The sequence below is a fragment of the Lissotriton helveticus genome, chromosome 7, assembly GCF_964261635.1.
Source record: "Lissotriton helveticus chromosome 7, aLisHel1.1, whole genome shotgun sequence".
Classification (NCBI taxonomy): Eukaryota; Metazoa; Chordata; class Amphibia; order Caudata; family Salamandridae; genus Lissotriton; species Lissotriton helveticus.
In genome coordinates, this window is record NC_136068.1 from 1488562254 (window position 1) to 1488706432 (window position 144179).

General features: G+C 43.9%; 1 protein-coding gene across 1 annotated transcript; it reads right to left on the minus strand.

The window, feature by feature from the left end:
- Positions 1–26585: 26585 nt before the first annotated feature.
- Positions 26586–119564, minus strand: SHISA7 (shisa family member 7). Its single transcript, XM_078650904.1, has 5 exons — positions 119014–119564; positions 112716–112870; positions 32172–32234; positions 30813–30968; positions 26586–27172 (listed from the first exon to the last, which is right to left on the minus strand). Exons 1-5 carry the CDS (start codon positions 119562–119564, stop codon positions 26586–26588), a joined length of 1512 nt encoding a protein of 503 aa, XP_078507030.1.
- Positions 119565–144179: the final 24615 nt, after the last annotated feature.

The following is a 144179-nucleotide window of genomic DNA, read 5'->3' on the forward strand; positions in this document are numbered from 1 at the left end:
GGTATGGAATGCATATAAAGCCTACATTCATGGAAGATGAATCATTCTCGCAGCATACAAAAGAAAAAGAGGGCAGGACCAATCTTCCAAAACTTAAATAGAGAATTAAGGGAATTCAGGATGAATTAGTAGAGTGTGTACAGGCCACTATAACTGCAGAACTTCAAAGTAATCTAAGAGAGGCAAAGGAAACTCTATTATCTGGAGTGAAACGTGCAGAGAAGGTGGAAGGCTAGCAAGTTGGCACATTATGAATATGGAGAAGGATGCGGGAAGTTGTTAGCCTGGAATGCGAGGCAAGGTAATATTAGAAACAAATTAAGGAGGTAGTAAATAGTGTGACCAAAGAACGATGTACAGAGGACCAAGATGTATACACAGATTATATAACAGCCACACATGCGGAGATCAGGGAGTGGTTAGAGCAGGATAAACTCCTTAGTCTGGGTATAGATGAACATGCATCCTTAAATCAGGAAATTACTAGAGTGGATATAGGTAAGATGATAAAAAACGTACAAAATGGGAAAGCACAATGCTCGGATGGTCTGCCAAATTAGGTGTGTATGGTGTTAAGAAGGGAACTCACACCATTCCTGAAAAATTTAATGAAGGGGATTTATACAGACCAACTCCCCCTCCTTCCTTCCTGGAATGAGGTGATCATAACACTAATACTTAAACCTGACCAAGATCCCCAAAAATGTGAGGCATATAGACCAATATCACTGTTTAATTCAGACTATAAAATATTCACCCAAATTCCTACTAAAAGCTTGGACAAGGTCTTGGGTGATATCACACATGAAAATCAAAAAGGCTTCATTAATGGAAGACCGCTCTCAGTACTAACTCAGCAGTTGGTGTGTGCAACTGATGTGCCAGTGGTTTCAGGGACTCCCTTAACTATAATGATGGCTGACACCACTGAGGCCTTTGTCAGTGTTAGACCTGTCAGCCCTAGGGTGGTCTTCCCCTACATTTCTTTGCTCTCTTTGCCTCCCACTGGACCCCACTTTTTTGTTGGACTTAGGACTCTGGGCCCCTTACCACTGCTAAACAGTTCTGAGGTGCAGGTGCTCTCCCTTAAAAGCATGGTGACACTAGTGTATCAGCCATAGGCCCTGCTACTGCAGTGAGGCCTACCATTAATTTGCATGCTGGTAGTTTGCACGGTCTGTGACTTTTTGCAACTGTAGCATCTTGTCCCTATTGACAGACAGGTAGGAAAGGGAACACCCTAGAGCCTCCTGTATTTTCCAGAGACTTCCAATCCCCTAGATTCTTCCAGAAAGTGCTGCCCCTCCCGGTCACCTGACATTAGGGTATAATTAGGAGGGTTCTGGCCAGACATCTCTGTTACACTACTGGACTGGGAAGAATCTCTGCTGGAGTGAGGACTGCTGCGCCAGGAGGATTGCAACTTGTAAGAAGGCTGACTGCTCTCAGGAACTGCTGCCCCAACTTGCTGAGCTGCCCTACTGCCTGCTGATCCTGCCCTGCTGGAGAGAACTGGAAATAACACCCCCAGAGTGTCTCCACAATATTCACAAGAACTGCCTTTGGGACAACAACGTTTTCAAGGACTTGCCCCTGCAACATTATCCCTGCGTGCAGCCTCGCTGGCCCTGCGACTTCTCCAGAAACTGCCTCTGCAACGCTGGGTGTGGAAAACCATCTATTTAATGTCCCCAAAGTCACCGCTGCCAGCTCGGACTGAGCGCAATATCTGAATCACCCCCATAGTGCTGAGCGAGGTGTCTGCACTTTACTGGAAACCGGACTTAAACGCTGGCCCCGAGATCACCGCCATCGGCCCATAAGCCTCTGGGACACTGTGCTTGTTACCGCCACGGGCCCGAGTAGAGCAAGATCATCCAAAGTGCTCCTCAAGTCACTGCCGCAGCACGGGTAAAAAGTGCACCAGGACCGCTTTGAAAACCTCCCCCCGAAAACACCGCCCCGGGCCGGAACCCTCAGGAACCCAGCACATGTCACCGCTGACGTCAGAGGTAGAGCCGCGCTGGGATTAGCGCCGGTGCTCGGTTGCCCAGCAACGAGGGGCTCGTCACGAACCGGAAGCAGTGCCAAGTAAAGGAAATGCGAGGCGTCACCAGGGAACCAAACCGCGTTTCAAGGATCAGCTGCTGCGCCTGGCGTAACGCTGGACTTGCTGCGGGATAGAGGCTGTGTGGACTACTGCCTTCTCGGTGATTGGAGGAACCTCGTGCCCGTGCCAGGTAATGCTTGGAGCGGGGGTTGGAATTCCCACGGGCGGGGCAGCTGAGGGACTACTGAACACTCCCCCTGTGATCGAGCCTGCCTGAGACTCCCATGAACCCGCTATTGGAACTGGCAAGGTTTTAGGGCATTCCAGAGGGCGGGCCTGCGGGGGCCTAACTACTCTGCATCTTTTTCTGCCTAAAGTAACTCACAGCCCACTCCTACCGATATGATCAGGGGAAAAAGGAAAGTAACACACAGGCTCAGAGATACTGCAAAATCGCCATCGCTTAAGGAACTGCTTTTTTCTGAATGTAAAGAACTATTCTGCCAAGGTGGTACAGGCTCATAAAGACTGCGGACAGTGTCTAATCTACTGCAGGTGGAAACTGTTTTTGTTTGCCCCAGTACTTCCCACATAATAGACATTACATATTGGAAACCTTTCTCTATAGGTGGAACTTTCTTGTCGTATTTTTGGATCTTGCATAATTTTTGGATAAAGATAACTTCATTTCTATATAAAAACCGGTGTGGTGTCCTTTTGTGAGTGCTTTTACTGTGCCACTGTCGGTGTGTGTTACACAAAAACTTTACACATTGCCTACTGTGTTTTGCCTACCTGCTTTGCGCGAGGCTACCCTGTCAGAAGCTGTGGTCCCTACTTGGACTAGGGTGCATACCCCGGCCAACTAGAGACCCCGGTTCTAACAGTCAGAGTTAGCTGGCCTTACTTATGTGAAGTAATCGGGCGAAAAAATTTCTTAGGGCAGTTAAAAGCATTTATTATGCCCCTACAGCAAGGATATTGGTTAATGGCTCATTAACTTCTCTCTTTCACATAAGTAGAGGAACAAGGCAGGGCTGCCCTCTATCCCCACTGTTATTTAATTTATAGATAGAACCACTAGCTAGAACAACAAAATAAAGAATCTTACTCTTTCATTATTTAGGATGGACAAAAAAAGAAGCCTTATACACAGATAGTTTGATAATCTATACATGCGACCTCAATACACCACTGGCGGTAATAATGGAAGTAGCAGAGAACTTTGGGAAAATCTCTGGATACTTGGTTAATGAGGATAAGACCGAGATTATGTCTTAGAATGGGCCACTGGATATTCCTTTAGGGAAAGTGGAAATTACATATTTGGGGATCTGGGTGGTCAAGGATCTGGATGAAATGGCACACAATAACTTTGATAGACTTATGACAGAAACCCAAAACGTTTGCACCAGTGGGCCCCCTCCCAATCTCCATTTTAGGAAGAACCAACATAGTAGAAAGAATGATTCTTTCAAAGTTTACATTCATTTTCAACACCCTTCTGCTTCGTTTCAAGCCAGAATGGTTTAAAAAAATTACAGGAGGTATTGCCCGAGTGATGGCAGAGGTGGTGGGAGCGATTGTCTCACTAGAACCGACAAGATGGCATATCCTAGGAGTTGCAGGATAGACAACATGCCTGCAATGGGCTAGGACCTGGCTGGCCTTAGCAGGGGGGGGGTGGCCAAGAGAAACATCGCCCACTGAGCCTGGAAAAATAATATGGATTTGTGTCAGGGTGTGGAACAATATTTTAGAGTCGGGGCTGCCCACGTAAAGGTGAAAAGATATAGGGCGCTTGGGCGCAATACAGAGGCCAGTGGACAGTGCCATAGGGGGTGCTTTAACAATTGCCAAGAGAAGGGATGTTCATATGACCATAGATTGTACGGATAAGACCACCCAGTAATTGTCAGAGATCTTAGTCATGTTTTGGGATGCCTGTAATAATGTTTATCCTGTATTGCTAGCATGTAACTGATGATGATCTGAAGCTTGTTTTTCATGTTTAATAAAAATAATTTTACAAAAATGACAGGAGGAATAGGAGTGTAAAAATCGCATGTAAAAACTCTGGGAAAAAAGGTGGATGGTGGAATTGCGCTCCCGCACTTCCAACTTTATTACTGGGCTTTCTCTTTGAAAAACATAAGGAGATTGCTAATGAACACCCAGGATATCCCGCCACTTTTAAAGTTTCGCAAATATGTTAATCATGTCTCTGAATTTATAATGGGTTCATTGATATTCTGAAAAGAATGTGATATGTGGTCTTTTCATTAGTCCATATACAAGAGCGAAAAGTGTTGTATACTACTGATAATTGATTGCTAATATCTAAGTAGTATGTTTGTTGCCTTATTCAAGTTTTAAAATTGTGAATAAATAACATCACAAATGGTATTTTCCTGCATTTTGCTGATTGAAGATCACCGTTTGGTGACTGAATTGTATCGATTGGAGTATCGTAAAACAAATCCTGTGAGGGCTTTATGTTTTGTAATTGATAATATCCAGTCCTTACGGGAATATTGGGTGGCTCTGTCCTATTTATAACATTTAAAGTTTGTAGCAAAAAATATTTCTAGGAAAGGCAATCTTTTCTTATATAAATTTGGCCACCCCAAATATTTTAAGAACATCAAATTTTAAATTCTTATTACAGTATGTAAAGTATTGATACACATCAAAAGAATTCTGGGAATTCCATACTATAGTACCAAGACTCCAATCTGGAAATCTCTGGGGACCCCTCTGTGATTCCTAGATAGTTTAGCAGCCCCCTTGCTAGCTACGGGTATAGAATGGTGGGGCCAGCTAGATGAAGGAGGATCTATCTATTGTAGGACACGTTACAGAGAAGCACGGAATATGAACTGTCTAGATTCAAATATTATCAGTTAGCAGGCTGGTCTCAAGCTCAATCGAATCTGGGGCTTGAATTTGAAATTGAAGATGAATTACAAAGTAATCAGAAATATAAGAAGGAAATATCGTGGGGTGCAGAATTTAATAAAACATCTACTTGTCCATGGAGCAGGTTGCTACATAAATCTACTTGTCCTGCAATAAAATCCACTTGTCTCTTTGGTGCCATGTAGTGTGGAAACAAATTATGGCACTAATTTAATTATATAAGAGCTCTGATATAGCCTCTCTGATTATGCCAGGGCTCATACCATAGTAGTGTTTGAATATTAGCAATCCCCTTATGTTGCCAAGCTTCCGCAGATCTACATACTGGGGCTGAAGGTAGTGGTAAGTAATAGTTCCAGGATTGGAATGCCCTTTTGAGCGTGCAAACCTGCAAACTTGCATGTTTTAAGGGTTTTAACAAATCTTCTCTAATATTTTCCCATACTGAGAAATATTGAAAATGTACTTCTCACAATGGCAGACATAAACGTTCTTCCAGACTTGGGAAAAAAGTGGTTGGAGGGAAAGTAAACTTGCAAACACTCAGAGTTTCACATGAGCAACTCTGCAAATGCATATTTGCTCATGCTAAAATGCAGTTCAGAAATATTTTCTAGGAGTACTATTTCTTGCGCTACTTCTGTAAATTCATATGAATTCACGAAAGCTGTATAGCTGCACTTCTTGCAAGGACATATACTATGGGTGAACTTTGGAGACTTTCTTTAATAATTTAACCCCTAATTTGGTCTGGTGTTAACCGTGACCTTTTGAGTTTATTAAATTCTATCTCTCACTCTGTATCGGTTGGCTTCACTGTGAGTGACAGCATTCTGCTCTTTCACAAGGAACATATTGGCACACAAAGTAGTTTTGTTCTGTGCCAGTTACTACTATGGCAGTGTGTGCTTTTTCAGACCAAAACTATTTTTGCTTTTGCCAATGTTTGTTATAATGGTGAGGGCCCAACAGCTCCCACACCAGTAAGGTTTTACAAAAACCGTGCCCAAACTAAAATCTGACCAACAATTTAAGACCTACTGGCTTTGCCAATACTTGTTTATTTTGTTTCCCATAATCTTATTTAAACTGTTTACACTGATCTTCCATTCTGAATATTTGTGGGAAATACTAGCATGCATCCACATATTTCACTAAATGATGCTGCAAAGAAATGGTACCTGAAATTATACAATAGTTTATCTAAATGTTTTTTTCCTATTTTCATTTTTTTATGAACATTTTATTTTGAAAGCAAAGAATCATTAATCTTGCTTTCAAGCTTCTGCAAATATTTGCATTTAATCAGAGAGCATTCTGGGAGCATTATACATAGCCTCATATTTCTAAACGTTGAAAACGTGTGCACACATTTTTGTACTGGTACCACTGTCAGTAGTGCAGTCAGAGCTTACATTTACTTAGATCGCTCAGGCTAATAATAAAGTCTTTCAATTAATGAACCATTAATACAAGTTTGAATAGCATTAACATATGGACACACATATTACCTTAGTTGCAGACAGCTCCCTTCCCTGATCCATAATGTGTTACTGCAAACTGGCAGTCAAAGGGTTTGTACTGCAGGGGGTTAGGCCTACTTGTCCCAAGGACAAAATACACTTGAAAAGTTGTTGCCCTTGACCCCAAACAATATGTCCTGGCCGTCAACTAGATAGCATTTATTCACATTATATAGGGCGTACTGGTCACCAAAGAAGCTAGCAAAGATGGGTATCAGTAAGAGGAGGTACTGTCTGAAGTGCACTCTGGAGAATGTGGATGATGTTCACCTTTTCTGGTAGTGTCCAGCTATCCAGTCTTTCTGGCAGGAAGTGGGGGAAATATTAACCAGAATAGTGGGGATAAGCATAAAGGTAAGCCTTCCTTTAATTATTTTTGGGACACTGGATGGAGAGGGGGTTCGTTTGGGGAAGCTCAGAGCTCAATTTATTTTTACCTTAGTCTATGCGTCCATGTCTATGTCTATGTGGGGTATTTGTAGAGCGCGACTGCTAATCCAAGGAGTGTCCTGTTGCTGGACGCCAAAAGGTAGCAGTGGGACAAAAGAGGGGGATAATGGCCCGGAAAAAGCCACGTTTTCTGCTTTTTCTGGAACAAGGGCGCAGACTTGATACTTCTGAGGGTCAGGGGCAGTTTATTCCAAAGGGATGGGCCTAGGAAGGAAAGGGCCTTACCCCCTGACCTGGAGTGTTGGCCAGGAAGAGATTAAAAGAGCAGTGATTTCTCAGTGGGACGTAGAACAAGATTCTACGTTTAAGGTAGACAGGACCCATCCCGTATAAGGCTTTCTGAGTCTCAAGTAGATGTGATTATTTTCCTTACTGGAAGCCAGTGGAGATTCTTCAGAAGGTTTAATACGTGAGCCTTACGGGGAGCTCAAAAGTAGCTCGAGCTGCTGCTTTCTGAACCAGCTGAAGCCTGTCCAACAGATACCTGGGCATGCCCAGATAGAGGCCGTTCCTGTAATCAAGACAAGATACAATCATGGCTTGGATCACCTGTTGTCTGGCATCCAGAGACAAAAAGAACAGAAATTTCCGCAATAGACTCAGAAAGGTAAAACAGGTGCCCACTACTGAATTTACCTGGGTATGGAATAGCAGTTGGTTATCCAATTTAAAGCCCAAGTTTTTCACCACCTGATTTTTTATAACGGGGGTGGGAGCGTCTGGCATCCAGAAATACTGAAGCAGCATTTCTGTATGCATGCCAAAGAAAAGTAGCTCTGTCTTTCCCGCAATACATTTCAGCTGATTTGCGGCCAGCCACCCAAATACAACAGAGAGGCAGGTACTAATTAACTTGCCAGAGCAGGGCTCGTTGTTCTTCCATGAGAACAGCAACTGGGTGTCATCAGCGTTGGACACAATTTTTGCACCTAAGGATTCTACCATTGTAGCCATAGGTGCAAGGTAGCTTAGCTTAGTAGCTGTTGCTCGGAGAAAAAGTCTGTCTAAAATGGATTTCAGAATTGCAACCCATCTGTGAGGGATGGAAATCCTCTGCTAGTCATATAGCTAGACTTGATTTTCAAACTGGCTTGGCAGAGAGGGAAAGAATGAGGGCACCTTTTTTCTTAAATTTTATCTGAAGCAGAGTATAGTAGAGGGGAGTGGGTGTAGTCTAGGGAAGCATCCATTAGAAAGTCCAAGGATTAAAACAAATTTACACCAGCAACGGCATAGCTAGAGCTTCTGGCACCCAGGGCTATCCCTCAGATTGCCGCCCATCCCATCGCAGGTAGCGGGTGGGGGGGTGCTGTGGAACAAGGATGGCAAGCACTTGAAAGAGGTCCAAAAGACACGTAGTATTGCTGCAATTAGTTACCTCGATCATGCAAGTTACATGTACATACAGGACACGGTCCAAGGCTACAGAGTAGGCAGGAAGGCACATCTTTTTTACCTATCACCAGCTCCCTCTGTGTTTTTCACTTTTCAAAGAAAGCAGGGGATGCAGTTGGCACTCAGAGCCACTACTGCTGTTGCCCTACATCAGGCAATACATCAAGGGTGCCCGCTGCCATTCTGTTGCGGCAATCGACCGCACTGGCTGTGGCCGCCGGTGGTTCTCTACTCCACTTCTGGAAAAGAGCACACACACAAGGGCTACTTGGGTACAGGCCTTTTTATTAAATGAGCCTCCTCTGACCCAGCATAGAGAGACGTGTTTCAGCTGGCGGAGCAGCCTCCTCAGTCTAGTGTGGGCCATTTTGGTAAAAGCCTTTAAATATTTTAAAATCATAGACATAGACAAAGTTCATGGCATCGTAAATGTAAATATTACATTTAAATTATCTTAAAAACAGTGAATGCATACTGAATTATTTTAATATTATGTACATAATGGCTGTCAATATCGTCATCAGTATGATACCTAGTGCATCAAATAATATTTAAAAATAAACAGCTAGATTCATCAACGTAAAATCGTCTCGCAAAGGGCCGGATTCTGAGAATCTGGCCCTTTGCGAGCGCAATTTTTGCATTTGGGATTCATCATCCCAAATTCAAAAATCGCTATTATAGAATTCGCATTTTTCCGAGGAGTTGCATTTAAGGAATCTCTATTTGAGATTCCTTAAATGCAATTCATTAACCATTTTTAATTTGCGAATTCGCATTTTTGGCCGCTATTTCCCGCGAAGTGTAACTTCGTGGTAAATAGCGAAAACTTAGAAAAATGCACTTTAGTGCATTTTTCTAAGTTGCATGTTACACACACACATGTCCTTTGGACATGTGTGTGCGCAACACATGTGTACATTTGCATTTCAGGGCTGCTACAGGTTGTCCTTTGGACACCCCTGCACCCTTGAAATCGCATCCTTATTTGCGAGTAGCAAATTGCTAATCGAAATTAGGAATAACTCCCCATTCATTCCTATGGGCCTTTAGGAAGCTGTTGGAATCGCAATTTTATTTGCGATTTCTACATGAATCCCGTTTTGCAAGTCCTTAATAGCGATTTCTTAATAATCGCTATTAAGGACTCGCAAAACGGAACAATGATGAATCTAGGGGAAAGTGCATAGTGCAAAAACAGAACCATTGTAGTACATACAATAATTTAAACTTAAACACTGACACTGAAAAGTAAATGCCTTCTTGTTATTTTGAACCTAGTATTCCCCAATAATCACCCTAGGCCATTGTATAAGAAACCATTGCGCTGGTCACATGGTTAAAAGATGTATAGCAATCGCGCTGCTCAAAACTACAATTTGAGGGAGACACAATACATTACGTTGAAATTGCACTGCACTTGAAAGCACCTTCGGGTTGTGCTCGTAAAATATTGTCAGGCTCAATATGGAAAACGGTAAACAGCTGTGCTAGTGTGCAATGTCATGGTTGGAAACATTTCCAAATGGTAATGTTAACTAGAAACATGCCACATATTACCTCAAACATATAGGTGCTGAAGTGCACACATTATTGCCACACTCACACAGGCCAGGACTACTCATCCCATAATGCCTTAGAATGTTACTCCAATGGTTGGAGGCATCGCCTGTGACGACATTGAAGATTGTGTATTTGTCCTTATAAACATGGGCATGAAGGCACAAACTCGTTGCTGCAGCGTCTTTCTGAAGGATAATATCCGTTGCTTCCTCCATTTTACTAGTTCACCGCCTTTGAACTAACACAGCGATTTCATGTCCGGACTCCCCAAGGGCTCAGAATAGCTTTAGTCACCTGCATCCGAGGCCAACTGTAATGAGCATGCCGCCGCCTCCAAACTAGTGCCGCATGGGGCGGACCGCCCCCACCGCCCCCCCGTAGCTACGCCACTGTACACCAGTTGCTGAGGATAGTGGCTGACACCACAATTCACTCTCCAACTACTGGTTGAAGAAGGTTGACCAAAAGAGTCCATCACTAGGTGGACATTTCCATCTGTTTCATTCCAGACCATCCTTAGATCATGGGTCCTACCCTTGTGTCTCATATGAGGACTAAAAGAAAAAAAGAGGGACTTTGGCTCCGCCCACATGTTGGAAGCCAGGGGTGAGTACATATCCTGACTGGTCAGCAGGTATGTGCTTCCACAAAAAAGTGTTTGCCCTTCATACAGCTGTGATCATTTTATTTACTTATCCACCTGCCTGAGCTTGAACATTTAGGAGCACACACATACCATTGTAATGCTATTCATGTTTCTTGGCTAAGTAGATTGATAATGTATTGCGCTTCTTACAGGCAGCACCACCGATGGGAGGAGGGCAGTCTATGCAGATGCATTTTTAGGTCAGTGCATTCATGAGCCAGACCTATTGGCATTGCCAGTGCGTGTTTCAGTTTAATGTAAAAAGCTCAGTATTTTGATAGACAATCCTTTTATCATTAGAAAACCTTGAACTTTTTTCTTCTATCTGGGGTGTATTTTCTTGCTCTGTGTAATAGTGCTGTCCTTTATCAAGAGTAAATATTCACGCCACAAATTCTCTCAATCAACCTCAATGGAAGGGGGAAGCACACGTCTCTGGTGGTTCTAGTATTTGTGAGAAGATCCTTAATACTTTTAAAAGGCTATGGATTCAGTGAAACTACATAAGGTAGATGCTCAATGGATAGTTTACTACGCTTCTTAAGCCTGGCTGTTCTACCTCCAAACCCCAATCTTCATTCCTCGTGCTGGGATTTGAGGTGGTTAGTCTCGGTTTACCTATCCCAAGCCATCGGTCAGCGATGTGTCCGCACTGAGCAAGGTTTGGCTGGGCACCAGTTCTGTTTTTCACCAGGACAAAATCCTAGAAATGAAGGACACAACCACCAGCACAGAATTTCATAAGAACATGTTGTCTTTATTTCAGAAAACACAATAGCGGCTCATTAGTATTGCGCTCTGGCACATGAGCATGAAACCAGTGGATTTTAGCAAAACAATCCATTTTTAAAAATATAATACACTCGTGTTATTTGCAATTCTGTTAAAATTGTCTACTGTTAGAAATACTCATAAGCCATGCTGGATGGCCACAGAGCTGCAAGTAGGAGCTAGCATAGGGGTGAGGAGGGCAGAATATGATGAAGGAGTGGTGGAAAGGAGATGGGATGCACATGGTATATTTCTTATCATATTAAAAACGAACCCTAGTAATGGCCTTAAAAACCTGCGTAAATGGGCATATGGCAGAAAGCCAGTATCTGCTAATTTGCTACAGTCCAGATCTTGTAAGCTCTTACTGAGGAAATTCGTAGAAAAGCAGGAGTAAGAAATATAGAAATATATTTTCTTTCCTCTTGCATGTGTATTCATTATTTTCTTTTCCAAATTTTCAAGAAATTGATCTGGTTTTGTGGATAAGGCACTCGGTCTGGCGCCAGGTATTCCGATGTTTAAATTCTTGCTCCTCACTGATCCTCAGTGGAACATCAAGCATGCACCTTATACCATCCTCTGTTTTATACGGGAACTAACTCTCCCCCAAATCTGACTCTGTTAAATAGGACTATTAAACTGATCTGTGATACGAGCGTCATTGTTAAAGTGGATTTTTCCTGTGCATTTGCTCCACTTTGGTATTTCTTCTCAAACTAGGAAGTAGAAAGAGTATGTGCTAGACGCCGTCTTGAGATGCTCCCTGGTGCAATATACATAATCTGTGATGCAATCGTAGATCCTCATTAGGCTGCTGACGAGGTTCACACTGTGACACAAACGTCTGCAGGCTCAATAGCACTATCCATGTTGACAGATTACCAACAATGCACTGGGAGCTTCTCAAAATTAGTTTTATGCTTCCTACTTTGAGTAACGCAAAAGTGACCTTCATTCCAGTGAAGTCCATCTGTTTCGAACCTAACCCCCCAAACGAAGCAAATTAGTGGGCAAATAAATTCCATTTTTAAGTCCAGTATAAATGATTAGGGCCATGGAAAATATGTCTCCGGGGACAAACATTCATAAATCACACGAGGGCATTGCGAGCCTTCAATAAATAAAATTAGGAAGATCTGACTTGTCTTACATTTTTTAACAGACTGCAATATATTGTCATGAAGATCCAACAACCTCCTTTTGAATTACATTTAATTTTCATTCGTTTTCTGCAATGTATTCCTTGAGGCTATTTGAAAAAGAGAAATTCATCAAACAGGCATGTCGCCAAGGAAGGACCGGCTCCTAACGCCGCCAGTGATAGCTAAGTTTGACAAAAAAAGCTTTCTTCCCATGAAATCAGAGGTAATGTGCATTGCCTTAAAAATCGTTTTTTTGCGTTTTAGTTCTGATATCTACAATTCAAAATGCCACAGTGGCAGAAGTTCTATTACTGAGGGACTGTCAAAAATTCTGTCAACACTGAAGCCTAACTCAACACAACAATAGGTGCAGAAAAATGCATGCTGTTTAGAGCAGAAAAGGAGGACGTATTTTGTCCAATAAAAGATGCACACGTTTAAGTGCATAAACCCTTCACCTATGATATTTCTGTGCAATGTCTGCTCTTGGAAACATTTCAAGAGCCAAAACGGAGTTGCTCTCACCATAGCACAGAGAGAGGATAATACCAAAGGGTCATAAAAACACTCAACAAGAGACAAAGTACTCATACCCAAAAAAGGCACTATATAGCGGGATCTGAACTTTCTTTGGAGCAGTGTGGGCCCTAGGGGAGCCTAAGCTCTTCAAGAAGAGCTGTGATCCGACAAGAGTCAACTGCTTTAAGGAAGTAATTTCCAACAACTGGCAAACAGTGGTGTGGGAAATTTGCAAACAAAGTCAAGTGGGACTGAATATGAGTAGTCAAAGGCAGACTACACTTCAAAATGGGGCTCAATTAGGTTATTGTGTGATGTCTCTCCCACTCTCTCCAGTTGTAGGCAAGCAGACCATTGGGGAACTGGCAGATTTTCTGGCAGGCCAGTGCCTCTGAAATTCCAATAGGAGTGGGCCAGGAGTGTGTGTGATGTTTAGTTGATCCTGCGCCATCCATGCTCTGGCCCCTGAGAGACATTGGCCCAACCAGGAAATCTCGCCTTTTTGGTTAGGTTTCTTCACCTTTACCAATAGCTAATTTTCAACCTTTTAAGTACATTTTGGTTGGTAAAGCAGCACTAGATGGCCTTGTTCTAGAGATCTGTAATGCAAATGTACATTGGAATAATGTTTTTGTGGGCTGATAGAAATTAGAGTGGTCTTTACTACTAGCACTCTCTGGCCACCTCTTGCTCATAAAACAGTCTCTAACAACTACCCCACCATCTCTTAGCTAGAGCTATGTGGTTGTAGGTACCAAAATGTAACGCTGGCTTTATAGGAGGGAGTAAGGGATGGTGAGACGGGATGGGTATCAAGGTTTTCTACATGCACAATCTAGAACAAACATATAAACCAGTCACACCAACGCCTCAGCTTGTTCACCATAGTATAAAAAATATAAAATTACTCATAGCTTTTCATTTCAGAAGCAATGTCTGAGGGCGGTTGGCAGGGACAGGGAGGTTGAAACTCCACTCTCATCCTCACTGTCAAGGCCTGTGGGTCAATACCCTGCCCCGGATGTTGTTGTGAAAGTGGCATGGCTGAGAAGGATTTTGTCAGCACCCTCCCAATATGGCTTATATTCTGAAATAACAATCCTGTATGTGGTTGAAGCCTGCTGGCTCTGCCTCCTCTGTGTGTCTGCCACCAAGCGGGCAGCTTGCACTTACAAAGTGCACGGCTAATACACGACAATGGCCCAGTACCCCCATGCATGTAAGGGACAGTCTCTGAACTGTGGGTCAAATTTATGAAAAGGTTCCATCGTTTTTCCACCAGGCAACGGGGTGCATATGCCACACAACCCTAAAATGCGATTTATCAAGCCACGCAAGGCCAGCTTGTGTGGCCCTGAGTGGCTTGATAAATCCAGAGTAAAACGCAACGCAGCGCAGCGCAGCGCAGCGCAGCGCAAATCACTGCATTGTGTTGCTCTGCCCCAGGGAGGCATTCCATGGGTGGTGCATGGGAATTCCCATGCAAAAAAACATGGATTTTGATGCATTCCCAGATCTTCCATAAGTGGTGAACCTGGGAATGCACCAAAACTGCTACGCCTCCCCCAGGTGAGGCGGAACACAGAGAAATATGTTTATTTCTTCACGTTTTTCCTTGTTCTATGAGTGCTGCATTCTCCACCACACATAGAAAGAGGAAAATGCCTCAGGGGATTATTTTTGTGCAAACAATACTGCTTACAACCATGGTGCAAGAGTGCCAGCATTGGTTCTAGGCATCACATTATGCACCAGCAGTGGGAAAAGGCAGGAATGTGCTGTATTATATTAAGTATGGTGCATTCCTGCCCTGTCACGCAACGCAGCAAGGTATCTTGCTGCACTGCATGACATATTGGTAAATATGCCCCTGTGTGTGGAAATGTAAAATACACCCAGTGAATTTACGGGGGGAAAAATGCTTTGGCCAGTGTTAGAAACACTTCGAGGAGAAAAATTGCGTAACATGTGAGCAAGAATTGATTTAAGTTCCCAAAACATTGTAGGTATAACTGTGGTCACTGGAATTATGCGGCAGTAGACAACCAAATTATGCAACAGGATTGACTAAATTATCCATTAAAAGCCAAATTATGTGGCATGGTGTGGCACATGTTGTAGCTGTTTTGCCATTTTAACACAATAATTCTCTCTGGTTATAAAATGTACCTCATTAGGACAAGTTTAACGCCTGAAATAGGCAACTGAAACATTTGTTGACGGTGGATTATGTGGTAATGCAGTTCATCCATATTCATGTGGAAACACAGAAGCAGCAGTAGTATCGCATAATTCCAGTTAGCCTGGGTAGAATCACGGACACGGTTATTACAACCCTTAAATGCCTGGTAAAGCAGTCAGCATTTGTAGCGAATTGACAGTGTTATATAGATACAACATATGCAAAGTGCACAACGTTCGCAACAGTGGCCTGGCTTCCATACATTTGGGATGGATGCAAAAACTCCTCTGTTCGGTGACAACCAAGGGCACCTGTTCCCTCTTAGCATGGAACCACCTACTTCTGATGTGGGAGTATGGCCTGTAGGTGTACACGAGGTCTCCCAACAGCACTGCATCTTGCACCTGACTTCTAGGGCACGCGGAGATTTGCAAGTTGCTAAGCGACAGCTAGAAAGTCATCTTCACCATAGAGACGATGTAAAGAAATTTTATAAATGCAGGACGGAAACTAAGGAGGAGGCAGCCTCAGACAGAAGAATGAATATTGGTGCATTGCTTCAGTGGGTGGGAGGGTAGGGGGTGCGGAGGGGCGAAGTGTGTGTGTGTTTTTATGCGGTTGTTTATAATTGTACACTAGTGGCATTCACACACAACTGAGTGTGTGATCAAATATCTTTTGTCATGTCACCAGATTGCCTTAAAGTCTTTAACAGACCACTTCCCTAGTTATATCTCAAACACTGGAAAGTTTGGTACAGATAGGTCAAAATTATAAGTTGTCCAAAAACTGCCCTTTCCTATGGTAATCAGATTGTGACCTTAAGTCTTTGTGAAGGGGGGCTCCGGACCTCTGTCTAGAGAGAAGTGGTTTTGCAGAAGTGCGGCAGCAGCATTCGCACGGGCCATGTATACAGAGCCCGTAGATCAGCCAGTGGGCTGAGAGTGGGGGTTGTGTCTTGAGGGGTGAGGGATGTAAGACAGAGAACGATGGATATGTGCGTGCCAATAGGAATAGGTGGCCCTTTGTGTGTGTGGCTTTGGGGTGGTGTGTAGACATATGTTACTGCTAACATAAGGCAGGTATTTACTGGCAGTGTCAGTGTTTGCTATTGTAAAAACTTTGAGGATACCATGCAGTGCCACAACGAGGAGAAGGCTAGATGGATGCACAGAGAATGGCCGAGGTGAGAGCAGAGCTGTGGGTGGCAGGGACTGAGCTTCTGCTGCAGACAGTGCTGGGGTAAGCAAATGTTAGGAATATGCATTTTGTAAAGACAAAGGAGTTGTATGCTTTGGCAGTGCCAATGTATTGCAATGGCAGATTAGACTGGTGCCTGGGTGAGGTTGTAACCGGCAGATGGTCCTCAAGGAGGTATGTGCCACAGTAAAGTTGGCAAAAATCTCGCCATGCCGCTGGCCCATTCTCTCCGTGGAAGGAAGACGAGGAAGCAGCCTGCCACCACAACCATTTCCTCTGCTCTCCCTATCCAAAGGCTGGCCAGAGTACGAATACAAATAGTTTGAAGGTGACCCACAGCCATGGCCATGCCATCAACCATGACTCCTCACCCTCCTCCAAAGGATTGGAACCAATACTTCAAAGAATCACACACAAGCAAGGAAAACAATAAACCAGGATTTGCACCCTCTTCGTTCTCCAGTTGGATTCCTCGCAGACTTGGCATGTCATCAAGGACTGGAAAGTGCGCAGCTTGAGTTCTGTGGTCCAAGTTTGATAGAGCAAATCCATGTCTGCCCTGCAGGGGCCCAAGGCTTGGGAGGGTTAGGTCACTGTGCATTTCTCTAATATTGTTCGGCAGTGAGTCCTCTCTGTCCATGGGAGGCAGAACCCTGAAGAGCAAACCATGTCCAGGAACCACCAATCAGATGGAAGCAAGTTGGGTGGGGGGCATGGAAGGGATAGGTGTCACAGGGGAGGAAAGGAGCAAGGTCAAAAAAGACATCCAAAACAGATGGGCTTCAAAACCATCAGCAGGTATTATACTTTTTTCTCCATTCCATTCCCCAAAAGTCTGTTTCAACTCCAAACCACAGTGATAGTATTAGAAAAAAAATAGTATATATATTTATATTTGTTGTATAACTATATAGAAACCACGCATCCAAAGTCATTATCTTCAATGTATCATTCCCCTCCCGCCTCTAAACCGCCCTTCCAATAAATCACATCACAAAGAAATGTTTTAAATCGTCATACAAAAAAGCAATTTTTCATCTATTAGCCCTTGTTACAGTTCAAAAGGGGTCCACCTGTACCAGGTAGGCTCCAGGGTGTACATTAAAAAGGTTTATCGTAATGTAGTAATTTTTTTTCATTGTTTTTCTGTGTTTATCTAGAAAAGAATGGAAATAACTTTTACAAAATGGAGGGAACGGAAATGTTTAGAATATTCAGTAAAGGGTTCTTTAAATCATTCCGCTTCTGCAACTGGGAAAAAGTCCATTGGGATCGAGAGGTTACACTCATGCAATCTGCGTAGATTAATAAATTGTGGATGAAATTTCCTTTGTAAGAAATTGGTGAAATCTCATGTTTGCAAGGGAGCAAGGGTTCACACCCTTATTTCGCTCAAGTTGATATCTGGAAAGGGGTTTACTGAGCAACTCATTTTCACATTTTGGTTCACATTTCAGGATTTGTGGAGCAAAAATTCACAGCCATTGCTGCCTTCCAATGTTATACAATACTGTGATAATCTGATTTTGGTTCTAATTTTCAGTTCACATTTTACAATGTTGAGTAAACTCTGATGTTTTTCTATTAATTCACTATATTCACAAAGTATTTATGCATATTGAGTGCTACTTCATTTTGCGAGTATGTTCAAGTTGAACAGCAAATTTGAACTTTGTTGAAAATGTTAACGGAACTCACAATTTAGCTCTTGTTTAGGGGCATCTCCCAGATGTTGCCATTTTTAAGCCACTTAAGGCATGATAACCCGATAGATTAAGGAATATCAATTTGCGCTTCAAAAAAGTAATAATTTAAATCCCATAGTTGGACTTCAATTTCAACCAGAAAAAAATGTTTATCTGTGGAACCAGCTTGAAGTCTGTCCCCCAAGCCAGTCTTACTCTCCTCCTCATTTAGAAGCCAGCAAGAGAAGCATTTAGACCCTAGCCTTTGCAGTGCACATAGTAGTAACATGCTGGATTTCAGACTGTAACTCCCAATGCAATTACAAACGTATTGTTTGAAAACATTTACTTCTGCAGGAAATCCCAGCCTGCCCCCAGCTGTTATTGGTACATTAATAAAAGGGGGGAGAATGGATGCATCCTGCTTTCTCCAAGGAAGCCATCAAACCAACCAAGAGTGATTATTCTTTTAATTTGTAGGCTGACATGCGAGTATGCTTCTCCTTACTTAGAGAAGAAAACACATAAGGTGGGAGGTTTTGTTTAATATGAAGTCTAAAAATGTGAAGGACAAGTCAACAAAAATCCAATTTTGGCTTTCAGGCTTTTGCAGTGGAGTTCTTAATGTACCTCTTGTAGAAGTGTCCTGTACCAAGTTCTAGGACTGAAAGGGCAAAATGAGTTGTATAATTCATCGGTTTGAGAGCTAGAAACGCAATCTGCAAACTCGTCCTCTCTTTTTCATTGCAGTCAGTGTTTTACTCAGTGGGATAGTCTGAAATTGTGTAAATAGGCGGGAAACATTTCCGCTAGACCGTTGACTAAAAGCTACTGCCCAAGTCACTTCTTCCATATTAAATATATAATATGTTGCAAGTAGACAGGCAGCAATATTCCATATGGACAAATCCAGTTCCACATGATCTGCTGAATATCTCCAGAATATAAAGCATGGGATTTTGACAGATGCTGTTGGGTGCTCTTAAACTCGTCAGGAAAAACTTCTTGGATTGCACGCCCCAGCAATGTGGTTTTCAAATGCTATTCTCATTTTGTACCATTTAAGGAAAAACTGTTCCTTTGTGGCCTTCCATCCCAAATCCTGTAACCCGAAGGTACTGTCTCAATTGCTGGCCCTACTGTCAGAAGCAATGAATTGGAGCCAATGCAGGAACTCCCATCCTAATACAATTTCTGTACAATTTTGTATAATTTCACAAGAATATATGACGGATCTGTCAGAAATAGGCGTTTTCTGTATTTGGCACACATCGTTCATATTTAAAGGATTTCATGAGGAAATGTCAGACTGGCTTTGTCCTTCTGCAATCATGGGCAAGTTGTTGTCTGTTCTTTTTTAAATTTTTGTGCTTTCTGGTGCGTGATGACTGACACATCTGTGCGAGTGGTGGTTTATCAAGCACATTGTTGCTTTTTTAGATGCCCGAATTCGAGGACATGCTCAAATAAAATGCAGTGGAATAAACAAAGGGAAAGTTTAAAGGAACATTTCCACCGAATCATTCAGCCTACACCTTTATTGTGATTCATTTGGAGGTTAAGCCCCAAAATGGTGGCATAGAAAGAAAGATATGGGCTTGCAGATTTTCAGTGTGGTTTGCCCACTTCCTCCCATAGGTCCAACTGGGCTCTGAACAATTGCATATTCTAAGGCATAGTTCTTTTTGTAGTTCGTTTTTCAGGAAAAGACAGACATCTGTCTTTGAATGACAACACTACATTTAAAGAGGTGTGGCCACTGATTGACATACTTGCACTTTTCTTTGGAACTACTGATTTTCACAAATGATATGTTAAGCTGTGAAAAAGTGCATATTCACAAGTTTAGCTTGTGCATTGTTTAGGCGCGAAGGGCACACTATGGATAATGTTTGCAAAAGACAATGTTCGACGCAAAATGGAACACCAGAACTCTATCATGTTACACTAACATTGTGGCAAAATGCAGAGACTAAGGAAGCTTCTTAAAGTGAAGCCATAAATTGTAATGCTTCGGAAACAGAGTTTCCAATCATTTGATGATGTAATCAACCAAGATGCAAATGTGCTGTGTTCCTTTTTTTTAAATATACCTCTTTCAAGGGGATCCATGAACTTTAGGTATGTTCTTGCAAAGGGGTATGGAGACCTCAAAATGAACATATTGTAATTTTTATAATACAAAGGTAGTCCGTGACCAATTAGTCATGAATTTAATTCAATTATGCACAGTCTGTGTTGTGTAGATTACTACAACACTGATAATCAATATCTCAACGACCTTTCTCATGCATGCAATCAAGAACCTATTTATGTATACATGTAATGTGAATCCACATAGACAATAGTGCCAAACACACCAAAATTATTCACAAATCATTTTATTAGCTGACTAGGCAAATAGTTCAATCAATAAATTGCAATAGGTTGCGCGCAGGAAAGGAGGAAAAGGAGGAGAGTGGTGGTGGTGGATAGTGAGAGTGCAAATCACAGGAATAAAGATAAACACAGTTAGATGCTTGTAGAATTACTGGTAATTCAAACCAGTCACAGAAGACCTGTCTGATGTATAACATTCATTTACATGTAATCTATAAATTTACAACGTGTGTCGACATTTCGACTCGGCTGATGCAAGGAGGGCGGTTTTAGCCTCAGCTGCGAGTCTTCATCAGGCACGGCCCGCCAACGAGACGAGCAACATGGACTGAACGGTGCTCTCCCTTATTAAGGACAGTGATTTACATCACATACATCATTAATGGATATACACGGTGGATGGTGTTGAAGTTACTGAACACCCCTGTTTCCCGTACCTCTGGCGATTTTGGGCCATTGGTCTTCGTTATTGGACATCATACCTAAGTAGCCAGGCTTGGCACCAGGAGTAGGTTGCCCTATCCCGTCCTGATGAAGACTCGCAGCTGAGGCTCAAACCTCCCTCCTTGCATCAGCCGAGTCGAAACGTCGACGCCCTCTACCTTACAAGACCTGTACCTGCTTCCTATCCAATATACCCTTGAAGATGCATTGAATGCACGTTGTAAATTTACAGATTACATGTAAGTGAATGTTATACATCGGACAGGTCTTCTGTGACTGGTTTGAGTTACCAGTATTTCTAAAAGCATCTAACTGCGTTTATCTTTATTCCTGTGATTTGCACTCTCACTATCCACCACCACCACTCCCCTACTTTTCCTCCTTTCCTGCCAGCGACCTATTGCAATGTATTGATTGAACTATTTGCCTAGTCAGCTAATAAAAGGATTTGTGAATAATTTTGGTGTGTTTGGCGCTATGATCTATGTGGATTCTCATTACATGTATTTATAAATAGGTTCTTGATTGCATGCATGAGAAAGGTCGTTGAGATATTGATTATCAGTGTTGTAGTAATCTACACAACACAGACTGTGCGTAATTGAATTAAATTCATTACTAATTGGTCACGGACTACGTTTGTATTACCGTATTGTACCCAGGTCCGTCTTGACTTATTGGGTTACCCCATTGTATATAATGGTAATTTTTATAATAACAAATTGTAATAAGATGTCCAAATTACAATATGGCTTTCCGAACATAAACACAGAATTATTAATTGAAAATCAGACTCAGAATTTTAGCTAGAAGTTTCATATTACAACATGATACTTGAAAATGTAACAAGGGAGTTCGATTTAAAATTCTGAATCATATTTAAAAATTGCAATACAAGTTTGGTGTGCTTTCAACTGCATGGTATACTATGTCTTCATATTCTAGGAAGCACCTACTTTTCATGTGAGGTTTATGCCATGTGGGGACATTTATGCCTCAAAGAACAAAGTAGAAAACTGTAATTTTCTTCTTTTGTTTTTATACTTTGTTGCTACCTAGACTAACATTCAGACTGTTTGTTATAGTAACGGTATAAAATGGTAAGAAGACGTCCACTATGCAGCACTAAATTTTATGTAAAACACAATTTGGATTTGGATTTTATTTACCTTGATGCATTCTTAATTCTTGGTGTTTTAATTGGAGTTTATGGCTGTATTTTGAAATGGAAATGTTTACCATTGTGTTAGGTTCGATCTTATAACACATGCTTTTCCAGGGAGCCCCATAATCATCAACATCAGGGAAGCTCTTGCAAAAGTATGCACACAGAAAAACGTTGATTTTTAAATATCTACACTTATCGGGACACCCATTACTGACAATCTTTTCATCTCAAAAATAGTTGTTAAGATACTTAAAACAAATAATTGCATTTGAATTAAAAAGAGATAATGAACCCATTGTTTGCTAGGATGGCACAGGGATATTTTAAATAGATTTAAAGCCAGCTCTTCTACTTAGTCTTTAGAATGTGGAGCATAAGGTGTAGTAGAAATTGCAATGCAGTACCTACAGCTCTAGAATATATTCTGATGGTAAACTCTGGTTTGGTCTTTAGGCTTCTTTCACAGATTTGAGAGTTGATTCTCTAAAAATGTAATTAAATTAATTCTACATTCATAATCCATATTATTTTACTTCATATCTTTCATGATCTGTAGATAAGAAAACTACATTTTCCTTACAACCCATTTCTTAGAGTGCACAGATTGTTGCTTTTAGAATTCTGATTTGTAAATAAATGTTCTAAATTATAATATGAATTTCTGAAGTGAAACATAGAAACATAGAATTCCCCGTGATGCGAGTCTGCCTCATATGTTTACAGGTCTAGCCTCAAAAGTGGATGAAAAAGTTAGAAGTCCAACAAGGTACAAACTAGTGCTTTGCAGTTAGTTGCAACTGTTCAATGCCTTTTCATTTACAGAAAGCGTTTGCTTACACTTAACATTCATTGACTCTCCCCAATCTGCCTGTATCCTGTGGGATTTGGCAGCTAAGCCATGATAAAGCCAAGTAAAAATTAAAATACTTAAGGTGCAGAAATCCAGAAGAGCAGTACAAGATGAGAAGTGAGATCTGAAAGATCTCCAACAAGATAGAGTTGTTTGGACTATCGTCCCAGGTGATGTCAGAGTTCACTAAACAAGAATAAAATCTTCATCCTTCCATTTTGGGTAACCTCCGAAGTCCTCAAACTTGAGAGGGATATTGGCAGTTTCATACTGGGTAATCTCCATGGTAATCAGACAGGGTGTACCAATAACGTCAAAGTGATTAAGACCTGTGACAAGACTATAGGGTCATCAAGAGGTATTTTGGGATGCACCGGAAGACATAGTGAAACATCATCAACAAATAGTTTCACCGTTATGCACATCACAAATGTGAAGGTGTGTCTGCAGAATTGATTGTGCCTAGCTCTATAAGTCACAGATACTTTTCCTAAAAAGAATAAACATGGGAGCAGAGACAAATATTGTTTCAAGGAAAGAGGTCTTTTTGATTTAGAAATTGGGCTACTCTAAATGGGCAAGGGATGGTTTGAAATAATATTAAACATGGTTTTGCCTCAAAATTGGATCTAATAAAAGGACTGGGACACACCATTGTGCTGGAAATAGGGGACCACGTTTTGAGAAACCTAAAAACTTCCATATTTAACTGGTAAGCAGAGGGGCTAAATGATACACATGCCCAGAATAATGGACACCATTAGATAAGCATGGTGCCTGGTGAAGTCTTTCAGGTGTATGTTTTTGGTCTGTTCTGAGAGTAGCCAATGGAATATGTAAGAGTCCAATCTAAGCGGCGGGAATGGATGCAGAGAACAAAGGTACTCCAAAGGGAAACAAGATTAGGTGTCAATCATTTAAGAATACCTCTGAGGTGACAAAGCTGGAATTAATTATACAATACAAAGCAATCTGTGGAAATGTTTGGCTTACTGGATCGCATATTTGGAGATTTTCTGAATTTACAAATGTCCACAAAGGGCATAAGTCAAGCACCGAGTGACAGTGTGTCTAGCGGCCAACTGTGTGTGAACAGAGGGGAAAGAATGAAGAGACTGATGGGCGTAAGAATCCTGCTCTGCCCTCACATTCCATCATTCTAAGTTTGTATGTGTACAAAGAGAAAGCAAAGTGTAGTTTATTATATTCCCTTTAATTGATGGTGTTATTACTTATCAAAAATAGTATTGTGGTCCAAATTAATCTATCTTTTGGGGTTTGCCACTAAAATTGTAGAGAGTTGAACGGGAACTTTTAAACTCATATCAGGTTACTATTATGTATGTACATTTGTGAAATCTTCTTTTCAGATTGCAAATAATCATGAAACCACATGTCTTCATTCCTAATTTCCCTTTTGGTCAGTTTGTCTCCGACCCTGATGGAAAGGTAGTAAGTCTAATTGGGCAGTGAACAATGGAGCGCTTTGTGTCTGGCTCATGAGCCAGCAATCTCCAGTAATATTGTATAGAATTTTTCATGAAAAGACAATTTTAGCACTGAAGTGAAGCCTGCAAATTGAAATCCATTATCCAAAAGAGCAAGATGGTATTCCTATTATGTGGTAACATTAGATAGCTCATTGTATGATGTGAAACTCAACCATACATATTGCGTTCCATTTTAAAGTTATTTTTTTATTACTTGCACAGTTAATTGGCTTAAACTGTTGTTTGTGACTAAGGAAAGGGACATGATTACATGCTGAATTTCTGACAATTATGGTTCCGATTTCTTCAAAGCATGTCGGACCCAAAACTGTCCCCTGTCACTATGACCTGAGTCATGTCTTCTCTTTGTATTCAGGAACTTGCATTCTATTAGAAAATATTTTATTAAAATGACTCTTCGCTAATGCTCCTACTATACGTAGTAAGTTGTTGAAGGGCCTCAACAACTGAAGTCCATACCTTCTCTCAGAACCCAGCAACAGTTTCATATTTTTCACTTAAGGAATTTAAGATTGCTGCTAATCTGAGGGAATACGTGATTTCAAAGAGAAAAGCCTATAGCTGTATGGCGTAATATAAAAGTAGAAAACCAAAGCAGAATGTCATTTTCTCGAATGAGCGCACCACATATGACAACAACAGGGGCATATTCTGTTTTGGAATGGTGACCTGTGCCGATCGAGGTGTAGCAGTCTTTGAACTTCACACACCAGATGGCATTTGAACACATTTTGGAGTATATGACTTTTCAGGGAGTAGATTTACATTTCTAAGGAATGTACACATTTGTACAGAGCTGGGTTATCCGAATTGTGAAAGGGAAGACTATCATAAAAAGTCAAATATATGCTAACAGTGCACCTGTTTGATGGCATCAGAGAATGGATCTGTGAAAAATGTATATATTGCATTTGAGTACATAACAAGTCAACAATAATCCTTGCATTAAAAAATTGCCCTTAACGGGACCACTGTGAATGCCTCTGCCACCATCAGGTCAAAAAACTTTAAGGAGAAAACTCCAAGGGAGATCTCGGCTATTGACCTCTGCCACTAGAAAACTGCCTCTTAAGCAATTCGTTCACCTAGTTGCAGCAATGCTGGAGGGGAGGTTGGGAAGAAAGACAGCAATGGCTGCCACCACGCTGGTCCTAGATTCCCGAAAAATGGGTCACCAGCTACGGCACACCCTTTAAGACGGGTGAATTTGCTAACTACAATTATTTCTCTTGTTGGCTTTCTAAACTACACTTTAGAACATCATTTTTTAAAATCATTTTAGTAAGGCATTGTGCTGAATTCTATGGGACTGCACACAACCTTGTATATTATTATTGTTAGACTGAGAAGAACAGAGAAAGTCTGTTGGAAATCAGTGCTATTGATTTCTCCGAGTTTGCTTGTGAAGATTCCTTTTAAACCCTAAAATGCAAAATATAGGACCCTTACCCCCCTCCAAACAAGAGAAACTGAAAATAGCTATAAACCCATAAACATGAAATTTTCAGTGTCCCTCCAATTTATCGAGCAAATCTTCTTTCAATGCCAAACTCTTACTAATTAATAAAGTGACAAGAAGGGGTTAGGAAGAAGGGTTGGCTTCTCTGTGCACCCCAATGATTTTTCTAAATAAACATATGTATTTTTATGTATTGAGTGCTGGAATTCATCATTATTATTTTTAAATGTGTATATTTTTTATCACGTCCCAAATACCTGCCCCTCAATGTGCTGCAGGCTGGACTTTACTTTCTTTTAACAATAACTCTGCTCACGCCTTCACAATTTCTAACTTCCTGTCCAGGGGCGAGGAGTTTTGAAAGTCCCCATCGCTCCCTTTTGCGATTTAACTATCCCTCGTTCCACTTTTGCCTGTCTCGGACGTCGGCTGCAACACCATTGCTGACGTCATATATAAGCGGCGTAAAGTGCCGCATGAGGCAGCTGGGCCGTTCTGAAGAAACAAAAGAAATTTACCTAAGCTCATGAAAAACTAGAGAAAAAAAATATACAGCATATTTCCCGCCATTCCCCTGCCACGGGCGAAGTCAATGGGGGAGAGACAAAGAAGGAGAAGGATTGGGTGTAGATAAGGGAGGCAAGGGGAAAAAAAAACAAAAAACAAAGAGAAAAAACGGCCTCTTTTCAGGTGAAAAAATAAATTCATCGACCATTCAGGCCGAGCTCAAACGGTGACTTCATTTTTGCTCCCGGTTCGCAAGTGCTGGCTAGGATGGTGCCCGGGGATAAACTGCAGCTGCTCAATGGTGTTTTGCCGCTTTGCAGCAAAAGCTTGTCGCCGGTTGGCCGTGTGGTTTCCCATGTCCCAGTTGCTCTTGGGTGAACTTGAGGTGGGATGAGAATTCATCTTGATCATGTGGTGGCGGTCGAGCACTGGGGTGCTGGCGCAGACATTGGTGTGGGAGAGTGCCTTCTGGTGGCCCAGCCGCAGGTCATGGAAAGGTGGAGGCCCACCTCGGTGGTGCATTCGCTCAGGGGACAATAGGTGCTCCTGCGAGTGGATAGCCTCACGGGATAGCAGATGCTCATGGGAGATGACGCGGTCACGGGGGATGGTGTAGTCGTAGTGAACAGGGTGATAGTTGTCTGAAAGGATGTGCTCTTGTGACATTACCCGCCTGGGGGTTTGGCTTTTTTCCGAATAGCCATCGCGATCATAGTTCATTTTCATGACGTGCAAGGGCAAAGTCCCACGTGTAAGCTCAGCCAAGTGTCTCCTCTTCACATAAAAGTCATCCATGTCTTTCTCTGCTTCAGAATAGGGATAGACAAAGAACAAAAAACAATGATGACCATTCACAACCATTTCAAAATATAACAATTAACAATGATTTTCCTTACATCCATACATTTATTTTCTAGCTTTGATGTATTTACCAGATTCAACAAGACTTGTATACAACATTAACGCATAACCCGGATACAGAGCTGAGTTCTAAGCTCAGAAACCCGGTCATGTCTACTGCATCTGGCCACCCCGCCTCCAAGCCTCTGCTTGGTTTTCTGAATGCTGCTACAATAATATTTTTATGTTTTATGAACTGCGTCTGGGTAGAACCGTGGGAACAGAAATTATAAATGGAAGCGTAATACAGTGAATAGCTAAAAACCTTTATTCAGAATGTAAGCATGCCAAATTAATTTTGCAGGGCTGGTGCGGACCACTCTTTGGCAATGTTCATGGCTATCTCCTGGCTTGACACCATGGAACTTAACTTCAATCATTTCCTGATCCGTCCTTATAGTAAAATATTTCTGACACTACTATCCAAATAAAGGCTGGAATAAAGACATGTGTTCATGTGCAGGTCAGTTTAAACCCCCATCTTTTCTATAATGGATTGGTCATGCCAAGGTTCCAGTGACTAGAGTATTTCCGAGAATAAGCATAATTTTGGTGGCTGTTCAGTTGAGAAAGGAATATATTGTTATCTTTTTATCTTTAGATTAAATGAAGAGTGCAAGCCCGATGATAATTCAGAGACCTACAGAATGTGCATAAAAGAAGTTTCCCGTATGTCTGATTTCCAGGGTTTCTTCTGTTTTTTTGTCACATCTTCCTAGCCTCGTTTTTGAGTCATTGACCTCCAAATCTACGCTATTTCTAATATTCAGGAGTATAGCAACTTCTAAGGCTAGTTGCGAAATCACATCTGTTCTAGCTTCAGCTCTTATTAATAACAATCCTCCTGGAATTTAACTGGTAGAGCGGCGTCGCTGTCTGTCTGCTGGAGTCCCTGCTTCTTAGACCTAGGTTGACTACTGTTCCAAAGCGAAGGGTACCATCAAATAAGGGAGTGGAGGAGAATTCTACAATAGAGTACCTAATAATTTATTGTTATTCCAACAATAGAGTTTGCTCCAACCCAAGTTTACACATATGAGATACTTTTTGAGGTCAAACCATTATGATGTTGTTGAAAGGACTTCTATACGATTGTGATCAATTAACCCCTTTACACCCTCACCCCCACTCCTTTCCTCCCTGGTTTGCTGTGTCTTAAAATATCTGGGAGTTCCTTTTGTCCCCTATCAGAAAGTTACTAATGAAAATACATCACATGTTTTGGACCTTGAGGGTGGTCTGGATAAAAAGTCTTTGAAACAGATATCTCTCTGGGTGGCTATGCCCTTCTAATACACACAGCGTTATATCAAAATGGAAGGGAGCCTGATTGAACAACTGTTTAGACAGGAAAAGCTAGTGCAGTTTGAACTCACATGGGAACTGGAGGGAGCAGGAATGATGAGGTTTAAAAGAGTATTACCCATTAGAAAGTATTGAAAAGACTTACGTCGGAAAATCCCATGGATAGCCAGTATATACTGGCTATCAGCCTGTATAGTCCTTTAGGCTGCTACATCTAAATCATACAATGGACCCATAAATAATGTGGACTTTTTGCTTCCACCTACATATTCGCCATAATATATCTGGGTTGTGTGGCAGGTGAGTTGCATTCTATAGGCCCAGCCAAATTCCCAAGAGATATGTGTTTATCATGTCACCTGACACCTTCCTTACAGTAAACAACCATGCGCTGCCCCTAAGCAAATCCTTTGCATATTCATCCTCACCTGCAGTCAATTAATTAATTATAGTACTTGCCTTTTCCTCTCCCATTGCCAACCTTATAACACTTTCTGACAGGAAATACTTCTCTTACTCATGCAAGCTTGTCTGGTTTGTAATTACTCCATTTGATTGCTTTCGCTAATGTAATGTTTTTATATATGTATGTCATTGAAGCGTGCTTATTAGCATAGTTTTAACAAATCACAAAAATAAATAAAAGTAGGAAATCAACCAACACCTCTCCTCTCCATTTCAAGTTCAAGCCTACCTAGACTGTTCCACACATTGAAAAGATGACTATAGTGTCTTCGGCAAGAATGACTTCACACTGCTTTAAGTTCAGTTAGCACTTTCTAGGAGATATTGAGAAGATTACCATAAAGTTGTGGAGCTGGGCATCAAAGGTCTTTGCGGACAGGCCTTTCACAGAGACTGATGACAACTGGCTAACTTGAGCCTATCATTCACAAGGGGCTACGATAGCAGCCAATGTCAGAGATTGAACCCACATTCATCGCGGACTGACCAGTTATCACTCAGGCATATTGGTTTTACCAGTGCTAAGCAGTAATTATAATAAATGTTATGTTATGTTATAACTATTTATAGAGCGCACAAATACCAACAAAGGTGTCTCGGCACTAGCTACTCCTGAAACAGAACAAGATGAAAGAATACAATATAAAAAGACCTAGTTAATAAAAAGCCAAGTTTAAAATATTTTCCTAAACATGAAAAGTGAAGGCAAATCGTTAATCTGACAGGGAAGAGAATTCCAAAGCTTAGCAGTAGCCCCCACAAAGCTTCTGTCACCCCAGTTGGATCTATAGGTTCTGGGGACAACTGATAGATTTGCGCCGGCTGAGTGCAGTGATCTATTCGGGGTGTAAAATAATAACAATTCTTTCAAGAATTCTGGTTCTATATTATGTGTGGCTTTATAGGCAATGCACAGTGCCTTACATTTTTTTCTGTTTCTGATAGGCAGCCAGTGCAGTTGTCTGATTACCTCAGATACAGAATTAAATTTCGGTGTGCCAGACAGTAGTCTAGCAGCAGCATTTTGAACTAGCTGCAGTTTGTTCAGGATTGATTGCTGAGCGTTAATCAGGATACCATTACAATAGTCTACCTTAGACAGAACCAAGGCCAATAGGATCGTTTTCCTAGCTTCCATAGGGATTAACGGAAACCGTTTCTTGTCCATTCTGAGAATGTAAAAAGATGAGCTGACTACTGAGTTAACATGGTAGTCATTAGAAAGCTTATCATTTAGAATGACCCCAAGATTTTATGCCTTGGTAACTGGGACAGAAGGCAGTCCGAGAGTGTCTAGCCACCAACGAGAGGACCATGCCAGAGATAGATTTCCAAACACAATCACCTCGGTCTTTGGGGAATTTAATTTAAGGCAGTGATTGGCCATCCAGGTACTCACTGCCACCAAACCATCATGAAAATTAGACAGGACCCTGTCTCCGTCTTTATTGACGGCAAAAACAATTTGAGTATTGTCTGCGTAAGATGTAAGACCTAAGCCAGCCGATTTGATCAGTAGTGCCTAGTCGGTCACGAAAATGTTAAAAAGGGTGGGACTGATGGAGGAGCCCTGTGGGACTCCACATGGTAGAGAATATGTATGCAATATTAATTTCTATTAAACGTTGCACACGGTTTTCCCTTCTAAAAAACGGTGCCTGATGCTTGCAAAAATTCAACCTAAAATATTCACGCGAGAGTAATTTTGTACAGAACATAAATTATATTGCCATTTATTAACTCACAAGGAAGTGAAACATACGAAAAATGACTTACCAAGTCTCTTGAGGGAGGAGTATCTGCTGAGATCAGACTTCATGGCAGTTTCATAAGAAGGCGGCAGATGAGAGAGGTTGTGGAAGGAGCGAGAGAAGGACATGGTGTTGTACTTGTTGGAGGAATTTGGAAGCTGGGCATTGTTCATTCGACAGTCTAGACAGGAAGAGGCAGAAGAGATAAGCCACAAAGAAGAGAGGCAGAGAGAGTAGTTGCACGGAATAATGCTAGGGGTGCAGTCACATGAAAATTGGTTTTAGCAATTGGGGAATGTTCATGCATAAAGGAGAAGAAAGAAATGTAATTGATAGATGGAAAAATCATAAAAAAGAGGAGAGCAAAACGTAAGTAGAGAGTATCTGAATAGAAGATGGAATTGTGAAGAGAGCATAGAAATGAAGACGGTAAGGATGGGAAGGCAGAAGATGTTACCAAAAAGAGACAAAAAACAGAGTGTGGGGAAGACATCCAAAGTATGAAGCAAAATTATTAAAAAATGAATGGTTACAGAAAAAGTAGAGGTCAGAAAATGTTGATAGTCGTTGATAGGAGGAAAAAGAGAAAGCGGGGAAATATTAGGATGGAGTAGTGTGGACCATGACGGTAACTGAAACCCAGATAAAGAGGAGAAATGGGTCTGGAAGAAGAATGGGGAATAAAGTAGAGAAATGGGATCTGAGAGAGTAGAGGTAGGGAAGGTCAAACAAGCAAAGATAGAACGTGAAGGTTATTAAAGATTAACTTTGAGAAATTTACAGGTATTACAAGGAGTGATAAATTGATAATGAAGAAAAAAAGACTAATTGAGTAACATATAGAGAAATAATAAACAGGGAAGTGATTAACAGACAGATCCAAGAGTCGGAGAAAGCAATATGGAAATCGGAAACCTGAGAGATTATTTTGAATTGAAAGACCATTAGGTTTCTCCAGGAAACTGATTAAAAGTCTGGACTCGCAGAGTACTCAGGTATGCATCAGCAGTCATGCACAGGTGCTCATGCATCTGTCACAGTCGCTACTGCGGAACAGGATTGGGGAGCATTGGCAGTACAAGCGGTTTCAAGGCGTCAGAGTTGACGTCATTCAAGGTGGCGAGCATTGACATTTGACAAGGATGAAAGATGTGCAACCCCAGCGCTGGCATCACAGAGGGAGCCCTCATCATCCAACGCTTACTGCAAGAGCTGGGGCCGATAAGACACCCATTGGTGGACGCGGAGAGGGAGGGTGAAGGAAAAGAGAGCTCCGCGTCAACGCTGAAGTAAATCAGCAGAGGTCAGGGAGGGTGGACGCAATGAGTCAGGTTTACCCTGGCGTGAAAATATCATTATGAATTTTATTGGAGCCATTACTTACCGAGTGTGGACGAGTGCTTGGGACTGTTGACTGTAAGATGAATAAAATTATGATGCATGTTATCTGAAAAAGAGAAAGGCATTGTGTCAGGGTGAGTGCCTCAGCGAGCTGCAGAGGGGCTGTTGGTCTTTTTCATTTATCCCAGCATGGATTTTCGATCTCAGCAAACACAGTCACATTATTTTCCAGTCCACTGGGGTAAAAGGCACAGCTCCCCCCTGATGTCTTCTGTAGAAAGAACCTTTATCGGTGGCGTTCACGCTTTGTTACAAAACAACAATTGATTGAGTTGTCAGACGTTGGTCAACCATGCTGAACCACAGCACTACTCAGGCAAGCTGACAGTAAAGGGAATGGCTGTGTCCTATATACCCTTATGTACTCATTCAAATGTCTAAATATATGAAGATTATTTTTTGCTGGCGACACTGCTGCACATATGTCTTACCTGTAGGCCATAGGTTCAACACCTGGCAAGCTGCATCCTCTCACACCCTTTGCAAGTAGCACAACTGAGGCCTTCATATGAGTGACTTGATAATTCCGAAGGAGCCGGTAAAAGGAGTTACCAGCTACATCCGAATTATAAATGTTGAGGAAACACCGTAGCTCCTTGGTTTTGCACCCAGACAGGCATGGCCCCATGATAATTATCAGCTGTTACATCAGGACACTTCACTTTGCGTATTTTACTAAGTGTTTATTTTCCACACTAGTCTGCGCATTGTGCAGTAGTGCATCCCATATAATTTGCTGTACAACGCAAGCCATTACATTCAATTAAATATTCGACTTCACGTGTTACAAAATCTACGTAAAAAAATGTTTTTGTTAGAGCACTTATAAAAACATACATCAACAAGTTCTACAACACCATTCGACATTTAAAAAAACGTATCCAAGCCCTAACTTCCAACCATCCTTCACCTTAAAAAAAATATCCACCTCTAAACACCCCCCACCCTAAAATCCTAAAAAAATCCCACCCCTAAACACCACCCATCCCAGGACCCTAAAAACCCATCTTCGGCCCAAAACACCACACATCCCTCAAAACTAAAAACCTCTCTCCAACCCTACCCTAAATACAACTCATCCCTGAACCCTAAAAAAACATCTCTACCCCTAAACATCACAATACCTGAACACTGAAAAAACCGTCTCCACCCCTACCGTAAATATCATCTATTGGTGAACTGTAAAACTCCTCTCCATCCTTAAATGCCACCATCCCTGAACCCTAAAAACCTCTCATAACCACTAGCCTAAACATCATTCACAACTGAACTCTAAAACTCCCCTCCACCCATAAATGCCACCATCCCTGAACCCTAAAAACCCTCATCACCCCTAACCCCCACCATCCATGAACCCTAAAAGCCTTTCTCCACCCCTAAACACCACCCACCACTGAACACTAAAGCCCCCTCTCCACCCAAGACACCACCCACTCCTTCTCTAAACACCAACCATTTTCGATTCCTGAAACCCCTCTCAACCCTTAACCACCACCCATTTGTGATCCATACAAACTCCTCTCCACCCCCAAATACTACCCATCTTGGAACCCTAATAAATCCCCTCTTCACCCCCTAAACTCCACCCATCTCACTACCAAAACCATTTTATAATTTACCTGTATGCAAAGTAACAACTTCCTTTGTAGACACATGCTATGTAATGACTCTTGATGTAACATTTACAACAATGTGAAAAGATGGAGGTAACTGCCCTATGAAGTAAACACACTGATATTAGCGTAACGTGAAATACTGGGTAACACATCTAAATCTAATCCTGCATGTTACTCCCCAAAAATTTGGGATTCATATTATTTACCCCTACTGAAATTGCCTGAATTAGCAACCTCTCTCTCAGACCCCCCTCCTCCGCAATAATAATAAATCAGTGAGAGGGAAACATGGATTATTATGGGACGGTGAAGATAATGGCATTGGTTGGTTAATATCAAATTCATTAAAGTTTCAAGGGGCAATTCATTTTGTGGTATGTGTTACATACATATTTAATTTAATAACAGTGTAATGTCCCGGAGAGGAATGGAAATGCGACCTAATGAGTAAAGAGGTCCAGTGTATTTCCCCGCCTGTACCCTGCTGTGCCAGCCTCCTTCTTAGTCCCGCAGTCTGGTCAGAATTACTGACCGATGGACAGGCAGAGCAGATCTAGGCAGAGTGGATGGATGCTTTAAGTGCTTTCAGTGGGTGGGAAAGATGGGAGGGTCTCCCAAGCGGAGTGGGGCCAAAGAAGCATGACTAGAAATCCTTTCCAAGTGGAGTGAACTGTTCTATTAAGGGTGTGGCTTAAAACGTGAACTAAAGTCCTGTGCTTCACACGGCATGCAATCTGACTAGCACCTCTCTGTAGGTTTGCTGTTATTGCATCTAGACATATCACACACCAATGAACAGATCTAAAATAGGCCAGAACTTTTGACTTTGCCAATGCCTGTTAACAATATTAGGTAAATGAGTAACAACAATGTTTTTGGTGGGAATAATTAGAACTGAAAATGTTTCAATTCTGAAAATATAAGGCTGTGAACTGAACATTACTAAAGTAGGTGGAATGACTGGTCTTCAGAGTCCACTTTCCTCTGCTGTCTCTCACTGTGTTAGTCACTTTCATCATTTAACTCCCCACATCTCTCTGACATTCTCCATCTACATATCTCTCAGGTCCTCTACTTCCTCTTCACCTCTGTCTTTTCATTCTGCATTTACTTTCTTACATCACTTCCCCCTCACCATGCCCCCTCACACACACACATGCAAAAACACACAACACAAACTCTTTCACACACACGCACTTTCCTCACCAGTAAACACAGCCATTTCTTCTTCTTTGGTGTGCCACCGTTTCAAGAGCAGTGTGTACGTCCTTCATACAATTTCATTTAAAGTGGTAATTACCATTGATACATATACACCCACCAATCCCTCTTCACACTGCGCTGCGAGGCCAAGGATTAGAAGCCTTTGTGATCCACTGGGAGAAACTCGCACTGCCTTCAGCGTCACTACTCTAGAGCTCGCTATCATGCCCCATCATAAACCCCCATCAGCAACCTCAACTCCCCCAGACACCTTGAGGCAACTCAGGTTACAGTCTACACTATATATGAGTCGCAAATTGTATGAAAAACACTCCAGAAACACAAAAACTGGAAAAACAATTATTCTAAGGGAATGTAAATTGAAGTAAACATGGAGAGTAACGCTGACAGGGCACTCTATGGGTAAAATTGTTAGGTCACTGGGGAAGGGTGTAGGAATAATGAAAGCCGAAGGCAAGAACGGACTATGATATGTGTAAACTTCATTCAGGGCACACAGTCACATCATTCATGCAAGGAGCACTGGACTAAAATGATAGTGCAATTCTTTGTGTAGGTTTCGTGCAGCACTAGGGCACAAAAAAGCACTTAAGATGCTTGTGTCTGATGAATACTCTTTTTTCACTGAACCTGGTCTCTTTTCTGCTAAAAAAAAACTCACCACCTTCAGTAGACCCTCGCTTGGAGGGCCTCAGCTAATCAAATGCCATTTCTTTCTTTTTCCATCTGAAAACCCTGATTCGGGGTTGGTAAAACCGACCTTGAGAGGGTTCATAGTGCGTACTATTCCAACAGGTCGATAGGAGGCCCGGGTGAAATTTGCATTATTGCTGAAATGCCCCAAAAATTATTCGACTTTGGCATTTTGCACTATTTTTAGCACGAAATTCTTCCTTCAGCATTTTGAGCATGAAATGCTACAATTTTTTGGCACGAGAAAGAAATGAGTACCACAAAATACTTTGCAAAAGTACACGTGATGGGAACATCAGTTACTCATGTTCAAATCGTTCACATTCTTCCAATGATTCTGTGGTAGGATTTCTGCACAAATTAATGATCAATTACATATTCTTGCAGAATATATGACGTTACAACGAATTCCGTTGCAACGCATGCCTTTACCACGCATGCGTTACAACGGAATTCGTTTACCACGCATTACATTTACCACAATTACTAGCGTGGTGACGTCATACGTCGTTAAGAGAAAGCGGAAGTTTATTTTCCGTTTTCTCTTAAACGACGCTGATACCCGACGTGACTTCAGGTGAGTTTTTTTTGGGGGGGGGGAGACCCCCCCAGGCCCCCGTTTTTTTACTTTTTACCTTTACCACATATACCTTTACTACAAACCTCGTAGTAAAGGTATGCGTGGTAAAGGCTTTCGTGTTAACCACGCATGCGTTGTACTGCATGCGTGGTTAACGATTTCGTTGTAAAGGCTTCGTTGTAATGGCCGTTTCCCATTCTTGCATAATTTAAGGCATTTTGTGTAAGAATCGTGATAGGAAATGCCAGAAATTACACCAGCGTAAATGAAGTTTTGCCTAGGTCTATAGAAGCTGTTTGTGCCTAATCAAACCCCTCTGGTGGACAAAATGTGAGTTACAATCAGTCAAACTTGGTATTTGCTTGCACAGGCACCAACCCTCCCTGAAATATGGTGTGTATCAGGGTATGTTGCGGATCATTTTACAAGGTTATATCAAATTATTTCTTATGGAGCCTTTTTGTGTCTGTATAACTGGGGCACATTATTCCATTTCTATCCAGCAGCCTTTCTCCAATTTTATTTGCCCTCAATCATATAAAAAATGCATTACCTTTGCACTGTTGCACGCCTACACAGCTCTTTATCACAAAAGCCCTATTAGGGCCCTATTACCTGAGTGATATGCTTTACTCCTATGGAGCCCAAAACTACATTAAAGACTCAAAGCAGGACTTTTGTGCCTTTGCTCCAGGACTTCAGAATCCCATTCTGGCTGTTCTATATAGCTTATTCCTATGCTGCTGGCATTCTGTGAAAATTTTCCTCAGTGTCTTTCCCAACTCACATCCATGATTGGTATCACTTATAAGATAGATAGGAAGCATGTTATAAGAATCTGCACTATGCTTGCACTGGACTGGAAACCAGTTCCAATAACTGCAAGGAACTCCTCAACATCTTCAGAGAATATTCCAACCCCTCAGCAGCCACCATCACCCAATCAGGACCTTGGCAACAACCTCACAGACTTTTTTTCATAACAAAATACTCAAGATATACAGTAACTTAGAACCCCAACACACTTCAGAAGACCCCCTTGGACTACTGCCCACTACCACCAAGAACAATCATCAACTAACAGACTCGGATCCTCTCCCTGCAGAAGTCACTGATGAAATTATGAAAACTATCAACTTTGGAGCTCCCACCGATACCTGCTCACACCGTATCTACAACTTAGGAGGAACTTTGTTCAGTGCTTACCTCACCACCCTTATCAACACCTCCGTCCATAGCGCAACTTTTCAGGCAACTGGAAACATGCTGAGGTAAAAGCACTCCTGAAAAAACCCTCAGCAGACGCACAAGAACTCAGTAACTACCAACCTATCTCGCTCCTACCCTTCCCTTCTCTTCCCTTCCAGACTCATGGAGAAAGTGATCAACAGGCAACTCTCCAACCATCTAGACCAGCACCACCTCCTCGGCATCCCTCAGTCAGGATTCCGCAGCACGGAAACTCCCTTATCACAGCAACCAACCACATCCAGACCATCATGGACACAGGGGAAACTGCTGCTGTCATCCTCCTCGACTCCTATGCATCTTTCAATACCATATCTCACAGGACCCTGCTCTCAAGACTCCATAAATCCAGAATACAAGAAGCCACCCTGAGATGGATCGCCTTCTTCCTCAACGATAGAACTCAGGGAGTCAGATTCCTACCGTATACCTCCGAACCCAAGAACCTTGCCTGTGGAGTCCCTCAAGGATCTTCCCTAAGCCCAACCCTTTTCAATATATATATGTCACCTATCACTTGTGTCATAAGAGCTCACTGAATCAACATCCTACATCCTAAATCCTACATTGGCAACACTCAGCTCATTCTCTCCCTCACAGACAATAAATAACAACACCATGAGGACCAACTTCACAACCTGCACGATAAATGTTACAAACTGGATGAAAGAGTACTGCCTAAAACTCAACACAGGTAAAATGGAAGTCCTGATCTTCAGGAACAAGAGCTGTCCATGGGACTCCTACTGTGGCTAGCCACACAACAGATCACGCCAGAAACCTTAGAATCATCCTTGAAGACAAACTGATGATTACCAAACAGGTGAACGCTGTAACATCTTCCTGCTTCTTCCTACTAAGAATGCTCCTAAAGATCTTCAAGTGGCTGCCAACCAACACGAGCTGCACGGTCACCCACGCACTCATTCAGACTGGACTATGGCAGCACATTCTATGCCGGCATCTCCAACCAGCTCACCCAAGACTCCAGACCACCTACAAAGCCGCCGCCAGACTAGTCCTAAAGATAATCTGAAGCACACATCACTCCCTACCTCAGACAACTACACTGGCTGCCAATTCCAAAACACAGACAGTTCAAGCTACTTATTCACGCTTACATAGGCTCTACAACACCGGACCTGCCTACAGCAACCACTGCCTTCACTTTTACCATCCAACCAGACAACTACGCTCAGCCTCTCTCTCCTTTGCATACATCCCTTATTCGCAGAGGCAAAACAGGAGGCCGATCCTTCTCCTGCATTGCCACCAAGGCCTAGAATAACATTCTCCATCACGTCAGGACCTCCCCCTCTTTACTCGACTTTTGCATGGAACTGAAGACCTGGCTGTTCAACTAGAAGTCCCGCTCGGCCTACACTCCTGCTCCAGCACCTGGATACCCTCATGGGTGGTAAGTTGCACTCTACACATCAGCATATCATAACAATTCTACTGCTTTTACTTCCCCACCTTTACTTCATTCCATGTTAACTTCTCTCATCTATCCATACTATCTATGACTAATTTACTTAATTTTTCCTTCACTTTATCCCCTGGCCGTGACCCTAAACCTGACCATGTTATAATGATTTCCTTAACCTTATTTTTCATCTGATTAGATTACATAAATACTGATTTTTACCTTTACAATACATTGAATTACATTGAAATTGTAACTATATAAAGAGTAACTTACATTATTCTAACACTACACATAACTCCGTCCTACATTGAATTCAATTAATATTAATTTGTTCATTATAATTAATTAATACATACTCAAATCACCCCCCTATTTTTATCTATTTAAATATAGTGACAAAAAACAACCCAAATAAAACACTAACACATCCTATAAATAATGAAATTGAAATACTATAAAAGGTAATTTTAATAATATTAATTTATATTGCATGACATAAACATTTCCCCAATGGCAACTTAAATCAATTATAAATATTACTCTAATCTCTAACCCTGATGGTGAGCTATTATTAAATAAAAGTATTTTAATTAAATATTTTTTTCAATTAGTTACAGTTGCTAAATATAACCAAAAATAAAACAAAGGTATATTAATTTTAATTATTTACTAAACATTTTGAGACGTTTTGCACCCTAATAAATTCTACAAATTGTGAAAGTTATTTTTACAACTGTTTTGAAGATGTGGCGGTATAATTCAGTAACTGAAGGGTAGTAAATGTGGAATACTGACAGTAGTAAATGTTTGGACAGCAGTCCACTACTTGCCTGCAGGGATAGGTGCAGAATGCAGCACAAATAGAAAGAGCAAAATGTGAAGAGAAATGTATAATTTCTCCTACGACCAGGTTTAAACTGACCTTAGTTTTTGGCGCTGCCCCATGCTTGTAAATATTGGGCAGCGTCAAAAAGCAATAGGTGTGGTGGCAAAACCCCCACTGTAACACCCATTGCATGACCCTTTCACGATAAGTGAAGCGTGAAAAGAGCCATATTTACAAGGTGGCCTTAAGCCACATAAAGCGTCTTCAACGCCACCTTGTAAATAAGGTGAAGGGGATTTCTCCACCAGAACGTCACAACAAGTGATGTTTTGGTGGCGATATCCCCTTTTAAATAAGCCTCATAATTTTACCATCTGTATTCCATTCACTCTCCCTCTATCCGCTGTTCACCTTTTAAACAGATGTCAGGCAGGCAAACTCACAGAGTATGACCGGTCTTTCGATCTGTCTGTGCCACTCCACCTGGCTAAACTTTGTTAAACACATTTCTTTTTACACTCTTGCCCCTTTTCCCCCTCACTTCCTTAACACTGCCACCAACACTGGCACAGAGTGGCATCCAGCTGGATCTGACAGATGTGCCTAAACCACACCTGGAATCTGTGGCACTTCCTGCGACACCCCATCTACCTGCCAGTGTAGTGCATCATAACAAAATAGCACCACCGGCCACAATAGAAGACACAGTGAAGAAAGGCCGATGGAGAATGCTAGCTCCCACATGCCTAAGAGGTTGTCGCTGTGCTAGGGGTGGGCAGAGGGCATCAGGGGTGCTCCGCATCTCCTATAACCTGGGCCCAAACATAATTGCAGAACTGCAAGTGAATGGGTTTGCACCATCACTCTCCAAACCTGTGAAATGGCTAGGGTTCCTGATTGCCGCATTACTAATGTTAGTACCACACACCAACAGACTGGCGCAATCTACAAATGTCTTTCTTCACCGGGTAAAAAAGATGAAGTATCTACTCTCCAAGCAGCAGCTGGAGACAGCAGCACGTGCTCATCATCTCTAGAGTTGATACCATTGGTGTCATGGACACTCCTTCTCAGAAACACCCGGAACACCTTGCCGACCCAACCAAGACCATTCCCAGACATCCTGTCATTCCGAAAAGGGCTATAGATGTTTTTAGGAAGAGAAGGCAAGAACATTTAAAGTACATTCAATTCAAAGAAATCACCTTGTTAAAGAATCTGAATTAAAGACAGTCCCCTTCCTAGTGCATATTCTTTTGTTCCCCACTACTCTCACCCTGGGTCTCCGTATGTTCTTAGGCAATTAAAACACAGTACCCTCATTTCAAACCCTCCATCTGCTTTCACATATCCTAGCATGTGTATTCGTTCTATGTAAAGGGCTCTAATTCCACATGGTGCAGAAGTACCATAGAAACCACATAAATAAATAAGACATGAAGCAACACCTGACTACATTCCAAATGTGTGAAGCAGCGTAGACGCTCTTTTCCCCGGCCAGCACGCAGATTCTAATGTCGTACTTAAGGAAATAATGAGTTTGTACTTTTTTCGGAATTGGGTCCTTTGATTAGTGATCAGTGGGACACTCAAACAGCGCATCACCGAACATAAACATACAGTCCACGTGGGACTTTAACACAAAAGTCAACAAAGCAATAAATTCTACAGAGCAATTTACTTTCTCATGCTCTATCTGTAGGCAGTGGCGACTGGCATCTACGGGGAGGGGAAGGGGGTAGGGGACTGCGTGTGTAAAATATTATTAAAAAACATACCTAATAGGACGTCCTCGCTCCGGACCTCTTCATTGCAGGAACTGGAACCGAATGCTGGAGCTCCCTTGCCCAATCCTGGCTCTTCTCAGTGCAGTGGCGTAACAAAACTTGAGGGGGCCCCCTGCAAACTACATGGAAGGGGCCCCCCTCCCATCCTCCGTGCCAGTCTAGAGCTCTCAGGCCAGCGACCTGCCATCCTGCAGGGGATGCGGGGCGATTGTTATGCCACTGTCACCAATGCAGCCATTATAAGTAACACTGGATGGTGGAGTTAAAGGTTGGGCTTCGTCTGCCAGCAGGCTATCATAGGTGGTGGTCCATTCATTACAGGGTCCCTGTCATCAGTATGCCGGGGAAGTTTGCCCAAGTTTAGGTGGGTTTCCTGATGCAGACTCCTGTCATGATATACAACATCGGGCCCACTCATCGTTCAGTTTTGACAAAAGTGCATCCACTGCTCTTTCTGGTTTCCGTTTTAAAACATTAGACAAAGCGACAATGCAGTATTTCAAAATCACTCTCTCTCCACTCTCTCTCCACTGTCTCCCTCCACTCTCCACTCTCCTTCCACTCCCTCTCGACTCTCTCTCTCCCTTCTCTCTCTCTACTCTCTCCAGTCTCTCTACTCTCTCTCTCTCCACTCTCTTTACTCTCTCTCTCTCTACTCTCTCTCCACTCTCTCTACTCTCTCTCTCCACTCTCTCTCTCTCTCCACTCTCGCTCCCTCTCCATTCACTCTCTCCTTTCTCTCTCCACTGTCTCTCTCTCCACTGTCTCTCCACTGTCTCTACTCTCTCCCCACTCTCTCTCCACTCTCTCTCCACTCTCTCTCCACTGTCTCTCTCTCTCCACTATCTCTACTCTCTCCCCACTCTCTCTCTCCACTCTCTCTCTCTCCACTCTCTCTCTCCACACTCTCGACTCTCTCTCTCCACTCTCTCTCCACTCTCTTCACTCTCTCTCCACTCTCTCTCCACTCTGTCCACTCTCTTTCCACTTTCTCTCTCTCCACGCTCTCTCTCTCCACTCTCTCTCTCTCAACTCTCTCTCTACACTCTCTCTCTCTCCACTCTCTCTCTCGACACTCTCTCTTCACTGTCTCTCTCTCCACTGTCTCTCTTCACTCTCTCTCTCCACTCTCTCTCTCTACTCTCTCTCTCTCTACTCTCTCTACACTCTCCCTCCACTCTCTCTTCACTCTCTCTCTCTCTTCACTGTCTGTCTCCACTCTCTCTCTCTCCACTCTCTCTCTCTCCACTCTCTCTCCCTCTCCACTCTCTCTCTCCACTCTCTCCCCACTCTCTCTCTCTACTCTCTCTCCACTCTCTCTCTCCACTGTCTCTCTCTCCACTGTCTCTACTCTCCCCCCACTCTCTCTCTCCACTCTCTCTCTCTCCACTCTCTCTCCACTGTCTCTCTCTCCACTGTCTCTACTCTCCCCCCACTCTCTCTCTCCACTCTCTCTCTCTCCACTCTCTCTCTCTCCACTCTCTCTCTCCACTCTCTCTCTCCACACTCTCCACTCTCTCTCTCTACTCTCTCCACTCTCTCCACTCTATCTCCACTCTCTTTCTACTCTCTCTCTCTCTCCACTCTCTCTCTCTCAACTCTCTCTCTCCACTCTCTCTTTCCACTCTCTCTCTACACTCTCTCTCCACTCTGTCTACTCTCTTTCCACTTTCTCTCTCTCCACGCTCTCTCTCTCCACTCTCTCTCTCTCAACTCTCTCTCTACACTCTCTCTCTCCACTCTCTCTCTCGACACTCTCTCTTCACTGTCTCTCTCTCCACTGTCTCTCTTCACTCTCTCTCTCCACTCTCTCTCTCTACTCTCTCTCTCTCTACTCTCTCTACACTCTCCCTCCACTCTCTCTCCACTCTCTCTCTCTCTTCACTGTCTCTCTCCACTGTCTGTCTCCACTCTCTCTCTCTCCACTCTCTCTCTCCACTCTCTCTCCCTCTCCACTCTCTCTCTCCACTCTCTCCCCACTCTCTCTCTCTACTCTCTCTCCACTCTCTCTCTCCACTGTCTCTCTCTCCACTGTCTCTACTCTCCCCCCACTCTCTCTCTCCACTCTCTCTCTCTCCACTCTCTCTCCACTGTCTCTCTCTCCACTGCCTCTACTCTCCCCCACTCTCTCTCTCCACTCTCTCTCTCTCCACTCTCTCTCTCTCTCCACTCTCTCTCTCTCCACTCTCTCTCTCCACACTCTCCACTCTCTCTCTCAACTCTCTCCACTCTCTCCACTCTATCTCCACTCTCTTTCTACTCTCTCTCTCTCTCCACTCTCTCTCTCTCAACTCTCTCTCTCCACTCTCTCTTTCCACTCTCTCTCTACACTCTCTCTCCACTCTCTCTCCACTCTCTCACTCCACTCTCTCTCTCCACTCTCTCTCTCTACTCTCTCTCTCTATTCTCTCTACTCTCTCTACACTCTCCCTCCCCTCTCTCTCCACTGTCTCCCCACTCTCTCTCTCTCTCTCTCTCTCTCTCTCTCTCTCTCTCTCTTCACTGTCTCTCTCCACTGTCTCTCTCTACTCTCTCTCTCTCCACTCTCTCTCGCTCTACTCTCTCTCGCTCCACTCTCTCTCCTCTCTCTCCACTCTCGCTCTCCACTCTCGCTCTCCCCTCTCGCTCTACCCTCTCGCTCTCCACTCTCTCTCCACTGTCTCTCTCTCTCCACATTCTCTCCCCACCCTCTCTCTCTACTCTTTTTACTCTCTCTCTCCACTGTCTCTCTCCACTCTCTCTCCACTCTCTCTCTCCACTCTCTTGCTCCACTCTCTCTCTTGCTCCACTCTCTCTCACTCCACTCTCTCTCTCACTCCACTCTCTCTCCCTCACAAAGTAGTGTGCGTTGCCATGGGCGTCCGCAGAAATGTTTCCGGGGGAGGGGGGGCACATTTTTACTTCATCACCATCCCCCTTGCACTCTTCTCCCCTCTGCCTTGCACCCTTCTTGCCCTCTACCTGGCACCCTTCTCCCCTCTGCCTTGCACCCTTCTCCTCTCTACCTTGCACCCTTCTCCCCTCCGCCTTGCACCCATCTCCCCTCCGCCTTGCACCCTTCTCCTCTCTACCTTGCACCCTTCTCTCTACCTTGCACCCTTCTCCCCTCTACATTGCACCCTTCTCCCTTCTACCTTGCACCCTTCTCCCCTCTGCCTTGCACCCTTCTCCTCTCTGCCTTGCACCCTTCTCCTCTCTGCCTTGCACCCTTCTCCCCTCTGCCTTGCACCTTTCTCCCCTCTGCCTTGCACCCTTCTCCTCTCTGCCTTGCACCCATCTCCTCTCCGCCTTGCACCCATCTCCTCTCCGCCTTGCACCCTTCTCCCCTCTGCCTTGTACCCTTTTCGCCCCCCACCCCCCGCCTCCCCCTGCGGACGCCCACATTGTGCTTCTAACAAGAGTGCTTACCTGAGGGCACCATTTTGCTGACTCATCCCTTCTCATATGAGCTTTGCCCTGGAGAATGCTCTCCCTTGGGGCTCCCACTTCCACCCTTGACAGGGTCTCGAGCAGTGCTCTGTGCTACCTCCTGCTCTCTCTCTGGGGCCCCCATGCCCCCCCTGTCCTTGTCAGGGTCCTGAGCAGTGCTCTGTGCTGCCTCCGCTCTCTCTGGGGCCCCCAGCCCCCGTCCTTGTCAGGGACCCAAGCAGTGCTCTGTGCTGCCTCCTCTCTCTCTGGGGCCCCCAGCCCCCATCCTTGTCTGGGTCCTGAGCAGTGCTCTGTGCTGCCTCCTGCTCTCTGGGGCCCCCAGGACCCCCTCTCCTTGTCAGGTTCCCTGCTCTGTGCTGCCTCCTGCTCTTTAAGCCCCCCAGCCCCCCCTCTCATTGCAGGGTCTCTGCTCTGTGCTGCCTCCTGCTCTCTGAGGCCCCCAGGCCCCCCTCTCCTTGTCAGGGTCCCTGCTCTGTGATGCCTCGTGCTCTCTGGGGCCCCCAGCCCCCCTCCTTGCCAGGGTCCCTATTCTGTGCTGCCTCCTGCTCTCTGGGGCCCCCAGCCCCCCCTCTCCTGGTCAGGGTCCCTGCTCTGTGCTGCCTCCTGCTCTCTGGGGCGCTCAGCCCCCCTCTCCTTGTCAGGGTCCCTGCTCTGTGCTGCCTCCTGCTCTCTGGGGCCCCCAGCCCCCTCTCCTTGTCAGGGTCCCTGCTCTGTGCTGCCTCCTGCGCAAGATGGTCAGTCAAAAAGAAATGTGCACTTTAAACTGCATCAGGCAGCCCACCCTCCTCCTGCTGCTGTCAGTCAGCAGCGGCCCTGCCCCTGACCTGACGCTTGGCTCAGGGGATGAAAAATGAAATGGCAATGAACTACTATTTTATTTTTCAGCTGTGGGGTTTTGGGGGGCGGGAGCCGTCCCTGTCTGTAGATAAGGTATGCAGGTCAGTGTATGATTACAGAGTTACCAACACTGGGGGTACTCGTAACTCCACAGGTGGGGAAAATTGGCCGCACTGCAAGTTGCACCCTGATGGTCCACTAACAAATGATGACTTACTGGGGGAATCTATAATTCTGGGATCGACTCTCCTGGAAATTCCTCATTTTCCACCAGACTTTCACACAGAGATTTCAGTTGTTTTCAGCAGATAAAACCTCTTGGTGAAAGTGAAGAGGATGTCTGTTCCTGCCGACCTCATAATTTTGATGGGGCCAGTAATTGTTGTTACCAGCCCCATCCGAATATGAGGACCCAAGAGTTAATTACTACTGCAGAACACGTGTTAAAATCTGCAAGAATTCAAATATGTGCCTTGCAGGTTACATGCAGCTATTTGCAGCAAGCCAATCACTGCCTCAGCTATTTTCAGTGATGGCCAGCACCGTTCAGGGGGTAGGAGTGGGAGGGGTGTTAAAAATAAAAACGTATCTGATTGCCACGTCTCTCCTCGTCATTCTTCCGTCGTCTCTCCCGGCAAGAACAGGAAGTACCAGGCTCCCCATAGCCAATCACAACGCTGTATTAGTGTTGTGATTTGTTTGAGCGCCATGTTTCGGAGCTCAGACAGGCAGTGGGAGCCTGGGCATGTTCTCCGTGCAGGCTGTAATGCAGCCTGAGTGGAGAACATGCAAAGTGTGCATGAATGTTTGGCATTAATGCATACTTGGAGTGGGCATACTTGGAGTGGGCAAACCACTCCTCCCCCTGCTCCTGTGTGAGCAGCCCAGCCCCGCCAGCAAAGCAGCTGCAGAAGGAAAATGTAAATAATAATAACGTTGAGTTATTATCATTTTAAGTTTCCTTTCTTTCACTGCTGCAAAGCAGTGGGACAACGCTACGCCTTAGTGGAGGAGCTGCCACTGGTTCTTATACTAGAATTGCATTTTGTGACATGCATTGTACGCAAGAATATCTACATCAAACACTTTAACCAACTGAGCTTACTTGCCTAGAATACTGACGTGCAACCTGCTCTACAGCAAGCGCATTCATCCGGTCATTCAAACGTATGATTAAACGATTACTTTTGTAGTGAGTGTCGTGACCTGATAGGGTGGGCGACCGACAGTAGGGCGTTAGGACCCTGTGGGTCCTGAGGGAGAGTGACCAGGTCGTCACCGGACACCAGATCCGGTGAGGGGACAGGAAGAGGACGGACAATGACCAGGACAGGGACGAGGACGGACGTGCTGACGAGCACGGACGTGCTGACGAGCAGCTGTACAACATGATAATAAAGGAAATACCCGACTAACCTGTGTCCTGTATTTGGTGTGCCGCCCAGCGAATAACCACAACACGACACTGGCGACGAAGGAAAGTGACGAACACGCGTGGATCATCGAGCAACAATTCGATGGCTGGAGATACACCAGGAGCCCACCCTGGAAGTGTAAGCGGCACAAGAAAGACTGCCCATTGAGCAGCGACGCGGGAGCCCACCGCGACTGACACCGATGAAGACCAGCGCGGATGCGGTAAGCGCTGGGAATAAGGGCATGAAATGAAACGGCTGGCGCGAGCCATCGCAAGAATATCGAGAGTCTCGGCGGCCATATTAGAATAAGGCGAGCTGAGCCAATGAGCACTAAGAACAGCAGTGGCGGCCATCTTATGAACAGGCAATGCGAATATGACCGCGAAATGGCGCGAGAACAGTGGCGGACATCTTAGATCAGGAAACCAGCATAGACAACAATGGAGCGGCCATTTTAAGGCCAAATAACGTCGAGAAAACAAGGAAAAGACAAAGAAAAGACACCCAGAAGCCAGAAATAGACAAATTAAAGGCAAAACTAAGGAGAATAAAGGGGCATGTTAAGGAAAGAAAGAACAAAGAGTACCAAAGTATTGTGAGAACGACGGCGGACATTTGAATGGGACATTCAAGAAATGATCATAGGAAAGAGCAGAGCAGCCATTTCAAAGCCAGGCAAAAGGCAAATAAGAAGAATAACATACGAAAAGTGGAGAATAAAGGACAAACAAAGCGCACAAAGGGCGCACAAGTGGAAAAAGAGCAATAAGACAAAGAAAGAAGACAGTGCAATAAGAAAAGAGAAAACAAAAGAATAATAAGTGAAACAAAGAGAAACAAAGAGAAACAAGAAAAGAAAATATATAAGAAAGGAGCAAAAGAGAGTGAAAGAAAGAGAGTGGAAGAAGCCAGAGAAGGCTAAATAAAAGACAGAAAAGAGAAACAACAAAGAAAAGAAAGGAAAATAAAGGAAACAAAGCAGAACAACAAGGAAACAAAAGGACAAAGATCGCACAAGGAAAAAGAAAGAGCAAAGGAGAAGTTACAAGAAAATAAAGAAAAGAAGAAAACAGAAAGAGAAGTAAAGTAACAAGGAAAGAAGGGACAAAGACCACTCAGAGAAACAGAAAGAGGAAAGGAGAACACGAAAGAAAAGAAAACAAAAGGAAAGACACAAACATAAGAAATAAGTCGCAGGAAAGACGCAAATATAAGAAAACAAGGAAATAAAGAAGAAAAGACTAGGAAAGCCCAGAAGAGGCCAAATAAGAATTTTGTAGAAATAAAGAAAAGAAAGAAGGACAAATAAGAAAGAAGTAAAAATAAAGGAAAGCCAGAGATAAGGCTAAATAAAGGACAGAAAAGAGAAGTAACAAAGAAAAGAGGGACAAAGACACACAAAGATAAAGAAAGAGGAAAAGGACAGAAAGGAAAACGGCCGTCGCGAGCACTACCTCGATAGTGCTGCACAGGTCCGTTGGCCGGCGCGCCCCGCCCACTCGAGGGGTTGGCCTAACGGCTAAGGCGCTCGACCTCGGACCTGGGGATCTGGGTTCGAGTCTCGGTAACGACGCTAAAAACCCCCTGTGATTCTGGGCAAATCACTTAATCTCCCCGTGCCTAAAAAAAAAAAATTTAAAAAAAATGAAAGTGTGTCCTCATGTAACGTAACTATGTAAAGCGCTCTGATAACTGATTCGGTTCGGTTCTAGTTCGCGCTATATAAAACTCTGCAAACAAAACAAAGAAAAGAGGGACAAAGAACACAACACGACAGTGAGTACATTAACCACATGAGCTATGTCACCAGCATTATTTCCCTACCTTTCTGGATACATTGTAAACATGCCCGCAAACTCGATTCTGGCGGGAGACTCCCGAAAATGCGTCCGCTTTAATAGAAATCAATGGGGAAAATACATTACCCGCATTTTTCAAAATCTCCGACTTTCCTGTTATGAAAGGTTGGATTGTATGACAGACGTCCACGACAGGCGCCTTTAGCCAGTGGCTTAAAATTCAAAAGGGGTTTAAGTCAGACAAGCATAGCAAACATATTTTTTCTATCAATTTCTATTGGGTCATTCTTTGTACAAAAAAATACATACCTACACTCGCTATTGACTTGTAAAGGCCGACTCTAATTGAATTATGAAGTTGCTTCTTGGGTCTACGTAGTCCTCCTCCGGTTTGGGATTAAATAGTTTCCATTTCCAGCAGTGGCTGCCACAAGCCAAAGCTAATGACGTCACTTCACAAAAACAATTTTTGTAGAGGAAGTGAGGTCAAACGCCCTTTTGGCTCAGATAACATCTAACGAGTTGAATTCACAAAAGACCCAAAAATAAGACTACACGATAATGCAGATTGTGCGTTATAAATAAGGCGCTAATGAAAATTATAATTGTCTCTTATTGCTGACATTGAATTCTTCCCATCCAAGACGGCTTTCGGTCTGTTGTTGCAGGCTGCAACCACAAGGTGTCGCTAGTGCTTCGCACGAGCGGAGAGAGAACAGACTCCCTCGTTCCTGTGCATCTAGTGGCTTGCTGTGCCGTTCGCCCGCTCAATGTGGGTTGATTTGGCTTGGCCTCAGTTCATTTCAGCAGGGCCAGCTTCCTTCCGGCCTCTCGATGGCTACTGTTGTTCGCTGCACTCCCTAAGCAGCCCGAGGTGGCAATCCACTGCGTGCAGACGGGTGTACGCGGCTGTCTCCTTTCTATCTGTTGTCGAGACCTGCCGACCTCTACCTCCTAGCCTCTCGGATCTCCGCCTCAGGTTTGCTGTCGCTTCAAAGTCTATTGACACCGTGTCTGTCTCCTTTTAAACTGTTCCTGCTCTCGGTCTTCAGTCTCCTGAAGTCGGACATGGCTCTGCGGCACGTCTCACAGAGTGTCAATTAATTCCACGGGCACTTGGTTGCTTAAGGAAAATGATACTAGTGAAGTAAAGCGATGTGCCGTGGATCATACAGTTTGGTCAAGTAGGGAAGCTGGGATTTGAACAGTAGCGGCTGGTGAGGTTTGTGAGTGGTGGGCAGGGCTTTGTTGGTGGGGGGAGTGTTCGTGATGTGAGTCACCATTTTCTGGGCAAATCTTATCAAACAGAAATGGGATAACAAGGCCAAATAATAAGAACACAGGACATGTTTGTATTCAGATAATAGGATGGGTAGGGGGTAATAATCACAATGACTCTGCCGCCAGAATAATAAATTGCAGAATAAAGAAGGCTCGCCCAAATGAAAAACGTAATCAGGGCATCAGTCGCATCATTTGTGCCTAAAATAGAGATCAGGTTGTTCTTTCTTAGCCATGGGATTTATCAAAGGACAGTCTTTTCTGAGAGAAAGAAACAAATGGGGTTTGATGAAAAAAAGATTGAATAATAAAGTTTCACATATTCAAGAAACCTCAATATACTTCAATATGTTTCTCAAATTAGAGTTTACATGGGGGAAAAATGTGTTTTGATACTATTTTTAAATGCCACCTGATATTTTCACACCATTTTTAAATGTTTAAAATGACACCGAATGTGTAATGTCGGATTTCCGATCTACTAATATGCTTGCTTTCATGATAATTGTCATAGAAGCTCTGTAGTCTGTAATCAATGTGTAGGGCAATTTAATTGGAAACACTTTAGAACTGATTCACAAAGCTATTTGTGCTTACACGTTTTCACTTGTGACTGCCAGCAATTCACAGAAGGTGACAACAACTTTTTTACTTCAAGGCAATATAGTACCTCATAAATGATATATTTCAAAGGCTTGTGAGGAGCAAGCAGTTACTCTGAAGCAAGAGTAGTTTGCTGTCAAGATTTGCGAACACCTAAACGTGAGTTTTTGTTTTCTCACACGCTCCCTTTCAACCTCTTTCCTTCATGGAACTAGGCAGAGATGTATTTCACTAAGTGCTGGCAACACAACGGCCCGGGTATAATTATTAAACACAATTACACCAGCAGGAATGACAGTGCTCCGCCAGGGCCAGGAAGTCACAATGCAAAAAGTGTGAAACTGGCTAAGTCGGTAAAGTTCCTTCTGTGAATTGCAGAAAATCGTAAAATGACACCAACTCGAGATTGCTGCAGGCCTGACCTGCTTAGACACTTATGGCTTCCCTTTGTAAAACGAAGTAAAATAAATGGACCTGCGTCATACCGGCTAATGGTGACCTGTATCTTACCGGCTAATGGTGAAACACCGTCCGCACCAGGGCCGGACTGGGAACCGAAACCGGCCCTGGCAAAGTGCTCGGCCGGCCCCCCCCCCCCGGGGGGGGGCAAAAAACAACCCTGCTGCTGCAAAAAACAACCCTGTAACAAAACCGGCCCCCTGGGGCCCAAAACCGGCCCCCACCCTCGCGGCCGACCGGGGGATTGCCCGGTGCCTGCAATGGCCAGTCCGGGCCTGGTCCGCACACTGTCACGACGTGCACAAGTCACACTACTACTGAGAGTAACCTGCTGTGCCCAAGGGACTCGCTAATGCTGGCCCTGCAGTAAATCAGACTGCTGCCTCAACCAACAACAGTTGCGGCCGGCAAGACGGGCTGGTGAGAGGGGGGGGGACAGGTCTAGGAGAGTGTTGCGCAGGGGACAGCAAGGGTATAAAATAAAGAACACTTACCTTCCTCCGGACCTCAGCTCCTTCTCCACACCACGGGCCGAATCACGCGGTGCCGCCGCCTCAGACCCACGGGGTCGAAAATGTTCCCGTAGCAAATGAAAGTGGCTTTTCAGCAGTCTTGCAGCAGCCCACACTCCGCACATACACAACCCAAACACAATCCTACGGCAACATGTCAAAGTCATCTCCTCACACAAGAGGTGGGCTCAGTGCTGTTGCACTGAAGGATGCTGGAGTTAAAGGTGTCACACAGGAGGAATTACTGATAAGGTTGTAAGTCTCTCTAAGAGAGCCTTTGACCAGTCAAGCAACACAACCACGGGAACAGCATGCTTCACAACGGTCTCCACAAGACTCCAGCAGTGCCTCTTCTACACAGTTGAACCATTTGGATAATAACCACGAACTGTCCCAAGCATCAACAAGGTGGACCGACCCCATCTTCTCTGTGTCTTCCTGCCGTGTATGCTGTCGGACCTCTGAAGCTGCTTGCAACATTCTGAGTCTTTCAGTCTTTGTGCAAGTACTCCATAGCAGGTTACATTAGAAACTTCAGGACCAACTTCTTTATTTGTCCTAATTGTTTATCCAGTTCTGCTGAATGACACTGGGCTGGAAGACTTACGGAGGTGTCCTGGTTATTTTTAGGTCTCGCCTGGCATTGCAGCTCGCATGCGCTGTCCGTTATAGGAGGGCTTTTTGGAATCGATACAGTTGCGGAAGCGGACTTTAAGCCACAACCTTGTTTTCAATTGGCTTGCGGCATCGTTTATGTTAAACGCTGGCGTGCGATTAAAAATCGGGCTCTTGGGTTACCGCCTTGTCCACTTTTAGGACGGCCCCTGGGGACAGGCTGACGCCATCTTTGTTTGGCGTGACATAGGAGGGTGTACTGCTAGCGGAAACGCTGGCTCCTTATTGGGAATTCGCCCAGCTCCTCCCTACCCTTCCCCCCATCCAAAAGTAAACTCCCTAGAGTTGGGCTGTTTATTGTTCATGGGCTTCCTGAGACGGAGGGCAAAGTTAGCTGCGCCGTCAATTTTATTGGAGCTCATGTCGCTTTACTTGGAAACAAACTCGTGAATAGTGCTAAGTGACATTACACAGCAAAGTACTTGCGTGTAAGGGGTTGTCGAGTGCAGAGATCACGCGCCTATTTTTTTATCAGTTACGCTGCGTAAAAGGGATTAGTTCTCTGGACGTTTTTTTTAATATGCCAGCCTCGCGTGTGTCTTGTTTCAACTTGGTTTCCGTTCGCTCATTTGTTTTCCAAGCTGGAAGTAAAGTGTCTCGCCTATGTCCATTCTCACCTCTGTTTCCCAGTCCTCTTCACCTCCACCCTGAGGTCTCCCCTCTCCCTCATGCTCCCTTAAGTATGCTTCTTTCTCATGGTTAATATGGATGTTCCTGCTTTTTCAAGAAATGTAGCTTACTCAGTTAATGTTTTGGGAAATGGACGTTTTTAACCACGAAGTATGGCACCAGAGCCCGCAAATGACCAACAGTCCTCTGACCATGCGTTTCAGGCGCCTCGCTAGGGGTACGAAGTGGAATATGAAATAAATGCAATGCAATATGGGCACATGGAACAGCCGTGCTAAGTGTGCACTATAGTCGCCTTTGCGGGATAGGGAGCTATATGTCCAATCGTTTCACTCCAAAAGCGCAGCTCCCCAGATCTGTGCATTAATTTCGCCCCTTCAGAATACTGCGCTACATCCGTAAGCTGATTTATTCTTAGTGAAGTAAGCTAAGCGTGTGATATATTTCCAGCTAGTTCACTTGCCTGTAGAAGTACACAGCGCCATATATGTGCACCATAAAGCCCCCATAAATAGTAAAACATATGTATCTGCAGATGGATCGCGTGACAGTTATGGAATTCACTGCGCTACATCCATGAAACCAGGGCGCTACTCTTTTTGAATGGGATAACCGCTCCTACATGGTGCTATAATGTCTAGGCACTACTACGGAAAGGGCTTAGCAGATCAGCCGGAGGAATGAACAAGAAAAGTGAGCACTGGCCAAGCCAGGGGTGATTGATGTGAGCACACTTGAAGTTTGCTCCTGACAGTATCTGGCGAGAGCTCCACAGCAGAGAGCGCCTACAGCATTCTGTGCACAGGCGATATATCCGGATTTAGTTACTTAATGCATGCTGCGGATATGGTTTTAGGGGAGACGCTCCTTTTTCAACTTTTTCAACTTTCTAATGCTTAGCAGCGTGTGGTCCAGATGACCTGTTCGACATGGCACAATGGTCCTCTTATGGATAGGGCAAAGCACGAAGCCATCAGACGCGGGCACCCTGAACCACAAGATTAGGACGCGGAGGGGTGACCCGGGTTCTCTGCCTGACACACAGGCGGTCTCCACCAGCCTCTTGTGTTTTTAATCCCCTCTATTTTCATTTAGTATTGAACGTTACTCACCCACCTGCCAGTGATCAACATAAGAGAAAGGATTGTCTACATGTGCTATATTTTTCTTCATTTATACATTCTTTGCTTTTAATTTTTTTTAATAAATTGTCTTTTTATTGAGCTCCCTTTGTCTTCTTTCTGCTTTTACATATCTAAAGGAACATTTTATAAAAAAACAATGTGTGGCTTGTCAAGTGGGCAGTTTTGAACATGTGAAGACACATTGTTTAGGGGTTTTGTAAGGCATTGAAGACAGCATGGATTTGAGCTTGCTGCAAGCAATGTTTGTTTTAATGCCAGGAAAATCAACAGTAAAAACCAGCCCAGCACCCCATAAAACGTGCCCACAAAGAGACAACAAGCATTGTAAATGCAATAGGTCTCGCCTTTGATTAAGTTAAAGCCATTTGCTTTACTAATTGTATTGTATTCTAGATTTGCATTATTTTGTGTATATTTGTGATAGGTTGTAGTTGTATGTAGTTAGAATGGTTTTGTTAGCTGTGTAGTAGTTTAAAGCATAGAGTTAGTAGGAAAAGAGCAGTGTTTCAGATTTGGGAGGTGAATGAATAGAAGAATAGTATGTGTGTTAATTTTGTATAGTGATGATTACAATAGCATAAGACAGACAAAAGGGTCGCGGGAGAGCAAATATATGCACATATCACAAATATACACAAAATAATGCAAAGCTAGAATACAATACCGAATACAATACCATTAGCAAAGCAAATGGCTTTAACTTAATCAAAGGCAAGACCTATTGCATTTTCAATTCTTGTACTTTTCTATGAATTTTGGGAGGAACTATTTGTCCTGAGGGCACGGCACTGCAGCCTCCTACACTTCCCCACACTGGGCCCCCACAGGCATAATTAGTCAGTGTCTATGACATTAAAAGAAGAACTGGATGAACGCGCACTCTGTCCAGTTACCACCCAAACCTCCGCCCTGTGTTATTCCTTTCACCAATGCGCTCCTAAGGCCCACAACATTACACCCCCCATGTTCTTTGTCTTATGGCCCCTCTACCCGCTGCAGCCCTATGGGGCAACCAATTAATTCAACGATTCCTATAAGCACGTTATATAACTTTACAGCGCTGCATCCTACTGAATGTTTGGACAGCTTCAAGGTGCTTACTGCTCTAGGTGGTGGATGTTGTGCATCGGAATCCTCCAGTGAAGAAAAGAGGTAAAAAATGTAAACACTGTGATTATTAAAGATTTTATGAACCATTTTTCTGACTTTGCGTAAAATGTGCTGGACAACACCCTCGATCTAGACACCAATGTCAATGATGTAGTCTTCCCCTTTGAAAAGTCACCGCCCAGCGTCCTTCTACTTACTGCACTGCTGTCTCTGCTTGAGATACTTCATGAAAAAGGGATTCCCAGAGAAGATGGAGAGACGCAGTGGTTCATTCTCTGTTCCTTACCCTGTACACACGTGACATGACATGGCTTATGTTCGTGAGACGGACCTTCCTCTCCTAATGCAGATCTCGTTCTCAGGAAGTCCACGCAGGTGCCTCTTACTCCAGTTCTTTTCCGACCCAGCCTAATTCTGAGCATGCTGGGTAGGACACGCAGTGGACGCGCCAAAGGCGCACCCAAGGCAAGCCCGTCTGCGCCCGTCGGAGCCCAGAGAGCAACCAGCGCCAGAACCCCTGCCCTTTTTACCCCACAGATGTACACCAGAAATGAACTTCTTAACCTAAACATTGGTGAGTGTCCCAACCCCACATTGTTGCTAGATCGGACCACATACATGCCCAGAAGATGCAATTCGTGTGGTCAGATGGGCCTGCATCAGCCCATTAAGAACCTTCGTGGTGACTGAAGTGAGGGCAGTGCACTGTTACACCTAATTAAGGAAAACAACAAAGGCGCCCAAGGGACGAGGGGGGGGGGGGGGACGGGTCTTTAACACAAATATTAGGCACATGCTCTGAGGGTCCTTAAACTAAGTCTAATATATCTCAGGGCCCGAGTACAGATGTAATGAGGTGTATTCCACTGAACACGACATCGATGAGTAAACATAAATATGAATTAGAATGCCTGATTCAACTCTCAAGTCCTGACCTCGTGTTTATAACAGAAGCATGGGCGAATAATGCTACGGAGCCTGACTGGAATGTAGCCGTACCAGCAGGCTACCATGTAGCATATGCAGACAGCGTGGGTAAAATAGGAGGGGATAGCTATAATTTACCGATCCTACTACAGGATTAGGATAGAGTCTGCACAATCGCTGGAAGCTGAGGCACTGACATTTAGCATTAAAGCTAATCATTTTGAGCTCTTCCCGGGGCTACTCATCTATAGGCCTCCAGGGGTGAGGTCATCCTTCACCAGTTCACTCCAGACCTTTCTGGAATCTTGTCTAGTTTACCCCCACTTTCACGATATTAGGGGACTTTAATTTCCACCTGGAAGCGAACAATAACTCTGATACCACAAACTTGATAGATAACTTTGCAGGTTTTGTGCTGAGGCAGATTGTATCTGAGCCAACTCACATAGCAGGCCACACGCTGGATGGCATATTCACCAACAACCAACATATCGAAATAGTGTGATGCCAATACCGTGGTCTTATCATAACATTATTATTTTTAATGTAAACATTCCTATAACTAATAGGCGGCAACAGAACAGTCAGCCTCTGGTTAAATTGCACCCATGGAAATCAATCCAAAGAAATGATTTGATAACAGCCCTGGCAACGAATCCCCCAGACATGGTATCAGACTCCAGTGTGGCAGCCAGAAACTTTGAAGATTGGATTAGGACATCAGTAGATAGCCTCGCTCCTGGAATGACTAACACCCCTCAGAGAAATCAGGTGTCTTCACCTTGGTACACAGTTGAGCTTAGACAGATTAAAGCCAAATGCAGACGCAAGGAGCGAATCTGGAGAACTAATTATAGTGTTGAGCACAAAAAGGACTATAACACAGACCTAGAGGAATATAAGGCAGCAATAAAAATGCTAAAACTGAATATTTTACAACCAAAATCAAGGTGGACAAAAATTCCTCGAAGGAACTCTTTAAAACGGTGAGAACTGTCAAAGATTCCACAAGACAGTCAATTTTCACCTGACCAAAACTTTGGGGATAAGATTGCCTCCTTCTTTCAAAATAAAGTTCAGACAGTTTATAATGAACTCCATAAGACAGTATTCAATTCCGCAGTGAAAAGGGGCGATCCGTCAGAGAAAACTCTAACGCATTGCAGTCTGGTATGATTCTCTTTATTAGCGACAGAGCGAGTCACATATTTGCTATCACAGACTAAGTCCGGCTCACCCCTGGATCTCTGCCCTCCCCCCATATACTGCACCTGGTTCCCGAGGAAATCAGTGCTCACCTGACTCCCCTCCTTAACGAGGTCATCAGCTCCGGAGTATATCCACACCCATGGAAAAAGGCTTGTATCAGGCCTATTCTGAAGAAAGCCATTCTGGACCCCATGGAGGCGAAACATTACTGCCCAATATCCTGTCTTCCGATTCCTTCTAAAATTTTAGAAAAAGCCATTAATTCGGAACTGACTATCTAGACGGCAATAATATTCTTGATGCTACCCAACACGGTTTTAGATCCCGACATTCCACCGAGTCATCGCTGATCATGGCCACTGAAGAGATCTGCAAAGTGATGGACGGGGGGGGGGAGAGGGGATGGGGGAGAGAGCCGTCCTCATCCTGCTTGACCTATCAGCTGCGTTCGATACCGTGAACCACGAGGTATTGACGTGGCCGCTGAGGGCAGCAGGTATTAGAGAGATGGCTCTAACCTTATTAACATCTTTCTTGGCTTCTAGAGAACAGATGATATATTGGAATAGTCTTAAGTCAGCAAATTTCTGTCTCCGGTGTGATGTCCCACAGGGGTCAGCATTGTCTCCAACACTGTTTAACATATATGCTACCCCTCTGGCAAGACTAATAAAAGATCATTGTCTAATGTTTGCATCATACACAGACGATACCCAGATAGTGGTATCAGTTACTCAAAGTGTGGACACTACTGCTGACAGGTTTCGTAACTGTCTAAATAATGGCATGTATGAACTCAAACTTTCTAAAGCTCAATACTGAAAAGACTGAGGTTATTGTGTTTGGGCAGAAGCCTTCGGTATGGAGCCAATTGTGGTGGCCCTCTGAGTCTGGGAACTGTCCTGTCCCTGTAAACAAGGCCAGGAACATTGGTTTTATATATGATAGCAATCTAAAGTTTGCTCAACAAATTAATCAGGTATCTTCTGCCTGCTTCTTCACGCTAAAAGTCCTGCGCAAAATCCTGCTGTTCATTCCATGAACTCTTAGGAAAACTGTAGTTGGGGCGTTGGTTCTCTCTAGAGCCGACTATGGCAATGTCGTATACCTGGAAACAGATAAAGGCCAGATTGCCAAACTGCAGTCCCTACAGAATGCGGTGGCTCGTGTGCTACTTGATCTCCCTAAACATCATCCAACCTCTGCCAGTATTAAACTGCTCCATTGGCTCCCAGTTCGACAGCAAGTGGATTTCAAGGCCCTATGTCTCGTACACAAGGCTGTGTGTGGAGTGGGAGCTGCGGATGTGCAACAGCTATTCCCCCAGTACTCGCCACAATGCTGTCTTAGGTCAGCAAATACAGGACTGATCCCAAGATAAAAAGAGCCAGATGGGGGGAAAGGGCTTCTCATATTGAGCGGCCAAACTGTGGAACTCCCTCCCCACATTGATAAGACTACAGCCTAACAGGTCTCTCTTCAGAAAACAAATAAAAACATGGCTTTTCCCTAAGCTCACAGACTAATCAGCGTGAGCCTCTGCATCCTCTCACCTCAGAGCCAAGACGCCTCGGCATTCGTGCGCTTTATAAGACAAATCAGTCTGTCAGTCTGTCAGTCAGTCAGTCATTCCACATTCCTTCCTAACACACACACCGCCTCTGGTCTGTGATCCAGAACTGCAAGGGGGTTACACTGACAAACTCTGACGTAAAATGAGGCATGAGCGCAGGGCTTTAAGTGGGATTAAAAAACTGGGGAGTCTCTCAAAGGGGCGTGACCAATGTAATTAAGGGCATAGCTTAAATACACATAAGCTCAAAATCTTTGCTTAGCGTAGTGTGCCGCCGGCTTGTATTTTGCTGTGTCTGTCATTGGATCCAGATATATGATACCACAAGTAACATAATACCTTGTTAGGACTATTGGCTTTGTCAATGATTGCTAGTTGCTTAAGATAAATAAGCAGACACTTTGGCTTGTATATAATATTGAAAAAGCTTCCACTTAAAGCTCTGGTGACACCACGACAATGTTGCTGCTCCTGAGATTCAAAAAGAGAAGGGAAATCCAGAGAAAAAATGACTCTCTTGAAAGGATTTCCCTTCCCCTACAACGCTCACCTGGCATGACATCATGCTGTCACTTCTCCACTAGTGAGAAGTGAGCAGTGTGCGCACATGCACATTGATGTGCCTGCTGTCACTGCAGTCCGGAAAAAAAAGAGGACCGCCTGTGCCAGTGCACAAAACAGAGCCCGATAGAGACACGTTTCGAGGCCTCATTTAAAAAACTGCCGGTTCTCAGACCTGGTGAGACCCGGCCCACTTAAAGCCCTGCAAAAGGGCTCAAAGACCAGTGCCAAGAAGCAGTTCAGTCTAGGCTGTGTATTCTAGTAAATGGTCATGATATCACCCTAACTCATCGAAAGTTCTCCAGCAGGCTTCGGTTTCTCATGATCCGGCGAACTCAAACAAGCAGAATTTGCAGCCATTTTTATTATCTCTGATATGGGATTGCGTCTGGATGTAAAGTGGGCTATGTCGTATTGCTATGCACGTGTGCCATGGAAGATACGTTAGCGGGTAAAGATAGGGTACTTACTGCTACAAGCCCTTCCATTCATTCACTTCTCCTTCTCCCCAGTGCCTAGCAGTGATGTAAAAGTAGTCTCTTCTGACTTTCCCAATACAGAGGGACAGAGTTATCAACACTTTGCACCACCACAAAGTCGCATAAATATTATCTTTCCAAGGCAAACCTTTTTCTAACTGGAGAGTAGCCCTTAGGGTAACACATATAGCACTATACACTGCTTTGTGCTACTCTGTGTTAAGGGATGCCCCCTGAGTGGTACATGGGCGTTCCCACGCGTCTAACGATGCTTTACGATGCAAAGCCTTATCTACTATAATTTTTATACAGGGCTTTGCACCAAAAACATAACACTTCCCTAAGGCAGGCACAAAGTAGGAATATTTGTTTAATTTCTTCTAACTTTTAGAGTAGCCTTCCAGTAAAAAAACCTATGCTAGACATCACACCACCGTGCCGAGGTGTGCGCGTGGTTGTATGCAACCGTAAGGAGTGCCAGCGCTGGGGAAGATATCCTAAATGCATTACAGATGTACCCAAATACCCAGGGGTGGCTCCAACGTTAAGAAAAATAAAATGGTAATAAAGTCCATTTATTACCACTTGTTTTTCAAAACCCTGTCCCGAGCTGATAGTCGGTACAGGAACGCTGGGTTTTCTGATTTCTGCTGCTGCCAGTCAGGCAGCCTCAGACAGCTGTGGTAGGCAGGGCACTTAGGTTTAAAGTGTGCATGTCTTTTAGGCTGGCCGTCTTGCGACAGACAGCCAGACATGCACAGTTTAAACCTCTCTAACCCAGCTGTTTTAAGACAGCTGGGGTAGAGACAGCAAAAGCTTCCAGTGCCCTCTGGACTGGCGAGAAAGACCGCTCCCTCTAATCCCAGTGCTGCTCTCATGAAGCAGGAGAGCAGTGCCAGGATTGGTTACTGTTGTTTCCTGGAGCCTGCCAGGAGAGAAGACCCGAGCGAGGAGGAGGACATCGCACCAGGAAGAAGGTAAGTGGAATGATTTATTTAAAAAAAAAGAAAAAGAAAACCACCCTCCTAACATGCCAGCCGCTATTGTGAATACCCCAGGGGTTTTGCTGCTACATGAAGACATGACATTAAATTACCAGCGACACAAAAGATTTTTAATTTAGTCCAGCAGCATTATCGTGCAGGTTGATTAATTTATTACAGAGGCTCTCCTAGTATAAAAAGAAATGAGCTTCATGTCATTCGGAGTCTCGGGGAACTCATGTAATATGCCACCCAAGGCCTCACATTTGCTAAAAAGTCACCATAAAGATACATAGAAGCCTGCTTATGTTCGTTTGGACCTTATTTCATTTGATATAATGTCACATAGCCTTCAACTCAGGCTTTGAGGTCAAAGGTGGTCCTCTCCTGCCCATGTTTCATCAATGTAAACCTTGTTCATTGTATCACTAAACTTGCTGTTTTTTTCATTTCCATCCCATTTACAATATAACAAATGCTTATAGTCAATGCATATGACAAATACCATTCCCTGTTTGATAGGAAAGCAGACATTTGAGGTGAGCAAATTTAGAGTGTCACTGGTGTTGAGGGTACTCTATACAGGAGCTGCTTTCCACCTAAACTTGAGAACTACCCAGAGATCTCTGCTTGCTTTTTTCATTATTTTTGCATGACTCTGAGCCTGAAAAGGTTTTGTTTTGACTTATACTGAGTGCTCCCTTGTGCCTGGACAAAACTAGACCTCTCTGAAGAGTGCTAATGAGAGCGAAACACGTGTCAGGGGTTGCTTTTATTAATTTCAGGTTGGCTTGGTTGGTATCTTACCAATTCAATGCTGTAATAACATGCCTGGAGTGGTAAAAGGCTTTTGTCACTCTACAGCTCAGCGTGGATAGCACTGTGCTAGTGATATGAAGTAGCATTCAGCCGCGGCCCGTGGAGGGTGTTTTGGTGGGGCAGAGAGGCGGGGTGGGGAGGGGGCAGGGTGGGGGGTGCTATAAACCGGAGTATGGATAATTGAAGGTAAGTAAACAATTTAAATAATAAAACGAATTTCGTAGAGCGCCCTGCATCGCAAAATGTGATGCAGGGCGCAAAACGAAATTCGTTTTATTCATTAAATTGTTTACTTACCTTCAACTATCCATACTCCGGTTTTTAGCACCCCCCCACCCTGCCCCTCCCCCGCCCCGCCTCTCCGCCCTACCGAAACTCCCTCCACGGGCCGTGGCTGGTAGCATTTATAGATATGATGTAGCATTTATAGAGCGCATGGCGACCCATGGGCATCCCAGTGCTAAGAAGTGAAAGAACCTTATGAGACTTATCTGGGGAAGAGCCAAGTTTTCAACAGCTTGTGGAAGATCAGATGGTTGGTTTCTTTTTGCAGCTGAAGAGGAAGAGAATTCCCGAGCTTGGCGGCGTTATAGGAGAAGAGGCGACCTCCGCTTCTGGCTCTTTTAATCCTTGGTACAAAGGCCAGATGCAGTTCATCTGAGCGTAAAGGCCTATTGGCTTGATAAAGTTTGGCTAAGGGGGAAATGATCTTGGGTCCATTCCCTCCAAGCAGTTTGTGAGTAATACAAAGAGTTTTGAAATGGACTCTTTCCCGAATGGGCAGCCAGTGTAGAGCTTTCATGGCAGGTTTGGCTGGCTGTCAATAGGGAATTCCCATGAGAGTTCTTGCCACACAGTTCTGGATCATTTGGAGTTTAGAAAGTACTGCTTCTGGGGCGCCTAAGTAAAGTACATTGCTAAAGTCCAGGCGCGATAAAAGAAGCGCTTGGACTGCAAGTTTCTTGGCTTGAAAGGGAAGCTGGGGAAGCACTTTACGTAGCAATCTAAGCATGCTAAAGCAAGCGGCGACTACCTTTCTGGTTTGGACTTTAAGAGAGAGTTCTGAGTCCAACCAGAACCCCAAACTTTTTATATTTAATTTGTGGATGGGTGCTGATCCCGTTGCAGTCGGCCACATCTTAATTGGTCTGAATAGTGACGGGTTGCCAAGGAGCATAAGCTCTGTCTTGTCCCCATTTAGCTTCAGGTAAGAATGGTTCATCCATTTGGCCACTTCTTCAAGGCAAGTGCAGAGGCGGGGTGTGGATGTATCTGGATGGTTAAGTGAAACCACTAGTTGAGTATCATCCGCGTATGCTACGATGTTCACTCCGTAGGGCTGTATGATCTCTGCCAGTGGAGCCATATAGGCATTAAAAAGTGTTGGGCTTAGAGAAGAGCCCTGTGGGACTCCACATGAAAGAGCCCATGGTTTGGAGATGATTTCACCCTCAAATACCTGGAAGGATCACCCCTCCAGGAATGACATCAGCCAGGTTAGGGCTATTTCAGACACACCCAGATTTCTGAGACGGTCAATCAAGATACGGTGATTTACCGTATCGAAGGCCGCACTCAGGTCCAGAAGGATCACGGCAGATGATCCTCCTGAATCGAGAATTTTTCTTGACTCTTCCATGACAGCTAGGAGAGCTGTCTCAGTGCCGTGCCCAGGACGAAATCCTGTTTGGGTTGGGTGGAGGAGGTGGTTGGATTCTAAGTAGGCAGAGAGTGTAATATTTACACATTTCTCTAGGATTTTGCTAATTCCCGGGAGGAGGGAAATAGGCCGATAGTTGGCCAAACAGTCAGGGTCTAAGGTGGATTTCTTCAAAAGAGCTCTGACCATAGCTTTTTTCCAGGAGGGGGTACAACTCCGGAAGAGATGGATAAATTAATCAGGTCTAAAATGACCGGGCTAAATGTCTCTGTTGCTTGGTTGAGAATCCTAAGTAGGGCACGGTCATTAGGTGATCCACTTTTTACACGGTCAGCAGTAGCTAGAAGACAATTATAGTCCACTGTAGGAAAGGCTGCTAAGCACGTTTCCTTATCCTCTGTATAGGGCTTATCATAATAGGAAAGATCGGGGTCTTTGGTGGAAGAGAAGGATCCGTAGATATTCTTAATTTTGTTGTGAAAAAATTCCGCCATTTCATTACAACGTAGATCTGACATAGCAGGGGAGTCAGGGAGAGGGAGCATTCATTCATTTTTTAACCATTTGGAATGATTCCGGGGGGGAATTAGCAGAAGAAGCTATAATCTTCTCGTAGTAGAGAGCTTGGGTATTTCTAATTTCAATTTTATACGTTTTGATAGCATCCCTATATTCCTTCTTCTTGTCTGGGACAAAATTCCTTCTCCAGCCTCTCTCTGTCTCTTTACAAATTTGTTTTAGTTCTCTAAGTTTGGGAGTATACCAAGCCGCTTTATTAGGTCCTTTATGCAGCTGGATTGTTGTTTTAGGGAGGACTAAATCTAGTGAGCTGTTAATCCAGTTGCCAAATTCCTCTTTGGCCGCTATTGGATCAGAGTCAGGAGCAGGCCTAGATCTCTCCAGAGTTGATATCAAGGTGTCTAGTGGGAGTTTTGACCAGCATCGGGACTTTGTTTGTACGAGTCGGGTTGGGGAGTGGCTTGGCTAGGAGACCAGGAAAAAGGGATGAGAAAGTGATCCGGCCAAGGAATAGGTATTGGGACTTGACAGGATAGCTCCTTCAGACCCAAAAAAATGGGGTCTAGGAGGTGTCCTTTTGAGTGTGTTGCGGACAGTATTTTTTGAGTGAGCTGTAAGGCCGCTAGGTCTGAAATCAATTTGGTTGCAGTTTTGGAGGTTAGATCATCAAAGTGAATATTAAAATCTCAAAGAATGGTGAAGTTAGTAGTAGAACTTGCTAGTTTGGGAACCATGTCTGCAAGTGAGTTACAAAATTGGCCTATAGATCCTGGGGGACGATAGATCAGGATCCCTGATAGAGTTAGCGTAGGTGTGAATCCTATGGAAAAATTGAGGTTATCACAATTTAAAAGAGGGCTCCCAAAGGTTCTACAAATGAGATGGTTCTTTAAAATGATAGCAATTCCACCTCCGTTACCATTAGTTCGATCTAGCCTCTGCATTATGTAACCTGGAGGAAGAGCTTCAACTATATCAGGATCAGCGGCTATGTCTAACCAGGTTTCCGTAAGGAATAAAGCATCCGGGCTTTCCTCCATAAGGAGCAGGGACACTTCCTCAGCATGTTTTGATAAGGAGCGACAATTTAGTAGAAATAGCTTAAAAACTTGGTGTGGTATAGCTCCATGTAGATTGAAGGAAATAGGGTGCTAGAGATTATAGAAGCAATGCTTACATTTGTAGTTCCGACAGTCAGGAGCGATATAGTGAAGACAAGCGGGATCTGGAGTTAAGTTCAGATGTTTAAGTTGGTTTGTGCTTTACCAGTATTTTTCTAGTGGGAGACGGGCAGCAGTTCCGGCCCCTGGTGCCGGATGGGCGTAGATGGGCGCAGACGGGCTTGCCTTTGGCGCACCTTCTTCGGCGCACCAGCAGCGCGCATGCTGCGTGCGTCCGCTGCGTGGTCGTGTCATCGGGCTTAATATAGCCCTAGTAGTACAGCGACTAGAGCGCTGACCGACAAGATGGCGGCCAAGTTATGTGAGCAAAAATTCCCCCCTCAATTCCCACACAGTGCAAATAAGCAGTCGGTGCAAAGTACAGTTTGAAAACTAAGAGTAAAAACTTGTTTTTTTTAAATTCAATTTTCAGTCCTTCTTATCAAAAAACGCTGCTTTCGCGCCAAGAGAGACTCACGCAGCTTCTAGTCCAATGCTTAAAAGCATTACTGTAGAAATGGCAAAATACTTTGTCCCTTTCTATCTCGGCATGGATGGCACTGTGCTAATCCTAGGCTTAAAGACTTTGATAGAAAAGAAGACATTTGAGGTGAGCACATTTCAAGTGTCATTGGTGTTGAGGGTGCTCTATAAAGGAGCTGCTTTCCACCTACACTTGAGAACTACCCAGAGATCTCTACTTCTTTTTTGCATAATTTGTGCATCACTCCAAGCTTGAAAAAATATATATATATATTATATATATATATTTTTTTCTCTCTCTCTCTCTCTGATGCCGTCCCCCGCATCCGAAGAGCCACCACAGGGGGGAGGTCCTTCTCCTACCTCGCCGCCAAGACCTGGAACTCCCTCCCGACCCATCTCCGCCGGACCCAGGACCACCTCGCCTTCAGGAAGCAGCTCAAGACCTGGCTGTTCGAGCAGTAGCGGACCCCCCTCCCAAGCGCCTTGAGACCCTCCGGGTGAGTAGCGCGCTATACAAATGCTTTGATTGATTGATTGATTGATTGATATCTCTCTCTCTCTCTCTCTCTCTCTCAAGGCTTTCAAGAGTGTTGGTGGAGATGCAATATTGTACATTTTAGTAGCACAAGACCTGAGGACTAATCAAAGCCTCACCACTTTTGACCTAGGGCTAAGCACATTATCTCCCATTGCCTCAGTGCAATGGTAAGGGTAAGTATACTTTAACATGCACCATTAGGTGTGTACACAGCAAGTCAAGGCAGATAAGAACTGCTAGAATTAAACAAATACATTTGAGTACCAAGATCAGCAGCGCAGAGATCAGGCACAAGCGCCAAACGTTTCTGTTCCTTTAGAAAAACAATGTACAGATGGGACACTTGTTACTAAGACTAAAATAATATACAATCAGGACAAACTACTTGTAATTCTGGCTCAAAGCAGGATCCTTTGCTAAACTGGAACTTCTACAGATATTTGCAAACTCTCCCGTTTCATCCTGAACGCTTTTAGCTGGCAGCTGACTTTATTCAAGAATCATTTCCTTGCATCAGCAATTCCCTCTTCAATATTTCACAGCTATGTCAATATTCTGTTCTCGATTTAGAGCAACATGCATCACTTTATTATTTTCCAACACCACCACTTTCCATTGACTAAACCGCTGTAACCCTTTTACCTTCTTCCAGAGAGGCTTAACCTTGACAACACTAACTCTGACAATTTCCTAATCATAATGATCCTTCTCTTCATCATCATAGGCCTTACTCTTGACTTCCAGTCCCTTCACCTTAAGCAAAATATTTTTCCACAAGCCGCACAACCTCGTTCCTGAGCCAACTTAGACCAATCTTAGAAAACATCTCTCTTCCTCTCGACAATTCAAAAGATTTGTGTCCTATCACAGAATATGGGGCTATATTTACAAAGAAATGGTGCAGCACACATAGAAAGAGAACATACGATGAGAATAAAAGTATTCCTCCTCCTTGCGCCAATCTAACACCTGCTATTCAATGGTGTCAGTTTTTGACACTGCCTCGGATTTCCACATCCTTGTAAATCTGGGGCAGCATCAAAAAGCAATGAGTGTTGCGGTGGAACGCCCACAGCAGCACCCATTCCACGCCCCGGGTCAGGGGTGGCTCCTGTGCTAAGGCAGAGGAGGTTCGCTCCAATGCTCTCAGAGCAGTGGAAAAAGGAAAAATAAAATGATAATAACGTTATTATCATTTTCTTTTTAGTACAGGCTATGTGGCTAGATTAGAGCGGGTGGGGCAGGGGTCACAGGGCGGAGGAGTGGTTGATGCACCATAAGTGCGCATGTCACTTTGGCCGGCCGTCTTGGGCCATCCAGTCATGCACACTTAGCATTTCTTCACCTGGCTGTGTTGCAGTCCCAAGACTCCCAGGCACTGTCTGAGCAGCCAAACAGACCACTTAGACCGATCGTGATGCTGCTGTCATGCTGGTGAAAGCAGTGTCGTGATTGGCTTGGGGACCCTGTTGGCTGCCAGGAGCTAGGAAGAGAAGATGACGAATGGGAAGATGCGGCCGAAATCAGGTGAGTGATATTTTTTATTTTTGTTATCTCCCCCCATTTCGTAGCAGCTGCCAGTGAAAAGGGAAAGATATTTATAAGCGGCGTTAAGCCACACAAATTGGCTTAAAGCTGCTTTGTAAATATGGAGCAGGGCACTGCGCCACCAGAGCATTCTTAAAAGTGATGCTCTTGTGGCGCAATGCCCTTGTAAACATGCCCCATCCCCATGATGTGCTGCACTATGCCTACAACCTTACTCTCAAAGCCCTTCAACAATGGAAGCTAGCTAGCCCTCTCACCCCACACACACTCGATAACTTCATCTGCTGAATATAATATGGGACAGCATCGTAGGTTCTAAATCACAATCTTGTAAAAATAGAGTAATTCCTCTTCAAATAAAATGAAACCATTATCAAACATAAACACGTACATATAGGAGCAGAAAATAAATCCACACAACACACTACATCTTTGTCTACAGCAATTTCACTAGCTCTAATGAACCCTTCCTAATTCAAATCCGGTTTTCATTAGCAACACACAGAACAATTCCTCACCTTTTTCTTAAGATCCTGGTCCATGCTTGGCCGCCAAAAGTATGATCTCAACCGCCACGTATTAAGAGGCATTGTATAAGGCTCCTCTTAATCGAGCCACTTCTATAAGGCTCCTCTTAATCGAGCCCCTTCCTTACATATGCCCCAACTTGCTTCCTGATTCACACAAACCTGACCTTTAACAAACAAAAAAAACCTACCAAACAATCCATTTCTTCTTTAACTGCTGACACTTTCCTTCGCTCATCATCTAGAGGTGACCGAGGAAGACTGCCCATCATTTCTTTCTCCTGCGTCATACCTAACCTTGCAGTTCAGTTCTACTCTCAAAACCTTTTTTGTTTCTTGGAGATTTTTTATACAGCGCAAGCTTAACCCGAAGGTATCAGATATCAGAGTGCTTTCCATGAGCACCTGTTGCGTTACACAAGGACACACTCATTTTTGTTAGGCACGGTATCACTGAACTTGCTGTTTTTTTCCATTCCCTTTCCATTTCCAATATAACAAATGCTTATAGTCAATGCATATGACAAATGTCATTCCCCATACAGATGCCTTGACTTTATTACTACCATGTACATGCCACCTTTTTTTAATAACAGAATGGTACTCTGGGAGTATCAAAGCTTAGCTGTACTAAAACCTACACTAATTTTTCTTCTTACATTTGTGAGAGTACTCCGACCAAACCACAATTACTGGCAGCCAGGTTAAGATAACACTTCTGACAAGTGACAAAAGATTAAAGTGCTGACTCTTTGGTGCAGCCAAATTGTCATCAAAACATTGCCAAACATTTCATATTACATCATTCTGAGAAAACTCAGCATTCAACATAACTAAAGTCTACAGTAACCCTGGGTGAAGTACTACGCTACGCTCGCGTAGTTTGCGCTACTTCGCACTGCGCAAATTGCACGTAGCACAGTGCAAACACGCGTAGCGGTCATTTTTTGGTTGTTCACGGTCCTCAACATCAAGTTGACGACCGGGAGCGAACAAAATGACATCCCGGCGAGACTTTTTCCTCGTTCACGATCAGCAACATCAAGTTGCCGATTGGGAGCGTGGAAAATAAACCTCCTGGCGAGATTCTCAACGCGGGGAGGTCAGGTTTCTCATTGCGAGTGGTCGCGTATGCTTGCGACCGCTTGCGATGAGAAACTACCAGTCCACGTTGAGCAAGCTGCCACTCAAGTAGAAATCTACAAGAGCGGCAGAAAATGACTGCTTGCACTGTGCAAGATGCGGTTTGCACTGATTGCACAGTGCGGACAAGCATCCGGCACTGTGCAATCAGTGCAAACAACATTTTCCACAGTGCAGTTTGCGCATAGTGCGAAGGGCACTTCGCGTAGCGCTACTACACAAAGTACGCCCAGGGTTAGTCTAAAATAATTACAAAAAGGGGGTGGTGATGGACAGAGTATCTGAGTTAATCAGAACACTCCTACCCAGTCAACAGATCAGGGCTTGATCCATCACCGTTTTTTAGCTCACTGCACCATCCCAGTTCAGTGGCTATATGCAAATTAGTCTGTCCCTGGCCCAGTGCATCATGGGAACAGGGCAGACCAAACTACCAAGCCAATTCTTCACTGGAAAGGAAACAAGCTTCCGGGGACCGGTTTCTGCTTTTGCATTACAGCCGTCTTAGGCCCGGCTTGCTTGAATCCTGATGGTGCAATGAGCAAGGGACTCATGTCTGAGCATACCCTTCCACACTCATGGTGGCCAAAATAATTACAAAAAGGGGGTGGTGATGGACAGAGTATCTGAGTTAATCAGAACACTCCTACCCAGTCAACAGATCAGGGCTTGATCCATCACCGTTTTTTAGCTCACTGCACCATCCCAGTTCAGAACCTGGCTATATGCAAATTAGTCTGTCCCTGGCCCAGTGCATCATGGGAACAGGGCAGACCAAACTACCAAGCCAATTCTTCACTGGAAAGGAAACAAGCTTTAGTCTAAAGGCACTAGCAGCCTTATTTGGATTTTGGGGGATGCGCCTGGCCACTCTCTTTTAGGGTGCATAGAGAATAAAAATAGAGGAAATGGAACATCTGCTGGCTTTAAGCGGATGTCATGCCTCTGCCAACCCTAAAAAATGCCTCAAGTCTTTGAGTCAAACCCCGTCATAAGGTTTGCTTGCAATACTCAAAGATCAAAGAATGGCAGAAAAAGTTCCCTGTCCTTGAGTGGTGGCGAATAAGTAATGGTAGACTGTAGATCCACTCTGGGACTTACCCACTCTATGTCGAAGATATTCAACATAAGAACTTTTGAACACATATTTATCATTCCTAAGTGCCATACCATAATATGGGGATGATTCTTTTCTGAATGACATCAAGCTCTTCTTCATCTTGCTCTATATACTACGGGGCATATTTATTAAAAAAATCACGAAGCGCAGCTCTGTGCAGTGTAGCGCAGCAAGCCACCTTGCTGCCCTGTGTGATAGGGAAAGGACAGGATTGTGCCGTACTTAACATTATACAGTGCATTCCTGTCATCTCCCAGTGCTGGTGCACAAGGTGCTGCCTAGCGTCAATGCAGGCACTCTTGCACCATGGTGCAAAGGGGCTTGCGCTGTAAGCACAGTTGTTTTTGTGCAGAAAGGGGCACTTTCCTGCACAAAAACAATCCCCTGAGGCATTATCTTCGTTCTATGTGTGCTGCAGGATGCAGCACACATGGAAAGGGGAAAAGACTTGGAGAAATAAAGATATTTCGCCTCGTTACGCCTCCCCTGGGGATGTATAGCTTTTTGACGCATTCCCAGGTCTACTAGTAATGGTAAATCTGGGAATGCACCAAGATCCATGGGAGGTGCATGGTTACACCCACGCTCCAACCAAGGTATGCCTCTCTCTCGAGCAGAGTAACCAAGGCAGTGATTTGCTCTCGATTTATCAAGCCACACATGTCCATGCAATGTGACCTGATAAATCTAACTTAAGAGTTGCCTCGCTCTTGCGCCCCATTGTGTGATGCAAGGGCGATGCAACTCTTTAATAAATATGCCTCAACATGTTGAAATGGGCACCATGTTTTTGTTCCACTGAAGAATGACAACAGAACCCTCTGGAAAAACATAGTCAGGGATGCTAACCCAAATTGTATCCAGCAGAACTGGAATGTATCATTAGGCATGATAAACGCATCCAGATGCTGTGAACATACCCTCAACTCCACTTGGTGGTCCCCAGACCTAAAGTATGACTTGCAAACCCACTTGGTTCCCTTCTACCCCCACATGGCTATTACTTTGTCAGTTTCTGAAAAGGTTAAACCATCTTTCCACACTGCCTGATTAGTTTGTAGGGACAAAAACACAAGGATAACTTGGAAGAGAACCCAAGCAAATATATCACCACTTCTGTCACTCATTCTTTTAAGATATCTAATAGCTCTCCCTTTAAAGGTCACATTCTAAAGGTATTGATGGAAAGACACTGCACTTTTTTATATTAATCATGGGAATTTATCCTCTTGGCTTCACTAGTTTGGTAGAAAACACTTCACCATTTTCTTCAAGAGCAGCTTGAAATCTGTTGCATTTCCTTGTGGTTAACAAGTACTGCAAAAACCTCAGTTCTAGCATCATAATAATCCATTTGAAGGAGTTCAGCACTAATTGCCAACACCAGCACGAATGACAGTCAGCCTCATAGTAGCACTACTCTTCTAATTTAGAGATGAGCGCAACATGTTGTTTATAAATAAAAATACTAATATCTGCCTTCCCATTCATTCCTATTGCTTTGAAGACCTGGAATAGTCGGAACTGTCACACTCTCAGGAGACATGGTTAGTAGTTGTTTTGGTACCACCATTAGCAGTGATGACAGGGACAAGGGGTGGTGTAAGCTGCAGTGGCCTCCTGGCCAGGGCCCTGGCAATTATTATTTGAAAAATTAAGCACAGATTTGGAGCCAGAACTGTTCCTCACACATCAAATTAATGTGTCTTTCTTCAATCACTTTTCCACATAGGTGTAATATACCCAATGTTTGTCACAGATTTTGCACTCTAGTATTACAACAGGACGCGCTTTGTATTTGCCAATATAAAACATCAAACCTCACCTGTAACACATCTCTAACACCCACCTCTCTGCTCTTAGCATCACTTCCCCTTCCTGCTAAGAAGTTTTCTTGGCTAAACCTTACTGTCTCGTTTCTGGTAAGTGGATTTCATCACCCACACAGCCCGGTCCTTGCCATTGCACACGGTTATTTTAAATTGGTGAGGTCCATCACTTCTTCTGACTGAGGGTTCATACACCTCAAGAGAGTCCTGGCACCTTTCTTATTGTAACATCATTCCAAAATCTCCTTTGTTACGATTTGTGTGGTAAAGTTGGCAAATTCACAAACAGAGGCTCACGTGTATTTAAAGTGTCTCCTGCCCAGGGGCCTCTCTGTGGTGAAGAGCTTGTGACATTTTACTGTGAGGACAGTCTGGACATCTGTGTGCCTCTCTGGAGCTTTCACTACCTCCCGGCATCCTTCTCACGAGTACGGACTCCCTTCTTGCACCATAAACAGGGGTAAACAGATAAAGGCTCGAGATCCCCTCAAAATCCTATGCTCTGTACGTCACTAGACCGCCCAGCCATAGGAATTGCAACAGTGATGCTTAAACTTTTTTGCATTAGTAAAAAAATAGTGGCAACATGATAATTCCCTCAGTTCCTTGGTGTACACATTGCAATGATAATAGTTCAGACCTATTGTGGAGAATCAAGGTCCTTGTTCACAGTAAGACCGTGTCTGTGTACGAAGAGTGAATTGCTGTGATTAAGGCTTCAAGTTTTCCGTGTTTTTTTTGCTGCGTTTTACATATAAATATATACTGAAAACAATGTGTGCCTTGCCGGGATTTATTTTTAAAAAACGGAAAAATATAGATGCTTGATTTTGTATTGAGTGTTGCTTCGTGCTGTCAAGCAAGACTGGCAGACCATATTCGTGATTACAGTCCCAGATAAAAGGGATATGTTTTCCCAATGAAGCTTCAATAGCTGCAGATGTGCACAGATGCCAGTACTATAATGCTTTCAGCTAAGTATTTTATTCTATTTTAAATATCTACTCAGAGCACTAAGCCCATACAGACACCGAAGTGTGGGTAATATTTATCATTAAAAAAAATGAAGGTTTATCAGTTTTGACTTCATTCTCAAGCGGACACATAAATAAATATGGCTAACTTCGAATGCCACTTAAAAAACACGAATATAGACTGCAATGCTAACGAACAAATGCAATAAACCCGACAGCCCATGCATAATGTGATAATATTCTAAGATTCGTGTGGCACTAGATGCCAAACCGCTGCGTAGCACTTTCAAGTCAAGGCACTTTTTCGTGTCCTGTGTGTTTTTTTTCTGAGTCTGGTGCACCGTGCGCGCGCGCGCAGCACTACCGGCTGGACTGCCCGAGAGGACAGTGAGCTCGCGCTTCTACCCTGATGTCTACGGCACGAGCCTGCCTAACAAACTCCAAACAGCAAAAAAATCCACGTTGCTAAGCAATCATAGCACAGAAAGTCGGTCTGGGAGAATGCTATGGCATAAGCACGCACCTCCTGCACACGATTTATAGTCCCGCAATGGCACCCGCCGCCAAGACGCGCTTCAACAGCAGTCTCCATGCATTCCTAATCCTCTCTTGAACTCCATTAATCGACAGGTTCCAAAACAAGCGCAGAACCTTTCACCGTACCACGCTATATTGGCAGGGGCGCCAGTAGACCAACATGTGGGGGGGGGTGGGGGGGGGGGGGGGGGAGTCTGGAGGCGAACCCAAAGCCAGCCTCAGGCTTAAAATAGTCTGTGGGTACTTTGAGGCATTGGGCGAAAAAAGGTCACAAATATACTATAAATGCATGCGACGCAACACAGCAAGCCACCTGACTGCACTGCGCTGGGTGAAAAGGCAGGAAGGTGCCGTATTTGATATTGTATGGCGCATTCCTGTCCTTTCCTAGCGCTAACTCACTTGTGACTGCATAGCGCCAATGCAGGCACCCTTGCACCATGTACACGGGTGCCTGCGTTGTAGGCAGGATTGTTTTTGTACAGGAAGGGGCACCTTCCTGCACAAAAACAAACCTCAGAGGCATTCTCCTCTATCTTGTGGGCTGCAGACTGCAGCAAGGCACCGATTTGCATTGCCTTACGTTACTCAACAGTTACCAAGCCACATACGGCCATGCAAGGTGGCACTGCATGGCGTGGTAAATATCAGTCAAGGTTTTGCGTCGAGCTTGTGCCCCGCAAGGGTGACGCAAACCTATGACAAATAAGGGCCTAATTGATTTGAATCACAGGATGTTGAGCCGATGCCAAGCCGAAACATGGTTCTCCAGCTCCCAAGTCAGCCGCTCTGGCCTTATTGTCACAGCTTCTCCTTGTTATAGGTCTTGTACTAATGTGTATAGGAGTCATTTTATGGCCAATGCATGGCAGATAGTGCATTTTAAAGCACACTGGGCGTCTAACAAATTTTACTGGAAGATTATGCCTGTCATTCAAGGAATTTTAGTAGAGCAAATTGTAACTTGTATTTTACTAAACGTTAAACAAGTTTAACTAGTATAATCTGGCATTTCTTACTCTAATTCTTCTTACATTAACAATTAGTGACAAACGATAACACTTAACACTTCCTAGTCTACAAACGAGCTTCCTGATTTCTCTTAATTTTCTCTATAATAGTCTACTTTGGCTCACACTCCACTGAAAACTACATCTTGCAGCTCTGCCACCTTAACTTTCCACGTAGGAATGTTCATGGGCAACAGGTTAGAGCCTTGGTTCCCAAACTGTGCGCTGCGGCACCCTGGTGCTCCGTAATGAGGAGCCAGGGGCGCCGCGACCACAATGTGGAAAAGTGAAGTTTACGTTAAAGAGTCGGATTTAAACCCATGAAATAAGAGTTTTTCTTGTGGAGTTCGATGAAACCCCGGGCTTCGGGGCATTTCCGTGAGAAGGCCTCTTTCATATAGCTGAGCCTAAAGGGTCTTTAATACAACAATGCCTTTTATGGGCCAATTGTTTCATCTCCTGCAGGCGGATTTCCAGATAACCCTCCTAGAGATGCTGGGGGGAGGGCGGGGGTTGTGTCCCCTAGTGTGCTCGTGATTGACCGAGGCTAACGCCTGCCTTTGCACTAAAGCCCGAACTTTGATGCCTGCCTGTCACCGAGAGACACTAATAAAGGCCCCATGCTCCTTAGAGGAAGCTCTTGCTCCCATCACTGCTCAGGCAGTGCTGAATCGCCCTCTGTCCACAGGCTATGTACAGAGAGCCCATGGGTGAGAAACGAATGTCACTTTAAAGGAGTTGTGTTTAACTGCAGAGATTAGGGTTCCCCATCTGGCTGCATTGTGTGAGCCTGGGTAAGTGACTTTATTTAGTGCCAACAACTAGTCCCTCAAATAAGAAGTGGGAAGCATATTCGTGCGTGGGGAATACCTGATTCCAGCGTTCACTTTCCACACTCCCAGTGTTCTTCGGCGCTTGGCCGACACTGACTGGGCAACCTCTTTCAATGAAATACATTCTTTTTAGAGGGTGCAATTGGTCACAGTTTCACATGTGATTATCACTTAATCACTTTCTCTATGGGCACCATTGTGTGTCTGAAATACTAAACTACTGGGGTGGATGGCAGTTAAAGGGTAGTACGGAGGGAATCCGTGGCGGAGGTGGTCATTAGGAGGGGGGTGCCCAAAAACATTATCGCACTGGGCGCCACCAGTGCTAAAGCCGGCCCTGCTGCTGTGCAACAGACTCACAGAATGGACTACCCAGGAATCCAGCACCGTTTTATCATTTACACCCGCGTACTGATTTATACATTTCTGAGCCTGCAAAATGGTACTGCGGAGGAGAATACGGACAAGCCAACCTTCCAAAGCCGCATTTATTCCTCCTGGCACAGTAAGCAGCCTTTCTAAATTATTTTCCAACCATCCATGACACTTGTGTCTTTAAAGAAAAGTGCATCAATGCCTCAGTTTTTCAGCCCCAAAGATGTCCCATGCATATGACTGGTTGCAGCTGGAGTTAAAATATTTGATACTTTCTACAGCACCACACATAGGGAGCAGCTCAATATCTGCAAGCCACAGTGTTATTTCTTTAAAATAGGTTACTTAAGTGAGGAGAGTGTCTTACAGTTTTTACAAGAAGAAATAATAATTCCTGCTCACTCTACTCCTGTGAGACATACAATGACTCGAATATAAGCCAATCCCGCGCCGTTATGAATAATAATGCTGGTGACCCACGCACACAAAGCCCTCTACGAACTTGGACCGGATTGTCTCAACACGCGCCTCTCCTTTTACACCCCCACCTGCCAGCTGGGGTCGTCCAACCAAGCCCTCGCCACCGTCCCGCGCATCCACAAAGCCACCATGGGGGGAAGATCCTTCTCCTACTTAGCGGCCAAAACCTGGAATTCCCTTCCCATCCACCTCCGCCTCACTCAAAACCACCTAGCCTTCAGAAAACAGCTTAAAACCTGGATATTCGATAAGTAAACCTCCCCCCCTTCCTCAAGCACCTTGAGACCCTCTGGGTATGTAGTGCGCTATATAAATTTTGACTTGACTTGACTTGTGATACAGGTGTAAAATGGAGGTTGGGCAGAAGATTGAAATGACATTTGTTGCATGGAAGCATATCTGGCTATTAATCTTGTATTGTTTCACACTTAACGAGTTTTTATTAAACAACTGTTATCTTCTTATTTTATTACAAATATGATTATAATAGCTTCATTGCATCCCAATTAATTTAAGGAAGACAACAGGAAGTCTTCCAAGGTCAGGCATGCATCCCCCCCCACCCACCCACCGGTAAAAACATGGTGAGGAGCCACGGCCAACTGCCAATTAGGTCAAGGGAGCCACGGGTCAAAAAAGTTTGGGAACCACTGGATTAGAGTAACGAGGAGCAGGCAATGGCCTGAGATTGTTTTGAAAAGTACTCAGCCACAGCTTTTAGTCTCGTCTGCAGGAAAATTCTCCCGGCATGTCTGTGTCCTCACCAATTGCCAATGGGCTGTCTCCTGAATCACTGGTGCCAGTCAAGCTCAAGGATTCATGGAGTGCTACCACTGCTACAGCAACACTCTCAGCTTGTGCAGAGTAGAGGATGGTTGGCCGTCATTCACCGTCATTACGATCATAATCTTGGCCTGTAATGGGATTTGTGTATAGGTCTTCCACAATTTGTCAGTGCTTCAGCCCTTATCCACTCACTGATGCATCAGTGAATAAGTGAGTTTTCCTATTGTGCGGGACTTTCAGATCTGCTGGGAACGATACCATGTACTTGAGGTGTGATTAAGGAGTCATTTCTTAACCTCCAGAAATATTCTCTTTTGTTGCATCACCAGTTATCAGGAAAAATCAATGCTTCTGCATCCCCAATTGTCTAAGCACTCCAAGCTAGTCAGAAGCTTTTGTGGGGCCCGAAGAAAAACTAGTTGTGGTGCCCTGAACAACAGAGTCTGGTTTCCCAGCTTAACCAAACTGTGTGACCCTGAAAATTGATTTTCTTCATCGTTACTCCTTTTCCATTATCATCAAATTTAAGAGTAGCTTGAGGTAATTCAGTTCAGGATGCACACCATACAAAATCCTTTCTTTTATATGATTTATTATACCATAATGCTGTTACAGCTATAACTACAATAAATACCTTATGTGGAAGGCACAAGAAAACTGACTTGCCTCTTGGTCAATAATAAAAATGTAATCAAAGCAGAAGATAAAAAATGTGATAGCATTGTAGTGTCCTAATTGTGCAATGTGCAATAACGAAAACCGGTTTCAGTTCCAGCTTTGCAGCTTGACAAAACTATGTGACCCTACACATTAATTTTGTTCTCTGGGCCTTCTTTTCCATAAGTATACTATCTGCGAGCACCTTGAAATAATTCAGTTCAGGGTGTGCCCTGTACAAATATTCCAATTCCTCCAACTGGTGCTGGCTAGTAGTGAGGCAGGAGAACCTTGGGCGTTGGACGTGAGGCCTAGGCGTGCATGCCTCACACATTTTCACTGGATGACGTCTGTCATCTGTAGTTTAACAGATTGGTGCTCCTGGTACCAATGGTGATACCAGGAATGTAGAGGTAGAAGTACTTGAACAGGTTACATTAGAACAAGGTTGCAAGTGCGACCAGAGGGTCTTGAACAGGGTACATTAGTACAAGGATGTGAATGGGACTAGAGTGAATTGAACTGGTTACAGAACAAGGCTGTGAGTGCAGCTAGAGGATCTTGAACAGGCTACATTAGAACAAGGATGCAAATACGATAGAGGGACTTGTACAGGATTTATTAGAACACGGCTGCAAGAACTAGTGGGACTTGAACAGCGTATATTAGAACACGGCTGAGAGTGGGACTAGAGGAACTTGAATAAGGTACATTAGAACAAGAGCGTGAATGGGGCTAGAGGAACTTGTTCAGGGTACATTTGAACAAGGCTGTGAGCGCCTCAAAACATGACTAGTAGACCTTGAACAGGTTACATTAGAACAAGGTTGCAAGTGTGACCAGAGGGTCTTGAACAGGGTACAATAGAACAAGGATGCAAGTGCCTTGGAGGGCGCACTAGAGAGATTTGAACTGGGCACATTAGAAAAAGCCTGGTTGAATTTGAGTGGCGTGAACTCACGGTAGAATCAATGCTACCAGTGAACCATATAACAACCTGTTCCTCTCTGTTGTAATTCACTCCCTAGCAACATCTCTGATCAGCTATTTTATTCTTTTTATTTTTTTTATTTTCAAAGTTATACAATTTTTCATTTTTTTATACGCCATTTGTGAACGTGTGTTCCATTTTTTCCTTCCTGCGCTAAACTGTTACCTAACTTTTTTGTCTTGGATTATTGCCAAAGCCATTTTGCTGAACTTCTTTGGTTCTTAAACAGAGTAGTATCACGTTGTGCTGGCAGACCCCATTTGAGCACTACGAGCTTTATTTCATGATGTTGGTGTACGTAGTTACGGACTTTAAACAATGTAAAACATGTTTTGAATAAAATATATAACCATACACAGTAACCGGTTCCTTTACACAATAATACAAATAGCTTTGGATTAAAGATATACACCACCTGCCCTACAATACTTCTCCCCCTAATGTCTGTGTTCTTCTCTCCATCGTGTGCTTCTTTGGCCCCCTCTTGGTGCTATCTCCCTTGTATGCTGCTCCTTCCCCCACCTCCCTCCTCTGTTGAAAGACCACCCTCTTCCCCTGCTGCCCATTGTAATGTTTTTCTAAAGCTAAAAAATCTTCATTTTGTTTATTTACTGATCAAAAGGGCATCCACATCTTGGATTGGTAAATAAAAATGCAAAGCAAAAGGTGCACGTGCAATTCCATTGTCGGGCTCAGGCGTTGGGATACCAGTAGCAATCGCATCATTGTGCCTTTTTTCTTCTTTTGGGCTGATGCTGTATAGCAAAAGGAAGAAAACAAACATTTCGCTTTTTTCCTGATGCTGTAGAGCATTGAAAAAAGGCGTTGGCAAAGCCAGCAGGTCCCAAAGGCTAGACATACTGGCTTTGCAAATGCTTCTTTTTGGTAGCTAATGAAGAGCTTCGATTCTAGCTTTAATAGCATGCCAGGAGTCTCCTCAGGGTATTAGACAGCTCAAAGAAGCTATTAACAAGTTGACACATCGGTATGTCTCCAACATAGTACTTAGAACATGCGAGCCACATGTGGTGCCCAATGACAAAGATGGTGGAACAGAGAGAAGAAGAAACATAGAGTCCCTGCAATCCTTCCTTAAGGAGGTATGTTCAACCAGGTCATTGGTGACAGTAATCAATTCGAAATTTCAATAACAAGGCCCTCATTACAATATAACATACATTTTGATCCCTTTCCAATTAGAAGTATGCTCAGGGATAGGAATTATGGTTTTCATTATCGAACCTGCCGACATTTTCACAGGAAAATATCCATAAAAAGTCCAAAATTTGCGGAATCCGGTATGTGAAACATCGCTTCTGCACATTTTATCTTATTTTCAAGTTAAAAACTGGGAATAGGTGATATTTACTACAGGTGGTAAATATCTCACCTTTGGATAATGGTAGTTTCGATGTACTGTAAACACCCTACCCTATTCGCCCAACTAGTAACTAGTGCTTAAGTGTCTCTATGGCAACAATACAATATAGTATCTATCCACTTGTATTTCAATCCTCACCCACAGACATGTTTAAATATGCATAGACCATTGATCCGCTTACCATTGGCGTGTTTTCCGAAAGTGGAGACCTTAATCGCAGAATACCCTTTCCCATGACATCCTGTCTGAGACCATATCAACAACTTCTGTAAAGTCAAGAACCTTTATAATAGCGAGCTAATGCTTCTTCTAGCCAGACCTAAAAGAAAATAACAGGATTGCCAGGAAGGTGCTTAGCTGTCGGCTGCCTCGTTGCTACAGCAACACCTATAGTTGTCTATTCCAGAGATGGCTTAAAGGAAATGAGCCTCTGTGTTTGCGTGCTTGTGTTGTGTGCAGTCTTTACAGCAGCAGCACCATCCAAAAAAAGCCACAAAAACACTGAGACAAATCACAACAATGGATCTCAAGTCAAGTCGCCAACCCTACAATTGCCCAATTGGCAAGGGTCTGAGGTAGGTTTAATGTAATTTCTTCTTGAGCCCACCCCTAAATTTCAAAGTGCACTCATCAAATGCTTTAGAGGGAGGGACTGGCTCACACCTTACATCGCATTTCTAAATGTGGAAAGGCGCAGGCCACCTTCTTCATGGAACTAGTCCTAGATGCATCAAGAATTCATTTTGCGATTCCTTATTAGCAAAAAATAAGGATTCGCTAATAAGGAATAGCAAAATGCTATTGCTGAAGAAGTCGCTTAAAAAATTGCTATTTCTTTATCCCCCAGATTCATCAATGTCCCGATTTGCGAGTCCTCAATAGCGATTATTAAGGAATCACTATTAAGGACTCGCAAAACGGGATTCATGTAGAAATCGCACAATTAAATGCGATTTCTACAGCTTCCTTATTTGCGATTCGGAAATTGCTAATCGCAAATAAGGAATGATCCATAGGAATGAATGGGGAGTCATTCCTTATTTGCGATTAGCAATTTGCGAATCACAAATAAGGAAGCGATTTCAAGGGTGCCAGGGGTGTCCAAAGGACACCCTGTAGCACCCCTGAAATGCAAATGTACACAGGTGTTGCACACACACATGTCCAAAGGACATGTGTGTGTGTAACATGCAACTTAGAAAAATGCACTAAAGTGCATTTTTCTAAGTTTTCGCTATTTACCACGAAGTTACACTTCGCGGTAAATAGCGGCCCCATATTGCGAATTCGCAATTTTTAAAAGGTTCATGAATAGCATTTAAGGAATCTCTAATTGAGATTCCTTAAATGCGAATCTTCGCAATTTTGCGCTTTCTGTATCATCGATTTTTGCATTTGGGATGATGAATCCCAAATGCAAAAATAGCGCTTGCAAAGGGCCGGATTCTCAGAATCTGGCCCTTTGCGAGCCGATTTTACAATGATGAATCTAATTGCGACTCGCAAATTGCGAGTCGCAATTAAGGAATGCCTCCCCATTCATTCCTATGGGCCGATAGGCCCATAGGCATGAATAAGAAGACATTCTCAATTTGCGAATCGCAATTAGCGAATCGCAAATTGAGAATGCAATTTCAAGGGTGCAGGGGTGTCCAAAGGACACCCTGTTGCACCCCTGAAATTGATCTGTGCACATATGTTGCGCACACACATGTCCTTAGGGCATGTGTGTGCGTAACATGAAACTTTGAAAAATGCACAAAAGTGCATTTTTCAAAGTTTTTGCAAATTACCATGAAGTTGAACTTCATGGTAATTTGCTACTCCTATTAGCGAAATCGCTAATTTTTTTAACTTTAATGCATTGCATTTAAGGAATCTCAATTTGGGATTCCTTAAATGCAATCGCAATTTAAGGAATCTCAATTTAGAGATTCCTTAAATTGCGATTTTTGCATTTGGGATGATGCCGGTCGCAAAGGGGCAGATTCTGAGAATCTGCTCGTTTGCGACCGGTTTTTAGCTTGATGCATCTGCCATAATGTCATAAGCATGAAACACAAACGTTCATTTTGGGAGTTGCAGTCTTTGGTCACAGCAATACAATGGTATGTACCTAGGTTGGGAGACGTGCAGGAGAGAAGGACCCATAGGATTCATTCTAGTCATATTACAACACATCTACTAACTCTATTGCACATTGTGGTGAAGCTGCAAAGCCCAAAGTGTGCACTTACATAGGCCAGTCAATACATGGAAGAGGCGTGCCATCTTGCCTGCCTCAAGCTTCATAGTTTCCAGGGGCATCAAGCAAGACGTCATCCAGGATTCACAACCCAGCGCACCCAAAATGCAAACTCCCTTTCGTCATCATGAGCGAGTAATTTGTCTATAAGGAGTCAACCCCATATCACCAACACCAAGAAAACTCAGAGAGCCTGATATCGGCATAACCTTCTCTGCAGAATAAAATCATCCCAGTCTAATCCCGGCTTAGAAACGTCAATCCTAGCTCCGGTCCTGTCATACGAATTGGGGCAGGGAATGCACTCCTCGACTGCATCCTTAAGTCTTCTCTCACTCATCTGAAAAGCATCTTGCATTCCAGCGCTTAGCTGAGTCTCACCCTCATGGAGCTGTACTAGCTGCCCCTTCAGCCCCCTAGATATAATAAACCTATTTGCTGCATCTCCTACAACAGCCAGCACACTCCCTACCCTTTCTGCCAGGCACCAATCTATCTCAAAAGCAAAAGAATCACAAAAAAGCTGCAATCTCACCTGAATAGAAATAAAAAGTGTCATAATCCTAAGCAGTCCCTATCCTCAGAAAAATATGTGGAAATCTGTAGAAATAATTTCACAGTTCTGCTGGAAATAGAAACTGCATGGATTAACCAAAATATCTGGGAAATGTGGGTGAAAATATTAACTATGTTAAACTTTAAGGACATAGATATAGATCCCAACTGATCTGTTCGGCGTTTCATTTTCCCGTAGTTGAGTTTCACTGAATTGGGTAATAATAACATTTGTACAGTTTTTTATTCAGCATTACTAAATATCTTCAAACAAAGGTAACTTAAATATGTGACACCTGTGCCCACCACACACATACATCAGCAGTTCTCTTTATGTGCCCTTCAAACAAATCTCTCCTTATGCTCCCTACCTGAAACAACATGGCTGGGTTGCTTCCTTCACTCTGGAGGGGCCCACTGCTTATATTACAGTAAATCAGTAAGTAACTCAACCAATGCGAATACTGTCACTAGCCCATACAGCCAATGGGCACTGCAGTAATGCATCTTTGTGTCAGCCAATCAGGTGCTTCTGGAAACTGAGGCAGAAATTGAAAATATGTGAGACATTTCCAAAATGTTAAAACTTGCAGTAATTTTCCAAAGTACCCAAAATCTGGAAGACATTTCCAAAATGTTCAAAATCAGTTGGAATCTATTATGGATGGAATAGTATGTCAAAACATGGACACACCATACCCACTATATCGATTACCACTATGTTGTAATGGTAAGCACATACAAGCAGCAGTAGAGTTACTATTCCTAACTCCACATCTACTTACCAACACTATACAGTGGCAGGTTTGGGGTGAGTTAAGGGGAGGTGGAGGGGAGATAGTATAGGGAAATATTTAATTAATTTGAGCGGTGGACATGTTATTCTGTTTTTTGGATTGAAAAGGAATAGTAGAGGGGTAGGAGAGGGAAGGAGGGATAAAAAACTGAAAAATCTACTAGACACTTCCCGCTTCCTTCTCAATCCAAATAACTGACTAACATATCCACTACTCAAATTACTTTCATATTGCACCGTACTAATTCACCACTAATCCTTTATGGGTTACGGCGTAGCATGCTACTGGCTGAAAAAGCTCTTCAACACCTCATCAGGGGTTGCAGGCACTATATAAATGCAAGCCTTTTTCTCTCTTCTCAATCCAAATAACTGACTAACATATCCACCAATCAAATTACTCTCAGATTTCACTATACTAATTCACCACTAATCCTTTAGAAGTTACTCGCCGAACAAGAGCTTCAACACCTCATCAGGGGTAGCAAGCACTATATGAATTCAAAACCTTTTCCTTTAATCGTTTATGGGTTCCGGAGTAGCATGCTACTCAAAGAAAAAGGGTTTTGACACCTCATCAGGGGTAGTAAGCACTATATAAATGCAATTACAGTACAATACAACACAATTTCTCACTTGATATTTTAGCAAATTCAATACCCTTTTCTTAGGTGTACTTTTGTCATTTCTTGTGTACCTGCCATGACTGAGATAACGTTGTTGCTGACTGGTCACTTGATCTCCTTAATACACATTTAGACCCTTGTCATGCACGGCGGAATTACAGTATTGTATTCTGCGTCACCCGACCACCACTGGCCTGGTGATCCTACACGTGGTCCTCCTGGGTGTGGGACCCGGTTTTACAAGCCAGTAATTCCATGTTGACATAATCGCTCAAGGCTTTGGATGAACTAGCCGCCAAGCATTGTGCCCTGGTCCTCATCCTACAACCCCCAGTGCCTAAGAAACTCTTTTTTTGCCAAAGGGAAACATGTTACGATCCCACTGCCTTTTGCGCCCTCCAAGCCCCCTCTTACAGTCCCCCTTTCTCCAAACCCACTCTGCAGGTAAGCTACAGTTCCCATTTACCACCTACTCAGAAAAGCTTGTTAATGGGAGTTCTTATGTCACTATTCTTTCTGCCAGTGGGGTTATAAAAGTGTTTTAAAAAATTACCTCTCTGAGATCAAAGTAACTGTCACTTAACCACTGGATGAAAGTAGAACTCCCTCTTCAAATTTCTTTCATGTGGACATTCTATATCTCTTATTTCTTGTATAAATCATGAAATCCTATTTTATTAAGATTTTTTTTTCTGAAATAGAGAAAAAAATTTTTTTTCAGATACTTGATGGTATTTTCATTCCCTGACTGTTCACAGTCTTCTTCGACCTTTATGCTATGTTCCTAAACCTTCATTTTGCCACCTTAGGAAATTAAAAAATGAATTGTGGCACAAGATAACTTCACTCTTTGGGTGAGGTATTTCCAATACCCAGAGAATAGTGTTACCTTAGGGTGGGCATTTACTCGGCTTCACTTAGTACGTAGTAGTGTAGCTGATAGCACTGTATACTTGTCTGCACTGTGAAATAATTGCAAATAGCATCCTGCACAGTGCCAGTTATGACATAATAAGTATCTCTATCTTTATATGCTAAAGAGCATATAGTACTTACAAAGAGTGAAACTGAAAAATTAGCAAGCAGTGAGAGAGGTGATGATTTTGGGATTCTCCCTAACCTAGGGAGAGTACAAAGCAGATGCCTTGAAAACAAAAGCACATCTTATTGAACGATTAGGTGGTGGTCCCATCCTCTTAGGACCGCCCCAAACACAGTTATTGGCAAAAAAAATCCCAACCAAAGGCCCTGCAAAGCATTTTGGGATGAGATTATCAGTGGGCAGTGAATATTATACAGTATCCAATATCAAACTAATTCTACAAAGAGCTGCAGTTCAACTGGTGGATACTAGATGTCCCTCACGAGTCAAATGCAAATGCTTGATGAAAGGGTTTCAATGGTTTTGCATTTGACTCGTGAGGGACATCTAGTAACGACTAGTGGAACTGCAGCTTGATGTAAGAATAATTTCAATGCTTTGCATTTGACTCGTGAGGGACATCGAGTAACACTAGTTGAACTGCAGCTCTTTGTAGATTTATTTTGATATTGGATACTATAATATTCACTGCCCACTGCTAATCTCGTCCCATAATGCTTTGCAGGGCCTTTGGTTGGGATTTTGTTTTGCCAATAACTGTGCTTGGGGTGGTCCTAAGAGGATGGACCACCACCGAAGTTCAACATGATGGGCTTTTTGTTTAAGCTCTTTGTGTTCAAGGCATCTGCGCGGTCCTCCCCCAAGGTTAGGGGGAACCCCAAAATCATCACCTCTCTCATTGCCTAATTCTTCAATTGAAAAAGGTCACTTTTGTGAATTGGTTATATGCTTTTTAGCATGCAAAATTGCTTTATTAAAGCATCTGAGGATGTTGTTCATTTAGCTGCGTGATTAAGCACAGTTTTTGTACTGTGCTATGTGCATGCTCCAGCGTAGGTAGTATTATGCCCAGGGTTAGTAAACACCTCCTGTTAAGAGTTCTCAGATTGGAAGTGAGTTATTACATGCACAGTCAGAACTAAACACAATGAATGGCGCATATTTAAAAATTTTCTGGGCCTGTTCACTTGATAAATTCCAGCAAGTTTGAGTTACCAAAATCTGTCAGCGGAAACCCAAACTGGAATTCTGATATCTGGGCAAACATCTGTTCACGCAGGGATTGGAAATCATCTTTGTGCTTGTAAGGCGGAAGTGATTGAGCTAGGTCCATAGCGGGGAGCCGGCAAGGAAGATAATATCCTGGCCGTGAAGAATACCCCTGCCGCTATGTCCAGGGAGCAAATTCCCTGTTTAATATGAATTGGTAGGGCCTGGAAGTTCCAAGGCTTTACATCAACCGGGTAAAACCGTGAGTTGAAAACAATTGCACACATATTCTCAAGGTTAGGGTACGCCTTAGGGTGCGTATACCGCCTGGGAATTTTTAAACACCACTGGTCCTGATAAAAGCTTGGCTGAAATAGCAAATCCAAAGCAGAAACATGTCGACCTATTAACTTACTAGGACATAGTTGACCCAAATTGAAGGCCAATGATGTCCGCTCTATTTTTAATAATGATGTTTTGACTCTGTACTAAAATTTCTTATTTATAGGACAGCACGTCATTTTTTAAATCACACACCGATATTCACTTTCACTTCACCTATATGTTTGGAATCTGCTCCGCTGTAACACAGACGTGGTAGCATACCAAGGAGATACCTGGTCTCCTTGGTAAAAAAAACCCATGATGAAGCATGTCATTAACTATGTTGATGAGTGAGGGTTTTATTTTCAAACATTGAATGTTTCCTTTTTTTTACTGTGCTTTTCCTGTGTTATTATTAGCATCTTACGCAGTATTGGTGCTCGGTCCAGGCTTCATTGTCTTGGACATTGGAAAATTCTTTTTCTTTTATGTATCACTCCTTTGTTGTTCTTGAATATTTAGTTGGGGAATAGGAGTGTCCTGTATCCCTACCCCTCTGATTGTTATTTTGATGGCAGTGCCCTTAACCAGGACCTCTGATTTTTGTGGTAGAATATTTGATTTCAAGTTAGCTCTTCTTACTAATAAACTCAATCTTGCGGCAGGTCGTTTGCTTCTCATTTTAGCTCGAGCATTCGAGACTTCTTGAATGTACTTTAGTATATACTTAAATGTGTATGTACTTTGCGGGCTCTGGAGATCAGCCCTAGGACTTGTCTGCTTCCGTTAAGGGACTTTTTTTCTGTTCAACTGCCTCTATTTAACCGACTTGATCGAAAATGACCAGTAGAGGTCAGTAAAATACCAGAATTGCTTTCGGCTGAGGGAATATTTTTTTTTATTTTTCTGGCAACTGCCTCTATTTAACTTTCTTGATAGAAAACGACCAGCAGAGATCAGTAAAATACTAGAATCACTTTATCATTCTCTAGATTCCAGTCCATAGAAATTGTCTTCCAGAAGCACCCGTAGACAATAATATATATTTTTTAAAATCTTCTATTTTCAGTGATATTACTACCAAAGGCCCTGATTTTATATTAAAAACAGAGGTTTGGACCATACCACTTCCCGCTGAAAGGCAATATTTCTCTCCATGTATCCCCATATCTGGTGTGTCACGCAGTTTGGTGCTTACTTCCCCTCCATGCCAAAGAACAGTGGATGTTTCAGCACCCAGGCTAATGTGCTGTATAGCTAAATACATCTAAGGTCCAAAGGTGAGACCGATTGCATTGCAAATGCTTGTTTTAAACTGAGGTCATCTCACCTTTGTCTATTTGGGTCCATTCTCTGTGTCAGATCCTCATGGTTTACTGGTGGTTGTCTATAAAAAGCCAAATAAACCTTACAAGCGAGAAAAGTATGTTCTTCCACACAACTGCTAGCTCGAAACCAAATGCTATTGTTGTATCAAAATATGCCTTTAAGGCAAATAAAAAAAACAGTTCAACTGAAACTTGTAGAAAAAATGGTTCTCGCAGGTCTTAAGGAAGTGTAAATTGGAAGTTTGACAGTGTGAAAAGCATTTGAGGCTAACATGGATAAACATGGAAGTTCTAAAAGTTTATAAGAAATCCATGATAGAATATTATTCCTCCTGTATTATTAGAGCCCTCAACCTCTCTACAGAATTATTAAGAATAATTTATGATATAAGCTTGTATATGGGAGTATTGTACAGAGAAAAATTAACATGAATTTTGTGTTCTAAATATTGTTTTTAATATTGTCGTCTGATTTAGGGAAACATTTTCTCAATCAGACGATATTCTGACAATGATATTCAAACTCCCATTCCTCCATCAACACGGCCTCTACTCCAGAGACAAAATGTGAACAATTTGCTATATTTTTTGCAGACAAAGTAAAGTCTATTGAGCAATCATGTTCACCAAATTCCACAATCCCAGATATTTACCCACTGAGCCTCGAAGCCCAATTGACCTGGTTGCAGTTTGTCAGTCCTTGAAACTATTACCAAGGAAAAATCTTCCAATCACTTACTTCAGGGATGCATTGCCTGACATAAGAAAGCAGGAAGATGGCCAACCATGCTGCACCTATACTGGACCTCTCTGGTTAAGTCCACACTGAAGCAAGGTGTGCTCCCCAACAGTCAGAAAATCCGGCAGGTCTCCATCATGCTGAAAATGCCCAAGGCTGACACAAATTACCTGAACCACTTTCACCCAGTTTCAAAACTTACCTTGTTAAGGAAAGTGTTAGAAAAGAGTGTAGCCTCAGAGGGAGTTATCTCTTCATATCCAGGCACATAACCTCAGTTGCATTTTCAAATCTGGATTCAAAGAGGGCTCAGAACAGAAACAATCCTTCTGCAGACTGTGGGTGATTCTGTCTGCTTCCTTGACTCCAGTGACTCCTGCTTACTCGTGCGGCTGAACCTCTCGGCTGCTTTCAATACACACAACCACCACACCCTAAGTATGGTCATCAAAGGTACTATCCTAAGATGGTTCCAGTCCTAGCTGTCTAACTGTTTGCAAATGGTAAAAATAGGGTGCTCTCTCATGAGCACGCCCAATGTAAAACAAGGGGTTCCTTGCTTTACCGTTTCCGCAACCTTATTTATTCTGTAAATAGAAGCACTTGGCGAAGTTTTGAGAAAACCTGGAATTATGTACTATCAATATCTGAATTAAAACCAGATCTAGCTGCAGATCTAACCCCTCAATACATCAGTCTGCCGGCTGGGATCATTCTCTCCCCTGAACTACAATCCTGCCGTTGTAGAGAATGGTAAATCACTGGGGTTTTACTTAACAATGGTTTGGACCTTCAGAGACAAACCTCTGCAATGGCAAAAAACACTTGGCACCAGCCAAAACTGTTCTGGGGCATCAGAAAGTTTATTCCTGAGCAGGACATAAACTCTGTGTTTCAGGCATTGGTTTTCTCTAGAATGGACTATGGGAAATCACTACTTCCCGCCTCTCTAAAGTGCATTTAGCACCTTTGCGTGCAGTGCTCCACGCAGCTGCCTGCTTTGTCACCAGTCACATGAAGTATGACCACATATCTATTCTCTGCATTCTGCAAAGACTCCCCATCGAAGCAAGAGCCCAACTCAAGACTAGGGGTGGGCGTCGTGGGGCTAGGCGAAGCTTCGGGTGCCCACGCATGCGCATTTGGCTGGAAAAAGTCAGTGCGTCAGCAGAAGAGGGAGCCCTGGGACGCCGCATATCAGGTAAGTCCTTTTTAATTTACTTTTACTCTATTTTAAATTAAATTAGGCATGTCAAAGAGGGCGGGAGGGAGGCGGGTGGCGGGCAACTTCGCTCCGTCCACGGAGTGTGCTTACGGCCACATGCATCATCGTTACATTTTGCGATTTCTTAATTTTCCTTAATTGCGATTCACAATTTGCGAATCGCACTTAAGGAATCCCTTCCCATTGATTCCTATGGGCCTAGAGGCCCATAGGAAAGAATGGAAAGCCATTCTCATTTTGCGATTCGCAATTAAGGAATCGCAAAATGAGAATGCTATTTCATGGGTGCGGGAGGGGTCCAAAGGACCCTCCCTGCACCCCTGAAATTAAACTTTAAGAACATTTTTCACACACACATGCCCCAAGGGCATGTGTGTGTGTAAAATGAAACTTTCAAAAATGCACTTTTGTGCATTTTTGAAAGTTTTCACAAATTACCATGAAGTTCAACTTCATGGTAATTTACCTCTTCCTATTTGCGAATTCGCAAAAAAAAAATGTTCATGCATTGCATTTAAGAAATCACAAATTGCGATTTCTTAAATGCAATCGCAATTTAAGAAATCGCAACAGAATTGCGATTCCTTAAATTGCGAAAAAAAGAAAAAAAATAATGCATCCCAAAAAAGGAAATTGCATTCGCAAACGGACGAATTTTGCGATTCGCACCGTTTGCGAATGCAATTTACCTTGATGCATGTGGGCATTAGTGCTGCCTACTACGCCTACTTTGCGAATCGCAAAGAAGGCAACACTACGTACACTCCGTGGACGGAGCGGAGCACTGCGCCCAGGGTTACTCAAGACTGCATGTATAATGCTTAATATCCTTCACAACTCACCACCCTCCTACCTGGGTGAAAAACAGAGAATCTCTGGTGCCCAACAGTAATCAAGACACACTAAATCCGTCCAGCTTGCACAGCCGACATTCAGGTGAGAAGCATCGCATGAAACAGGCATACTCAGCTAGTGCAAGAAAGCTCTGTACCTTCCTCCCTCCACCCTTTTGCACAACCTCTTGCATCATCACATTTAAAAGGCAATTCAAAATCCTCTTAACTGAGAGACACTGTAGTTAAAGTGATGATAGTTGCTTCGCATCTTATATGTATCTTTATCTGATGGATGCAAACTGTTTGATCTTTCTGTCGTCTTGGTGCTCTGTGGTTGTTTTACTTGTATATGTTAATGTTAATGTTATCTGGATTTATAGAGCGCTCGTTTACCCGGAGGTGTCTTGGCGCTATGGACAGTGGGGAAGTGTGCTTGCCTCTAGTTCTGAAACAACTACGTTTTCAGGCCCTTCCTGAAGGAGATGAGGGTAGGGGCGCTCCTAACTTCAAGGGGGAGGGAGTTCCAGAGTTTGGCGGTGTGATAGCGAAAGCTACGGCCGCCCCATTGTAAGGTGCGGATTTTTGGCACCTGAAGAAGTTTGGTGCCTGAGGATCATAGATGTCTGATGGGCTCGTACCAGGTGAGCAGATTCTGTAGAAAAACCGGGCCACTTTGGGCCAAGGCTTTATAGGTGAGAGATAGAACCTTGAACTTGATCCGCTGCTCCACCGGGAGCCAATGCAGTTTGTGAATTTCTGCAGAAATCGAGTCGTACCTGGGAATGTTAGCTAGTAATCGTGCTGCTGAGTTTTGTACACTTTGTAGTTTTTTTAGACATTGTTTCTGTACATTACCCAGAAGACCGTTGCAATAGTCTAGTATGGACTGTATTAGGGATGTTACTACCATTTTGTTTAGAATCTGCCGGGAGGTAAGGGAGAATCTTCCTTATTTTCTTTATAAGGAAGTGACTGGCTGAAACCGTGGCGTTCGTATGCTGGCTAAAGGAGAGTTTATGGTCCAACCACACCCCCAGGTTCTTAGCTTTTAACACTGGTTTGGGGGGCTCGCTTAATTCTGCGGGCCACCACAAGTTTGTCCAGCTGGGTATTAGGTTGCCGAAAATCAGAATTTCATTTTTTTCCGAGTTTAATTTGAGGCAGTGTGTGTTCATCCATTGGTTAATGGAGCGCATACAATTTAAAAATGTAGAGTGGGGGGACCTCATTTCTGTAAGCTGTTACTACTATCTGAGTGTCGTCAGCGTAGGATGTAAGGTAGAAACCGAAGCTTTGAATTAGCGGGGCCAGCTCTGAAACATACACATTATAAAGTGAAGGGCTCAACGAAGAGCCCTATGGCACCCCACAGGGCAGGGAATAGGGCTCCGAGAGAAATGTGTCAACCGAGACTGTAAGCCTCCTGTCTTTCAAAAAGGAGGACAGCAGGGATAGTGCTGAACCACCTACCCCTAGCTTCTCAAGCCGTTCTTGCAAGAGAGAGTGGTCCACCGTATCAAAGGCGGCTGACAGATCGAGGAGAATTAGCACCGCTGTGCCACCTCGACCCATCACCGCCCTGATTTCTTCAGTGGCCTTGATAAGTGCAGTCTCGGTACTGTGTTCCCGACGAAAGCCGAATTAGGAGGCATCTAGCAAGCTGTTCTCGGTAATGAACTGGGTCAGTTGGGAGTTCATAATTTTATCAATTATTTTCGCCGGTAATGGTAGCCGAGCTATAGGCCAATAATTGTTAGGGTCGGAAGCATCCAGAGAGGGATTTTTTAAAAGGGGTAAGATGGAAGCAGGGGCGTCACTAGGGTTGGTGTCACCCAGTGCGAGTAACTCATGGTGTCACCCCTCATGACTTACCCCGTGGACCTCCTCTGTGACAGAGCCAAGGCCACCTCGTCCGCCACGCCTTCCCGGTGGTCATCCTGCTACCGTGTCCACCTTTGTGTTGTCCTCCTCCGCTCTCCTGCTTTCACCTCCTTGCATCTGAGTTCCCCTCCACAGTCCCAAATAAATAAAGTCGCGCTTCCACTCCATCTTTGTTTACGAGTTTTTGTTTAGGCATCGTAACCCCACCCCCCAGGAATGCTAGAGAGAGGGTTTGTGTTACTGGGAAATTATATTATCTAAGTTAACTGGCATTTTTTTCTTGGTGCCAAAGAATTTGTTGGATGACCCGGTAATATCCTCAAGTTCCCAAGACCCTGAGGGATTCTCTGCTGGTTTGTGGGGCAGAGGTAACCCATTGATGCCCAATGATGCCTCGTTGCCTCCTCCTGTGTGGGTGATACAGTGTTTGTCTGTGAAGAGACAACAGCAGTCCTATCTGATGCTCAGGAAACTGCACATTTCCCCTACAGGGTGCAAGAAGTCAGTAAAAACACAGGTTACATTTTATGTGTTTATTTCACCCCATGCTAATATACAGCAAATTAATAATATTTATTACGATGATTAGTAGGGAACATGTGCAAACAAAATAAATCTGAATACAAATATATTGTCAGCATTGCATAAGATTCGTGCCACAAAACCTGCCCTATATTCTGACATACCGAGGAATATACAAGAAAGAACTATGCACCTTTTTACCTTTACAGCATGTTTGAGTTCTGCCTTCATATTCTCTGCAGTCCAAGGGCATTATCTAGCTACTTGAGTTTAGCGTGTCTCTCCAGTCCGTGGTTGTTTACTGATGCATCGTTGAGTCTTTCACTCAGTTCTGTCACAGCTGAGCAAAGGCGTGTTGCCGTATGTGTTTTTATTTGAACAGAACACGCTTTTTCAGCTCCATGCATGGCCAGTATTTTAGATTGCTTATGTGTGACATATTCATAATTTTAGGGTAATTGAGTGACATTTCAACGACTTTAAGTTACACTATCGCTACTCTGTCACCACTGACTAGAGTGCGACTTCAACTATGCCGCTTGGCGCAGGGCCCCTGAAAAGTACTGTTTCATATGCGCAAAGAAGACACTACACTGTGTGTGAACGTCCGGGCACTGGCATGCAGCTTATCATGACTAAGCTTAAATCGCTACTATTATACACCTTTGCCAATCAAATTTAGCAGACACAGGGCGAGATTATACACCCTTAAGTAATCACAGGTTCTGGTCATAAAAGTCCACGGAGCGCGAGTGAGGAAATCTTCTCTGCAGGGCCCATTTAATAGCAGAGGCGCGAGGCTGCAAAGTTTGTCCAGCAGCCAACACAGCAACCAGATTAGTGTCACCCCATGTCCTGGTGTCACCCGGTGCGGGCCGCACCCCCTGCACCCCTCTAGTGACGCCACTGGATGGAAGTGCCTTTCCAGATAGAAGGGAATGATACAGAAGTAAACATAGAATTGAATATTTCAGTAAGACTTGGACTGATCTGGTCGGTGAATTCTTTAAGAATTTTAGGTGGGCAAGGGTCAGTGGGGGACCCAGATCTAGAATCAAGGATGAGTTTAGCTACTGTGTCCGGGGAGATAGGAGAGAAAGAGAGAAGTGTGCTGACATTGGGATCTCTGTAATGGGTTTCCTTGGAGAGGGAGATGTATAGTCCTGAAATTTTTTGACAATGCCCAATACTTTTGTTTTAAACGCGGCAGCGATGTTTTCGCACAATATTTGATCACTCTTGATCCCAGGGATTTTGGCGGAAGTAAGTTTTTTTACCACCGCAAAGAGTTCTTTAGATGAATCTTTTGCTGTTTCGATCTGATTTGTGTAAAAATCTGTTTTTTTACTTATCAGATGGCGCTTGTACTGTGCTAAGGCAACTTTGTACCTTTCTTTTTCGTTCGGGCAGTACTTGGCCCGCCAGCGTCTTTCTGATTGTCGGCAGAGCTGTTTTTCCTTCCGCAGATCATCAGAGAACCAGGGCGCTGATGGGTTATGCCTGTTACTAAGTTGTTTTTTGTTTAGAAGGTATTGAAGGCGTCATTCAACCATTTCGTATATAACCGGGCAGTTGTCTCAGGAGACCCGGTAAGGTGCGGGCGTGAATCTTCCAGCTGAGAATGGAGAGATTGTCTGTCCATTAATTCCCAGTTTCTTTTTGTCGCGACCAGGGTTTTTACCGTCTCGGTCGGGTTAAGGGGAGTAAAGGGCAGGGTAAATTCGATAAGCGAGTGGTCAGACCAGGTGACGGGTAGAGTTTTAGTAGTGACAAGATTGTTGACGGAAGTAAAAATGTCGTCAAGTGTATGCCCTGCTTCATGCGTGCGGTCTGAACTTTTTGTGTGAGGTCAACTGCTTCCAAGGTTTCTATAGGTACTATTGTCTCTCTATTTAGTTTATCTTCGAGGTAGAAATTAAAATCACCTAAAATGGTGAAATTGTCATTTTGTAGGATAGGCTCAAGCAGGCCGTCAAGATTCGATGTAAAATTGCTCCTGTAGCCTGGTGGTCGATAAAGGAGCATACCCTGGAATGTCTGTTTGGTACATAGCTCAATTATAAATAGTAGGGCCTCGTAAAACAGTGTAGAGGCCGAATAGCATCTGACCGGAAAGTGTTCTTTTAAAATGATGGCTAACCCCCCACCTCGTTTCAGAGGCCTATCTACCCTCACGGCCTGGTAACCTGCCGGGGTAGCTATCACAAAATCTGAGTCGGAAGCTATGTCCGCCCAGGTTTCGGTCAGGCACAATCTGGAGATACCGTAGCCATTCTCCTAGTACTATGCTAATCCAAGGAACATCTAAAATGGGTGCCACTGGTCCAATTATTCAGACTCCCAAAATACACGTTTGCTACACATTCACTGCACATACACGCACTTGACACACACACACAATTTCAGTGCCAGGGCCTGGGACTCACACAAAGGTCGGATTTTATGAATGGGGTCAATAGCCCGTACTCTCATCTGACACAGAAAAAAGGTCTGGTTCTAACTAATTATTGACATAATTTAGTAAGCTGCAACCACGTCTTTATGACACTAGCCTAGGACACAGACAGTAATACTACGCTATCTATCATAGCATGCTTCATTACAGAACAGATTCAGGACCTAGCATTACCAAGGACAGACCTAAGCCACCGTACACTTGCTAAATTAGTGTGGTTAAAGAGCCACCCAAAAAGTCCCGATACCAGTTTCACATGCAGTCATGTGTTCAGGGCTGGGATACATGTCTGTTTACCATGTAGGAGAAATTTCCTTCCCAAGAACTTCTTTCTAATAAACATAGCCTAATGAATTATCATCTCTACATTCACCTCAAATCAACACGAGTTTTGCTGCCGTGTCCCACAAGTCTGAATCACGCAACATTTATTGTTTAACACGTGCAAGATGCCCACTGCCCACTTTCTACATATGGAAGGGGTCAGTTATTAGGTCTCGCCTAAAACAGCGCATGCGCTTTCTCTTGCAAGACCCTTTGTGACCTTATATTGGGTGTAGAGGTCACCAATTGATTACCATTGCTTGGCTTCATTGTCAGTCTTGTGTGCTTTCTTGTTATTCATCAGCTTCTATAAGCTTTCCTTTCTCGTCTTGTGTTTGTCTCTCCACTGCAGAATGGGTGCATTCCTGTGCACTTCCACTGCTCACTTTTGCAGGCACTAGGATAGGAATGACAAGATACAGAACTTTTCACTCAAACACTTTGCCTGATCAAAGCAGGCCAACTGTCAAGTTGAAACACCTGACAAAACGGGTGGAAGCATTGGAAAACGAGGGCAGAAACACTGATTTCCATATTACTCATCCAAAACATGTAATTGGTAGTATTTACGCCCCTTTGAAGTACCGGTGCTGTGCTTTTGGTAGTTCCGGAGTGGATAAGAAGATTACCTGACCATTGTCAGGCCCACTCGTAATAAGAGCCTTAAACGTTTAAATTTCATTATTTAGGGCTACCTACGCATCCCAGTTACAACACCTGCAATGCAATCATATTTCATGACTTCAATCTATCTTGCTACTTCAGAACAAGTTCTACATCAGATCGATCTACAGTAAAATGGGGCCCTAGCAGGGAGCTGGTCTTTCCTGAAGAGATAATGGGCCTGATGTAGCAAAGGTATTTTTTCCTGTTTTGTGCCTATGGTAAAATGCATTAGTACATATGGGCCAATATTCATTTTACTTTTGCATAGTACATTGGCTTCCAGTTTAGAAACGGATAATCTTTTATCCCCCAAGAAAATCATCAATAAAGTCAGGTTGCCAAATTCTCAAGATATTAACTCCAAGTTCCTTCAATTATTTCTGGACTGATTAAGCCAATCCCACATTCAAAAGCCACAAGTATTTCCCAATGTGTAGTATGTCAGAACTGAAATTATACGTACAATAAGCCAAAAACTGGAACGAACGCTTTACCTATTCACATCTGAAAAGAGATTTTACTATAAGATGATGCATCTCCTACAATTCTATCTTGTGGAAAATGGGAATTAACTCGCACTTCTTTCTTGTTTAAATATTTGTTATGATAACACTGACATATCCATTTCTCAAAAACATCAAAACGTTTTTTTATTTTTATTTTATGTATATCAAAAATCAAGTCTGCATCATTTTCTATAAAATTACATGGTACGCAAATCTTATTTTATGGGAGAAAACACACCTAATTTAAAATGTAAAACTTTTTACCAACAATCTGTCTACCTACACTCACATATATTCACTCACAAGAGATATCCTGTCTTTGTAGGAAATCAAAACACAAAAAGAGAGCTTTCTAATTAGATTAGGGGCCCTTCTAAAAATCTGGCTTTTCACTCTAATAGGTTTTCTAATTTTTCGCCCTTTCAGTTTAGTGGCTATGTTATTTTAGCCTCAGCTCCAAGAAGCTGACTGTATTCAAGGCACCATAAATAAAGTGTAACATTTTATAGCATCCAAAAAGTGTAGGCCTCATTCGACTTGTTTTTTCCCACACTAGTATATTCTACTCTGAACATCTCTTGCATCGGACCTCGCATGTTTCCAGGGGAAGAGGTCAGCTTAACCATTTGAAAATATTTAAGCACATTTCTGTTTTCGCAATCGGCAATAATGATATTGCAAGTCACTCCAGACTTGTGATTTTTGTTGTCATGGGAACCTTTCAAACCCAAACTGTCAAACTTAGCATATTTGTACTTCCAAAATGTGAGTTTTGTTGTTATGGAAGCCTTTGAAACCCAAAATGTCAAACGTGAAAGAAATGGCACTTCCAAACAATGGAATGACTTCTGGAGGTTTTGCAAAGGTCTTTTATCAGTTCATTTCCCAGAAATATTACTGACTGTCTGCCTGAGCCATATCAGAATGCTTGAGATGAGACCTGTGCTTTGGATAACCAGAGGCTCCAGGCCATAATCTAGCTGTGGTTGACCTGTTAGTAGGTGGCACGAGAAGCATGACAAGCACAGGAATTCCCCCCTTGACTCTCAGATTCTACATGCCTGTGGTTGGCCATCCAACCACTGGCATGAGGATGAAGGAGATGACAGACGGAGCGCTGAAACTTTTCAGACACTCACCCCTAGTCACTGATCTGGGTTGAATTCATCATCATTCTTTAGCTCTCTTCGCCACCCCAGTTCAGACCCAGCCATATACAAATGAGTCTTGTCCGAGTTCTTCATGGGAGCAGCCATGCCCGAACTGCCAAGCCAAGTCATCCGTGGACCAGAAACAAGCATCCTGAGACTGGTTTTCGGGGTAACACCCCTCATCAGCGAGGCTAGCTTGAATCCAGTGGTGAAGTGAGCAAGGGAGTGTACATGGACCCTTCTGGTAGGCATGAGTCGAGCTCGGTCTCCATGTTCGTCGATTCCATCCGCACTGCTGAGACTGCCAGAGAGGGTGCCAATTAAAGGCAGATGTGACAGGCACAGTCACTGTTTACTGCCAGCCTGATCATTTTACACTTCTTCTAATGAGAGTGCAGTGGATCTGTGCTAATTGGATGAGTAGGACTCTGGCGCTGTATCTCTGATGGATAGCGGGGTGATGTGCATCGTAAAGGCCCTTGCAGCTAGTTGCTGGGAGTGCACGGCCAGTGGACCCAACTGGTGATGCCCAGTGTTCTCCGCCTAAGACCCCCTCAAGCAGCCCTTATTCTTATTGCACCAATATTGAGCAAAGCCACATGCATCCACAGCCCTGTTTTCGAAATAAAATCTAGTCTACCAGTGACGTCAGACTACTGATCCAGTAGGGCTGTAACAGAATGAGTAGACTTCTGACTCAATTCAGTATAGCGAGTGTCTGGTTGTTTGGAACTGATTCCTGGGCACGTCTGAAAGGCTGCAACAACTATACTTGTCAATGCGCTTTCTGGATTATGACAGTGCCCCATTCTACATGGCTAGTCTTGCCCAGAAATGTACAAGAGAAGCTAGCCGGGGAGAAATACAGCCCCCGTGTCTTGGTTGGCGGTAATGTGAAGGCAAAGAAATGGGGTTAGGCTGCAATGTTGCTATTTCCCTCTGCAATGTTACTGGCAGGATTTCTTAGACAGTAAAGTTGGGTCTGGTGTGTCAACACCTGAAAATTCTAGACCCTTTATAGATATGCAGAGCTAAATATCTGAATTCCCTTCCGCCAAGTCATAATCGGGGCCTAAGAGTCTGTCTCTTATTAGGATTAAACTTTAAAGTAAAATAACTCTAATACCAATTGGGCAGAATCATATATCAGTCAGAAAGACAGATATAAGCATGTCCTAATAAAGTGTTCACAAAATCACGAGGTTTCAAAGCAAAATAATTACCCTAGGAATGCTCCACTATAGACTACCACTTCCAGAGCATTATTACCAAGGGAAAACTGCAATACAGACCGAAGGTGCAATAACTGAGCGAGTGTAACGATCTATCCGGCCCCACTTCAAGATCACACGTGCATGACATAGCATTATGAATGCCAAAGGATGGTGCACTAACTTCACACGGTAGCATTTCCATACAACACCTGAAACACAGGTTGTTAATCTGTAACTTTATTTTAGGGACACTCATATCTGCCAAGGTTTCAGATTGCTTATGTGTGACATTTTCATAATTTCAGTGGAATTATGAGTGACATTCAATAACTAAAAGTACATTTTCTCACGAGCAAAATCAAGCAATGAAGAAGAGGGAAACATAAATATCAGAAATTACATCCACTTGAGCTATGAGAAATTCTATGAAGTTCTTAAAACTGCTGCAAATCACCAGAAATGGAAGGGCACTAACCTAGTTAAACAAATGTATAATCATGATAATAATTGACAGAGTCTGTCCAGTCTCTCTGCCGACTACAGGATGTGAGAGGGGCCTCAGCGTGAATCACGATGATAGCTGCTCAGATAGTCGCCGTGATGTGGACACAGGGGTAAGTTGTCAGTCCAGAGAGGGCAGACTGGCACAGTGGGAGATGCAGAAGTCAAGGTGCGACCACATGGCCAGGTACCAATGTCCAAGTTCAGAACCGTGCCCAGTGACACCACTTCCCAGTTCCCCCCACACACAACAGGGCAATGGGCGGGCCACGGGCCCCCACCCAGGCAGCAGCATCAAATCCTGGAAGCACGGGAAGGCAGGAATTTGACATTAAAACATCCTTTAGTGACAGTCTAAGGGGGCGTCAAAGATGAAAACAACAGATGCTCATCCGCCTCAGAATCATGCATGCCAAGGCCGCAACAGAAAGGTCAGTGCCAATGACACTACACCTGTGGGGTGTAAAATACAAAATGGCCACCTTCTTTGCCAAAATACTCACATCACAATTCTACCAGTATCCCAAATGTATTCTCTCTCTCTAGCTCTGTCATTGCATCCTTCCTCCTTTTATCTCTTTCCACGTCCTCTTTTCCTCTCTCATCTGCTTCCCTATCTCTCCTTTCCGATCACTCTCCTTTTAGCCTCTTTCCTATTTAGCTTTATGTCACCCTCCCCATCATGTCTTTTTAGCTCCACCTGCCCTCCCTTGCAGCAGACAATCCTGTGAGTCTTGGCTGCGTGGTTCGAGCAACAGGTTCCTCATCCTCCCTCTTCAAATCTCTCCTGTCTTTGTATATTGCTTTGTCTTTTTTCTTCTCTATCATTCTCTCTGCTTTCTCCCTACCCTCCTCTCTATGCTCCCCTCTTCCTCATTTCCTCGGTTAATCTATATGTCTCTCTTCCCATCCTCTTCTCTCTTTAGCTCTCTCCCCCTGTTCTCCTGCATAGGTTTATCTTTCCTTCTCCTTTTTAATGTCTTGTCTCTTTGTTCTCCCTCTTTTTTTATCTCTTTCCTCTAATTTCTTTCCATCTGTCTCATTCTCCTAATTTCTCCTTCCTTCTCCTATTTTTATAAATCTCTGTATTGCCCTGTACCTTCTCCCCCTACTTTGGATTAATGTTCGTGATCCGGAGGCTGGATGTGCAGGAAACGTGCGGCTTAGGGGCTGATTACGAGTTTAGCGCAGTTGCGCTGGCTCTCCGCTGGCACAGCTGAGCCAAACTCATGCAAGACCCGTACACCATATTCCGAGTTGATCTTGTGTACAGAAGACGGTCCTTCACCTTTCCCATGGCAGTGACTGAAAAACAGGCACTGCAATGGGAATGACAAAAAAGTTCCAGCACGTCATGGACAGTGACGTATATGCAGTGCTGGAACTTTTGGGTGTATGTAAATGTAAATGTAAATGTATTTCGATTTATATAGCGCACTAATCACCCAGGGGTCTCAAGGCGCTTGCTTAGGGAACCCATCCTGGTATTCCCCTGTGAGATACCCCGGCAGGGTATTCACAAGGTGAAAGCCAGGCATCCCGCCGCGAGGGGCCGTAGTGGAGATTAAGCAAGCTATTGCCCAGAGTCGCAGAGTGTGACCCCGTGAGTCGAGTAGGCACCGGAGCGAGAATTGTCGAGTCCGTGGAATTTTTGAGCCTGAGACCCGCCGAGGCGGGGAATCGAACCCTGGTCCACGGCTGATCTCAGCTTCCGGGTCTGCCGCCTCTAACCACTGAGCCACGCTTCTCCACATGTAGACAGGGGGGCCTGAATGTATCCCCATGGCGGGGGCCTAAATGGGCCCTGTAGGGCCCCCTTTATTCCTTGACCACCAGCCTTTTCATGAAATGGCTGAATTTGTAATATGCTGCTCAGTGTCTTACATTGTGGCGCAGATGCGCCACCGCCAGGGAGTGACTGTTCCCTGGTGCAGCCAGTGGTCCTCCGTCGCAACGACTTTCAAAGACGCAATGTGGCGGACGGTGGAGGGCCCCCGCGAGTCCGGCGAGTGGAAGACTCGAAATCAGGCCTATAATGAGGTGCACCATGAGAAAAGTATTGTTCCTCTTGGATCTCCTTTCAGTGCTAGCAGCCTGCTGACTCAGTCAATGTGCACCCATCTTGTGGGGTGGGGTGGGGGACTTATTGGGGGCGGTCAGTGTCATGCGCGCTGCAGCACTCTAAAGTTATGCAGGTCTCTCCACCTAGTCACGGATGGAGCTGATGGATCACTTTCTGGGTTTAAAGATACCCAGTTACACCCACAGACACATACTAGGTCTTGAACCTCTCCTTACTTTCTGTTGGAATGTTGGTACGGTTTTCTCCCTGCACCAGCACTGCTCTGATGCTTACAGTCATCATTTCAATTGAGTGCCACAGACCCCGAGGAGGTCGGGCCGTGCTCTAATGTGTACATGTCATGTCACTAAAGATTATCCAATCAAGAGCCCTAAAGGCTTGTGGTGCCCAACTGCGCAGGCCAAGGAAGATTGTAAACATAAACTGTGTAATCTTATTGACTGTAGGGATCCTCGGCATCATCTGTCACTGGTCAGTGGAACGAGTCGTTTCCCAGCTACTGGAAATGAACTACCTGGCAGCGAGGTAGAGAGAGACATGATGCAACTTAAATTAATAATACATGATAACTTTGTGCACTTGCGATAATGCGTGAGATACCCTTAAAATGTGGTAATATAATGCCAGGTGTGTGACACTTAGCAGGGCTAGAAACTATATTAAGGCGTTATGAACTGAGACCGCTATAACAGCACAACTACACGCTAGAAAAGGTTTTATGTTGAACTATCGACTACAGAAATATTGTGCTACCAAGGCCTAAGTATGGAGTACCAAAATAGCATGAAGGTAAGTGCTTATTGGTAGGTACAGATTTACTGTTCTCAATATTTTGACCACAATATTTTGGTAGCATGATATTCTGAAGCCGATACTAAGGTGGAATGCCCTAGAAACATTGTAATATACCACACAGTTTGGAGTGTCACGGGTTTCTCGAACAGGAGTTGCCGTTTTGGTATTTTATATATATATATACATATGTATGTATATATATACATACATACATACATATATGTATGTATATATATATATATATATATATATATATATATATATATATATATATATATATATATATATATATATATATATATATATATATAAAATATTGCCAGAAACGCGTAGCTGATCTCTGTGGAATAAATAAAATTACCTATGCTGATTCGTTTGTGGTCCGTCTCCCTTGTTTGCTGGTGTGCGAGGCTGTTCCTGAGACGCCGAGAGATTCGAGGAGGAGCCACATTTGTATATGTATATATATAAATATATATATATATATATATATATATAAATCCACAGCAAAGTCGTCCAGATATCTTTCACAAAGACAACAAGCTGAGGCCCAAAATGCATTCACGGTGAATATTTATTTAGCGATAACACCCAACGCGTTTCGCAGCCGCAGCCGCTTGATCACGCGTGATCAAGCGGCTGCGGCTGCGAAACGCGTTGGGTGTTATCGCTAAATAAATATTCATCGTGAATGCATTTTGGGCCTCAGCTTGTTGTCTTTGTGAAAGATATCTGGACGACTTTGCTGTGGATTTATTGGGGTGAGACGAAACCCCGCTGAGGCCCACCATTACAAGTGCCGCGGGCTGATTTTCGTCAAAGCGTTTGGATATATATATATATATATATATATATATATATATATATATATATATATATATATATATATATACACACACACACACATCCTAAATTGTGTGAAGCAGGAATGAGGATGCAAATGCTCCTCACCCACTTTTCATGCATATAAACATTAGTTGTAGGTATTGTCTCAGTTGTCTGACAAAATAATATAGGTGACAGAAAAATCGGTGACAAAATATTGACAAAAAAAGGAGATCATTAATATCGACTGTATATACTCTGTATGGAAATGCAAAAATATTGACACCCAAAAAATTGAAGACTCTTTATCGTAGAAAATGGGTAACTATATTGAATTTCAACTATTATATATACTACATTCATTTAAAACCTATACCAACTTTTAAAATAATGTTACATTAAAAGAATACCTATAGAAAAAAAAATATATTACAAAACATGTAACTTACAAACATAAAATGAAAACAGATACTTTAAAATAGTTGCAAAAAGGAATAATCATATTATTTTATAAACGTACTATTTACACATAAGTATAAAAAATATATACACAAATTAATTGTAATGTCAACAGCTACATATTAAAAAATAAAATGCATATCATAACAACATAAACAAATTATTGAAAAACAAATGGAAAAAGCTAATAACAAATTATTTACTTGAAATTTTGTTGAAATTTGGGTTACAGTTTCCACTCCAATATGAGCAACAGTAGGGAGAGATTTGTACTTTGAAGGGGTCAAATGTACTATCCCCCTTCAATGTAAGCAAAAGTAGGGAAAGGTGTTGGACTTTGGAAAGGTCAGATTTACTATTCCCACTCCAAATCCAACTAAGTAAAAGAAGGTAAAGTATTAAGCTTTGGCGTGGTGAAATTCACTGTTCCAACTCCAATCCGAGCAACAGCAGGAAAAGTGGTGGAATTTAGAGGCGTCACATTTACTATTCCCACTCCAACATAATCAAAAGTAAGGAAAACATTGTACTTTGGAGTGGTCATATTTATTATTCTAACTTCAACCTAAGGAACAGTAGTGAAAGTACTGGACTTTTAAGGGGTCAGATTTACTGTTCCCACTGCTACATTTTTTAAAATTAAATATTTAAAGGAATGTGTGTATTCATTAAGTATAAAACAAAATTAATTTCAAAAATACACATTTTATATTACAAATAAAAAAGTAAAATAAAAGAATAAAAACATATTTTACATTAAAACATTCCCCTCCCTACTACCCAATAAAATAAATACAGCAAATAAAATGACTGTAACAATATTAATATTAGAAAAATGAAAATATGCTCATATAACATGGATTAAAAAGCAATATAAAAGGTAAAAAAATAATAAATATAACATTAATTTACACAATTTAATAATTAAATAAACGAATCAACCAATTAACAAACATTAGTAATCAACACAAATTACAATACCAGTAAATCAATGATTTAATTTACATATATAATATGAATTAAACAATTAAATTACGTATAGAATTATTTATAAATTACAAACAATAATTTACATTTTAAAAAACTTCCTACCCTAATCCCCTACAAATTCAAGAACCCATTACTAAATTAACAATTGCTAATTGTAAATTTGTGTATGATTTTTTAAAATTCAAACTGTACGAAAACAAATTAAGTAGAAGTATTATTATAATACTAATAACTTACAATACCAAAATAGCTAATATTTATCAAACGAAATAAAACAATAGTTCATACACCTGTATTAAATAAAGCTATATTATATATGACCATATTTAAAAATGATACCAAAATAATGATATATTCTTATCCTCTATATTCTGTCCCATGATGCTTTTGACATTATGATGTTTTGCACAATGTTTGGTTGGAATACCATTACTTCTGGAGAGCCAGATTTGCCTCCTGGTTGTAGGCACTGTACATCTGAAGAATGACTGATTTCTTTAAATACTTTGGACATTGGGCTCGCTGACATGTAAACAACTATTCAGCGTCCTCCAGTCACTGGACCAACAGACAGTTCTGTTTATGATCTATTCTTTACAAGCAGCGTCAGATTTACGCTGAGCCCAGCAGGAGATGCTGTCAAAAGCACTAGAGCATGCACAGATTCTTAGGCTTCACCAACAGCTAGGAGCAGCTTCTGAGTCATGATGAAACTTTAATTAAGGACTCTGTCTAATAATATGTTGTTTTATACTCCCTTTTCTCCTTCCTGCAGTGGAATAGTTTGTTAAATATTCTGCTACAAAAAGAAAATCAGTGCTATAACAATGGTGCTTTACATAGTGCATTCCAACTTTCAATGATCTCTCACTGAAGAGGGCGGTGGAAAGGATAACAAGAGAAAGCACCAAACAAAAAAACAGGCATTGGTGAAGTCAATTAACAAGCATGTATCTCAACATAAAATAGACACATCGATCAAAAGTAAGCTAGTAGTAGTATAATTATAGAAAGCTAGTACAAGTGACAAATGAAATTTGCTAAAGGTTGCACAAGCGAGCTACTACAGAAAAAAACATAGTATGCATTGAAAAAACCAATCCAAGTTAAAACAGCCTGGCCCAGGAGGTCACCATGGAGCGGTTCACTGGGGAGGTGTATATGCTCCAAGATCCTCCAGGGTAACGGAGTTGGGTCATTGGGATTGATGTGAGGGAAGGGATACTGTTGAACAATCAAGTCTTAGTGAACTATAAGCTATACATCATGTCAAGTTTAGTCAGGTCCATGATCTCGGTAATGAAGGGGTACTGATGAGGGGTATTGCTATTTGATACATATATTGGTGATGAGGGGTTGACTGGCTGGTGTGAGGCATTGCTTTTTCAGTGATATATCATTGGTGCTGTGTTATGTGTTTTTTTTTTTTTTTACTGAGTTTTATATAGCGCGAACTAGACCCGAACTGAATCGGGTATCAGAGCGCTTTACTTAGCACCAGTTACGTTACATGAGGACACGCATTCATTTTAGGCACGGGGAGATTAAGTGATTTGCCCAGAATCACAGGAGGTTTTTTGGCGTCGTTACCGAGACTCGAACCCAGATCCCCAGGTCCGAGGTCGAGCGCCCTAGCCGTTAGGCCAGCTCCTCTCCCCCAAAAATGCGTGTGAGGGTGGTGATAGAATGTATGATTTGGGTGAGTGTGATGTGATTTTGTGGCAGCATCATTTTGTCAACTTGCACATGCATGTGTGTGATTTGGTCTAACATTTTCTGTTGTTTTCGTTTATGAATGATTATCTGAAGACTGGAATGTGATGTTGTGGCAGCATCACCTTTGCTGACCATTAGGCTTTGGTGATTACCATGCCTTAGTATGGACTAAATAATATATTCAGTTGATTGACGGACATGATTATGTGAGAAGTGAGGAGTGCTATTAGAGTAGTGCTGCTTTGCTAACTGTGTGGCATTGGTCCGATGATATGTGTAAGACAGTGCTTCGTAATCTTCCCGACCTAATTTTTAGAATGACAAACTTTTGCAGCCCACTTATTTGCACAGACATACAATTTTACAGACAAAACTATATTCATTACAAATGATAATGTCGGGAAATCGGGCTTCGGTAAATATCAGCAAATAACGTGAATTGTTTTAAATTACAAAAAATGTGCTTCATGTTTACTTTCTAACTGTTGACTGTGTACAGTCCATATTTTACAGATTTTTACATTTTGTTGTCTGTTATTAAAATCATGACATCCAGCAGCCTTTCCTTTCACTCTCCCTGCACCCCAGCATGATTGTCACATAATTCACTTTACTTTTATTTCTCTGACTGAAAAGTGAGAGAAGTTTGTAAACACCAATCACCATGTTGAAAAAATAAGCAGCAGTTTGTCAGAAGACATAACCTAATATGTGGCCTCTATGTGTAAAGCACAGCAAATGTTGTGGCCCCTCAAAAATCGGCTGGCAGCCCACCAGTGGGCCGAGACCCACAGTTTGGGAAACACTGGTGTAAGACATGTATCAAGCAGTCTCATTGTTCTTGGAACACCTCAGGAACTTAGCACTAATGCTTTAGAATGTAACCACTGAAAAGTGTCCAGTGTCGAATTCCCTATAGTAAACTCTGATTAGAGTTGACCTCTCCACTTTTCTACAGGAAGTTATTTAATGCTGTAAACATCATCAATGTTCATCGCAAGAAGAAGAGACTCAGGATCCGCCACCTTGACTATAGTTCATTCCAAGTTTCTATACAATGCAGGTTCCTCTCCGGTGTTTGGAACTCATGTAAACTCTCACAGATTTCCAGCACCCCTAGCAACATATTTTATTTTCATGTAAATTGTGAGCTACGTCTTTTACAAGGCCTATTGACAATATGGTATTCCAGTCCCCCAAGACTTCTGAAGCCCTATCTGACTATAATGGGGATATCTTGCCAACCAACCAAATCATGAGTAAGTGCAAATTTGAAAAAATACATTTGTGCTCTTCTCCATTCTCCACAGAGAGTGAGTCCTAGCCAATCAGAATTAGAACAGCCTTTTCATAGGGTTACAAGTGTCATACTACCATCTTGCACCCTTTCTTAAGTAGAAAAACAGATGTAACATCACACCGGAAACACCAAGCCAGCTTCTCTTCTTAAATACATCCCCTTGCAAATGAGCATCTTTAAAAATTCCTGCCTATTACATATATGTCTGAAATACTCATCACCTTCACACCCACTTCCTATGATGTCCTTCGTCAAATATCTCTCTGGAAAAACTCTCTCACCTATACTTACTATTATAACTGCCTCCCTTACTCAAGGCTGTTTCACAGAATCTTTCAAGATAGGTCAGATCCTCTCATATTTATGAAGAAAGCTACACTAAATTGGGATCACCTTGCCAACTTTTGGCCCATTACTCACCTCCCCTTCATTGGAAAAATTATCAAAAAGCAGTCTATGTTCAACTTTAAGACAACATAATGTTATGTTATGTTATTTGGATTTTTTAAGCGCACAGCTGCCCCAGCTAAGGGGCGTCCCGGCGCTTTATCTGGAAAAGGTAACATAACTAACAACACAGAAAAAATAGGGAGTGATTAATAAGACAGAGGAAAGAAATGAGTTTTGACAGCTTTTCTGAAAGCAAAAAGGTCATCCAAAGAGCGAATGTAGGCAGGAAGTGCGTTCCATAGTTTAGAGGCTAAGACCGTAAACGATCGGCCACCCAATCTACATTTTTTAAAACGGGGGACAAGTGCCAAATTTTGGCCGGCAGAACGAAGGCTGCGCAAAGGGGTGTACAAAGATGTACAAAGGTGTACATAATGGCCAACCTTCTCCTGCATGACTACTAATCTGCCTTCAAACCTTGCTGCAGCACGGGGAGTTACATTGCAATTTATATGCAATGTCCTTATGGCCACAGAAGAAGGTGATCCCTGTTACCTTCAATGCTGTAAACCCCTCCACCCTCATGCACTCCCTGAAGTATTAAATGGGATTCAGTACCAACGCCCTTCAATGGTTCTCCTCTGCCTTTTCAAACTACAACATTCCAGGCACCTGGGCACCACTGAGTCCCCGACGATCCTTGTCACATGTGGAGTCCCCCAGGGTTCCATCCAGCCCCTGTCCTCGTCAGCCTCTACATGGAACCCTAAAGGGCTCCACATACTGATAAAAACATTATAAAGTACCCCAAAATGCTAACGACACACAGCTCCATTTCTAAGCCTCCTCTGCTCCAGGCACCCAGTGCCTTATGTAGTTCTTGCACCTCGTCCAGGCACGAATGTTCACCACCTACTTGGAGTTCAACCCCATTAAAACAGAATTGCTATTATTTGCCAAGAACAATTTGGAAATACATTCCAAACCTGGCTGAATGACATGATTCTTGACAGCTTCAAACCAAAACTTTGACCTGATGCAAAGTCACTTGGATTCCTCCTTGACTTCAAAATGACCCCCAAGAAAAACATTGCTAACGAATCCAAGTCTGATACCAGCTCCCTCTACTAAAAAAAGTTAATCCATTCCTCCAAGAGAATGACTTCAGAGCTACTGTTCAAGCCCTCGTACAGTTGCATCTAGATGGTGGAAATGCCTTATTATGGGGCTGCCCAGACACCACATTGGCCCCTGTTAAGGGCATCCTACACACTGCAGCACATCTCATCAGGGCCTAAAAAAACATGAACACATCTCCCCCTCCTGATAGAACATATCTAAATCCACTTGTAAGCCAACGACATCTTCAAAACCACTTACACCTTTCCCAAAGTGAACACAGCCAGCACCCCTGTCTATCTGGCTGTTATGTTCACCTTCTCTGGTGGCTCTTGGTGCACCCTCTGCCAGGACACCATCTGACTGTAGACAAAAAATTGTGAGGAAAAAAAGGCAAAAGGTATTTTCTATCTATGCACCCTGGCTGTTGAACAATATCCCTGTAGCCACCAGAACTGCCCCAATCCTGCTCAAATATAGGAAGACACACTTTATTAAAGAACCGTACATCACAATACAATAATACTACACTTATGCTTCCAGATACCAGCTACTTCTGCTATTAATCACTAACAGTATCATGGCCTTTGATCCTGTGCAGTGTCACATAACACATGCATACATACACACATACATACATAACTAGACTATCCAACCCTCGTGACATCCTGACAGCTCATCATAGATAGCCACACCAAGATTCTGAACTCCTTAGCTATCTCTTTAAATCTGTAGCTAGGACTTTATGTGGAAATTAATATAGGAAATATATGTTTCAACAACTTTAGCTGAAAGAATGTCTTCACAGCTGCTGCAATCTTTGAGCACAATTGGGACTCTCCGTCCATGGGCATCGTAAGGTTATTAACTGGAGACAGACATTCTCCTAAAGGCATGTTCTATACGGTGTTTGGTCACATTTCAGTTTGGGCGCTAGTCATCAAGAAGTCCATTTTGGTGGTGTGCATTTTAATAACCGTGATACACATCAAATCTTAGATGGAGAGTAGACACATTATAAAAAAATGTAATGCCGGAGGGTCTTGCTCAGAGCTTAAAGAGCAATGTGGTGTCATCAGCATTATTGAATACGTCAACACTAAAACCTCGGATTATTCTAATGAAGGACAACATGTATATGTTGAAAAAAGATCTGAAAGAAGTCAGATCCTTACGAGAATCCATCATTGACACCATTAGCTACAGATAAAATACCTGCAGAGATTAATCAGATAAAAAAGCATGTGTTCCAGTTTAATGCCAGGCCTTTAATACAAACATCTTTATGGATGGGTAGAGATGAGAGAGGAGTATAGCATAGTTGATGATGTTGAAGACTACTTGCAAATCCACAAGGGACTGAATTAAACGAGATGGGTGGAAGGCTGTTTGTTCTGGTTTTACATTTATCTAATTCACTAAGATGTTGCAATATGCCGACCCACCCCCTACTATCAAGCCTAGGTAGGGTAAAGCATGCTTGGCTATTTATTTCCAAAGAGGCATAGCAAATGTGGTCTTAGGTTCCTGGTGCATTATTCCTGAATGTATCTACTGTTTAAACAAAAAGGTGCAAAGTCTTAGCTAAAGTGGGATAGCTGGGCAGAAATTTAGATGATTTACTGATATCCACTGGAAAATCTGGCTAGATACAAAAACCAGCACTGATTGCAAGTATAAGGACATATAGGTAGCATGGCTGGCTCAAGAGCAGGAGCACGGGTGGAGCTTGGTGAGTAAGATGGGGGGTGAGCTTCATACTTTCCAAATATTACACTGGCATATAATGTTAAAATACATTATACAATAAGCAGGGCAGTTGAAAAGGAGACAAACGCAGATTGGTAGGGGTGCTAAGTGAGAGTAAAGACAATCTTTTGTTAAATAACCAACATTTTTTAGGACTTTCAAAGTAGAGAGAAAGAGTGAGAGAGAGAGAGTGTGTGCGTTTTTGCCTGAATTTATGTAAACATTATTTCTGAAATCCGAGAGCAACCTCACCATACCCAACTGAAAGCACCTGTACCCAACTGTTTGCCAGAAAATAAATGTATTATGGAGGTGCACCACCACAAACACCCCCTGTCACCCCTGAGGAGGAGCAAGCATGACCATCAGATGGGCTCGATCCCTTTGTTCTTCTTGAACTACCTCAAACTCTCCGGAGACAGGCTGACTTCTAGTCCAGCGTCCAAGCAATTGTGATATCAACACATTGCTGGGACCGTTGAAGTCAGAGTAGAGTAGCTTTGCCCGGCTCGGTGCCTTCTATCTCTATTCCATTAGGGACACAACACTCACCTATCGAACAGGGGTGCTGAGCATTGAGGATTCCCTTCAAGATTCCCTTCACTGATACATTATCAAGACGAGCAGAACATTATGGAACAATATGGACAGCATGAGCAAGGCACCCCTGCATCAAAACCATATCTGGGCTGAGTTTCATTGCACTCACCATGGTTGTTTTTGGCAGACTTCACGGGGTTGTAGAGGTTCTTGGGCGGCCGAGACGGTCCGTTATCCTGCTGTCCAGAGCCCAGGCTTGTGCTGTTGTTCCGCTCAGTACGGTTTGAAGTGATGGACTGATGTCGCAGGATATCCACCAAGGCCCTGGAGAAGGTACAAAAAAATAGTTATTTAGGGATGGTTGCCGGTTGGGTCTGGTATGCTCTGTGTTTCCCACACAAGCAAAACCATATTCACAATTACACAGGATACGCATGCCTGTCTCATTAGGACGAATTAACAGCATTTTCTCATTTATGTGCATTTTCCTATTAACAGATTGTATATTTTAGACTTTTATAATTTACAATTTTTTTTTAATGCATTGATGTTTGGTGGTTTAGCTATAATCTCGTTACTGAAGACTGACATTTTGTGGGGTGCTGTGCGTTTTAGTAAATGGTATTGCAAGAAAGCAGAATAAGGCTTTATTTCTAGATGGAAATATCAATTTGTATGCAAAGTCCCAGCTGTCTGACGGCATAATAAAATGACAAACAATCAGACTGTGGTTATTCTCGGACTGTTGTCGAACTCTTCGAGTACCCCAGGCTCTATGTGAAAATCAGCTTTGTCAGTTATTTGCATTTGTGTTACCATTTATGATTAGTTCTCAACCACTGTTGTGCCTAAATGCAAACTATAAACAAGTCAACCTTTCGAAGTCCATCAGACACCTATTTGTAACTCACATTTGAGAAAAACTAGAGAAAAGACTTTCACAAAGCTGTAATAAAAAAGGGCATTTATCAAAAAAGTACCTATATGCAAAGTGTTGGTGTAATTCCACTCAGCAGCTTTTGCTGCAGCAAAAAAGCTAAAGTTCCTTTTGGACTAGAGAATGGAGATACTAAATGTAATAAATCTCCAAACAGCTTTTCGCCTAACCCAAAGTTATTAGCAAACCAACAAACTAATTTGCAATGGAAATCTTAAACATGACCACAATGTCTCTCTACGCCCTGTATATACCCTCAGGGCCTCATTTATGAGGCTGTGCGTCACTTTTACGCCACCGGTGCGTCACTTTTTGTGACGCACCAGTGGCGTAAAAAATGCGCCTTGTTGCGCCATATTTACAAAGTGACGCATCTAGGTAAATGTGTCACTTTGTAAACCCCTGCGCCACATTATACCTGCGTCAGGTATAATGTATGCAAGGGGGGGCGTTTTGACGCAAGAAAGGGTCGTAGAAGTGATGCAGTGAAATCTATAAGATTTCACTGCTCCACTTCTAGGATGCAAATGCGTCAATATCTTACGCCTGCCTCACAGCAGGCGTAAGACTGACGCATGCCCTTTCACATGGGGCTTGCCCCATGTGAAAGGACGCATTACTGGAGTTGCATCACTTTTGTGACACACTCCAGCAATGCGTCACTTTTTCGACATACAGATACGTCAGAAATACTGACGTATCTGTAACTCCTTGAGCAATGATGCGTCATACTGTAAATATGACGCATCATTGGTGTCGCAAGGAGGGCGCAATCAAAAGTGGCGCATCACTGTTGTCACGCAGCGATGCGTCACTTTTCATAAATGACGCCCTGAGTACTTAGGGAGAGTATAGCTTACAGTAACGCTGTTAATTGTTCTTTGCTCTTTAAGGTCCTTCTGCCCTTGTGATTTTCTGTCCTATACCAGAGCTAGCCTTGCTATCGAGCATGGTATATACTCAACATGAGACAACCGAAAGAATCTGTGTTCATGATTCATATCTAAGCACTCCTTGGGTATCGTTAAGCATGTGCCCTCTCAACTTAACCATGCACACAGAGTCTGAAAACAACATGATGTAAGTACCAGACTGGTAAGTGGATGGATTGATAGGGGCCCCTGGCACTTGTAGAAGGCTTCCGTATTAAGTTAAATTTACCTCCCTTCCAGAGTACTACAATCATATCTTTCATATGCTTCTATTACTGATTTAATCACAATAACGCTTAGTCCCATCTCTCTTTCCATCCCCTAAAATATGGTTCACGCTTTGAGGTGAAATTCCGCCCAGTGCCGAGCATGACCTTCATTTTGCTGTTAGCTTTCCCTCTTTTTGGTCTACTCTTAATGGTTTGTGCTCTTTTTTCTCTTCTTCGCGCATGCATATTTGTTTTGTCACAACTGCATTGCCTGTAATTATAGGTTGTAACTTGCAATGTATGTTTACTGTCTTGAAATACCCTTTTACTAGAAAGGATGAAAGACACTAAAAAACTCCCTTGCACAAAGCAGCTTTAAAAGTTAAATTTAGCTGCACTAAAAATGAGTTGGATGGCAAACCGATTACCATTTTAGCAACAATGTTCTGTTTTTTAAAATAAGAAAATATGTGACTCACACCCCTTCTCCAAGTCAGCACGACAATGCTTTCCAAATTGACTCTCAAGAATATAACCTTCAGCGGAAAATCTCAGTGAGGGACTGGCCGATTGGGATGTTTAGTACAGTCTCGACAATCTGGGACCACAGAAGAATCTAGCAGTGTTGGGTCAGAAGGAGTCAGTGATGTGCCGGGATACACCTAGGGTGACCAACCGTCCGTAAATTTGATGGACCATCCATTATTTATGTCTCACGTTCGTTGTCGGTGATGATCCCTTTTATGGACGCCTTTTGTCCGTAATTCTGGGGATTGCAGCAAGCTGTGCTGTTCCCCTGTGAGAAGACTCAGAGTGCTGTTCAACTCCCTGTTGGAGCCAACTTGCACTCCACCTCTGAGCTAAAGAGACATCAGCAGCCCCTCCCTGACCTTGCACTCCCTGCCAACCTGCCCATTCTCAATCGGTCTCCTGGCTGGCTGTCATCTACAGGGTGACAATGAGCCAGTCTGCACAGTTACAGCATGTGGTGGGCCGCCTTCTGCTCCGGCCTTGGGCATGGCAGTCTGCTTTTGGTCCCAGTGCTTGTGCCACCGCACCAGGGTCCAAGCTCTGCGGCGTGGGGGATTTCCATTGTGAAATATCTTGCATAGAATCCAAAATTCCTTGTGTGCTATCAAATTTCAGGCATAACATAAGTGTCAGTTTAACTCTGGTGTTTAATGAATCTGTTAGAGACATCTGAGTGTTGCCTAGTACCAGCTTTGACTCAAAGTAACTACAGAGGAATAATGTGTCTCCTGCAAAGCACAAAGTGTAACATGCAGATGAATAATTGTTTTTATATAGATAGCTCAGTGGGTTACTTGTGTTGTCACAGAGTTACCTTTGTTATTTGCAGTTGTTTCTTCCACAATCTTTCATTATTCTAAGGTAGCTAGTTAGGGTTCCTTTGGATGATAAGAAATACTTATTAGTAAAAACAACCCGACCAATATGTTATGTTTTAAATCCGGAGTTTGTGTTTCTCCAGACAAGCCACTCTTAAAATATAACGCCTACCAATATGGATCGCATGTGACTACTACACTTTTTGGCTCTCAGTGTCTTAAGTAACATTTCCTATACATTGACTTACACACTTATATAAGTTATTGTCTCTGTATAATACGTGTGTGATGTAACAAAATCCAATACCCTGCCTTACATACTTGGAATGAGCAGAACTCTAAAAGAAAATAAATGCACATGAGAGATGGTCTAGGTAGAGATAAGGGGCACTATTGGAGGGGGAAGTAAGGGAATATGTGGAGAAGTTAGTCTTTTGGTGAGGGCACCAACAAAGACTGTCACGCTGGCTACCACCAGCACTAAAGCTGGCCCTGTCAGGGGTGTACCCAGAGGTGGGTAAGCTGATGAAAGCTCGACTCAGCCTTGAGCCTAAAGCCAGGCTCTAGCTCAGCTTGAAGTCTGAATGTAACCTCGAGCCCATAACGAGTGGAGCTTTCATATGGGTTGTACCTGTCACCACCGTTCTGCCTTCATGCACATAGAGCTAAAAACAAAGCATTAACGCCTGAGGAAAAAAGGAGCGACAAATGGATTACACATTTAGTGGCTGATTTTTACAAAGTCAAACAGAAAAACCTGGATTAATCATGGCTTCCTCCTTAACGAAATTGTGGCATCTTAGACAAATATTTTATTTAACCATACCTTCTTTTTCTTTACTTTCTTAAATGAAGGCACCTTCAAATATGTGAGTTCAGAATACCAGCTGTACACAAACCTATTCCGTTTGGTTTAATAGACTATAATGTGGCTCCTTCTATATCAATCTGGGCCACATACAAGGTTCATATGACAACTGTCTTCCCTCTTAGTTCACTAATGGCATTGTAGTCAGAGTGGGGACCCGGACAGCAGTGGTTCTAAGTTCATGTTTAAAAACTATCATTTTTATGAAGTGCTTCCCAGTGCAGTATTATAATGTGACATATTCATGTGAAAGCTTCCACATGTTAAAGAAAGACACTTTTTTTTAATTATGAAGAGAGTTTATTGTATTTTACATGATGTTGTATGATTTACATGGCAAACATTTTCAGGGCTCGGCTTGTGCATGGACTTTAAGAGCCAAACAAGACTCTGCGCTCACCATGTTAATTTGTTGGCTCGCATTTCTAATTTTTTGGCCCGAATCTAGGCGTAGCTTTCATTTCTGCAACCTGTGCAGTGCCCCAGGTCCTGAGACAAAAGCTGTTCAGGAGCCAATTGTGGGATGGACTATTAAGAAGGCATAGCCAATGAAAGGAGGGATTTCATTTTATTGTCATCCCTGTTAAGTTTTTTTTTTTAACATTTCAAGCTAATGGAGAACAAAAAGTACAATTAGAATTTTGGAACATAACATGACCGGTGTGCACTAATCCAAAAATCTTCTAGTACCACAATGTAACCTGCCCGACAAATGTTCGGTGCTAAAACCTTAGATTAAGTTCACCCTCATTCTTTGAAAAACAGACTTTTGTTAACAGTGATTTTCTTTCGCTATGTATATGTTATTTCAGTAGCATCACCATAGCCAAAAGGCAGCAGAGTGCTATGCAAGGTCCAAGATAAAGTTTGTCTCGCACTTGTGCCAAATCATAGAGTGGAATATTTACAAACATTTCAAGCAGCACAGATCAGTAAGTGAAGTTTCTGTGTTGAGTAGAGTTGCGTGAAAGAGCAGAATAGCATCATTCTTTCAAGGATATGATGAATTAGAATTAGGATTGTAAACTGTGACATGCAAGTTACAAAGGAAACCCTCACATCATCGCCCTGCTCACTCAATATTTAACTTCTTTCTCTCTCAGTTCCCTTTTCTGTACCTATTCCCTCCTATCTCCTACCTTGCCATTCATCTCTGCCCTTTCGCCCCTCCCCACATGCTTTCTTTTGGTTCTCACCTCGCCTTCTATACAACCCCCTCTACTTTTTTTCTCTTTTCAATCTTTTCTCTGTCAACCTCAGCATCTTTCTGTATGTTTTTCGCTCCTTTCTCTGCCCTAGCGACTTCTCTGGCCCTCTTTTCATTGTTCGTTTCTTTTGTCTTTCAGCTGGCAGATCCTGCTTGCTTACCTCTACTCTCAAAGTTCGCTCTCACTGTTCCAACTTTCTCTCTCCCCCTCTCTGTATATATCCCTCTCTTTTTTTCCTTTTGCACCATCATTTCTCTCTCTGTTTCATACCCTCTAGGAGTGCTACTGCCTGTGAACTCCAAGCATTCAGCAACACTGCGCTGCTTCAGGCACTATCATTCATGGTACTCGAGAAAAAGTGTGAAAACTGCCCCTCATGTCGGTTGTCAAATTCTGCTTGGAGTATATCTTTGCTATTTTTGTTAGTCAGTATTACCTTTATTTTGGTCAATTTGACCTTGAAAGTACAACTAAAATTACATAAAATTCATTTGCTTTTAAAATAGATTGCAGTTAAAAAAGATTAAAAAAGATGGAGCAAGGCTGGATACATAAAATGAAAACAGTTGGGTAAAACATACATATTTTTTTCATCTTTAAATATAACCAGCTATATATGAATATTACCTCAATACTCCAAGAAGTAATACAAGCTAAATAACTTAAACCTATTTTAGCTTGTACTTCTGCCACCTGTCTTTTTTTAGAACTGTGCTACCTCCTCAGATGTGTTGGTGAAAATGATTTTGCCCTGAATGTTGCCCCCTTGTCGTGATTTTGTACTGTCACTGTCCAGAATTTGCCTTCTTGTCACCCTAGTTACACCTAATGACTCCATATAAGGAACACACACACACACTGTCAAGAAACCACTTATTGCTAAACGTGATGGACAGCAATATCCTCAAGCCACTCCCTCTCAGGCGCCTGGAGGAGACATTCTTGGCACTGCTTGCTCACTCACCTTGGCACATGCACCTCCCGGCCTTGTGGGCGTTGGGAGGCCTTATTGAAGGCGATCTTGGCTCCAATGCCCACAGCCAGGGTAAACGTGATGACACCGCAGATGACGTAGACGGTGCTGTTGGTCTGGTCCTTCTGCGGGTTGTTGACGCTGTTGGCACTGGTTGTGCTGGACTGTGATGTGGCCGCCCACACCGGCGTGTCGTAGTTGCTGCAGCTGTTCTGGTCCAGCCGCTTGTGCTGGTGCTCACAGCAGAAGCGGTAGTGGCACGTGCCGCAGCAGAAGCGGAAGGTGCCCGTCGTGCAGTTGAACGTGGTGTCGTACTGCCCCATGACGTCATAGTATCCGTGGCACATGTCCGGCACCGATTGGTTCTTCCGGGTCGTGACGTTCTGCGGGACGGCGGGCCGCTTGACTTTGGCGAGCAGCGTGGGCAGCGCGCGGCTCTGGTTGACTGGACGCACGCCCTGGGCCGCACCCGCCGTGAGCGCCGAGTACATGGCCAGGACGTCCAGAGCGGCGCAGACTAGCACTGTCACAAGCTGGTACATGGCAGCCCGAGGCTCCAACACACCGCCAAATAACAAATCTAAAGCGGTCTGTGGTCGTATTCCGGCCGGTGCCTGCTTTGTGCGCAATCCTCTCGTTTTCTTAGAAAAAGGTTACTTCGGACACTTGAAATAAGTCATCTGTTGTCCTATAGTCTCATTGCCAGGCATCTGCTTTTTTATTCTTAAAAGAGATGTATTCATTGAAAAAAATGTTTTTTTAATACACAACCTAAAAAGGGGGAAAGAAAAAGAAAATGTCAGGCCAAGAAAATGGATGATAATTTCAATTGTCTGTTTACTGGTGCTAAACCTCTATGAGTGACAAAGGTGCTCCCCTGGGTCCAGTGTGAAGTCATGCGTTCTAATTGTGGTTGGAAGTGAATAGAATGAGTGATAAAACATCCATGCTCAACTTGAGGCAACCAAAACAGGGAGTGTCTAGCAGAGTACAATGCATTTTGTATTGTGTAATACACTTGAGATGTTCCCTGGGAAGTTTCAAAACACAAACAAGGAAATACCTGCAAGCAGATACCACTGCCTTGCCACAACATGTAAAAAAAAGACCCACTTGAGTGATGGTGCGACATGTATCTTTTCTTCTATCCATCATAGTTTATTTCTTTAATATCAAAAACACAGCAAAATCACTTACTAGCTCGAGAGAGTGGGCCTACACCAATTATCCTTTGCATGACACAACAAGGTCATACAAGTTGCCACCAGAACTTTGTTCCATCTCTCTAGGCATATACTCACCCCCTGAACTGTCACCGGACTTTACAGGGCTTTCAGAGATCTGAGGCTTTTGATTACGCTAAAGCAAAAATATTAAAGTAGGGCTCACTGTGAGAAAATCGTGTTTTTAAAGATTTTGGTTCAGCTTAATAAACAGGGATATTTCTCATGTTAAAGGGATGGGCATCTATAAGAAGGCAATAGGATCAAAAAGGCCTCACACTTATTACTCATCGTGACTGCGTAAATCCAACACAAGGCTTCATCATCGGTTTATCAAGACATGGTTTGCCTCGTGAGTTTGTGAATGCCTTCAAAAATGGGAGTTTGTGGGCATTTGAAAATTGCTCTCTGCCTTTCCCACTGTGGAAATAGGTCAAGATTTGTTCTAGCTAAGAACTGGAAAAAATCTTTTCTTTCGCCTGTGCAGAAAATAATATTTAAAGAAAAAGTGTGCAATTGTGAAGCCTGATTACCTTACCCCAATTTGTAAATAAATTGTGTGTACAATTCTACATTGGGTAAATAGCAACATGTGAATATGTCACATGATAATGCCAGGAGTAAACCTAGAAATCTGCAACTGGCGAAACGTTTCAAGAGTGCTACTGGCAATGTTTGGGAATTGCAAAAAACAGTAAATTTGCACCCATTCTGATGAGTTCTACTATAGTGAAGGTCCACTAATTTGTTAGGAGTTGTGCCTCTTGGTTATGAGAACTCTTGGCTCACAGCCATGATGTGCTCTGTGCATTAGACACGTGCAAAGGAATAAAATTGACAGGTTGTCACTGAAAGAGAAAGCAGTTCATACATAGCCCAGGTAATACTACCGCAACAATCAAAGCAAAAAACAGCAAGTACAAACAACATTTACGGCATCAAGCAATATTACAGTGGCAAATACAATTACCAGGCCTGTTACACATCATACAGGGCTGACGCAATGTTCCATACTGACTGGTGGTGGCCCTTCTATCGACATTCTTAAGGTGAAAACACCTCCAGGGTCATTGTGTAGAGCTGTGAAGACAAAGGAGAAAAGGAAACACTATTAGCCATCATGGCCACAAAAATAATAGTACACGCAAAGCATCTTTATTTATTTGAAAATCATATTTAATTTAAAAAAAATGTAAAATGACTTTTACAATTCACAATATCGAACAGGTAACTAATGGCCTCTTTCAAATATACCTCACCCCGGTAGTTGTACTATCTATGTAGCAGCGGCTGTGCTGCACCAGTCATAATTTGTACATATTGGTCCTTATTGCAAACCTCACTCTCAAAAACAGCTCCTACTTACATGGATGAGACTGTTATGGGGCAAAAATGGTTTGTAGTGGCAGGTCTGCCATGTAATACTGGCATGGCAGACTTGGCATCATCAATGGGATAATTTTAAATGATTGGGAATGCACACCCTCTTTAGACGTAGTTCATCATGTTTTTCCACACCATTCGTTCAACGTTGCGTGCTCACAGGTTTGTGGTGCCTTGCCCAGGTGGCACCCCTATATTACATCACAATATTTTGGGACGACGCTCTGCCCCAAATCCAATGGCGCAGCGTAATGCTGCTTGCGCAATTTTTTCTAAAAGTACTCAAATGTGTTAAAAGTTTTCCTGATTTTCATACTATTTTTTCACTTAAATGTCTCTTTCTGTTCCACACGTAGGGTAACATGCCAATTTTCAAGGGTTTCTCATGTTCGAGATTGTCCATCCGGACCTTTTTACAAGAACACGTACAGATGCAGCAATTCATCCAAGGCAGTATTTTATTAAACCCAATGCATTTTGGGCATTTCGAGCCCATCGTCAGGGTTCACTACAAGTAACAATGAAACAATCGTTATTAATAAAACCATCATTATGTAGTCATAACAAAACCACAATAATCAGTGCGAAAATAAATGTATCCCTATTACCATTAAAACATCACTTTTAAAAAAAAAGTGGTTTGAAAAGTACGGGAAACACAGACGCTAAAATAATGTGAGGAGGAAGGAAATGTTATGGAGTGCAGGCAGGTACGTGGTATTTTGCAGAATGAGAGTATGGTTCGAAACATGAGATTGTGGACGGAGGCCTGGGGAGAATGAACAGTAGATAGGAGAGTTGTAGTGCAGGAAGAGGCGGGGACATTTGATGTTTGCGAATTTTGGAGGCTGGGAGAGTGCTGGGAAGATGATGAGTAGATGTGCACACGGGCATGGAGGAGGAGTGCGTGGTGGAAATGAGGTGAATGGCATATGGATAAATGAGAGAGTGAGTATGACAAGGAGAAGGGTTGGAAGCAATAGTGAGGAGTATGAGGAGGGGGAGATGGTTGAGTAAGGAAAAGAATAATTGTTGGGTAAGGGGAATGAATGGTTGCATGGATGGAAGGGAAGATACTGGAGAGTTTGAAAAAAGTGCGCACACACAGAGAAGTTAAAGAGTTGGGTTTAAGGTCAAACCTTCAGCTAGAGGGAATCACAGATTTGGTAAAGGGAGGTATATATGGGGAAGAGGGTTGGAGCCAGCCTGGTCAAAAATAAGGGAATGTTACTTGATTGAACACTCATTGGGACATTAGCAAAAGCACAAAGTGATGTTTTAATGGTAATAGGGATACATTTATTTTCGCACAGATTATTGTGGTTTTGGTATGACTACATATTGATGGTTTTATTAATAACACTTGTTTCATTGTTGCTTGTAGTGACCCCTGACGATGGGCTTGAAATGCCCAAAATGCATTGGGTTTAATAAAATACTGCCTTGGATAAATTGCTGCATTTGTACGTGTTCTTGTAAAAAGGTCCGGATGGACAATCTGGAACATGAGAAACCCTTGAAAATTGGCATGTTACCCTACGCGTGGAACAAAAAGAGGGATTTAAGTGAAAAAATAGGATGAAAATCAGGAAAACTTTGAATACATTTGAGTACTTTTAGAAAAAATTGCGCAAGCAGCATTACTTTGTGCCATTGGATTTGGGGCGGAGCGTCTCCCCAAAATATTGTGATGTATCACCAATGGGATGCCTAGAGATGGGCCCCCAAAATGTGGGTCTATTTGCAAGAATAATATACACTTTTTATTTGGACATTACAACCATCAAGAAAGGCAAATTCTATTTTGACCATTTGCAGATTGTTTCCACCCTTCTTCACAAAGCACCAAATACCTGCAATTCCCCCGAATTAAAACCACGTCCTACTATACCCTTAACAAAACGATGATCAACATATTGAAGTCACAAAGCCCAACTGTGGGCCCATTTCTATATAAACGCTGATGACACTCAAATTATATTTGGACAGTTGAACACTAACAACAACCACAGCACAAAACTAAATGTCGCCTCCCTGACCAATTGCTTCACTGTAACATGTTGGTGAATGCCCACGTGTTTTCTCACATGTAACCCATCCAAAATGGAGGTGCTGCTTACCATCAACACCTCTCCTTCATTCCTTAACACAACCATAGATTATACAATCCTCTTCTAAAACTGTCCGCAGTTTAGGCTTCATAGTGGATCCAAATCTCACACGTGAAGCTCATTTGACAAAGGTGTCATGGACAAGTTATGGACAACTTACAATCCTAAAAAACGACTTCCTTACATTGATTAGAACTGACATATACCTCTGGTAAACACCTTGAAGCAATCCAGATGGACTATGGTAATCACCTGGCTGCACCGTGAAAACCTTTCTGCTGTCGCCACCAGGTCCAAAACAGTGCGGCTCTGCTCCTCACGGGCATTTCAAAACAAGATCACATGGAAGCAGAAACCCTTGCACTGGTTCCTGGTCCACTCATGAATAGGCCATAAAGTGCTCACTATTGTGAACCATCACGACCCTCAATTTCTGATACCCGAGTTCCTACTCTATCAACCCAACAAAGCATTGCAATTGGCTAATTAGTTTCTGTTACTGGTTCCCATCACAGTGACAGTGGCCTTTGGAGACAGAGTTTCCTCTTCCGCATCTTCCTAACTGTGGAACGCTCTGCCTACTTATACTGCTCCCAATGTTTTCCTAGTAAGTTCAGGAAAACCACTATAACCTGGTTACTTGAATCAACTTCAGTATTTCTCTTGCTAGCTGTTACGTTGCTCAGTTGGCGTCCTAGAAGCTCCTTGTTAGTTGCGCTGTACAAATACATTTAACATAAAATAACATTCTGGCATGTGTGATCACAGCTTGAAGAAAGGATGTGGAGGGGCTTGTATGTCTCTAGGCCTGGAAGATGGCGGCAGTAGCACATTGTAAGTGTCTAATTGTTCATTACAGTAAATGAGAGAGTCCACCCATGCCTTTTATTTGGGTGCTCTTCCACGTCCCCAACTGCAAGAAAACAGCTGCTTGGCTAGTAAAAGCACATGAGCAGCACATCTCCTGTGGAAGACGTGGGTGCCCCCGTGTTGCCACCCTCGGGTCCCAAGGAACCTCGTTTTCGATCATAGTAGGTAATGTGGTGAGCACCTCCCCCAAAACGTCTGGACTGCACTGCATGACCACGCCAGATGGAGAAACATTGCATCCAGGAAGCCACAGCATTCGCAGTTGGCCGCCTCACATAGGCCAGTCTGTGCAATGCGCAGTCAGTATAATATGCTCAATGTAGAAATTTGTAATGTATGATATGGAGCCTGCTACTAGAAGACACCAGGCCCGTCTGTGCTGAACAACAAGACCACATTCTAGTCGTCACCTCAAGACCCATGTCCTCCTCCAACTGGGCACGCGCATTGTGCCCTAGGGCAGGTGTGTCCTCCAATGAGGCCCAGTATAATCTGGAAATTAGTTGCTTCATGGAGGTTTTTCGAGGAGAGACTCCAGCGCCCGGCAGGGCAAGGCTTCACTGGGACAACAGTGGCACTCGCCCCCACGGCTCTTCTGATTCTATAATACAAGAAAACATCCAGGGGGTGTACGGGGAAGTGCCTAGGAACCCTTCCCGCATCTTGAATGTATTAGCGAGGTATAAATCCCCACATTTGGAGATTCCCTAGCGAGATAGTTAAGAAAGTGTTTTGGGTTCATGTGTGGCTGGTATTTGTGGATGCTGATGCAAAGGGAGAGATGGTGTTTAGAGAGGCATGGATACCTTCTGCCAACCAAGCAAGCTCCAGGCTCTGGAAGGTCAACCGCAGTTGACATATGCATTGAATAGTGCTGAAACACATCCCCCATCAGAGTGCACAGAGCACAAGGAGTGACAGTGTCCTCCTCGATGGCGCAATGCGAAGTGAAGACGGAGCCAGAAGTAGGCAAAATGAGCCTGGGTGCACAGATAGTATAGCTCCGGAGCCTTAAATCCTCCCAGGTGTAAGGGTAGCATAAGGGTCTCCCACTTGATACGGGGTTGCTTGTCACCCCACGTTAACTTAATGAATGGAGTATGAATTTGCTTGAGTGGGCACTTCATGAGAGGGAGTGGGATGTTGACAAACAAGTATGGGAGCTTGGGGAGAGGCACCATTCTTATAAGACTGATCCTGCCTCCCAGTATAGAGGAAGTGATATCCAAGGGGATATTTGATTCTTCATTTTATAAATTGTCGACCATATCACCACGTCCGTACACCTGTTTACCCAAATCCCCAGGTACTTGACAAAGTCTTCACACCAGTTTAGAGGAAAGTCAGGGGTGAAGTGGTATGCACCTCACATCAAGAAAAATATACTTACTCCAGTCAATGGTAACCCCTGAAAGCGACCTAGAGCGCAAATGCTCACGAAGCAGTTCATTAAGACTAATGTTAGGATTCCTCAAATAAAGAGTCATTTCATCCGCGTAAAGTGATAAAAGAATGTGCCGGGATGTATATCGAATGGCATATTGTGCAAAGTGTTGACCCATTTTTTCAGTGACGGGTTCGAGAGCCAGCGCAAATAGGATCGGGGAGGTGAGACACCCCAACCTAGTTCTCCAGCACACCACAAGGGGGAGGGGGAGCAGTGGGGTGGGGGGAATTGTTATTTATGCATATTTTAGCGGTTGGACTGGAGTATAATAATGTTATCCACCCCAGGGAGCCCCATTCATGCAAAGGTGGTACAAAGATAATTCCTTTCTAGAGAGTCAAATGCCTTAGAGGCATCAAGAAATACAGCTCTGGCATCCAATGTTGGGTCTATATCTTTCAAAAGAGCAAACAGGGTTCACAGATTGTGAGCAGTTGACTGACCCAGCACAAACTCAGCCTGCTCTGGCCGCACCAAAGCCAGGAGTAGTAGATGTAGGCGGTCAGCTATCAGTTTGGGTAAGATTTTGTTGTCACAATTTAGCAGTGAAAACAGGAGGTAGGAGTCACAGTATCGAAGGGGTTTCCCTGGCTTGAGCAAGTTAACACCGGTGGCCTCGCACAGGGTTCAGTCCATGATTCTCCGTAGCACCAGTAAAAGTGAGGCTAGTAGGTCTTGGTATCGTTTATAAAACTCAGTTCTGACCCTGGTGTTTTGTTTGTTGGTAGACCTGAGATCACCTCCTGGAGCTCATCTAATGTGAAGGGTTGTGATAAAAACTGATGCTGTGCTGGTGGTAACCAATCGAACACGGTATTGGCTAAATATTTGCCCACAGATTGATGCTGGGGGAGTCCTGCGGGTGGTATAGAAGTTGGTATAATGTGTGTGGAAGGGTTGTATGTCAATACAACGCGGTTGTTACACCGCACTACCATTACAACGCGGGCTTTACAGCGCAAGTCGTTACCACGACTTGCGCTGTAGGGAGCTGGACTTAGGAATAGTAAAATGTACTATTCCAACACCAGCCTACGTACAGTAGGGAAGGAGTTGGAATAGTAAATCTACTATTCCTTAGCCTAGATCGCCCTCCAGCGCAAGTCGTGGTAACGACTTGCGTTGTATTGCCCGCATTGTAATGGTAGCGCGGTGTAACAACCGCGTCGTAATGGATGTTCCCCGTGTGGAAGGTATGCAGGATCTGTGGTGTCTGATAGTGTGTGCAACCCTGCTCATCTACAATATGTGTAATATCTTTCACTTCCCAGGAATGTTTAATCTGTTCCACCAGTGATTGATCTGGTAGTTCTCCCTCCCTGTATGCCCGGGTCCGAGTATATTTCCTATGATATTTGACTTCCATTCCTGTTATCTCTGCGTCGTGCCTGAGTTTCTCCCTAAGGAGGCCCCTCAACACAGCCTTCAGCAAATACGACTGCGCACTCAGGTCTCTCAAAACTCCATTATGCTTCCAATATACACTCCTCTGATGACGGCCTTGAGTCCCTCCCAAGTATGCCCGTACTGTCCACTTAGTCTGTGTTCGGTGCAAAGTATCAATAGTATTAAGTAAGTCTGCAGCAAAAATGTTGTCTAAAAGTGCCTCCGCATTCAGGTGCCATGGACTCGCTCCTGGGAGCCGAATATTCAGCACGTCTGGGAAGTGTCATACAATGGACGAACAAGGTGTAGATCTATGGACACACGCCTCGAGAGGTAAGCCAATAATCTATTCTAGACCACATGTCATGAACAGCTGAGTAGTAGGTGCCCTCCCACCCATCAGGGTAGCATTGCTGCCAGGAGGGGGTTGTGATCTGTCCTGGGTGTTGTGTAAGGGGCAGTTAAAAATTCCTGTCCAGAGTAGGAGTATGGGGGTGGAGGACACTATGAATCCCCATAGCGTGTCAAAGAATTAAAGCTTGTCAGTGTTGGGACCATAACAGCTCACATTCATGAAGGGCCTTGTTCTCCACCTACCCCATACCATCATATAGGGACTGTGATGGTCTAAGTGTGACTTCTCCACCCTAAAGGGAGTTCTCCCTTTAATCAGTATGGCTCCTCCCCTTTGCATATGAAAAGGATAGGTCTATGTGCAACTCCAGAATCTTGTCGAAGGTAGTTGTCCCCTTCAGATCAAAGTGAGTTTCCGGCAACAAGGCTATGGGTACCTTATGTCTATTGAGAAAGGCTAGCACCTGTCACTTTTTGTGAGGATCCCATAACCCTCGCACATTCCATGCAATGCACACCATCTCAGGTACCCAGCTGCACCCCCTATTATTCATGACCGGTGCATGTGTCTCCGAATGTGTTCATGTGTGAGCCACAGTCCCACCCTTATCAATGCTTTAGCCACCCATGAATATAATGCGATGTATGTCACAAATATCTAAAACAAAACCCTCACCCACCCACACTAACGGCCCAATCCCATCAGGACAAACCCTCTTCCCGCCCAACAGAGCAAAACGATAGCATGCTTAGCTGTGAGAAACTGTCAGAGAGAAGAAAGACAATGTAAAAAATACAAGAGCTTCTCTAACTTGGTGAGGAAATACCCTTTCATACATAGCATACACGGATACCAAGGGCAGGGCCGGCTTTAGCACTGGTGGCGCCCTGTGTGACAATGACTTTTGGTACTTCCCCTCCCCCTCAATGACCACCTCCGCAATGGATTCCCGCACTACCACCCTTTAACTGTCCTTATAACCACTCTCTCTCCGATGCATGTAATTCGTTTTATAGTGTCACTCATACAAGTGACGGGTGTTAGAGCACTTTACATTGCACACACATTACAGAGACAATCAATCATATATGTGTAGATTAATGTATAGGAAACATTACATAAGACGGAGGACTACAAGGGGTAGGATTTGTATGTCATCCATACTGGTAGGCAGTATAGTTCAGGGGGGTTTGGTTTGGAGAAGCACAAACTCAGCATTTGAAAGGTAACACTACGCTTGAGGGTTCTCTTTTACAATCAGAAATGATTTCTACCCAAATGAACCCTTTGTGAAATATTAGGATAATAAAAGTCTGGGGAAAAAACAATCAATACACTCTAATCTATACATGACGTCTGCATATCAATTCTTTGATGACAGTTAGTAGCTCACTGTTTTACATTAGGAGATTACCTTGTAAACTCCGAGTAACAAAAGGAATTCTCTGACGAAAGCAGTAACCCACTGACCTATTTATGTTCTGTTCACTTTGTGATTGCATGGTACACATTCTTTGCAGCAAGCATATTAAACCTCTGCACTACCTTATGAGGAATCAAAATTTCCAGCAGTCAAAACACCCACTAGACAACACTACGGTCTCTCTCTGGGATCAATCACCAGAGTGAACTTGACATTTTTATTATTGGCTTAAAATTGGCGGCAGCCAGAAATGCTGCAACGTGTGCTTTAAAAAAACAATATGAAGTAGCAATCAGGCGCCCCCACGCAAAGTCTGCACCCGGTGCGGTGGCACCGGTCGCACCGCCATAGAGCCGGCCCTGACCAAGGGGCTCATCCTTCCATATGCCATGGGCCTGTGCATTGCAGGTGATAGTTAAATAAATGTTCGGGAGCCCTCCGATCACCAACAGGTGGATGGCAGGTGAAGACAACAGGAGTAGCGTTCCTAGTGCAGACAATATACACAGAGCACTTTACATGGCTAACAAGGCTAACAATGTGCAGTTACCATACACAGGAGAGAAGAACATACAAAATGACAAAAAGTCTGACATTTGGGTAGCATTTAAAGATATATATGTGGTGGGATTCAAAAACGGAGCGGAGAGAACACATTATGTAGTATACACAAATACATGCATCGTACGATACTCAATGTAATGTAAGCACTATACAGGCACGCTTGCACACTGTGGAATTAACTGCGAGGAAGGACCCTATAAGATACAGACATTGTTGAGGGGACTGCAATAAAAGCGAATTTTTCATCTGCCGACTTGTTTCAATTAAATTGATTCTGGGATACAAATCACATTGTGAAGTGTTGCTTGAAAAGCAGCCTTTACATTTTTCATTGGAACACTTCATGAGGGCTTTGTTATGATTCCAGGGGCAGGGGGTGCAGTTTCACAACCTTGGGAAGGATTGCTTAAGTGTTCTATTCTTTCTCCAGGTTGATAATTTAAGCATATGTGTATCTACACTCTAGATTATTAATAAGGCAGTTTGATGTAAAGCGAATGGATGATTTAGTTTCTCAGTTTTACCTCTTTCTCTCTCTTGACGTCTCCCCCTCAGGAATACCTGTATTGGCATGTGCGCTACCAAATAAACACAACAGCAACCCCACCATGCATTCTCAAACATGTATGATCCTGAATGGAGCAGCAAGACAACTAATCAATCAATCAATCAATCAGGGATTTTTAGAGCACAACTACTCATCCGTAAGGGTCTCAAGGCGCTGGTGGGGGGTGGGGGGGTTCGGGCAGCTCGAGGTCATCCGAAGAGCCAGGTCTTGAGGTCTTTTCTGAAGGTTTGCAGTGTAGGGCTTCGTCTGATGCTGAGGGGGAGTTTGTTCCAGGTCTTGGCCGCGATGTAGGAGAAGCATCTGCCTCCTGTTCTGGCTCTGTGGATGCAGGGGATTTCAGCCAGGGCTGGGTCAGGGAAGCGGGGGTTTCTCTTGGGAGCGTGGAAGGAGATTCTTTTGTTCAGGTATTGGGGTCAGTTGTTGTGGAGGACTTTGCACGCGTGTGTGAGGAGCTTGACGGTCACTCCATTTTGGAAGGGGAGCCAGTGGAGGTCTTGGTGGTGCTGGGTGATGTGGTTGTATCATGAGATGCTGAGGACAAGTCAGGCTGCTGCGTTCTGGGTGGTCTGCAGTTTGTGAAGGAGAGATTTGTTGAATCCGGCGTAGAGGGCGTTTTCGTAGTCCAGTCTGATGGTGTTGAGTGTGTGGGTGATGGTCTTCTTGGATTCGGGGGGGATCCATTTGAAGGTCACAACACGGGATCAGCATACCTAAACAGCCGACTCAAATTCCACACACCCCAAATGACCCTAAAACCAGCCCAGCTCTCCTACGTCGCAGTCCCCGCACCAGTAAGACCATATCGGGAGGCCGCTACTTCTCCTTCCTCGCAGCCAGAGCCTGGAATGACCTTCCACTCCACCTCAGACAGACAACATCGCTCCCCATCTTCGCAAGAAACCTCAAAACCTGGCTCTTCGACAGACCCCCTCCTTGATGGACTGGAACCTGCGAAACCGCCCCTCCATCGCCTTGAGACCCTTACGGGTGAATAGTCATGCTTAACAAACACCTTGATTGATTGATTGAGGTCTTGCAGAGTATGCGGAGGGTGTTGAAGCATGTGGAGGATACGGTGTTGATCTGTCCGTTCACTAATCACCCATTAATCCTACTACCAATAAAACATATCAAACTAGCACTGTTGCAGTGCACCGTAGCCAATCACATGATACGCATTGCACCTCTTCCAATCCGCAGCTGGTGAAAGCCATAGAGCAGCTCCAACCAGCCAATCCACAAGTGCTGAAAGTCATAGCAGCAGCTCAGCTCAAATCTGCCAATCCGCACTGGAACAAGACATACAAGCTCCTCCCATCTTCCAATCCACAACTGATCTAAGACATAAAACCAACTCCAACCTTGAATCATTTACCAAAGTGCTATGAATAGGCACAGTAGATCTGGCTCTGTCGAGTTGGCAAAGCGGTTTGAGGAGAGGGAAGATAATCGGACATAACGTGCTAAAGTAATTGCATTGCAATAAAGATTTCTAAAATCTCAGACAGGAAAGCAAAACAAATAGTTTTCCCCCGACTTGCTAGAGGTCAAGTGACAGAAACAGAAATGGGAAAGAATCTGAAAACAAGCATGATCCTTATCTAAAGACAATCTATTTGAATTCCTTAGAAGATGTAAAGACCTAATTAAATATGCAAAACTCTGCTGTTGCCAAAATAAAATTACCAATGCTTTTCCATTGAACTAACGATTTCTAATTGTAAATGAGCTGTGAAACATCTATGTTGGGCAAAGATTGTCACTTTCTTTACTGCTGATATTTAGCTAGGATCATAGTATACACGTAGCACATACGTACATACCTCGCCAGTGATGTCTAGTTAATTTCTACTGTCTTTTTGGTAGAAAAGTGATAATATTTATGATGAGTTTACCCTCAAAGTCACTACCCACACTGCACCCTTTGAAGCAATCAGATTCTCGGTGAACATTGCCCGTAGTAATATCTTAATCTTGATTTTGCCTATTAACTGTAATAATATTACGAACTTTTTTATGTAGCCCTAAATTTCACACTTTTTCTGTTTCCAAGTACCATAAATAGCAAATGCTTCTATTACTCAGTTTAGGTTACTCAGGCGGGTAGCCTTTTGTTATAGGACAACAACGGGATTTTATAAACAAATCCTTCAGGAGGACTTAAAAAACTTATAGTTGCTGTAAATTCTAAGAATGCTCTTCTCTCCTTTAACAATACATGCAATTCATGCTCTTTTACCTTTTGGCACCAGGCTTCTGTCAGAGAACCACTGGCATCACAGCAGGCATATCCCAGTTCAGCCAGGGAGGTGCCTTGCCAAGGTGATGTGTGGTTTCATGAAACTTGTGCGACTTTAAGTCTGCAAGCTAGCACCAGTGCTGGACAGGTGATGTGTGGCACGAAGGCTTATATTCTGATGCAATTACCACATGTTGTTCGTACACTGTGCTTCACATCGATTGAACTTTATCCACACTGGTTCTCCCCACTTCCCCATCTTCTGCACTGTAATATCCACCACTACCACTCAATCAAGTTCCAAGCCATTTGCCATTGCAGAGAGATATTGTGAAATGCACATGCCCATCCATTTTGGTGGTGTTTCAAAACATGACATTTATATATTCCCCCAATTAGGGATTGTCACATAGCGGGAGGGTGAGGGCTGCTGTCACGTGCGAGATATCAGCAGAAACTTTAACAAATGGAGCTGTGAATTGTACCTGACACCACGCACACACAGCAGTAAAGGTGTTCAGAGTGGAATACATGGCCAATCTGATACATTTATGTGTAAATTGTGACAGCATCAAGAAACAATGCATGTCCTTTTAGCAACGATTACTCTTTCTTCCCTTTCTGGCCTTGTTATTCCATACCTCCATTCGGCTGGTCCACTCCAGAACATCAGCCACAGTACAACAGAGCCCACAGGTAAAAAATCTACAGCATCATTAAGCAAATATTCAAACCCATGAGGTCACTTTTCAAGTGCTTGGATCACACGGTGTGCTGAACATATAGTCCATCCAAGCCATGTCAAGAATGGCTTACCCTGTTGTTGGATGCAAAATATGTCATTATGTCAGTCCACACATAACGCTCACTACCCTAGGCTGCGTCCCTACCCAGGACATTCAGTTGTGCAAGGGGACCAAGGAGTACACACGCAATTTGCTTGTGTGCCTGGCAACTATAACATCTTTGTCACTTTCGCCTATAATGCTCTTTTGTCTGGGTACAATATACCACAGAACAGTGATGTACCCAGCAAACGGCAACCACTCAGAAAAGCACAAAGTACTGTAGGATGTTCACCCAACCTTAGTCTACCTGTACATCCATCATTCACACAGTCCCATGTAAGGACTGAAGACGAAATCAAGGGTAATTGTAATTGTATTCATGTAACGCTTACTAGACCCAAATGAGGTATTTTTAAAAGCTCCCATTGTATTCTAGGATTTATAAGACAATGTTAATAATGGGAAACACACGCCCCAGAATGTGCAGTTGGTAGAGAGAAAGAAGTGCTGGTGGAATGATTAATCGAGGTCCTAGTCTGGAATGTAAATTCGTATGATGTGAGTATTTGTTGAGTTTCTTCTGGAGGAATTTGGGACCTTTGTTGTTTATTGCCTTTGAGTGATACATAATACTTTGAATTATGATCTTTTTTGTGACCGGTAGCCAATGGAGGGCATTCATTGTGTGTCTAAGCATGCATGGATTGTATTGTATTGTATTGTAATGCCTCACGAGGCGCTGAAGTGCTTTTTCGGCGAGTAGCACGCTACTCCGGAACCCATAAAGGATTAGTGGTGAATTAGAATAGTGACAATATGAAAGTAATTTGAGTGGTGGAAATGTTAGCCAGTTATTTGGATTGGAAAGGATTGTAGAGGGAAAAAGGTTTCCATTTATATAGCCCTTGCTACCCTTGCTACCCGTGTTGAAGCGCTTTTTCGGCGAGTAGCACACTACCTCCGAACCCAGAAAAGATTTGTGGTGAATTAGTACAGTGAAAATGGGAAAGTAATTTGAGTGGTGGATATGTTACTCGGTTATTTGGATTGAGAAGGATAGTGGAGTGATAGAGAAGGGAAAAAGGTTTGCATTTATATAGCGCTTGCTACCCCTGATGAGGCATCATATAAGGAAAGCAAAGCCTTCAGCATACTGGGGAAGAAATGGAGAATGTTGCACTCTACGACTAACCTCGCATGTCTCCGAAATGCAAAATCACTATACAAATGACATGTCTTTTGTGAGAAATCAAATCACTTTAGATCCCTCATTTACTCAGCCAAGAACTGACCTAAACAACTACTTGATCTGGTCAAAACCACTAACAGCCCCTTCATGTCCACAACCACCCAATTCAATGACCCAATCATGAAAGCAGAAGAGTTTGAACAGTTCTTTGATTCCCAAGGAAAATTGCTTCTGTGACAAGATGACCGTCCAACCCCTACCACAATGTGCAAATCCAAGAACACCTGACACCTATTTGACATAATTAGAGAGGAAGATTTACTTAAAAATATCAAGCCACGTTTTGGACCCTTTTCCAAGTAACTTTACCAAAGACCTTTATGCACACATGCCCTTCCACTGGACAATAATTGGTGAATCTCTGACTCATCCAAGGAACATTTCCTGGCTGCCTCAAAATTGAACAAATCACCCCACTCCTCAAAAAACCTTCTGCGGAAGCAACAGACCTCAACAATTCCTGCCCCACCTCCAACCTGCGTTTTCTTGCAAAAATCAACAAAAGATGTGTAGTAGAGAAACTCACTCAACATATCAAAGACAGAAACCTCCTAGATAAATACCGTTCCGGCTTCAATCAAGGATGCAGCACCAAAACATCACTAGCACATGTAGTTGACAATGCTTCTCAGGTCCTAGACTCCTGCCTCCTTATTCTTCTTATCTTATCATCAGCCTTTGATGCAGTCAACCACTTTACACTGCTTGACACACTAAAAATCCAATGGGCATTGATGGTGTCCTCCTTAAAAAGATCAAATCATTCCTCATGGGGATAAAATGGATGACTGTTCTCAACACCAATCGCTGTTGATCATGAGATTCTTCTGGATTTATCTTTGCTCCGGACCAATTTAACCTGTATATCAATTATCTTGGAGTCCTACTGAGGAAAGCAGGGAACTTCTATCATCCAACTGTATTCAAAGGTTTCTTCTCCAAAGGACTTCCTCTGCCTCACCTTAACTCTAAACACCATTCAAGACTGTATGGCCTCTCATAATTTAAACTGAACACTTCAAATCTGATTTTCTCCTCATCTCTGCTTCAAAATGACTGCTTCTGATACAAACCTGAAATCACACACTTAACAGCAAACCACCAACGTTGACAGTGCCAAATCCCTAAGAGTCATCCTACATAAAAGGCTCAACCTACAATCTCAAATCAGCACCACATCCAGAAATGTGCAATCTGAACTGCTTGTTCTCTGGAGAATTCACTGCTACATTCCAGAGCATGATCTGACACCCTTGGCTCAATCACTGGTGCTCTCCAGACTCAATTACTGTAAGTCTCTCCTGACTGATCTCCCCAAAGCTTATCTCATCCCTCTGAAATCAATCCTACATCCAGCAGCATGCTTTGTCTATGGGCGTAAAGGAATGACCACATCTCACCTATACTGGTCACTCTCTGCTGGCTACCCACTGCAGCTGGAACAATACGCAAGTCTGCTTAAATCACCCATAAGGCCCTACACACATCCGCTCCCCTTTACTTGACAAACTAACTTAAGATATCTAGAGGCACTAGACCAAAGCACTGTTGCTAGAACCACTGACCTTTTAGAAAGAATGACTCATGACACAAATCTTCTCAGGAAAGGCAACCAGAATATGGAACACCTTACCTTCGAACCGCCTTGCTGTCAGTCCACACATATCGCTCACTACCCTAGGCTGCGTCTCTACCCAGGACATTCAGTTGTGCAAGGGGACCAAGGAATACACACAAAACCATTTGGTTGTATCCCCATGAGAGTCTCAGCATTGCCATTCCCGTTGGCATCCATCAACTGTGTGTCAATTCGCTTGTGTGCTTGGCAACTATAACATCTTTGTCACTTTCGCCTATAATGCTCTTTTATCTGGGTACAATATACCACAGAACAGTGATGTACCCAGCAAACGGCAAACACTCAGCAAAACACACTGGCAATCTACAAAACTGAGCTCAAAGCCCTTCTTCAAAGACATTTTAGCTAATTACATTTTAGCTAACTTCTCCAGTGGAAATGTGCTCTCTCACCTCGGTGCTTTGGGCTTCCTGACTTACTGCACCACTTCTAATTCATTAGACTCCACCCAGAACCTGGCACCAGTTGACAATCCGTTCACTGCTGCCCACACTTGCCACGGCTTTGAACAATTGTAATTCTGTGTCTTATGTAATGATCTCTCATTTCTAATTTTGGTCCCTATGTAACCATCTGTGCCTATTCTAAACGCTATTTAGTAATTTTAGACCTTATATAACAATCTATATTTATTGTAAAGTGCTCTAGCACCTTCGGGCAATGTCCGCACTGAATGAAAAGTGCATAAATTATTGAATAAATATATAAATAAGAGCCCTCATTTAATTCAGATGGAATGGCGGTAAATCGGGCCCTAAAATTTATATTAGATGCACAACCCAATGGGGAACATTATAGAAGCGGCCTTGCAGCTCAGTGGACATATGTACCTAGTTTTTACGTTCCATGATACTCTATATTACTGACACCGGTAAGTTCTCTGTCTTGTGTAATACCCATGCAGAAAGTAGACATTTTGCGCCCTTGCAATGTGAAGGGGCCTTCCCTTGTATGCATGTGCATAGTTCCGTGCCATATGAAGCAAACAGTTCTAAAGAAGGTGCGGTAACTGTGCCTGCCCGGAAGTGTTTCAGAGATCTTGCAGAAGCCTTCCTCCAAAGACAAGTCTGGTTCTTCAGCGACAGACCAAGCAGCAGGTGAACTGCTGAGTCCTATGCCACCCCTCTCCGCCCAGTGATTTTACTATCTTCTTCCCTTTCTCGCAGTTTTCCTATCCTTCTCTTCTTCCTCCTTCTCCATTTCAGCCTTTCTCCCTCTAACTTTGAGTAAAAGTCAGATGATAGAAACAAGTTCTGGTCCCCGGATATGAGGGCCGGTGCCTACCTTCTGCAAATACCAGCACAAATTAAGCACATGAGAGTGTAAAGGTATATACAAGATTCCTTGTTGCTATGAAGCCTCATCAGAAAGACAAGTATACAACAAGAGTACTGTGTGGGTTGTGCTGCTGGTCTGCGATCATTTGTGAATTAGAGGACACAGAAAATGAGAGGCTTCAGCCCAACACAACGCTGCCCTGCTTCCCTTTCAATGCCCTAAGGATGCATATATATGTGTTAAAGTTTCCCCAGCCACACATTATAAGAATATTGAAAGTCACTGACTATATAGAGTTGAAGGCCATGCTCCTTTATATGGTTAAGTAACTCCTAGGTGACTTGCTGTGGACCTGGGGGCTGATCTACTGGGGAATCCTCCGCATTGGGAGCCTTAACTCCCGGGACTGGTGCTGGCTGCCTGTATACTGGGGCTGGCCCCCCCTTTTGCTTTGCTTTGAGACACGGCTTGCCCGCCTGGAGGGGATACACGTGCTTTGATCGCCTGGACCCCTGGCTGAAAAGTGCTGGGCTGCGGTGAGGAACTGCCGGGAGTCCCTCTGCGCACCCTGTGCCCTCCGGGAGGAGGGGAGTAGTGGGGCCTTGTGAACCATGGGGCGCCCTCGGAAGCCCCCGACGGACGTGGAGGAGGGGGCGGCGAGCAGCCAGAGCTCTGCCGTGAGTGAGAGGCCGCCGTCGGGCCTGCCTCAAGGCCAACTGGAGCAGATTCTACAGGCCATCGCAGACACCAGGGAGGCCCTGCGTCTGGATATCGGCCAAGTGTCTACGGGCCTGGGACTCTTGAGAGCGGACCACGGCAAGCTAGCGGACCGGGTCAAGCAGACTGAAGGCCGTCTGGACGTGCTGGAACCGACGACCAAGGCGAACGAGGTTGCCATAGGGGAGCTGCAGCGCCGGGTACACCTCCTGGAGCAGAGAGCGGAGGACGCGGAAGGGCGCAATCGCCGCAACAACATCCGCGTGGTTGGCCTGCCGGAGAAAATCGAGGGGACTGACATGGTAGGCTACCTGGAGCCCTGGCTGCGCAGCGTGGTGGCGCCGGAGGGCCTGACCCAGTTTTACACGTTGGAGCGCGCCCATCGGGTGCCAGCACGACCCCCAGCGGAGGGCAGGCCGCCACGCCCAGTGGTAGCGCGCCTGTTGCACTTCAGGGACCGTGATCTTATCCTGCAGAGGGCGAGAGCACTGGGGCCCTACCGGGTGGACAACGCTCAGGTCTCTATTTACCCGGATTACTCCCTAGAGGTGCAGAGGCTACGCTCCACATTTCTGGCAGTCAAGAGAGCATTACGGGAGGAGGGCATCCGCTACTCGCTTCTGTTTCCTGCGCGTCTGAGGATTATGATGGATGGCAAATCTTCTTTCTATGACTCTCCGGATGAAGTGTGGGACTGGTTGGAGCTCTATAAAGCTGGGACGGATGGTCCCCCTGCATCTGACGAACGACGGAGGAAGCCGCAACAATCCAGGCGATCCCGGAGACCCAGGAGGAGACCACCGAAGGCTGGAACACCCTCTGTCTCGCAAACCGAATTAGAACGCAGGGAGGCCCTTCAGGCGGTTTCAAACATCTCCAAGGCGGTGGCGGTGCTCTCTGCAGCGGAGACGGGCTCCAAAGTGGGATCGGAGGAAGCAGTGTCGGAGGAATCGAGTGTTGGTGATAAGGGACTACCTTCGGTCACGCCAGGGACGGCTGATGATTTATTGGATGAGTGACCTTTGGGACCTGTCCTGCTGGTATCGTATTTGCTGTGGGACAATTGGGTTGGGACTGGGGCGGAGGCACATGGCTGGGAGTGTTGAGTTGTTGCGGGGTGCTGGGGGGATTCCCTCCCGCTGCTGGCGATCTAGACCACTACGGTAGCGGGGATGTGGGGCATCGAGGACACGATAGGGAGGGCTGGCCAGGGGACACGGTTTGCTCACGCCCTGCTGGAGGTAGCGACAAGCCGCCCCTCCTCCTCACACCTATTGTGGGACTCTGGTAGTTACCGGAGACGTTTCAACTGAGGTTATTGCCATTTGGATGGGACTCTGCTGTTTAGGGCCTGTTCTGGGGATGGGTGGGTTAGGGGGTTGTTGGGTGATGTTCTGGGGTTGGATTGGGGGTGATGTCAGTGTGTCCAGACTCCGGGTTATCGACGGAGCTACTTTTACTGTGGGGAATGGGGACCATACCTGACCTCAAATGTGTGACCTGGAATGTACGGGGACTGAACTCCATGCTGAAACGCCACAAGGTGCATGCCTATCTGGTCCGTAGGGGGGTACACATAGCCTTTCTGCAAGAGACGCATGTTGACCACTGCGAAGGGCGGGCTTTACAGCGCAGGTGGCGGGGTCAGCTGTTTCACACGAGCTACTCGGCATTTGCGAGAGGGGTCCTGATCTGGGTGCGGGCGGGGGTCCCCTTTCAGCCGCTGCAGACGGTGCTTGACCCTGAGGGGAGGTTCGTGGCTGTACAGGGCCGATTGGACGGGAGGGATGTCACGCTCTGTTGTATATACGCCCCCAATGTAGACCAACCTGCCTTTTTTGCGCGTCTCTCAGGGAAGTTAGCGTCTGTATTAGCCAATGCAGTCTTATTAGGGGGGGACTTTAATTCGGTCCTTGATGTGGGGATGGACAGATCTCACCCTCCACTGGCGCAGGCAGCGGCGCACAGGCTAGCGCAGAGTAGGCGAGCATGGCAGAGTGGCTGGGGCCTGGTTGATGCGTGGCGCACCCAACACCCAACGGAGAAAGACTTCTCGTTCTATTCCCCTCCGCACGAGCTTCATGTTCGCCTTGACAGCATTCTCTGCACGCCAGATGTTCAGTGCCTGGTTCGTCATAGTGAGTACCTGGCCAAGACAATTTCTGACCATAACCCTTGTCTGGTAACGTTCCACTGGATGCGACAACGCCAAGCTATACCGACGTGGCGATTGAACCCGCTGGCGCTTGAGGACCCGGTGTTTCGAACGGAAGTAGGTAACGGGGTGGAGGGCTACTTTGGCGATAACGCGGGCACGGCTTCTAGTAGAGCGCTGGAATGGGACGCTTTTAAGGCGGTGGTTCGGGGTCTATGCATATCAGCCACGGCGGGAGTCCGGAAAACTCTCTTGCGGGACCTCACGAAGAGCGAGGATCGCTTGCGTGAGGAGGAGAGGCGCTTCCACGCAGCCCCGGAAGCTCGCGAGGCGGTTTCATCGGCGCGGGAGGCCGTGGCGGCAGTGATGGAAAAGCTGCGCTGCTTTGATTATAAAGAGTTTCTGATTCGAGCTCATGCTGAGCGCGACAAAGTGGGTTCGCTCCTGGCTTGGCTGGCCTCTCCAGGAACTCGTGGCACCCCGATTGTGGCTATTGCTACACCGGAAGGGACTGAGGTTTACTCCCAATCGGAGATTAATGACCAGTTTTTCACATACTACGCGCACCTTTATAAGAGTGCGACACCGTGTATGCTAGAGGACTTGGACGAGTTCCTCCGGGTGGCGCAGCTCCCCCGACTAGACCCTGACCATGTGGCCTCACTGGGCGGTGACATCTCTGAAGGTGAGATTCGGGTGGCCATTAAGCAGATGGCTCGCCGGAAGACTCCCGGTACAGATGGGATACCAATCGAGTTTTATGCAGCTTATGCTGACGTGTTGGTGCCGCGCTTGCTTGCGGTGTACCGAGAGGCGTGGGACACGGGGGCTCTCCCCTCGTCGACCCGGGAAGCTCTGGTGATTCCCTTACTGAAGCGGGACGGCGACGCCACCTCACGCTCGGCCTACAGACCCTTGTCCATGCTCACAACGGACTATAAAATATTGAGCAGGGTTCTTGCGACGCGATTGCTGCCCCACATGCGAGCATTGGTACACCGGGACCAGGCAGGGTTTATCCCCCAGCGCACTACCGCTACCTGTGTGCGACGACTGCTTCGGGTCATGGAGGGCTATGTTGACGGCCTGACAGGACCCGCTGTTCTGTCAACTGATATTGAGAAAGCATTTGACAGCGTCGAATGGCCGTACTTGCTTCGCGTACTGGCGACCTTCGGCCTGGGTGAGCGATATGTGAAATGGACCTCCTTGCTCTATGCTGCGGCCACAGCCCGAGTCAAGACTGGGGCCACTATTTCGGCCCCCTACAGGGTAGAGCGTGGAACTAGACAGGGCTGTTCCTTGTCTCCTCTCCTGTTTGCGTTAGCTATAGAGCCATTGGCAGCTCACGCCCGTCTGGGTCAGGCATATGAGGGCTTACGGCTACGAGGCGACACGCACTATATCTCCCTTTACGCTGACGATTGCCTACTGTTCCTGGCCGATGCGGACGCCGCCCTGCGCGGGGCTAGACGCCTGTTATCGGATTTCGGCCACCTTTCGGGACTAAGGGTCAACTGGAAGAAGTCCTGCCTCTTCCCGCTAGGGTCAGGAGCGGACGACTCCCAACCAGAGGATGAGCTGCGGTGGGAATTTCACTGCCTCCCTTATCTGGGTACGCGTATATACCGGTCCCAATTGGACCTCTTGGAGGGTAACATCGAGAGAGCGATCCGGAACCTGCGAGGCTGTATGGGGTTTTGGCGGACGCTACCGCTGGCGATCGCGGGGCGAGTGGCGTTACTCAAAATGGTGGCGCTGCCCCGCCTCTTATATTTGTTCCGCACTCTACCAGTCTGGATCCCGGCTTCCGTGTTCGCCAGATTGCGATCCTTGGTCACCGAGTTCCTTTGGGGTGCGGGCAGGAGGCGAGTAGCGCTGACCACACTGATGCGCCCTAGGTCGGACGGGGGACTAGCCGCCCCTGACTTTGAATGGTACTACTTAGCGGCCCAGCTGCAATGGCTTACTCAGGAAGTGGCTCTTGAATTCAGAGGCCCGGAGGGGGCTGCAGGCGGCTTCCTTCCGAGACATGTCATGTCCTTCGTTATACTGGCCCAGAAGCTGGACCTTTCCCTACTCTCCAGCGAGGAACGGACGATCCGTAATTGCTGGCTGCGATGCCATAGACGAGCCGGCGTCGCTCGCCCATACGCCCCGGAAATCCCACTGGGGATGTGCACTGCCTTCCCGCATGGAGGGGATTGGTCAGCTTTGGCGACCTGGGAGGACCTAGGCCTGCAGATGGTCGGTGATCTGTACAAGGAGGGTTCGCTGCTGTCATTCCAGGAGCTGCGTGATGGCTACGGCCTCCCAAGGGGGGATTACCTGTTGCACGCCTCGCTCGTGGCTAGCATCCAGCGCCACTGGAGGAAGGGCCTCTCTGAACCGCCCACGTCTGAGAGTTGTCAGTATGTGGTTATGGCGGCTGGTACTTACAAGGCCGTCACCTGTCTATACCGGAGGCTGTCGTCGGCGACGCTGCAGCCCCTGGACGGACTGAGAGCCAAATGGGAGGCGGATATTGGTCGACCGATTCCCGACATGACTTGGCCGCAGCTTTTACGGCGTGCATGGAAAGGCACGAGGAATGCCAGGTTCCAGATGATCCAATTCTTCTCTCTTCACCGAGCTTACCTGACACCGGTCAAGATCTCGCAGTACTTTGAGGGCGCGCCTTCGCTCTGCCCTAGGTGTGGAATGGAGGAGGCGGACTTCGCCCATATGTTCTGGGCGTGTGTGAAGCTGACCGATTACTGGGAGGCGGTGTTGGCCTGCCTGAATGCTGTCACGGATCGGAATATTGGAGCAGATATGGGCGTGTGCTTGCTGTTGTGGTTCCCTCATACCCCCCGCACCCGCGTCACCAGCAAATTCATCGATTTGGGCCTGATATTGGCCAAACGGGAAATTACCATGCACTGGAAGTCCAGCCAGGGCCCCAGCTACTTGCGCTGGCGATCTACACTGGAGAGGTGGGCTGCGGCAGAGGGCGCACTGCGGCTGCGACAGGCCAGGCGACTAGATACTGACAGGGCACTGGACACAGCCAGAGCGTGGGAGGCCCTTGTGGCCGAGCTGCGAATCCCTGAGGGCGACCAGGAGGAGGATAGTGAGGCGCCGACGCCATAGGGGGCTGTGAAGGTGAGGTTCCCTGTTCCGGATACGTCACACACCTACCATGAATACAGACAAAGTTTATGAGGGTTCAGGCCCCCCACTGGGAAGCATCATCTACCTCCCCTTCAATTGCTTGGAAGGAGGGAGGGATTGTGGAGCATTAACTGTTGGACGGAGGACACTGGCACACTGACTGGGGGGTGGGATCCAGGGAGGGACGGGTTGTGGGATTGTTTTCTAAATGGTATGTTCTCAGAAAAGACTCATTTTCCTACACTCATCAGTGTGCATGTAAACAATGACCGACGCCTTGAATGTCTTTCTCTGAACCACCAATAAAAATTGTTTTTGCAAAAAAAAAGTAACTCCTAGGTGACTTGCAATATCCTTATCATGTACAGCAGGGGGTACTTTACTCCGTATAATATATTACACCATCACCTTTCCCACAAACCACTTAAAAGCTTGGTGCAGTGCTCTTTCATATGGACGAGCTAGCATGTTTGCAAACATGAAGAATACAATAGAATCTCTACTGCACATTAAACTTCACAAAAACGTTTAAATCTTTGTTGTAAAAAGATATTATAATCTGTTTAATACAATTACTTCTTTTTTAAATGGCACAGTAGGTCAGATTGT

Excerpts from the sequence above, each read along its gene's own strand:
- SHISA7 (XM_078650904.1), bottom strand. The coding sequence starts at position 119,564 with ATGTACCAGCTTGTGACAGTGCTAGTCTGCGCCGCTCTGGACGTCCTG. Across the intron at positions 30,969-32,171 it reads CAAGCACTCGTCCACACTCG|ACTGTCGAATGAACAATGCC; the intron begins GTAAGTAATGGC and ends CTTCCTGTCTAG. Across the intron at positions 27,173-30,812 it reads CTCCTCCCTCAAGAGACTTG|CAGAGAAAGACATGGATGAC; the intron begins GTAAGTCATTTT and ends CCTATTCTGAAG.